Source organism: Ammospiza nelsoni, chromosome 16 (assembly GCF_027579445.1).
Source record: "Ammospiza nelsoni isolate bAmmNel1 chromosome 16, bAmmNel1.pri, whole genome shotgun sequence".
NCBI lineage: Eukaryota > Metazoa > Chordata > Aves > Passeriformes > Passerellidae > Ammospiza > Ammospiza nelsoni.
In genome coordinates, this window is record NC_080648.1 from 9,985,365 (window position 1) to 10,125,421 (window position 140,057).

Genomic DNA, 140,057 nt, shown 5'->3' on the forward strand with positions numbered 1-140,057 from the left:
AATAATAATGGCAAACTTCATGTAAACTTCATACTGCTTCCCTCTTGCATTGTGCCTGACAATGGCTCTGCAAACACAAGCAGAATTTCTTCTTTGATAGAGGTGTCTCTTTCTCAGAATTTTTAAGCATCACAGTGTTGGAATAAAGCTACCCCCAATTAGTGTGCCACTACCTGACATCAGGTTTGTGAGTTATCTCCAGCAGCTTCTGTGTGAGGGAGGCTTCTGTCACCCTGTTACAGACATGGGCAAACAGTGCCCACGTTAGGGAGGCACCACTTCCTTCAGGGCTGCTGTGAGAGCTCTTCTTGTTCAGGCAGAGCCCAAGCATGGCCCAATCCCTCCAGCCACCACTGGCACCAGAGGGAAAACAAGGACAGGAGCCCTTCCACTCACAAGGACGATGAGGCAACATTAGCAGATTGAAAGCTCCTGAAATGAAAGGCATCAAAGGCTCCAAAATATTACCATAAGATTTCTCACTATGATGCAACATCTGCAGTAAGAAACAGGGTCGTAAGAAAAACAAGGGATATATTTTTTAAATTATTATTTTACCATACCTGCTCATCAAATTTTTAATTGTAATTCAAAAGCAGACAAAAAATAATTTGGAAAATGTAAACTAAGAAGAATGTATTCTTAAGGTTGGAAAATAGTTCTCTTAACAGTAGGTTAACACACTCTCCTGTGGGCTACACTCAGTTTCATAAATTTGAACTCCGTGGCAACCCCCACTCCTTAGTCCCACCAGGAGGGCCAATCCTAGAGCACAGCTGGATTCTAAGGATGTATCACTCACTTCTAAGATTATATCTTTCCATCTTATTTTAGAACTGCAACAAAGGAAAGGCATTTTTTTCCATGTTCAAAGAGTTTTCCAGATAGAGGATTTTTTTTCATACACCCATGCACAGAAATTGAGCAAAAATGAGACAGAACTATTACTATATCCACGCAAGAAAACCCAAACTCACTCCTAGACCATATACTGAGCACACTTTTTTCCTGATTTTGACGATTTCACAAGAACTACCTGTTTAAAACTCCTTCAAATTTCAAACAAAATTTTATTTTCTATTCCCAATGGTTGTATTTCCAGCATAGGATGGGACAAGATAATAACAAATGCATTGACAACATGTTAAAGAACACTTTCACCTTTAGCTTTTCTTCTGCAGTTTATTTTATAAATTACAATTTTCAACATTTAGTGCACTCACATTTCAGAACAGAAACACCAGTGCAAAGAGTGGTTTGTCCAAGTGCAAGAAGTTACACATCCCCACTGACCCCAGTGGATGAAGCCCAAATGTAACTCCTCAGTCCACAACCAACAACAGTGTGTTAAATGTGAGCACGTTGTGATCAACAGAAACACTGGACTCTGGTTGGAAACAACCAAATACTTTGACAGGACCAACAAGAGAAGAACAATTTGACCTCCAGCACACCTGTGAATTCACTGGGATTGGAGACCACCTCCATCATTTTTCTGAACTGACATTATTATAAAAAGTGAATGACAAATGTTCTTTATTTGATGCCCATATCCAATTATCAAAACACAATAAAGCTCCCATGCATGCAGGTACTGTACTCCAGTGAATGTCACAGGTCACCTTTGGCACATCATAGTCAGGACCTGAACACAGAAATAATCCTGATCTGGCACAGGATGAATGAGAAAGCTTGGAGAGTTTGCCCATCTCCAATGCCAATAATTGTTGCTGAAAAATGCATTAAACCAAGACTGAAATACAGCAATCACCTCTCAGTTATACAATACATACTAGACCCCAATTTTAATTTTTTTTTAAATTCTTAATTACATCCAAGCAAAAGAAATCTTCAACCCAGAGATGCTGGTAAATGGGGTCACTCCTGTGAAATACAGGCCACTGTCAGAAGTAGTTAGTAGGATCTTAGAAATCTGCATTCATTTCTCTTAAGGAACTGTTGCAATGTAAAAACAAAATGAGACAATTCATAAATAACATCTTTATTAATGAGTTTTCTTTTTCACATTCTTTAAAGTGATGTTCAATTAAAATCTGCATAGTCAAGAGTGCAAAAAAAAAATCGTAAGTCAGACCCAAATGTGAACATTACTTGTTTTGAAGCAAGACTGGCCACAGTCATAGGAATAAAATAGAAATAAATGGCCAGGGGGATATGGAGGGGGTGGGGATGAGAACCACCAGGGAAAATTCTCATCAGTAAATTTGTCTATTAATAAAGTCTTCACACAAAGACACACAACACTCATTCACATTCATTTGCACAACAGAATGTAAACTACAGAAGAAAGGTCCTTCCTCTGCTGAATGAAATGAAATAGAGCAAGTTTATTTATGTATTTCACTGAGCATTGATCACCTATTCCAACAACATACCCAGCTGGATAACACCAGGTCCAGGTTTCTCCATGCCCTTATTACAATAACATTTCAGCCACCATCCCAGAGCAGGAACCAGGGAACCAAGGGTGTTTCCACAACACTGGGAACTATTCTTAACACACACTTTTAAGCACCATCACCTCCCTTCCTTTTTAATTTGTAATGGGATTACCCTTTTCTTTAGTGCTGCTGTTCACAGTTGGTTGGAAGAGCAGGTGAGGAGGACCCTCCAAGCCCATGCAATGGCTCAGCCTGTGGAACTGCAGCACAACATCTCCACTTCCAGCTTCATTTCCATAAGCACAGGCAACACAGTCCCAAATCCCTCACATCAACACCACAATGTGACTCTGCAAGTAGTACTTTTAATATTTACACCATCTAGTGATTCAGCTGTGGTTCTCTGCATTATCACCATCATCAGAAAAAGCTAGAGAAAAAACCAAGAGGCACATTCCCTACATACTGGCTGTAGGCAGTGAAGACACACACTGTGCACACAGTGGTGAGAGGCCACTTCTTGCCTCCAGTCTGGATTTGTGCAGCAGAGACACCACTCCACAGCTGAGCATGAATTAAAATGCAGAATTCTCTATGTTGGTCATTTGGAAAAGCCCTCCAATGCCCTCACACTGAGCTGCACCACACACAAACTGGGCTTAATGTTTTGCATGTGATTCTGCAGTAATAAACTTCATTTACAATTTATATTAGTTAGGTTCTGAATTATTCAGATGCACAATCTAGGACTGTGGGGAACTGATCATCAATATTCAATCATACCAGTTCAGGTTTGGGCAAGGAGTAAGTCTAATTTATTTGCTTTGTGCCTACAGCCTTTAGATATGAGATTCAAGCCCAGAGGTCAAAAGGAAGTTATTTGTGAAATCAAACCAGTCAGAAATACATTTGCTGCCATGGATATTGGAACATAAGGCCTAAAGTATCTTGGAGAAGATGTACAAGAGGAAGTAAAAGGATTCAGTACAACTTGCAGCAGTTTGTATTTGTACAAGGACAAAACAAACTACACAGTGAAACTTAAACCCATCAGACTGAAATGGTGACTCCAGGGCTGAAACCCCACATTCATTTGGCAAATCAGGAGTAAAACTTGCCCAGCACAAGAAAGCACCCACCACAGCTCCCAGCCAGCATCAATAAAATGTGCTGCAGCATCCTTTCTTCAAAGATAACCTGCTTCCTCCTTGGGGAACTAACACTCAGAAGCAGGGAAAAGCAGTCAGAAACGGGAAAGAGAGACTGAATTTGACCCCAGAAATAAGTGCCCTGGGCATCCAGCAGCTGCCACACTGGTCAGGTTTCAGGGCAAAACCACATAAAAGGATCCATCTTGCCCTAAAAATAAAACTGGCCAATGAGTGTGAGCTGGTAAACTTGCAAAAGCAGCAATGGCAACCCCTTCTTTTTCCAGGAAATTTCATGGGCAAGTCTTCTGGTAGACCCAAAAATTAATGAAATTGGAAATGGGATATTTAGTGCAGGGGTATTCTTATTTCTTCAGAAAGAAACTGTATTTCTTGTGTCACATCAAGGGTTTAATTCAAGAGACCAGTAGATTAAGACCACTTTTGTCATTAATTCAAGATTTACTTTGGCACAGCTAATTTAGACTTTTTGTATTTGTGGTAATTATAAGGGCATCACAGTGGATTTTTCCTTTACTACGAAAAATCCTAAAATAAATAGAATTTAGTAGTCTGAAAAAACCCACCTTACTCTAATCTACAATGAAACTACTTTGTGGCCTGCTTGTGTTTCAGGAAAATATCCCACATATTCAGATCAGCCTCACTAGTTAAGACACATTCAAATGAAACATTTCCCATTAAAGATGCCAAAACTGGATTTAAATTTATTGCATGACGTTGCATAAGAAAGTGTATTATTGAAAACTGTAAGGCATCATGCAATTATCCATCAGCTAATTATTTATTATTCCTTGAAAGATGGTTATATACTCTAAAGTTATAAAACCAGTTTCAAAAAAGTACATAAAAAATTTAACATAAGCATTAAATATTTTTCACATGTTCATCGTTTTCAGCTGTTAAAAAGTGCATTCAAACATACTGTACTGGAAAGTTGCTCTGACCAAAAATGGTGCTGGAGACTCATTAAATTAAAAGCTGCAAAAGGATGTTGCATGGGATTAGAAAGCTCACAGGTTGTGGCATTTAAACTTACAAACTTGCTCGAAATAATTTCACAATCCTCACACTTGCAATTTAGCATCAATGATAGAATTAGCTAAAAATGTGTATTTTTAAAATTGAACAGTCAAATGAATTCAAGTTACGTACACTGAGTGATCAAAAAGGAGCAGACATGGAGCCCAGGGCAGGGTGTGCTGCTGGGAGCTCGGCAGGCTCAGTTGATGTACTGGGCCATCCAGCGGAACCCCTCCCCGTAGCCTTGTCTCTTCAGCACGCTGCACATGAACACCTCCAGGGGCCTGGCATTCAGGTCCTTCAGTGGTGTGCTGCCCTGCAGAGAGACACACACAGCCCCTTACAGCTCCTTGGAAATAAAACATGTCCTTACAGTGCCCTTATGAACAGCATCGATTCCACATGGACATCTGCTTCTATGGAACGCCCCTATTTAACTTGTGTCTGACACTGGAATTTTGGAAAATAAATTAATCTAAAATCATAGAATGGGATGGGTTAGAAGGGATCTTAAAGCTAATCTCATTCCAGCCCCCTGCCACGGGCAAGGACCTTTACTATCCAACCTTCCGACCTTCACCTATCCAACCTTCCAGTATCGCAGGTTGCTCCAAGCCCTGTCCAACTGACATGAAAACACTTCCAGGAATGGGGCATCCCCAGCTTCTCTGGGCCTGACACCTCCACAGAGAGACAAGAACATGTGACCTTAAACTCAGTCATTTGTGTGCAAGAGCACCATGCATGTTCTCACGTGCATCCACACTGGAGAGGGGATGTGAAACCAGAACAGAAAAGCAGACATGCAAAGAGAATTTTAGAGCTTATATTTGGTGTTCAGTCACAGTTCCCTGCTCTGTTTGCAACAGTTTTCCAATCAGATAAAAAAACCATTTGCTACAAATTTTAGAACTGACCAAAGCATGAATGCCATGTTCTTGCTTGCCAAAATCAGCACAGTGCAATAAAGCTGCTGTTCAACTGGAGATTCACAGTGGTGTCAATCTTCATCAAATACATGTGGTGGAAAGACCAGAAAACAAGTTTGTTGCAAAATGCAACAAACAAGAAAATACAGACTTCTTCCTGTCTGACCTAAATTATGACTGGCACTGCACTTAAAGGGAGGCACCTAAGAGTGAATAAGCAAAGATGAATTGCAGGGCAGGTGCTCTGAGCAGAGCTGGTCAGCTAAAGGAGAAAATCTGAATCTAGAAATCTGCCTTGTTGCTACAGATGCCAGTAGGAACTTTCTCTTTTCCACAACCTACAAACTTAGACTTCTACAATGGTGTAAATCTATCTCTAAGCTTTAGGCAAATATGTTAGGTAGAAAATTATTAAAGCTTGCACTTGAAATGAAAAAGATTCTATTCAGTTTTCTCTCATAATTCACTCTACAACTATAGCCTCTGAAAATTGTTTAAAAATAGTGCATAAGAAAGTTGAAGTACTAAAAATTATTCTAGATAGAAATATCTTTTCTCTGAAAAAATGTGGCATTAAATACCACATGTATTTAAGTGGTTAATTATGTAAAAAGTTGTAGTAGACATACATTTAACATACACACACAAAGAGACTCTGGGATTCATTCTATATACTGTTATTATGTACTAAGTACTTTATAAATTAGAAAAACATTTATTTTGTATAGCTGGAGCAAACTAGAGTCAACACACAAATAAGGCAAACTAACTGCCCAAGCAAGAAACCTCACCAAAAAAAAAAAAAAACCAAAAAACCACAAAGCAAGCAATACCTTTCCTGTTGTCTGGCCATACAGACCAAACGTCTCTCGTAACCTCTCTTCACTGATGGCTTCAGGTCTGTCAATCTTGTTACCAAGAATTAGGATAGGCACATTAGCAATAGTTTCATCTGTCATTAGTGACTGCAAAGGAATGGAGAAAGGAGGACTGATTAATTTAAAATACAGAAGGTCAAATCACTACTACTCATTTACAGGTGACAGCAGAGGTCTGTTGGGGATTTGAGCTTACTTCTTAGAAGCTCAAACTTTCAAAAGTTTATTTAAACTTACATCAAGTTCTTCTTTTGATTCAAGCAATCTTTCATGATCTGCACAGTCCACCAAGAACACAACACCATTAATTGCAGGCAGGTAGTTTTTCCACACTCTGCGAGCTACAGGGAAAATAAGAAATTAAAACAAAATAATCCCCAAATAACAGAGTGATGCACATTGGTAATTAAAAAGCAACAGGTGCATGTGGGTTTATTAATTTGATTTTTTAAAAATTCTTAGCTTATGTTGCCAGTCTTTGGAATGCAATTCATGTTTTACAAAGCTTGAAATAACAGAACAAAACCATAATTCACTCTAATGTTATCACTGTTCTATCCTACATGAATGCTGATGTGTGGAAATGGTTTTTGTTTCCCCAAGAATTATGTCAACAAAGGTAAGTTTGAAGGTAAATGCAAGGAAATGAAGGTAAATGCAAAGTACAGAACCCCTCACAGTATTAATCAAAAGTTTCTCCTCTACTGCAACTCTTGCTAAGTCGTATTTGTGATTTGTGATAAATGGTGGAGATGAGCAAAAGAGCAGCCAATGTCACAGAAGAGTTTGGGAAGTCAGTCTCTGCAGCAGGGCTGTGTTTCTGATTGGAAGCAAACTCCAGCCCAGTTCAGTGAGCTTGAGTGAGTCAACACACAGTCTTACCTTGAGCATGTCCACCCAGATCGAAGGTAGTGAAAGTCATGCCAGCAATTGTCAGCTCTTCTGAAGCTGGAAATACACAGAATTATGTTCTAGGTGAAGGTTATGCAGCGCTTTGGAAAAATCTGGCCTTCTAGCACATAGATTTTACTTTCTTTTGGTTCTTTACAGTATTGTGTTATTCAAGAAGAACATGAGAGTAATACATTCTCCCAAAATCAATGGCACATTCATGTATCACCAAAATGTTATTAACCATTAAAGCATGTGTGAAATATCTACAATGCTAAGAAGAGCAGAGTATTCCTACATTATTTATCCCTCATGTTACACAAACAACAGTTGGCTCTGACATCTGGTTTGCAAAAAAGATTTTGCATTTGGCATTTTGTTTTCAATACTGTTCAAGGCTTCTCCTCTTCATATCCTTTCCCAGTTTCTCACCTCCTTACTAGACTTCCCCAATCCACATTTTCAACCTGTTGAACTTTTTCTCCTGCAGGGTTACCTGGATAACAATTACACAGCAACCTCTGAGACACAAACACTGATTTTCTAATTATACAGAGAAGCTGGTCCCAAAAATTTCAAGTCCCTATTTCTTGCAGCTTCTATAGTACAAACTCTCTGCTTCATTGCTCTGCTTGATATTCACCTCTTAATTTTAAATATAACACTCTGAACTATCCTACACACACTGTTTTTTAAGATTACTTGAACTATCCATGGATTGCAATCCCAAAAATCTCAGATCTCCTCAGTTACACTGGTGGTCTTAGATCTGACATAATCAGATCCTGCTTTTCTTCAAATGCTTTCTAGCTAAGGAGCAGCACTATGAACTTACTGGGGTGTAACGTAGGGACGTGCTGTCCCAGTCTGTCATCTTTGAGCATGTGCAGCAGTGTTGTTTTTCCAGCATTGTCCAGTCCAAGAAACACTAGTTTGCCTGATTTCTTGTACAGTCCTAGAAGAAAAAATGACCTAGTGATTAATCAGTTCAACACAGTTCATTTCCAGCACTAGAGATGATTTTGCTCCTAGGAACAAAGTGTTCAGTCACAGTACAAAATACAGACCAGGCAAATTCCAGCACACCTTTATCAGTGCCCTTTATCCACGCTGTACAAATGACATTCCCACTTACCACAAGGCTGCTGTACCAGGTAACCTGCAGCTTACAGGATGCTTGGCAGGACAGGCACAAATTGGTGTGAATGTGTCAATCATGGAATACATTCCATTAGCTTAGGAAAAGCTTCTGACAGAACAGGACTAAATGCTACCAGTGTAGTTTACTCTGTCCCAGCAAAAGCACAGTTCTGCTCACAGGTGGTGGAGAGATGGGCACAGACCCAGCACAGATCCAGCAGGCTCTGGATCATGGGCCAATCTGAACCTGAACTCTGTTCACCTACCTTCAATTACAGCAAAACACTTGTCTGAGACAAAAAAGAAATTCAGACCTCAATCACAATAATACAGAGAAATTGGATTCAACATCAATAATCATAATTTGTGAATGAATTCTTTAATATTGTCTAACACATTATTTGGACAAAAAGTAACTTTCACCCACATCCCCAGGAAAACTGTTGGCTACATCCTGAATGGCATTGTCAGGACACTCTGACACACTTTGTCCCATGTGACAATGCTTTAACAAGAAATTTTATTTTCATTGATTGTCTTCTTTATAAAAATGTCTTCTGACCTTCTTCTCCCCCTCCACTTGTAACCCCAGAAATGCAACAGTTGCTGTGAAGGAGAGGAAAGATTTTTTAAAACACAAACACCATATTTCCTTAAATTGGAGATTATGGAAGGGCAATTCTCTTACAACTTGTCAACACTGTATCCTCTGCCAGAATTAGTTTTCACTGCTTCAAACTCATTGATATTCAAAGGAAAACATTAAGATAAAATAAACTTAAAACCAAAAAATCAATCCTGTTCTGTACTACAAAAAAACCCTATTTTCTGTAAAGTGCTATGCTCCTGTGTGTTGGGGTGTTGAGCCAGCCCTGCTGAGGCTGCAGCACTGCAGGGACAGAGGTGCCTCTGCCCAGCAGACCTTTACACCACTGCTGTTTGCTCACCTCTGCCTTTGAGCTAATCTCAGGGATCACATTCCAGCTGGACATGTTTTGTAACTTGCAGGAATGAATATTCTCTCCTATTCATCGTCTTATTTCATTAATGATCTTTATTACTCCAGGTCCTGCAGAGTGTCTTCATAGTTCTTTCATGTACAACAACTTTTACTTCCCAAACTCACTTCCTCACATGCCCATATATACACTAACTAATAAACTGTGGAGTGGAGGAAAAAGTGTTAATGGTTACAGGGAAAGAAGTGGACAAACATTTTCATATACTAACTTACATCACAGGAGAGCTCCAGTTCATGCTCACCTTATGAGTTAACCAAAACTCTCCTAACCTATAGGAAAACAAAAATATTTTTCCCCCTCTCAGCCAGCAGATCCAGGAGTCTTTGCTTCCCAGTCAGATGTTGCTGCTTGCACCACAACATTTCAAACTTCCCAGATGTCTTTCAGAGAAATACAAGACTAACAAGCAGCCATACTTCAGCTACTGGCTACACCAAGACCTGAGTTTTTATACATATATACAAGTTAAAAAATGGTTTTGTGCCTCCCAGAAGTATACTTGTGCAAAGATGTTCTTCCTAAAGTGATCCCATTAACCTTCTGACAGACAGCACAGGGAACTGTGGCAGTTTCCCAAATGTTATGATCTGTCTTTTTCAACTCTAACTACAACTGAAAATGCAAAGAGAAACTGTTTCTTTTAGAAAAAGAGGGGCATAAAAGAGGAAGCTGTTTCAAGCTCCTCTGTCTTTCAGCAGAATTAGCCTTTGCTTGCACAGGAATGGAAGAGCAGGCCAGTGTGCAGTAATCACTGTGCAGCTAAGGAAGAAGAGATAAGAAAGATTAGTCAACTTAGTTAAAATTTCACTGGCTAACATTTTGATAGCAGGCCAAGGGTCTGACATTCAGTGCAAAACTTTAAACTTTCAACTGATAAAAGGTAGGTGGCACAGCTTGCTATGACTTCTTAGCCTCCAATGCTTTTTGACCACTTCAATAAAAACCTTTCAACTTGGAAATTGTGTCTTTTACCTATGTGATCTGCAACTTCTGAGCCTTTTTTTAGTATCCTAACATTAACTGAATCCTAACATTAATTTTCCTCATGGTTGTGGGGTTTTTTCATCTTGGACTGATATGGATTGCAGACTTTTTGAACAGGGAATAATTTTCTGAGGCTCTTGAGTAGGTGCCAGTGAAGTTTCACATTAATTTCTGTGGTACAGAACAAAAACTCACAGAACAAGGTGCTGCTGAACATGAGAAAGAGTTTTAATATCTGACACTAATTTTTTGCAGACAGTCCCTTCTATTTGGATTCTGAAATGATAGCCTCATGTGCAAAAGAACTGAATTAAATAACTGAGTTCAGTTCTTTACAGCAGAGAAAAATCAGGACAAGACCCATAAGAGCCATGTGAATTACACCAGCTTAAATGTAGTATGATTAGAAAAGTCTGACCTTTTATTATCATGAAATAAAATGTAATTTTTTTCAAGAAGAGTTAATGTAAGACAGAGTGGAGAGCACACTCTGGAAATGCTCAGTATTGATAAGTGAAACTTTTGTTTGAGTGTTACTGAATGTACACCAAACCAAATATTATTATTTACCCAGCAGTCTTATTTGAAGATAACAAGTGAACAGATATTTTACACGAGAACAGCAGAAAGGAAAAGCCCCAAACAATAATGACTTACCTAAAAACTGCAATACACTACTGAAACCACTGTAAATCCAATCAAATAGGAACATATCTGAATCTTATAGTCTGAAATAAAGAGAAAACATAATACATTTAAGTTCTGTCAGAACAGCACATTAAGCATCATAAAATATTTATAGGTAACAAAAATAATTTAAAATCCTGTGTTTAAAAAAAAATGGTTTTGGTAAACTGTATCATAGACCAGTTAAATGACAATAGCAAAGATTTTCCCCTCCCTTGGGAAAACACTACATGGACTGAAGTCTTTGCAAAAAGTAAAAATAATTTTATCCAAACTACAATTTGTTGAAGGTATGTATGATCCACTGAAGATTTTCAACAGGATTTTCACTTTTCAGCTGGGGAAAGCTGGCACTTAGAGAGGGCACTAGAGGGATATCAGTGCAGATTTGGAGCTCCAGCCACCCCTGGGAGCTGCTGGGGTTCAAAGTGGAGGCAGTAAGAGGTGAAGAAGTTTTGCAGAATTGAATCTAGAGAAGTTTGATACCAAATAAATCCTGTCCACACAGAACCTGTCTGTTTGGCTTGTTATGGAAAACAATTACCTAGCACAAAGCACTGTAACTATCCTTCAAAGTCAGTGACCTCCTGTATTGCCCTGCACAGGCTGCCATAATTCAAACCTTAATGCAAAAGTTTTGTTTTAAAAAATCCACTTTTTCCCAGTGAATTCCTTCAGCTTGGATTCAATAACAAGCTGAGCTGAGAGCCCATACTAGGTTCATTGTGTAGCCATGAGTGATGAATTTCCTAGCTTTCATCTTAATTTCCTCATTATCTAAAGTGAGGATAATCATAGAATCATTGAGGTTGGAAAAGACCTCTAAGACCACTGAGTCCAACTGTTAGGCCAGCACCTCTGTGTTCAACACTTACACCAAGTCCCCAAGGCACATCCCCAAGGCTTCCAATGGTGAATCCACCACTGCCCTGGGCAGCCTGTGCAGGGCTTGGCCACCCTTTCAGTGAAGAAATTTTTCTTAATACCTAATCTGAATCTTTGCTGGCACAACTTGAAGCTGTTTCCTCTTGTCTTGTCACTGGTCACCTGAGAGAAAACACCAACCCTGACCTGGCTACAACCCGTCAGGGAGTTGTAGAGAGTGATGAGGTTTCCCCCTGAGCCTCCTTTCTCCAGGCTGAGCCTCCCCAGCTCCTTCAACTCTTCCTCACCAAACTTGTGCTCTAAATCCCACTGAAAGCACCAGTTTGACACAGTGAACTGTAAGCATTTTAGTTCTCTTGGAGACTAAAGGGCAACATCCTTAGAAACCTTTAGCAGCTAATTCCTACTGGAATACATGACCCCTGTGGACACTGGAGTCTGGCTGCCCTGGAAAAACTGGGCTGCACTGCTAAACACAGCTGGGAGAGGCATTCTCACTGCTACAGGGGCCCAGCACACTTGTTCAGAAGCTGCAGGGCTGCCTTGGGGCATCTCAAGAGGACTTCAGGGCAGCTCTGAGCCTAGAGCACAGCACACAGGAGTCAAAACACAGGTCTGAACCAGCCCAAAAACCCAGGCATCCATCACAGCAGCTACACTCACGACAGAATTTCTTTGCTATGCAACAACAGGTACACCATACAGAGCTAATGTGGAAAGAGGAGTGGATATTTAAATGACCTTTGCTTGCACTGGAACAAAATCTGTTCAGATGACAAAGCACCAGGTGTCTTGGTTTCGCCACAGCTAACCCTTAAACCTTTAACCATGACTCTGAACAACACAGCAGCTGCAACAGGCACAATTTTTAAGAATACCAATCAAATATGCTTGTCAATGCATAAACACCCAGTTACACAATGTCATGACTGAAACTGTCCCTTGCACAGCTAAAAATCAAAGGTCAAGAATAAGCAAACATGGCAGAACACGCACGTCAGCAGATTTATTTATTGCTTGAGCAAAATAGCAATGGAGAAAAGCCTCTGTGGGGCTTAGGGAAACCAGCGACTCAAATAACCTGCAAATCAGGGCAAACAGCGTGATGTAAGAGAAGTGCTCAGATTACTGAGGTGAGAATAACTTCAGTGTTCAGTTGTATTAACCTGTTCCATCTATTACACTTAGGTTTACAAAAAACATCAACCAAAACAATCTTCATGCACTACAGAAAAACTTTAAGGGGCGAGATTCAAATGATTAATGTGAGAGCAGGATTACTCCACAAACACAGCTGAAGTGGCATTAATACAGGTTCAATTTCCATCACCATAAGAAAAGTGGTGCTGGAAACAGAGCTACCCAAATCCTCCCAAAACAACCTCCATATCAGCTGGCAGCAGTTAAAGGAAAACACTTTCAAAATGGGAAAAAAATGAACAGCTAATTGTAAAGGCACACAGGTAATATTTGAATAGCGATATTAAATCTGCTCTTATCACATAGGAAAACTTTATAATTCATAGCTGTGTCAAATCAAAGCATTACAAACCAGAGTGACTCTGCTCTGGTTGGAGAGTTGTTATGCTGAGAGCAAATTCAGGGAAGAGCTGAGGCTGTTGAATATATACAGACTCAAACTCTCAGGCTCACGTTAAAAACACCACAAAAGCAGAACAATGAGGACTCAGCAATCACTGTTCACAAGCCATGATGGAGATAAAGGTACTATTTTAATGTTTTTTCAAGGCTTGATTTGAAAATAATCCACTGGAAGCAGACAAAAGTTTTAAATGAAAAGCTGTGCTGGACCAAGACAGTCTTTTACACCAACTGCTTTTACAGACATCACCAGCTCACTGTGTCTCCACTGCAAAGACACCAAAGTTAACTTTCTAGTATCACTTCAGTGACACGTGTACCACTGAAAAACATCCCCTTCAACCCTGGTCAATGTTATTCCATCAGCAAAGCATCACCCAGTAACTCCTGTGCAGCCATTCTACCACTCCACAGCCCAAGGACCTGGGTTCACTCACTGAGACTGGAGAATGAGGAATTCTCCACAGTGGCTCTGGTAACACCGAGCCAGCCTCCTGGAGGGAAAGCTGCTGACAGCATGGACTAGCAAGCAAACTCACTCACAACTCTTTTATCTTCTGAAAGCCAGGAAATTTTTTCCTCCTACACTCAACTAGTGTTTTTCCTAGCTAAAAATTCATAATTTCATTTCCAAACCTTAGGACAGTGCTCACTTCTGAAGACTCTTGAAGTTAAGGTAAGAGACAGTATCAGGCTTTTAAAGAGCATTTTAAATGCCTTTATGGGACAATGAGGAAACAGAAACCAGTGACACCCAAAAGAACAGCTCTGCAAGTACTGGGAACACACTGTGCTACACCTGTGTGGGGACTGTCAGCAAGAGAAGAGATCTCAGTCCAGCCTGAGAGCACCAAACATCAGTTTCAGCCACAGCTCAGTCTGAAACCACAACCTGCAAGCAATGGCTTAAAGCCTACTGCCAAGGGTGTATTTTTAGTTTTTCAAGCAGGATGGAAACATGATAACTTGAAAGTTATAATTTCACACATGATAACCATAACATTAAAAAATATTACCACACGCAACAAAAGTAAAATCCCTAGGAAACTTGGTGGCTAAACTGAGATTCTACAACACAGTTTACTCTTTGATTTGAAACTGCACTTGGATTTTGTATTTTAAGAGCTAAGGAAAGGCATAGTTAGAAAATTAGATAAAAGCATAGACTTTCTAAAAGTATTCTGATAATTTTTTGACAGCAACTAATTTTTGAGACAGCAGTTTGCCTATGAGAACAGCACTACAACCCACGAGTTCCCAAGGGCAGCTGGTGCAGAGGTTTCGGCAGCCCTGGCTCACAAAGCCCAGCTGTCAGAGCACATCCTCGCTGCAGGGCCGCCGAACATTCACTGACAGGGAACAAAACCCTTAAAAGCAGTAACTTCTGAAGACATAACAACACTTCAAACAAGCATTGCCCTGTCTATACAACGCGGCAGACGGCCCAGGGATGCTGGAGGGCACCCGTGGGTTACGGGGTTCCTTAAGGCACCTCACCAACACAGACCCCCGCAGGCAGCGCTACTCGGGACCTGCGAGCACCGTGACAGCCTCAGGACCGGCCCGAGCAGCCCCAGGGCAGTGCCGGGGGGAAGAAAGGAGGCGACAGAAGGAATAGGAGGGAAGGGGGAGAGCGGCCGGCCCCGGGCCCCGCGCAGGCCGCAGCTCGTCGGGGCGCGCAGGGACCCCCGGGCAGGCCCAGCCGCGGCCCGGAGGCCGCTCCCGGCAGGACACGGGAACGGCCCAGCGTCCTGCTGGGGAGAACAGACCCCTCACCACCCACCCCGCTCACCCGGTACCGCTGAGCCTGAGGTGCTCCGGGACTCGGGCAGCACCGACACCGACACTCACCCCGGCTGCGCCCGCTCCGCCCCCCGCCGCTCCTTCCGGCACCGGCACCCGCGGCGCACACACTCGGCTGGGCTCGTCTGCGTTCGGATGGACTCGGCTCTGTCCGGATGGGCGGGCTTGGTCTCTACGGGGTTGCCTTCGGCTGGGTTCGGCCAGGCTCGCCCCGGTTCGGTGTGACTCGGCCGTGTTCGGCTGGGTTCGGTTCGGTGTGACTCGGCTCCGCCCCTCCGCGTGCCCGCCCAGCCCCGCCCTCGGCCCCGCCCCTTTCAGCCGCAGCGCCGCTCCCGGAAGTGCCACGTGTCCGCAGTGCGGCTGCGCGCGCCGCCCGGCAGTTCCGGTGGGTCCGTCCCCCCCGCCCGGCCCGGCGCCGCCACACGGGCGGCACCGAGCGCAGCCGGCCGAGCCATGGCCCAGCCCGCCGGGGCCCCCGCCGGCCAGCAGCCCTACAGCAACGGTGAGTGCGGGGCGGGCTCGCGAGGCTCGGCGCGGGATAGGGCCTGGCGGGCACGGCTCCCGCCGCGGGGCGCTTCCCCCGGGCCCAGGCCGCCCTTCGCCCCGGGGCAGCGGGGGCCGGGGCCGGTGCCCGCGGGCAGAGCGCGGGGAGGGGGTTCTGGGGACGGGTGCTGGCTCACACCCGGCTGAGCTCGGCGGGGCAGCCCGGACACCCGCGGCCGGGCCGAACGGGGCGGAGAGCACGAACCGAGCGGCGGCGGAGCCGGCTCTGCCGGGACCCCGGGGCGGCCTGGGCCGCTGGCAGCGGGGCCGAGGTGGCCCTTCCCCCGGTGTCAGGAAAGCACAGGGCGGCTCATCAGGCAAAATAAAGCTTCATTGTGATTTATTGTAATGGCAGAAGTATCCCAGAGTCCATCTGCGCGTCGGTATGAACGGCAGCGTCTCTCACAGAGCCCCTGTCCGTGCTGCACGGGCTGGCCCGGGCCGTCCCGCAGCCCCGGTGGGTCCCTGTCGGTGACACGGGTGACACAGCCGAGGTTTGACCCTTTGGAACGGGGCTGTACATGTGGCACTGTGGTTATCGCTGAGCTCAGCCCGCGGCGCTGCGGGGCTTTCTTATCTTGTCATTCCCGTAAAGCCGACATTATCTGCTCCTGTGTGCTGCCAGCTGGGAAAGTCTTCATTACTTTCTCCCCTTCAAAATGTATTTCTTTACAACGAGATACTGAAGGTGAAACTGAGCTTACTAGCCGGTGGTTTAATATAGGAATAAAAAATGCAGGGCCAGCCTTGTCTCTGTGTCTGTTTTCGTGGCATGTGTGCAAATCTGTGCTGATGGAAGTGTCTCCTGATTTCACATACACATCCTCTGCACTTGCTGCCTTAATTATACGCTTGTGTGTTTCAGTAGCTGTGCTGAACCATAAGCAGTTCAGTTATAATGAGATCTTTTGATTTTTCTTCCCCCTCCTCCTGCACAGTGTGTTTATCGCTTTTCTTCAAAGTCATCAGCAAAACGACAATTTGCAATTAACTGTGTAGCTGCTTCTAGGGTCAAGGGAGTGGGAAGAGAATGAATATAATGTGGAGAGAGAGGCTGTGTCCTGGAGAGCTTATGGTCTGAGCAGAGGCTGTACAAAGGGAATGTTAGCTAATGGAGTAACTGAGTGGGATGATTTACAGACTGGCATGGCTCTATGTTTGCTCATTTCCCTAGTGTCAGATTAAGCACATAATGGAATTTATGGAGAGGCAGCTGAGAAAGAGGAATTTCAGGCTGTTCAGCTGTCAGGTGTATGAAAAATAAAGAACTGAAATGTAGAGTTATGCAAATTAAGCAGTTGTTACGGTGTGTTAGAGATAAGGCTTGGGTTGCTGGCCTTTGAAATAAATCAAATTGTTCAAGCATGGACTGTTCATAGCATTGTTTAAAATGTATTTTGAGAGGATGCTGTGACCCTTGTTCTTTATACTGACACCAGAGCTTTATAAAACAGTTTTGGGGGGTACTGAGTGCTGTGGTGGTGCTTGCAGTGGTCTGTGAGGAAAGCAGACTGTCAGCAGGATGATAAATTGTTCTCCAGCTGTCAGCCCTGCCTTGCAACTTGTTGCTTGCTGAAGTGTTTGCAGGTAACTCCCTGAGCTTGCATGGCCACCAAGGCAGTAAATTGTCACAGCAGCACCCTGTGCTGCCCGGGAAATTGTTTAGCACAGAGCTTTGGGTTGCTTAGCAACAACCTTCCTCTCCTTCATCTCTGTTTGTCTTTTAATAGGACCAGTATTCTGTACTCATTTAATTGCAGGTGTCTAATTTGCTTTCCAGCTGATAGATCTGAAGCACAAGCAAGAAGGAGAAACAATTCTTTTAGAATGTTTTGCTCATCTCATGTGGTACCTTATCATGGTACTTTGATGTCATGAGGTGCTTTAGGAGCTGTTGGGTTTGGAATCCAGTGGGTCAGACTCAGGTGAAGTGGACACTGGTGGTGACTGATTCCACAGCATCTGTTGGGATGTGACTTTCCAGAGTGTTTATCTTAGCATCTCCCTGGAGCTTGGAGACCTTGTGGCTGGCAAAAGTGATGTGCTGAGTAACTGGCTTGGAGTAGGGGACAGTGAAATTCTGTGTGGCAGAAAATGCAGCTTGGATCCTGGCTGTCCACATTAGTACTTTGAGCATTTCATAAAACCATCACGTGACCTTCATACATATTCTGGTGCTATCCCTGATCTCTCAGAAACATTAAATGGTCTTGTGTTGTTGCAGAGGAGAGTTTTGCTGTTAAATAGGTGGCCTTTCTTCTATTACTAATTCATTTCTGTGGTCTCCAGGTGTTGGCTGTTTTGCTGCTGTGCAGGTGAAGTAGCTCTTCAGTCCACACAGAATTCCTTGTTTGTTTCTGGCTTCACAGAAAACAGCACCATTTGGGGAAAGCTGGACAGCCTAGATACTCTTTGATGGGTCTCAGTGAAGAGGTCAGGTCAAGATGGGGATGCATCCAAGCAGCAAGTCCTGATAAGTTTTTGTGCACTATGAAACTCTTTGTAAAGGGATTTTGTCCCTTATTGCTATTTCTATAGCTTTTTTTGGCAGCTTAGTGCAGACTTGTCTTGGAAACATAAACTATTACATGAGGATGTCAAGACTTTTCATTGTGCTTCTGACTTTAAAAATAAAATTGAAGTTGGAACATTTATGTTTTTGCATAAAGTGCCATAGAAAATATCAAGTAGGTCAGTTTTTGATATCACCTCACTTCCACTGTTTTCTCCTCAAGCAGAGAAAACAGTGCATAAGAGAGCAATCCAAATACTCTGATTTCTGCCTGGGATAGAGTCATGCCCTAAGGTGAAAAATCAAGTTAATAAATCAATTTGTATTTGTTCTGTATTTTTCCTACAGTTTATACTGATGTTATATCAGTGTTTATGTGGATGCAGTCAGATTTGATAAGAATTCATCATTTTTAAAGTTATCAAGTTTAATTGCCAATAGGGTTTGTAAATCAATTGTTGGAAACCCATCTGATACACTGCAGGGTAGTTTTTGAAGGTTACACATAACTGTCAGCATTTTCATCTTGGTGAGCTTTTTTCTTTAAACATTCTTGATTTTAGTGAATTATTAATTGCAAATATCTATGAGCAGCATTGTAGGGACAGTAGGGTATAACTGGATTTCCTAACTGAATGATAAATTACAGGTTGAAATTAATGGTTGGAGAATAATATGGTGTGTAGCTTTTATGTACAAAGAAGAGGCAGTGAGGATGAGATCACTGGCACTGTAGCAGTTCTATGAACCTGTGCAATATTCAGTGAATTAACAGCTGTGTGTGACCCAGAGCCTAAGGTTTTCTAGAATGTTTAATGCAGTGTTTGTCCTAACTAAGAATTTAAATCTATTCTGCATTTAGTTTAATTTATTGTCAGAAATGTGTGAGTTACTTTAACTTGGAAATGTGAACTTGCTCACCTTTCAGAATTTAACCATTACATTCTAATAACCAGCCATCTTTTTTTAATGTGTAACTGTGTGTGTGGAATGTCTCCAGTATCTGAGCTGTGGTTTTAGGGGATGAGAACCACAGTGTGACTGGCTGAACCGAATCACACAACACTGGAAAGTGTTTTGGTAGTTGTGAAGGAGTCACAGCTGGCTGTGGCCTGCAGCATCTCATGTGTTCTGCTCAGAAGGATTTCACTTGAAAATTGATAGTCTCTCTTCAGCATGTCCATTTTGTGGCAATGATATGAACAATCTGTAGTAGTGCCTTTCTTGATGGAGCTCTTATTGCACTGGAAATCCCATGGGATTCTGTCAGCCTGTTCCTCTGTAAAGCAGAAATCTGATTATGTTCTTGTCAGTGTTGTTTACTCTTTGGAGAGTTATTAACCTTTTTTTTCTTTTTTTTTTCTTCAAATGAGTAAAACTTACTTCCTGTATACCAACCAACATATGCATAAAGAGCATCATCAACCTGTCAAGTATTTTTTTTTCCTGACTGATGAATTATTTTTATCATAAACTTACCCTTCCTTCTGTGTTGGTGACCAGCTGGCCACTCACATGAGCCCTATGTGTACTAATAGTTCTCATACTAAAATTAACTGCAGAAACTTTCATAGATTGACTCAGTCACTTGAGAAGCAGCGGGGTGACCTATGCTGGCACTTGGCTGGCAGTGTCACTGTGGTAAGCTGACGTGTGGGCTGCTGTCAGCCATGGTGTGAAATGGAGTTCTTATGTAATGGATCTTCCACTTTCACTCTGCTGGTGTGTGCTGCTGCCAGTGCTGTGGGACTCTGCTCCTCTCTGGGCAGCTTGCCTTTGGGGGTTTCTGAGGACTGGATGGGATCCTGTCTGAGTTTCAATCTTGATGGTACTGGAATGCTTAGTAGTTTCAAGGTTCTGTAAAACAAAACAAAGATTTAAGTGTCAATAGCAAAATACTGCTCAATTCATGTTTCTTGCAGTAGTACTTCTGTCACACCTAATGGTTTAAGTTAAAAATGGCTTGGAGACCAATAAAATCCTAAGGAAAGACATTCACAAGAACATCTTTTATTTTCAGATGTAATATACAACACTGACTTCCTAAAGAGTATAGTTTGTTTTTTTTCATTCCAGGCCCTGTTCAGAATCAGCTGATGCATTCCCCAGAAGGCCAGGGATACAGCCCTGCAGTTCCAGGATCCTACTCCCATCAGATGCCAGCAAAGGTTCCTCCACATCAGTCTTCTGGACAGTACAGCTATAGTGGCTCTCAGAATGTTTCTCAATTAAACAACTTCCAAGGACCTGGCCAGACTCTCAATAGACCACCAGTGGCAGCTTTCTCTGGGTCACCAGTACAACAGCCAGGTCCTGTTCCACAAGTGCTGCCACCTGCATTACAGAACTCAGCTGCTGTATCATGTGCTGGGAGCTTTCCTCCTGGAGCCAGCCCAGCGGTGCTTTCAAACTGGCAGTTCAGCCAGACCCCTGGGAGCCAGCTCCCTGGGGCTCAAACAAGCCATTTGGCTCCTGTGCCTGGGGCAGGGCCAGCTCAGCCTCCATCATCATTGCCAGGGAGTACAAACCCTGCAGGGAGTTATCAATATGCTGCTTCTCCAGGGGCTCCTCCACTGCAGAACAGCTACATGAAGCCAGGTAATCAGAACTTTGTGATATTCTACCAATGAATGCTTTTCAATGAACTTGTAACATAATGAGTATAGAACTGACTCTGCAGTGACATTTTGCTTGTGGGAGATTGTTAAAGCAGATACACTCATCAGGAATACCTGGATGCTTTCTTTGGGTTAGGAATGAAAGTTCTGTGCCCAGGGTGGGTGGGTGGTAACTCCTGAATGGTGTCCCATTGTTTTGGGATGCTGTGTGTGGGTGATGCTGTTTCTGTGATCTACACCATTTCCTGGGGTAACTGTTTAAGCATTAGTATGTTCCAGTCCAGCACTTCACCATTGAAAACGAGCTCTGTTTAGTGAGCCTGGTCAGTAACCACTTGATTCAGGTAATTTTCTGAAGAGCCTGTCAGGTTGATGCAAATAACTGGAGCACAGCCTGGAAACTGAAAAGCATTCTGTGCTGTTGAAACAGAGGTCAGTTCAGTGGAAAGCTTCCTTCCCCCAAACTTGTAATTTTCACATTTAATGATAATTGTCAATCTTCAGAAAGTCCTCTAAAAGTAGGAGACTTTGCTCCTACTGCTTTACTGCTGTTATATGCAATGGTAAAAGCTTTTCTAACACAAAATAGCTCTATTGTGCAACTTGTGATTGTTATGGAAACACAGTTAATACTCAAGTTTCTCTTTGCCAAACTGCTGTGTGTTAGCTTTTTCTCTCTAAGCATGCAACAGGACTTATGTACAGAAATATTTTCATGTAAAAGCAAATAATTTTTCTTGTTAAGCACTTTTAGCCTCATTAGAGATTTTTATTGATAGTAGTTTTTTTTTTAAATGTCTGCCTAATTTTCTTATGCTGTTCAAAATGTCTTAAGCTTGCAGAATTTATTAAACTGTTTCTGGCACTTAATTGGAGTAAGCAGTTAGTAGTTTGGAATTAGTGAAGAAAATGCAGAGAAATTTTGGAAAGTGGCATATGAAATGAGAGCAAGTGTTTGGAATAAGTAATTTTTGAATATCCATTCAATCCTCCTGAGCCATTTCCCTGGTATTTTTTTGTGTAACAGTGATCACTTTAATTAAAACTTGTTTGGTGATCCTTACAGACTTGGTTATAGAGTTTGCATATTTTTTGTACATCTTGAAATTCTTGCCAACAATAGCAACAAAAAGCTGAAGGAGATCAGTAATTGCAGGAACCCAGAATGAGAAATGAACTTGAAGCTGAGACCTTCTCCCCACATGTAAGGATTTATATCTCATGCCATTCATCCTCTGAGTAAGAAGAATATTTAAAATTCAATCTGTGCATTTTTATAACAAAACTTTTGTGATTTTTTTCAGCTGAGTTAAACTCCTCCTAACAGTTAATCTCTTTATAGGATCTGCACCTCCACCAGTGACTCAGCCTTTAACTCCCCTCCACCCTCCAAGGCCACCTTTAGGACCTCCACCTGTTGGTGGTCCCCCTAGGCCACCAGCAGCAGTAGCAGGACCACCTGGTGCACAGTCTATGCTACAATCAACTGTAAACCAAGAAGGTAAGAAACAATTTGCTCTTTATGTTGAATTCAAACACTGCAACTTGCTGTAATATGCAACCTTTAAAGTCAAGCATGTTGTTCTGTTAGAGACTCAAATTGTAAAATTGATACTGATAGAGCTAATAATTTAATCTGAAAAGAGTAGGTAAGGACCTGGAAAGAAGAAAAATTCTTGTAAGCAGACATTATAAAATTTAAGAAATTAACAGTTGAAAATAGTTTTCCAAGTGCTGTTTTACATGGGCATGTCTGCTGTAGTTGGCATTGCTTTTTTCCTTTTGTGTGTTGTAAAGTGATAGGATCTCATTTCTCTGTGTCCCTGACTACTGTCAGGACAGAAATCCATGTATGACTCCCTGTATTGTTCATTCTACAGGGAGAGATAAAATGTGGACCTTGCAATTCCTTGCTGTCAGTGTGGCTGTACGTTATTCTTCTCTGTGTAAAATCACTGAAACACACATCTTGCATTTGTTAGCTTGCTGAAGGAAGCTACTAGAGGCTGTGAAGTGTCAGCTGTTGAGGACAGACACCTGACTTAGTGTCTCCTGTGGGCCCTGCACAAATCTGCCATTGTTTAGGAACTCCCCAGGGCTCTGTATCAGACAGACTCCAGTTGTTTGGCATTTAGTGCCCATGCTGGATGGGGCCATGTGTGAGTTGGCAGCTTTATTTTTACAAACACAGTTCTGTCAAAGCTGTTGGTTCCTTGCATGTTCAGATTGACAGTTTCTCATGTGTGGTAGCTCTGTGAGCACAAGAATAGTATATTCAGATTTAACTTTGTTTGGAATGTATTAAATGCATTAGAAACAGCTTTTGCTTAGAAAATATTTTCTTCATCGTGAAAAAAAGCATTTCCAGAGCCCTGGAGAGATAAAAATGTTTAGTCTATGAAGCAGGTTGATTGCTGCTAGGCACATTCAGTGTGTAATGCAAGTTCCTTTTTTTGGGTCATCTTTGGAGACTTTAATAAAAATGGTAATAAAAATAGAGTACCTACTTGTCCTTAGCAATATATAGTTGTGTTAGTATATTTAGACATAGTTGACTTACCAAAAACTGTCCTTTGGGAGCACTCTCTGAGTCTCAAGGTTTTTCCTATCTTAGATTGAATTTCTATCTTGGCTGGTATGTGACTGTGTCAGAGCTGTTGCTGTTTGGTGAGCAGTAGTGAACTAAATGTGGAAGTGTAGGGAATTTGGTTTTTCTGTGAATTATCAGGGGAAAATGTTCTTCAGGGTTAAGCTGAAGGTTCCTAAGGAAACCTAAGCTACAGGTTACTTGGAAAACTACAGCTAGCCTACAGAAACTTCCTCTGCTGAGGAGGGAGCATCCCCTGACCCTTTGCTGCATTTTGTCTTGGAAGCAATGGCAAATCCCTAATTGGAAGGAGTCATAAAAGATTTTTCAACCAAAAGTGTAAGGACTTTCATTTTCCTTAAAAAAAAATAAAAAAGATTGTGATGTTTTATGAATGTCCTTTGTTGAGGTCACATCTGCAGGGGACATGCGTGTGAGAAAGAGGACAAAGTATATTTAATTCAGTTTCATCCTGGGTCAAAACCAAAGTAGATTCAAACTATGCTTATCTTAATATTCATTCAGCAAGTAGGATATTTTTTGCAGTTACCTCGTTAAAACTTCTTCATAACTTGTGCAAATTTTTCCTGTGGTTGTTTTTCTTTAAAGGTGATGCCAGATCTGCTGCCAGTGATGGGTCTGTTGTGCAAAACAGCTATGATGCAATTGAAGGTGGTGGTCTCATGGGTAAGGATTTGGGAGTAAAACTGGTTGTTGTTATTATTGTGGAACTTTTAAGAGTCTGGGAAAGACAGAAGTTTAAGCATTTGTGTACAAACATATGTACTTGGTTCAATGCCTGTCTTGAAGCTAAATGTGAAATCTGAAGCATTGACAATTAGCATGAGTTTGCCTGTGATATGTAAAGTAGGTGAGAGCCCTTTGCAAAGTTGACAGCAGCTTTATTTTTCAGACTTAGAAACTAAACAGGCAGCTCTCCTGTTGTACTAATGCCTCAAGTAAGATACAGTTCTTCAGCAATTAAGTGTCTGTCTACTCTGCTTCCAGCAACTCCACACCATTCTCCTGCAGCCCCAAATCTGAAGATGAATAGAAGTGTTGGGTATTCCTACCCTGCCTTACCTCCAGGCTACCAACATGCTTCTCCACCTGGAGCCCCAGGAAGGAATGCAGCTGCTTTGCAATATCCAGATGGATCAAAACATTTCCAGCAGGTAAAGGTTGTCTGGTTTCTGTCTCAGCACTACCTCTGGTGGGGGTGTGTGGGTAAAGAAAAGTGATGGTTGGTAGGTGTTGTGTATCCCTAGGATGCTGCTTCTTTTGTTCCCTGTTTGGGCACCAATTGTTCAAGAGGGCAGGCATAGCCAGAATTAATGCTTTTGCCTGTGCCTTGGTACCACTTTGGAAAAGCTGTGTGCCAGCTCTTTGTGAAGTGTTCCACCCTCAGATCTGTTCAGGATGTTTCTTTTGAAACTTTCAGCTGCTTTTGGCATGTTTCTCTTCAGTGGCTTTGTTATTGTTAGCTGAAGTGTTGGTTTTTCTTTCCCTGAACTTTCCAAGTGAACTGACCAATGCTTTCACCAGCTGAGCCTCTGTATTACAAGAGTTTTATAGGCAATTTATGTTTTTTTTCCTCTTATGTTACACACAATTCAAGTTCATGTGACAACCAGCATTTCTAAATACATTGATACAATGGCAGTTAGTACATGAGCAAAACAAACTGGAAGGGATATAGATGTGGTTTTAAACAGATTATAGATTTCATCCAAGTACTTGGTGCTAATCTGTGAAATTTGATTTGTCTCTAGCCTGCCCTGGGCACTAATCACTTAACTGCATCAATGGCTGGCCTGAGTCTACAGCAGGAAGGGTTAAGACCTGTGAATCTTCTTCAAGAAAGAAATATTCTTCCTACCACCCTTTTGAAGGCTCCTGTCCCCAACTTGCATGAAGACATCCAGAAGCTCAACTGCAATCCTGAGTAAGATTATGCATTTGCTATAATACATCAAAATAGATAGAAATGTAAATTCCTGCTTATAAACATAATTTCACAAAATATTTTCTTAATTTTATGAGTAGAAAATATTGAAAATGGGCTTCACTGTTACAATAAAGGCAATAAGTGGGTTTAACTTTGAAGGGGGAAAAATCATCTTTGTAGAAAGTATGAGGAAAAATTAGTTAACAAGGCAGCTATAGATAGGTGCAATAGAAAAGTTTTATGCTGGCAGTGAGTATGGATGAGAAGATATAAAATAACAGTTAATTCAGTCAGGTGAGGTACCCCAAAAAGATTGTGCCTGAAGAAACATGGGTGACCTCTGTATTGAAAAGTAACCATTTAAAACAATGGAGTAAATGAAATCTCAAACAAGAAACTGGCAGTTGGTTAACCAGTTACTCTCTCTGAGGAGACCAACCAAACTGTGAATAGCCAGGGACTTCTGCTTTGCAAATATTTTTATGGTAGATAAAGGAAATAACAGCGCCTTTGTGACGTTGTTCATGCAAACAAGCTGGACTTGATTTGCAAATCTGCCACATACATCTGCACCTTGTGGAAGCTGCTGAGTGCTCAACACTCAGAAAATGATTGTGGGATGTTACTATGTTTTAAAAACCACCTTTTAAACATTGCTGGTTCTGATTTATTCCAAAATAGCGTTTAGTATATAAAGATTTGGTGCAACTTTGAATATTGTTAGGCTTAACTTTGACTTGGGTGACTAAAATGACACTGAGTTCTGTGTAAAGATCATTTGTATAAAATAAGAACTCAAAGTATGTACTGTGGGTCAAGCTCAGAAACAAAATGATTTGACAGAGATCTTTCAGCTGGAAATGGAAATTCACCATTAACAGCTTTAGAAAAATATAGTGTACTACTGAAATCATAGTTTATTTGAAAGCCTCTGAAAATAACCCTTTGTCATCCATGTAGGTTGTTCCGCTGTACCCTGACTAACATTCCTCAAACTCAGGCCTTATTGAATAAAGCCAAACTTCCTTTGGGGCTCCTGCTTCATCCTTTCAAAGACTTATCGGTATGAGAAATGTTCAAAACTTTACTGCTGAAATATTAACTATGCCTTTACCAGAGTCCAGACAATGGACAATGAATTATAAATCAAGGGCAGGTATCTTGGCCCAGAAGAATTACCATGGTAACTGACATTTCCTTATTCCATACAGATTGCTGTAATTTTTCTCAGTTGTTTTTCCCTACCATATTTAAACCTTCAGGTCTCACTTCTTAATAAAAAAACCAAAAGCTTAACGGCAGTACAGAATTTGGACTGTGATAGAAGACAACCTAAATTCCAGGTTGTCATGTATCAGTTGTAGTTATTAATTTCAAACCTAGTACTAATTCTGAACTCAAGACTTGACAAAGTTGGAGTGATTTGGATGTCATGAAATAACCAGAAGACTTTGAATTTAGCAGTGTCTTTCTTAAGCATTGGGTTTTTTCTCACTTTAATTGATTTTTCAAAGATGTGGGCTTTTTTCCCCCTGCTTTTTGATCTGTATTGGGTACAGGACTCGATCTTAAATCATCAGTGTAAAATTCAAGAATGATGTGGAGGCTTGGAAAGGGAATCCACACAGTTAAATATGTTAGAGCTCAGTTCCTACCTGTTTTGTTAAGGAATTGCAGTGGTGCTGTGAGGATGCAGAAGTACTCCTTCTTTCAACAAGGATGCTTTGCCTCACTAGGCAGCACAGTGTGGGTGGTGTTGTTACCACAGATGAGCAGCTGCAGGGTGAGGATGCTTTAAAACAGGAAACTTTTCTTTTCCAGCAATTGCCAGTGGTCACTTCCAGTATTATTGTGAGATGCCGTTCCTGCCGGACGTACATCAACCCCTTTGTCAGCTTCCTGGACCAGAGGAGGTGGAAATGCAATTTGTGCTATAGAGTCAATGATGGTAAGTTTTAGATGTGCTTGAAAGTGCTGCAATTAACCTTTTCCAATTAACCTTGCAGCACCTTAAGTAGTGCAATTAACCTTGGCCTTTGAGACTGGCCACATCAGCTGGGGGATTGTTGTCAGTCTTGCTGGGAGTCATGAGAAATGTTTCTCAGTGCCACTGGTGTCCCTAAAGAAACATGATGAGCCTAAGTTGTCCCTCACAGTACCTTGCACAAGTGTAAAAACTCCACTGCCTGGTGTAGTTCTCCATTGTTGCCCAACAGCCACAAAAGAGTTGATATATTTGTTTTAAAATGCAGCACAGCCAATACTAGTGTGAAATACTAATATATAAACTTGTCTGCATAGTTCCTGAAGAATTCCTCTATAATCCTGTGACAAGAGTTTATGGAGAACCTCATAAAAGACCCGAAGTCCAGAATGCTACTATTGAGTTTATGGCTCCGTCTGAATACATGGTAAGGCTTTATTTACTTTTACTTCTTCTCTCCCTTTGTTTTATTTTCAGAGGGATGTCAGAGAAAACTTTGTTTCAGAGGATGCATTCCAGTTCAGTAGCTGTTGCCTTAAGGAGTGTATCTGAGAACTCATGGGGAAGACCTCAGAGAGTTCACTTTTAAACATTTATGATGTTAAAGTTGTTCTGTATCTGGAATACGTAGGTATTCTGTATTTGGAATACGTAGGTATTCTGTATTTGGAATATGTAGGTATTCTGTATTTGGAATATGTAGTAGCTTTGGAAGAAGACTAGAATTCTGATATTACCAAATAAGAGGCAAATGAATCCAGAAATTTTAGCTATCATCTGTGTGCTGTTTTAGCAGTTTAAACTTGCAATAGAATGAATGAAGCCAATGTAACAAATGCTGTTTGAGAATTAAAGGTGATCTTTTCTTTGCTCAGCTGCGCCCACCCCAGCCCCCCGTGTACCTCTTTGTGTTTGATGTGTCCCACAATGCAATCGAGACAGGATACTTGAACACAGTCTGCCAGACCCTCTTAGACAATCTGGACTCGTAAGTACTTTTGCTTAAAATCTCTAATTTTCATTCATCTTAAGAAACTTGTGGTGGACACCAACATGCCAGTCCTTTCTGTGTGGAAGACAGTTTTCTAGTGTGGGCAGACAATGGCCAGTGTTGTGTTAAAATGTGCCATAAAGCTGCAGTCTTTTTCCCATCACAGCTGCACCAGTATAAAAGATAATTTTGAGGATTGATTTTCAGTCTGACTCTTTCCTATAAGCTTCATAAATCCCTGAAAGAATGTAAGCATCATGTTTATCTTTTGAACTGTATTTTTTAAAAGCTCAAATTTAGATAAGTATTTGCTGAAAAGAGTCATGCATCTAATAATCTTCTCATAAAATGCATGCTGTTTGAACTTATATAAACACTAATTGGGATTTTGCAGTTTATTTATTCTTTTTCTTCCACTTCTGATTGCCCTCTGAAAAGGTTTTCACCTGCCTGCTAGGTGACTCTACCATGACCTCCTTTTTTGTTGTGGTTTTTGTTCTTTCCAAAATGACTTAGTGAAGCTCTTGCAGTCTAGCTGTTAAACTAACTGCTTGGTAACAACCACTGAGAGATGCAGTGGACGTTAAAAAAATAAAGAAAAAGCCTGCAGAAATGAAATTTCATCTTGTTGAACACCATATGTCTCATTTTCAGGCTTCCTGGGAACACTAGAACAAAAATAGGCTTCATAACATTTGACAGCACAATCCATTTCTACAGTCTTCAGGAAGGTCTCTCTCAGCCTCAGATGCTTATAGTTTCAGATATTGAAGGTATGCAAAAATAATTTTTGTGATCAGTACCTATTAGTGACTTCTGGTTATGACAGCCTTTAAAAATAAATATCTGGTGGGAGTTTCTGGATCACACCATTAGTCTCTCTAGTAATGCCTTTGGAAGTACCATATGTGTGAGTTTGTTTATGAAGACATCTCCCTCATGTCTGAGCAATGCTGTGAATGACTTCAAACATGAAGACAGCTTTCCTACCTTCCAGTTTAATTTGTACAAATCTCTAGATTCCTCTTGAAATCCCAAACACTGATGCTAGATATCTTTCTCTATGGATTTTCTTGTGGCTAGTGCTTAGTGCTGTCTTTTGTTTCAAATCACCTTTCACTGGATATTATTGGGTGGGGTAGAATGAACACTGGAAATATTTGCTATGTGATTTTATTTAATAGTCTTGATTATCCTTCAACCCTGTTGATTGCTGCTCCAGCATGGGATTCTAGCCACAGGAATGCTTATGAGAAAAAATCCACATAGTTATGTTTACATGGGTTAATACACTGATACTGTGTATTTTTTTCCTATAAGCATGATGGTTGGCAAATAAAGTCAGGGAAAGCTTGGTGTGTTTTTAAAAGATAACTCTCTTTTTTTCCCTTTCAGATGTATTTATACCAATGCCAGAAAACTTATTAGTAAATTTGAATGAAAATAAAGAGGTAAGAAGCAAGGACTTTCTTACATAACTAGCGACATTTACATAATGGGGATGTGTTTGATAATTTTTTGATTAATTAATGCTCATTAACACCAGCTGTTCAAATGCCAGGTTTGAGGCAAAAAAAAAAGAGGTCTTTTATCTATGTCACTGTAAGAACAAGACAGTGCTTCAATTTTTCTAGAACTTTCTCTTTACTACTTTAATATTAGAAGTGTTAATTCTTGGTTGTGTTCAAGTATTTGTACAAGTTCAAGTATGTGTGTGTGTGTGTATATATATATATATATCTCGACCCAACAGCCAATATTTGGCTATAAAATAGAAAACCTTGAAGACTCATAGGCCTAATACAGTTTTCTCACTTGCAGCTAATTCAAGATCTGCTGAAGACATTGCCACAGATGTTTACCAAGTCCCTGGAAACTCAGAGTGCTCTGGGGCCTGCATTACAGGCTGCCTTTAAGCTGATGTCCCCCACTGGAGGTAGAATCACTGTCTTCCAGACACAGCTCCCATCTCTGGGAATGGGAGCACTGAAGTCACGAGAGGAGCCAAACCAAAGAGCAACAGCAAAGGTTAGGAAAGCAAAAAGGTTGTTCTGTGCACATAGGTGGTTCTGGGATTTCCTCTTCTGGGTTAATTTTGTGCTTGTCTTGCTCCTTTTAAAGTAGCAGAAAAAACCAAAAGAAAAACCAAGCAATATAAACACAAATTACCTGATTTTTTAAAATAAAATATTTTTAATTAATGATGGAGAATTGATTGTGTCCCTGAAAGCAGGCAATAAATGTATGATTCAATTTGAATTTCCTTTGTGTTTTGTAATACTCCACTGTTTTAACAGGATATACATCTGACACCATCGACTGATTTCTACAAGAAGTTGGCCTTGGACTGCTCAGGACAACAGGTTGCAGTGGATTTATTTCTTCTTAGTGGGCAATATTCTGACTTGGCTTCTCTAGGTAAGTCATATAAAGCTCTTCAGCTCTTTTGGGACGTGTAACTCTTGTATTTTGAGCAAATGCATAGAATCTACATTAATATTTAGTAAATGTACCTGATTTGAATTAATCTAATGTGTCAAGATACAAACTTGTCCTTGCTGAGCAGTGACAGTGAATAGAATGTCATCTTTAAGTCCTGATTTAAACTACTTATTTTCTTGTCCTCCCTTAGAGAGTCAGGACCCTTGTGCTACTGATGCAAGTAGTGGAAATAGTTTCTTCCTTTTTATGCCTTTTTAACCATCAGTGTCATTGCCTTCAGAACAAGTTTTATTAGCATTTTATTTACTTTTTTTCTATTTAACCAAACTTTCAAGTGACAGCAATTTCAGTTCAATGGAAAATTATTTCACACCTGAAATTTATCACATATTAGAATATACAGTTGTAGCTACATCTGTCTTTGTGGCAAGTCTGTAACTGTGCATTTGAGTAATTTGCAGGTATGAACAATTTAATACTTTAAAGACTGTAGCAGCAGCTGTTTGCACTCTCTAATGTATACTGGTTTTGTTTCAGGTTGTATATCAAGGTATTCTGCAGGTAGTGTCTACTACTACCAATCTTACCATCATAAACACAACCCTGTCCAGGTGGAGAAGTTGCAAAAGGAGCTGAAGCGATATTTAACTAGGAAAATTGGCTTTGAGGCTGTCATGAGGATAAGATGCACCAAAGGTCTGAATTCACTTTCTTAGATTTTTGTGGGATGGAGAAGAGGGAAGTGGGTGTTGGCTGCTCTTTGGGAATGTTTTCATTGGTATTCTAGCTATTTTTTAACCTCAAATGATTAAAAGGCAAAGATTAGAAAAGTAAAATTCAGTACCAGAGATAAGACAAATTTTTTAAATACTGTATTTGCAGTGTCTTTTCTGGCATCCAAGTTCCAGTTTATAATGGTCAAAACTGGAAATTTTCATGAACGATTTCAACAAGGGACTGTTTTTATAATCTAGATACTTTCTACTACTCTGCAGTGATTTCCCTTGCTAATTCCCACTTTCTGCTAGGCTTTGTGGATTCTTTGGATGGGTTGTTAGTTTGTAGCATTTACCTTTTCTGAAGATAACATGTTTCATTGAGAGGGAGCATTCCAGTATAGTAATTGATGTAGAGATCTGTATGTGGTGCTTGTACTTCACAGCTATAAACCCAAACTGATTCATTATTATCTTGTAGGTCTTTCCATTCATACTTTCCACGGGAACTTCTTTGTGCGATCTACAGACTTGTTGTCATTGCCCAACGTAAACCCAGATGCAGGATATGCTGTGCAGATGTCAGTGGAAGAGAGTCTTACTGATATGCAAGTGGTTTCTTTTCAGTCAGCTCTCCTGTACACCTCCAGCAAAGGTAAGGTTAGATTGAGCCAACAGTGGCATTTGTAGTGTTGCTTCATAAAACAAGTGTGGAGGTTACAGTTGTCTTTCCTTGCAGGTGAAAGGCGAATTCGTGTGCACACGATGTGCTTACCTGTTGTCACAACCCTGAGTGAAGTGTACCTGGGGGCAGATGTGCAGGCCATCACAGGGCTCTTAGCCAATATGGGTGAGTGTGCTAAGAGCTTGTTTGGATATGTGTGGATTGTATCCTTAAAGGTCTGAGCAATAATCCTCTGGATTAGAAGAAGAGATTCTCCCTCATCCTAAGAGAGTTTTGGTTTTAATGCTTGGCTTAGGTGAAGGATCAGTAGAACTGTGTGTAATCGCCTGGGCTTCGGCTTAGTCTGGTGCATCATCGTGGCCCTTCAGGTTTTTTCTGGAGCACTTCCCCTAGAATGTAGTAAAAGCTTAAGCTGCATTGGCATATATGATAAAGTGAGAGGAGTTAATGTATGTGGCTGCATTCCTTCCAAGGGAGGAACTCTGATCTGAGCCTTGCCCTGTTTCAGCTGTGGACCGCTCCGTGTCTGCCACGCTGAGCGACGCGCGCGATGCCCTGGTCAATGCCGTGATCGATTCCTTGGCCGCTTACCGCTCCTCCGTGCTGAGCGTCCAGCAGCCCGGCCTCACTGCTCCCTTCTCCCTGCGCCTCTTCCCTCTTTACATACTGGCACTCTTGAAACAGGTAAGAGGGCAAGGAAGCCAGGCAAGAGGATTGTTGTTTGGCAGGTCAGCCTGAAGTAAAAGGACAATTCCTTGATGGAGAATGATTTAATTCAAAAGCAGGAATTTAGAAGTGTGCGTAAAACCAAAAGTATAAATGTTTTAAGCAATGGAAGGGCAAAATAATAAAGACACTGAGTAGTGAAGAGAATATGTCAGGGTACTGATAGTGTTTTCTCAGGAATCTCAGTTTTTTGTGTCTCTGGAAATGTAGATCCACATACCAGTTCAGTGTGGATTAGAAGAAAGCTGGGTGTGGCAGACAGGGCATTTGGCTGACTGTTCTTGCAACAGGTTTAAAGCATTTCACAGTATTTGCCCAGTGTAAGAATTTTTTAATTGAATTTCCCTGAACTGATATTAGAAGTCATTTAACTGTTGGACAAACTGATTTCTTGGTTCAAAAAGAAGTTTTGGATTCATACATCTTGGTTAGGAATTAAACAGCATGTTCATATTGATCATTTTCATGTGAAAGGCTTGATGAGCATTTGATCCAGTCAGGTGGGAGGAGTGAGCTCTACTTTTGATTTATAACTTTTTCTTTGGTCCCAACAAGCCAGGACTATCTCTTTCTTGTTAATACGGACCTAAGATTCTGTACATTGAAGCCAGTTGTAAACTGCTCAAGTATTTATGCTTTTAAATTTCATCAAGTAGCATTTTTGAGGTGTGTGTTAGTATTTCAGGGTGTTTTCATCTCAGTTTTAAGAGAGGACTGATGGTGCCAGGTCGAGGTTACTTCTAAAATCCAGAAATGGGAGAGAGACCTGCATGATTTCTATGTGAAACACTGAAGAGAACTATGGAGAAGTAAAATATAATGAGAAAAGACTTAGGGTACATCTTTAAAACTTAAGTTAGAAATAAACAGTAGGCGATGTGTTTTATCTGCAACTTACCTTGCTTTGCTTTAATGGTTAAACTAAAGGCCTGATTGTTTGCAGAAAGCATTTCAAACTGGGACAAACACACGTTTGGATGAACGCATCTTTACCATGTGTCAGGTGAAGAACCAGCCCCTTGTTTACCTCATGCTCATGACACATCCCAGTCTGTACAGAGTCGATACTCTCACAGATGAGGTGAGTCTTGGCCTTGCTACATAATCTGATCCCAAAGATCTGTGTGATGTGAAAGTAAATGTGTTAGAAATCTCCCAAGTTTTCCATCTAAAGCTGCACAGCTAAAATGTAATGTTTCATATTCTCCCACTTGTTGCATTTATGCATTTGTTATTTGGAAGTGGATTGATGAATTCTGGAGAGAAGCTATGCTTTGCTATGGATGGGGAAAGTTTTTTCCTAACTTATTTCACCTTTGCCTTGTGTCATTATGTTGTGCTATAAAATCACATATACATAAAGACATCATAATGTGGTTTTTGTCCCTTCGTAGCTTCCTTTATTTTAAAATATCAAGCAGTTTTGAGAACAGGGAATGTTTATGTAAAACCCTGAACAATTTTGGGAATCACATCTTTGGTACATAGCAAATCAGATATTCCAGTTCCAGAACTAATTAACTAAGATACATTTGATGACGTTCACCCTCTTGAAATAAAACATTAAGATTTATTAGTAAATTACTAATTAATGAAGGAAATCATCATTTTAAGTATAACATGAGCTGAACTGAGAAAAATGGTCCAGCTCCAGTATTCAGTGTAATAGATCCCCCTCTTATTTAGCATTCTGTTCTTGTTTTTTGCATCAAGATGTGAACCACTGTTTTTCATCCTTCTTTTAGGGAGCTCTTAACATAAATGACAGAACTATACCTCAGCCACCCCTTCTCCAGCTGTCAGTGGAGAAGTTGAGTAGGGATGGTGCTTATCTTATGGATGCTGGCTCTGTAAGTTGTGTGGTGGGGGGGATTTAAAAAAGTATCAAAGTTTACTTGGTGTGTTCTTTCTGAGAACCCAAAATATGCATGGGACTGCTGAGGTGTGTTTTGGGTTGGATTAATGTTGTTATTGATGGTGTCTTTCAGGTGATGTTTATGTGGATTGGGAAGAACTGTGGGCAGGGTTTTATCAGCCAAGTCCTTGGAGTTCCAAATTATGGCTCAATACCACAGAATATGGTACGTGCTTGCTCTGCACATCAGGCATACATCCAGTGCTGCCAGAATATCATTTGCATGAGAATTAAAATACACTACTCAGCTATTAGCCCTCTAGTGGTATAGATCCAGATCCAAGGAAAGAAAGAATTGCTGTTACCTCTTGGAGTTTGTTCTCATGAGGACACAATAGGAAGAGGCTGACAGTGATTGAGTTTCTCAGACCTGTGGGAGCAAACTAAGAAACTTGGAAACAGTGAGCACAGTGGGTTAGTGGGTAATCCTTTAGTTTCTGCAACAAAACAGGAATCAATCACAGCTCACTCATCACCATTCTGACAGCTAATTGCTCACAGGAGTTTAGTGCTCTTGACTATTTTAGAGAAGACAAGACTGAAACTATTCATCACAAAACATATCTGTCTGGGTTTTCTTTGTACCTAATGAGCTGGGCTAGTTGAAGTGTTCCTTTTATTGTTTTTCTGAAAAATTTGTATTAATGAAACCCTTTGGCTTTTAGACACATCTCCCGGAACTTGAAACAGCAGAATCCATCAGAACACGAACTTTCATTTCTTGGCTGAGAGAACAGAGACCTTTCTTTCCTATACTATATATAATAAAGTAAGTAGTTTTTAACAGTCATTTTTGCTTCTTTAGCAACCTGTTAACAATACATACTTGGATATCATATACTGAACTTTCTTAATGGGATTCTTAACAATAGTGTGTGCTGTGCCTGACAGATTTGACTACAGATATGACTTATGAGTTGTCTCCAATTAGAATTTCAAAAGACTACCTAAGGATTCCTCTATGACATTTAGTCTTTTTTAATGTCAGATAAATGAAGTAAATTCTGGTAAGAGCACTTATTAGGATTAATCACTACTAAAGGCTATTTGAGATCCTATTTTCATATGTTCTTAAGCTTTTGAAATGACTGGTCACTTGACCTGTAATTTTACTCATGCACAGTAGCCCATGGCAAATGTTAATTCCACTCAAACACTTATATTTTTGTTTTTAAGGGATGAGAGTCCATTGAAATCAAGTTTTCTGCAAAATATGATTGAAGACAGAACAGAATCAGCCTTATCATACTATGAATTCCTCCTTCATATACAGCAGCAAGTGAATAAATGAAACACTAGCCTTTGGCTTACTTCTTTAAGGAAAGATTTTGCAGTAAAGAATGATTGTGCTTGTAATATCTTCATTAAATCTGTGGCCTGAGGCAGTTGATGAGAAGTTCTCACTGTGATTTCAACGAACTAAAGCAAATAAAGGACCACATCTGAGAATCAAATGTGCAACTACATAATATTGTACCTTCAAAAAAATCAAACTGTTGGAACTGGTTGAGCACCTTTAATTTGCTGCAAATCGTGTTTTTACTGTAAGTAGTTGCAGCATGAAGTACATTTACAAAGGCAATACTGAAAAGGTGAAATACATTTTGTAAAATAAAGAGTTCTTTGTTGTTCAAAATCTATATTTCTGTAACTTTTTTTTGTTTGTTTTGTTTTTGTTTTTCTTCTTTTTTTTGTTGCTGCTAGATATAAAACCTCACAATACTGATCATGATTTGCAGGGAAATTCTTTCTGAGTGCATCCAGTGATTACAGACAGAGCATCTCAATGTTCAACTTAATGCTTAAAGTAGCAGTGAAAGAAGTGTTCATTGTGAAATGAACAAATGCTTGTGAAGTGTAGAACCCAGTGCTTGGATTGGATTATGGCTAATAGGACTAAAGGTAAGCTTAACCTGGATAAGGTGGCTGAATTTGTTGAAGCTTTTAATAAGTCAGTATTCTAATTTTAAAAACAGTGGGGAAGAGTGGGCCCTACATGAGACAGATTTTAAAAAGTTATTGGCTGAGTTGGCAGCAAAAGTAGACTTAGGTAGATTGTCAGCTTTGCTTTTCTTCAGTAAAAGGAATAGTTTTAATTTCTATTTATGAATGGTGTGGGAGGAGAAGAGCAAGGAAGATTATCTCAGATGTTGTTTGGTTTATGTTCAGTAGACTTTTGGCTCTTGTTTAAGTGAATGTTGGGCCCCTCAGATCTGGTGTGTTTCTGAAGCAAGTTTGTTGGCAGCACTTCAGACCAAATGTTGGTCTGCAACACTGAATATTCTGACATTAAAATTGGAAATTATTTTTCCAAAACCAAAATTATTATATTGAATTTGAAGATTTGTATATGGTTGCAGACATGCCAGAAGTTTTCAAAAAAAGGGTTTTTTGCTGCAGCTGTGTAATGAGCCCAGGTCCAAGGCCAGTGTGCACCAAACAAAAGCTTTAAATATACTCTGAGATCCTGCCAGAGCTACAGATCGAAACTGACACCGGACTTGAAGTAAGAACTTCTATACAAAAAAAAATTTAACTAATTTTATAGAGGTGTATTGATAATTCTTCTGTTTTCAAGATCAAGCTATCATTGATAGCTACCAATGTAAAAAGTATTTAAGTTACTGTATTTCAATGCCCATGGAAGTGTTGCATATGGAAAAATCTTGGTTTGCTTTTTTATTGAATAGTGGTAAACTTAAAGGTCTTTCAAACTTTCTGGGGCAGGTAACTTGAAGAGGTAAACACTTGTGAGTGGTCAAATGTACTGTGCTTTGGATGTTTGGAGATACAGATGTCAGTAGGGTCAACCTTTGGGTAAACATTTGCTCCCATTTCAGACTGTAGCTGCTTGTGATTGTCAGGATTTTCCTCACTTCAGGGGAGAAGTTCCTTGGGAGAAATTGTTCTTGAGCACAAGAAGCTAAAGTTCAGAACATGAAAAGATTATTGTAGAACCAATTTAAGCTTCTCTGTCTGCTGCCTCAGTAGCAAACAGGGATATATTTACTTGAACTGCTTTTCAGAGAATTGCACAGTTTCTAGTCATAGTGAAGAGGTGTCTTTTAAGTTTTGACAGTCTGATTTTTATTTTTTTTCCCCAGGGAGGGGGAAAGGGGTCTCTTCATTTAAATCATAAATGGAACCTCTGCACTTGCATAGGTTCTGCCCCAAACCTTGTGTTTTGGGTATGTTATCACTCAGATGTTGAATTAAAAACCATCCTTGCATCAAACAGCCCACCCAAAGTTTATTTCTTACTGTGACTGTATTTTGCTACTATATCCCTTTTTTAAAGAACCATAGATACTGGAGATGGCCTCGTTGCTTTATGTCCACCAGACCAATGGCTGAAGATGTCAGTCCTTGTGGCAGTTAACAAGTTTGAAGTTGAGTCCCTAAGTTTTACAGAGCAAAACATGATAAATGAGTCAGATGAACCCTCTGGGAGTTCTCTTCACTTTGGAGGAAATTCTCTATTGAACTTTGTTTATTCCCTTGCAGTGGGGAAGGCCTGCTGGTTCACTGCTACTGCTGTAATGGCAGTTCAGGGAACATGAACACACACACTACCTGTGATTGCTTTTTTACATACAATTGAAAAATGAGGACACTGAAGATGGACTGCTAAAGTAGGCAAGAGTGGTTCTGGTACTTAGATCTCAGCACCACAACTCCACCACTATAAATGTGTGGTAAAGGTGTGTCTCTCTTAGTAGTCAAACACTTTTTTTAAAACTGTTTCTTATTTTGACACATTAGTGTTCAGCCAACATTGTTACCATTCATTTTACTTTGCTTTCATTATTGTTTTTAAATTAATATATTTGAGTCTAAGTCCACATAGGCTATGTTGCAATAACTAGAATGATTCAGTTTTATTTAGAATTAATTTCTTAACAATTTAATCAAAGATGCAGAATGGTTTTTAAGTTAAGGGACCATTAAATGTGATTTTAAGGTTCTGTTTACTATTATGGATGTAATCCTTATAGTAAATTTAATTTTGTAAAGTAGTGTATAATATTGTAATAAATCTTTGTTCTCTGAACTCAAAGATTTGATCTTCAGTATGAAGTTATAAATCTTCCCCCTTCTGAATTTGAGACAGGATTTACTTGTCCTCCTTTTTACAGTTTGTAATTTTCACTGTTTTATTCCTGTAAAAAGTCATTTATAACATATACAAATGCTTATTTTATCTGTGCTAATTTATCAGATTTGGCTACTCAATAAAATTAATTGAAAGAACTCATGCCAGTTCATCACTCTTTTCTTATAAATAAAAGTAGAACAATGTATTTAATTGATATAAATGCCATGTTGGTAACAGGAGGTAGCTGACAGTGATGGTTGGAATTTAGCCTTTAGCAGCATTCCAAGATGGTGATCAATTTTATTTTAGGTAATCCTGTATGTTCGTTTAACATCCCATTATTTCAGCAGCTTTTTTGTAAAAGCCATTCCATCCTAAATGCTTGCAAATTTTTTTGAGATGTTGTCACTGCTGCCTCTGGCCCATTATCGATGAGTTAATGCATGAGCTTGGTACTCTGACTTCTGTATTTAACTGGTTTTAAATACAGAATTCTCTCATTCAATATTGTAGAAATATTAATTGGATTTGTCAGCTCTGTTTTCTTTACCAATGCACCTCACACTGCCCTGCTGCTGCTGAACTCCTCTACTGCTGCAGTGGCTGGGGGATCAGCGGGCACTGTCCTGGCCGGGGGCTTTGTGACTGGGGGCTCTCCGGTGAGTCCCGTTCTGGGCAGGGATTGCGGGCTCTCCGGTGAATCCCGTTCCCGGCAGTGCGCCCGGGCAGTGCCCCGGGCTCTCCGGTGAGTCCCGTTCCCGGCAGTGCCCCCGGGCTCTCCGGTGAGTCCCGTTCCCGGCAGTGCCCCCGGGCAGTGCCCCGGGCTCTCCGGTGAGTCCCGTTCCCGGCAGTGCCCCTGGGCAGTGCCCCCGGGCTCTCCGGTGAGTCCCGTTCCCGGCAGTGCCCCCGGGCAGTGCCCCGGGCTCTCCGGTGAGTCCCGTTCCCGGCAGTGCCCCTGGGCAGTGCCCCCGGGCTCTCCGGTGAACCCTGTTCCTGGCAGTGCCCCGGGCTCTCCGGTGAGTCCCGTTCCCGGCAGTGCCCCCGGGCAGTGCCCCGGGCTCTCCGGTGAGTCCCGTTCCCGGCAGTGCCCCCAGGCAGGGACCGCAGCTCTGCGGTGCCAGGGCCGTGCAGGGCACTGGTGCTGATGGTGTCCTGGGGCTGGTCAGGTAAAGGAGGAGTAACGTGGCAGTTTCATCACCCGGCACACCAGGAGAGGCGTACCGGACTTTTGGTGCACGTAAAGATGAATATTGTGCCAACCGGATCTTACTGGAAAGAAGTCATTACGCTCCCTGTTGAATAATGCCAGTGGCTCTGGCGTCCCGGAGCGGTGTTTGTTGGTGTTTCGTCGGTGTGCCCGTCAGTCCCACAGGGGAGCAGTGCCAGGGGCGGAGGCTGTCCCGAGTGTGCGGGGCCAGCCCCGCCCTGCCTCGGGGTGTCCCCGCCACCCGCGTCCCTGAGCGCCGCCATCGCCCCTGCCCGGCCTCGCACCGTGACGTCACTTCTGAGGCCGGGGCCGCCATCTTTAGTGCGGGCACCGCGCCGTCTGAGAAAGGCGCGGAGGGCGCTCTGCCGGCGCGCCCCGCCCTTCTACTGCCCCTACCCAAAATGGCGGCTCCCGCTTCAGCTGCTGGAGGAGGGCGGTGCCGGCGCCTGCGCGCTGTGCGAGGCGGACCCGTGGTGCGGGCCTGCGGTGCCGGGGATGGCGGACGGCAGTGCGGGAGGGGAGCCCACACCGCCGGGGCCCCCCGCGGGGCTCTCGGCGTCCCAGCGCCGCGCAGAGCTGCGCCGGAGAAAGCTGCTAATGAACTCGGAGGAGCGCATCAACCGCATCATGGGCTTCCACCGGCCCGCGGCGGGCAAGGGTGAGCCCCGTGGCGGGTGCGGTGGGGCTGTGAGGGCTCCGCGGCTGCGGTGACGCCTCGGCCTCTCCGGCCGTGACCGCTACCCGCGGTTGAGCAGGAGCGGCTGGTTGCCCGCAGGGACAGGGCCGCCCGGCTCCCCGGTCCCTCATAGGGATGCCTCAAGCAGCACGACCTGCCTGAGAGCCGCCCATACAATCCACGTGCCCTCAGAAAGGTCGGCACTCGGGCCCTAGATAGCGAGCATCCAAGCTGTCGTTTCACTGCAAGTAGTTTTTTTTTTAGTTGAAGAAACGATGAGCCTCCCCCATGTTTTTAGTTAGTAGCTGCTGGCTTTCGTAGCTGGCTTTTTATAGCAAAGTCATTTCACATTTGGATAGTGACATAGATGTTTGTGGTTGTTATGCAGAATTTTCTTGCAGAACCATATCCTAGGTAGTTCAGTTATATCTCTGTGCATCTGTGCGTTCTTCAAATGGGCTGTCTTGTCAGAAAGGAGTTCTCAGATTTCGGTTTACAAGGATGCCCATGAGCTGTGAATCAGTCTGACACTGGAAAGTACTCCTCAAGTGTCAGCTCTTGCTTTGTGCTAGGTCCAGACCGTTCTTGATTTACCTTTTGTTCTCTGCCATCACCTCCATCTCTGTAAGATGGGTCTTCAGGCTTGGTACAGAGCAGGTTAACACTGCTCTGCCTCTGACACTAGACAGGCAGCTAAAGTGCTTAAAGTGCTTCTGTTTGCTTATTTGTGAGGTATTCGTGCTCTTCTGGTTGATTCACTTTCTGCAAATCTTGGTCTTTTTTTTCTAATGTCAGTCCATGTATTTGGATCTTTCTGCTTGTGTGTGCAGTGCTGTTCCTTAAGGAAATTCTGTGTTTGTAATATCTCCATTGCTTCAGTTTCTGACCTGCATTGCACTGCCTTATGTCTTGTGTCTGCTCCATGAAGAGTGCCCTCTTTAATCATAAATTTGTCTTTTCTCTTGGGAAGCAGAGACCCAGGATCCTGACCCAGTACAGCTGAAGTGTTGAAGTGTTGTTCCACGTACACGGCGTGCATAACTCTGTTTTTATTTTTCTTCCTTAGATGACGAAAGTCACACAGAACTAAAGCTTCAGCACGAGCAAGATAAATCAAACTCCCTCCCCATTCCTTCAGTTTCCAAGCGGGTTGTGCTTGGCGATTCCATGTGCAATGTGACAGGCTCCAGCGACCACGCAGGCGGCATGGCAGAGCTCAGAGGGGACAAGGACCTGTTTGCCAAAGCCCCAGAGCTGGTCCCCGAGGGCACAGGGGAGCTGCGGCAGCGTCACAGGGCAGAGCTGTCCTCCGAGGCCGCGGCACGGCCACCCAGACACGGCTTGGAGCAGTACCTGTCCAGGTTTGATGAGGCTCTGAAGCTGAGGAACCAGCTGATGAGCGAGAAGCCGAGCCAGGAGAACAGCAGCGCGGCGGAGGAGTTTGACTCTTTCCGCATTTTCAGATTGGTGGGGTGCGCTCTGCTCGCCGTCGCGGTCAGGGCCTTTGTGTGCAAGTACCTGGTGAGTTCAGGGACATGCCCAGCAATCCTGCTGGGGTGTGCTGCTTGCTGCAAATTATTGGGAAATATATGGGCCTGATTGGTAATGACCAAGGTGGGAATTTCAAGCACTCTTTACATTTCCAAAAATTGTGTAAAACCTAAAAAAAATCACTGAATTCTCTAAGATTAGTCTGCTACCAACACAGCCACTATGTAACCACTGAGAGCAGCACATTTGGTCTGTTGTGGTTCAGGAGCAGATGCACTGGAATAGTTGTGGCAGCTTAAATCCCCTGCAAGTTTATTCCCATCTTGGTGAGCATATGAGTCAGCTGCTCCTCTAGTTCAGGGTCTACAAAAGAATAATAGAGTAAGAATGGAGTTCTCATCTGTGGAAGTGTCCAAGGCCAGGCTGGATGGAGCCTGAAGCAACCTGGTCTTGTGGAAAATATCCCTGGCCATGGGTTTGGAATGAGATGTGTTTTCAGGTCACTTAAAAGCCAAGTAATTCTGTGATTGTAAGAATAATAGTTGTACCAAGATAAGTAGATCCTGCTCATTTATCATCCTGGGAAAAGTAGTTCCTCAGTACTCCCACTGCCAGCCAGAACAACAGCACAGAGGTGTGATGCAGGTACAGCCATCCAGCTCCTGCATCCCTGGGCTCAGTTTTACAAACTGGGCTCTGTTCTACACCCTGCTGTTCTCTTCTGCCATTTCAGTTCTGAAGTCTCAAAGAATAGAGGGCAGAACCTTATTTTTGGCATATAACTTGTGTACTTAAATTTCTAGTGTTCAAGAAGAACTTTGCTCTGTTCCACAAATTAATTTTTACCTACTACTTTTCTTCTATGCTTTGGAAGGATTAAATCTTTGTGTTTCTAAGCTATTCTGACCAAGTTAATTTTTATATATTCTTTTCTTTTCCTTCAGTCGATATTTGCACCATTTCTTACTCTACAACTTGCTTACATGGGGCTGTCCAAGTACTTTCCAAAGGTAATTTTTTTTCCAGAATTAGATTAATTTGAAGTGTTTTCAATTTAGACTTGTGTTTAGATTGTATTGTTTTAGGACCAATGCATGTGAAGTATTCTTGCCTTGTTTTAAACTGTAGAGTTGAATGACCAGCACTGATAGTTTTTACTAGTTTTTAATCTTTCCAGATTTAGTCCAGGATCTTTTTTAAAGTTGCAGTGAAAACATGGACTTGCAGCTTGTGTAGCTGTAGCCTAATTAAAAGTGTCTGACCAGGAAATCCAGGTAGTTCTTCAAGAAACTTGCTTTTCTTCTAGACCCTGCTCTTCCATGGTTATTATTTGCTTTGCTAATAATATGCAAATTATGCAGCTGTTCTGCATATAATATCTGACGAAATCTGGGAGAGTGTTTGCTAAAAAAATGAGGCAGAATGTTGAGTTTTAAGGGCTCTGCATTCCACTGCTGGTATTGGTTTGAATGGCAGCTTGAAATGAGACATTTATCTGTGTGTGAAACTTGCTGCTTATTAGCAAGATTTGCTATACTACTTGCTTTATATATTTACAACAGGTAATTGTTCCTGAAGCATTTGTTAGGTTGATGATTTTGTCAGGTCTGCGGGGCAGAGTGGAATTGAATGATGTTCAATCCATAGTTAAAAGGGAAAATTTGCATTTTAAAAGGAATAATAAATTACTTGTAGAAAATCAGAATAAATCAGCAGTTGTTTTGTAGTTAAGTATATCATAATAGTCATTCTAAACTGATGTGTCACAACACAAAACAGTAAGTTTAGCCTTAGATTTGCACCAGCTCATCTGCTACATCATCTTGATCTTGTTTCTGGTGTACTTAAAATCCACTCTTCAGTTTCAGAATTCAGGAGGTGGCTGCTTTCCACAGCTTGCTTTTGCTGCAGTTAGACGTGGGTGGGTGAGGTCAATCCTTTTGTTAACCTACATTTTTCTCCCATGAAACACAGAAATATTCTTGAAAGCCTAATTTAGATTGGATTCAATTAAAATATCTAGCAAGTGTCATCAAATTATTAGAATTTTCAGTCACTGTCACTTTTTCCTGCCTGTCAGACTTGCATTGTTGGGATTCCTCATCTTAAGGATGGAACAGCTTTCAAAAGGTTTTGGAGCATTTCTGAGTTCAGAGGATAAAACTGCCAAATTAAGTTGTTCTAAAACAGAAACAGTTGGTTTTCAAGTCTAAATAATTTTACTGTTAGAAATCTTAACAGTATTTATGGGATTTTGAGCAACCTGGTCTAGTGGAAGGTGTCTCTGCCCGTAACAGGGGATTGGAAGGAAATGAGCATTAAGGTCCCATCCAACTCAAACCATTCTGGGATTCTGGTTTTTTGCTGAATAGTGTGCTGAGATTAATCCAGTTCTGACAGTGGAGATGCCAGGCTTGGCTTCTTACACCTGGATTTCCCTTCTCTAGGCATGTTCCTACTCCTGCAGGAGCAGCTGCCAGCCTCACAGCTCAGCCTGCTGGGAGGAGTAGTGTGAAGGAGGCAGAATATCAGGATGAATTTGATCTGCTGTTAACCAGCCTCTCACTGGTAGATCCATCTCAGCAGGATCTGTGTCTGGGATAAGGGCTGTGACTCCTGGAGTGTGTCTGGACAGAATCCATAAATTGGCACAACATTGATGACACATAAAGCAGAATTGGATTAGGAGAACTAACGTGATACTGTTTTTTCTTTCCCTTCTAGTGTGAGAAGAAGGTGAAAACGACAGTACTGACTGCTGCTCTTCTCCTCTCTGGAATCCCTGCAGAAGTGATCAGTCGCTCCATGGACACCTACAGCAAAATGGGAGATGTTTTCACAGACCTTTGTGTCTATTTCTTTACTTTTATCTTTTGCCATGAACTTACTTTGGTTTTTGGCTCTGAAGCACCATGACAGTTGTAGAATTCCACACAGTAGCTACACTAAAGCTTTCTGGACTGTGTTCCTTTTAACATTTGACTGTGCAGGCAGGTCTAAACCTTCATGGAAATTCTTACCTTTGGAATGCTTGAAAGGGGCCTTAATTCCAGTCATTTTGGGAAAGGGAGAGCAGGGTCCCTGACTGCCAGTTGTGTTGGTTCAGTTTATTTAAATCCTGTGTCTGCATATTACAAATGTGAAGGTTAGGATGCAAGTGACAGTGGATGATTTATTTGTTTTAGTTAGATGATGCCCTTCCCAGCCTCCTTCGTAAACATTGACAAAGCTGCCTTTGTTCTTTTCAGTGAGAACAGGAAGAGAATTCCCTTCAGCAGAACCATATATATGTGTATATCCTGTATGACTATAGCTAACAAGACCTGCTCATTTTGTGGTGGTCCCATTTTTTAAAGAAAGCTCTAAAGAAAAGAAATCCCTGTATTCTCTTCAAATGTTCAAGTTCAGAATGTTGAACCAAGTAGCTGCTTCTGGAGAATGTTGATGGTGAAACTTGCCACTTTGTTGTCCTTGCCTTGCCATTCATTATTTGTTGTGATTGTGATTAATTTAATTTGATGATTGTTGTGGAAAAGAGCTAGGCAAAACCAACAGCAAGAAGGTCCTGGTGCTTATAAAGGTCATTAATCAAACACTAAGAAGAAAGAGAACTAATCACATCTGTTTGTGAGTTTCCAGCAACCTAATCCTAGTGCAGCTCACACCTGTGCTTTTTGATACTTTTTTTAATATTAACACTTATCTCATGAGAGTTTTACATATTGGCACCCAATCTGCAGTATCAAATCTTTGCTCTAGTGTTTGTAAAACTTACCAGGGAAACCGTTTTGTTTTCAAAAACAAAAACTTAGTTTTCTCTTAGGAATTTTGCACAGTGAGAGGAAGTGTCATTCCAAATAGTCAACTTGAACACTACTGATAAGTCTCTGAAAATCTCTATTGAAGCTAAATTTGATAGTGTTTTCAGCTTGTAGTTTTCTGTTTAAAATCTGGACTTTCAGGTAGTGTAGGCTGTTGCCTATTTTTAGTATTGGTAAACTACATATTTAACTTGGTATTTTTCTGTAGAAGGTTTTTTTAGGGAGCAGATATATTTAATTGTACTTCTGTAAATGGCCCAGCTGTCAGCTGGTTATTCTCTGTTAATGCTTCCTCCTGTAATTTTAGTGATGCATTTCTGACTTTTAAATGAGATACATGTTTGTGGCCTCAATACAAGAACTTTATGTTTTGATTTGACCATTTTCATGGGTTTTTTTAAATTGGTTCTGTTACAGTGAGTATTATATTACAGATGTACAGGGCTGGGTTGCAGAAAATTCTGACTTAGGTCTATTAGCACAGATATTGATTCAGCAGCTTTAAATTTATTTATATTAGATAGTCATTTCAGAAAATTGAAATTACAGTAATTTAAGATAAGGCTGAAATATGTAAATAATGAGTTTGCTCAAAAATTACTTATTCTGATTCTCTATTTATATGCCCAAATGTAATACAAATAAATTGGAAAAAATCCCTCTACCAGTACCTGCAAAAAGCTATGAATTTTTAATGCTTACCATTAATCAGGTAAATACCCTTGCATGGGCAGAGCACTAGGAGGGGTGCTAAGAAATCGAAGAAATCTCAATGAAGAAATGCTGATCAAGAAACGACCTTTAAGCAAGAAATTCCGTTTTTATTCCGTTTTTAACGTACCTCTATTGGTGTACATAGTTCTGTTTCATGTTTATTGCCGATGGTTTTTTTTCTATTAAAAGCCAGTTTGTTACCCGTTCCTCGGCGCTGTGCGCGGCCGCCCCGGGCTCGGTTCCCGCCCCGGTTCGTGTGGCCGGGCTGCGCTGCGCCCTCCGCCCGCCGGGGGGCGCTGGAGCGGGGCGCGGCCCGGAAGGGGCGGCGCTCCCGCCGGGCTCTCGCCGTGCGGGCGCGGAATGGCCGCCGCCGTGTAGCGGGAGCGCCGCCGCCATGGGCCGCGAGTCCAGGTGAGGGAGCGGCGCCGCTGCCTCGCCCGCTGAGGACTGCGGCGCGCTCGGGGGTGGTGGCGCGGTGAGGCGGCCGTGAGGGGGACACAGGGTGGCGCGGCTCTCCCGGCCGGCTCTGTCGGGGGCGCTGAGGCCGCCGCGGCAGGGCCCGGGCCTGGAGCCGGCCCTGAGGGCAAGGCCGGGCACTCGGGGCTCCGGCCGGGGCCGAGGGTCCCCACGCTGGCTTGGCCCGAGTTGCCGGGGCTCACCGGCACCGACCCCGGGCTCCCGGAGCACCTCCGGCCTTCTCGGGCTTGTTCCAAAATGTCGTAATTAGCCACGTAGGGGGGTTAGCTTGGTTTAGGTGTTTTTGCTTGTGCCTTTTGTGTTTATGGACCACGTTTATTTTGCCCTGTCCCAGCTGATGTAAAGACACGATTGGTGTTGTAACCAGCTCGGCAGTAACGTGCCGTTGTGCTGTGTGTGTCTCGGGCCGAAGCTGTGCTCCAGATGATACCGAGCTGCACACACCTACCAGGCTGTAAACCACTTCCACAGTTTAAATTTGCTACTGCTCTCGGGCATATGCCTCTGTCTCGTAGTTCAATCAGATTTTTTTACTAAAGCTGACCCGACAGTCCCCACATGCAGTTGTACTACACTGTAACCGCTCCCAGGTCCATGTCCACCGAGGGAGACAGATTACTTGAAATTTCACAACCACCTTAGGCTCACATTAGTGATCTAGTGCGGAACTGGGCACTCCCACAGATCTATCTAAATTAGTTCCCGATGAGCTGGGGCAGTAGTGGGTGGTACAGGGCACCCTTAGAGCCTCCTGAATTGAAAGCCAAGCTCTGGCACTCCAGCCAGCAGGACTCAGTTGCTTGTCACAGTGCAGCTTCTGTGCTGAAAATGACAGGGTTCGTCTGTTTGGGCTAAAAATAATGTTAAAAGTGGGTTTAAAGTTTTAAAAGTGAAGAAATGGTAAGAGTGTGAGAGTGAATGGTGGGGGCTGCATGTGCTGGGGTTGGTGTGAGGAAATGTTCCTCACACTGGGGCTTCTGCAACCGGAAATCATCTTTTTGGCATTATTGCACACTATAGAGGAAAAAAAATTAAAAACAAAAGTAGTTCTCTAAAACAAAAAGGTTAGAAAGAGAGGAAGTGTAGAGCAGATCCCATGGCATTTTGTGATGGAGATGGAAAAGAAATTAAAAATCTCAGTGCTGACAAATGTTCTTTGCAGTCAGTTATCCTGCTGATGGGCAGGATGTGGGTGTGTGCCACTGTACTGACTCCAAGTGCATGTGCTGCCTAAATATACAACATAACATAGACTAGATAGAAATACACTGCTATTTTTAGAGCTGAACTGTTTTATACTACCATGGAAGTGAAACAAGGAGTGGGGGGCTTAAAGTCTTGCCTTCTCTGCTTCTTCCCTCTTCTCAAGCATGACTGCTGGGCTTGTCAGGAGAAAGGGTCTGTGGGTCCTGAGCCACAGGAACAAAGGAATTATTCTGGCATGGTGTCTGAAAATCTGGGGTTGGAGCAAGAGGAAATGGTCACAGTCAAGGTCCCTCTTCTACATTCACTCTAGGAAGAGTTTCCTAGAAAATTCCTGGCCCTGCTCTGCCCCACAGTATGGTTGGGATAAGAGCATTAATGAGGGGAGGAAAGGAGACCCCCATCTCCATCACACTCCTCAAGCCTTGCTGACTTCTGACAGCTTCTGGTGTGTTGTTTGAAATGAAAGAATTTCTGTTGATGTCAGCATGGTAAAGGCATTGACCACAGTGTCACTTCCTCAGGGATTTATGTTTCTTTAATTCCAGTCTGACAGCTTTCCCATTGAGCACAGCTGTAGTTCACCTACCTTACATGGGTAAACATTTATTGTATAAAAAGCAACAAAGAGCAGTTTTGTTTGCTTAACAGATTTTGGGATAGCTTCAAAGAGCTTTCAGCTTTTCCTATATATAAAATGGAAGTCAGTGGATTTCTGGAAAGGAAACTGTTCTTGATGTTCTGGTGTGCTTGTAACAGTACTCTAAAACCAAAAGAAAATTGTGACCAGATAATCCTTCTAATTTCAGCGTCACTAGGAGTGTATATGCATATTACGTATATTATACATATAGTATGTACATTAATCAGTTTGGCAAGAGGATTGCAGAAGTTTAGACATTTACAAAGTCAGAAATGCAGGTAGTTTTTTTGCTTGCTGTCCATGGTGGTGGTGCTCACCCTCCGTGCCCCTCTGTGCAGGCATTACCGGAAGCGCTCGGCGTCCCGGGGCCGCTCCGGGAGCCGCTCCAGGAGCCGCTCCCCGTCGGACAAGAGGAAGCGCGAGGACAGGCGCTCCAGGAGCCGCGAGCGGGACCGCAGGCGGGACAGGTCACGCAGCAGGGACAAGAGGAGGTCTCGCTCGAGGGACAGGAAGCGTCAAAGGTACGACATCAGCTCCAGTCATTGTACCTGGAAGTGCCTGTCTGCTGAATGTTGGTGTTCTCCCACTCCAGTTAGTTACTTTGCTGATGTCTGTGATGGGTTAAGGCTTTTTTGCTTATTAAATGCTTGCTGGTGCTGGAGTTTGTAAGTTCTTAGTGGTCTTGATGATTGGTGGGTTCCTTTTACAACCTGTTCCTTGATGACTGGTGGGTTCCTTTTACAACCTGTACCTCAATGGAGGGCTAAAGTTAGACTCTGAGCATGTCCTCAGTAAAGAAAATGTTGTTCCACATCAGACGTTCGAGGAGCAGAGAAAGGGAACGGAGCCGAGAGAGGAGACGGTCCCGGAGCCGGGAGAGGAGGCGCTCACGGAGCAGGAGTAGAGGGAGACGGTCCCGATCCTCCAGTCCAAGCAAGAACAGGAAGACAGAAAACAGGTATTCTTGTGTTCTTAGCTTTAGAAATCTGTAAAGGTTTACTGCAGGTCATTGTCTTTTAAATATATCTTGATAAGGTTTTCAGGTATAATTGAAAACAGCATATAGTCAGGTTCTGCTGTAAAATGAGTGGGAAGTCTGTAAATGATAACAACAGTCTCTATACAGCACAAGTAGTGATGGCACTCTAGAAATCATGACAAGCTGGAATCACAAAAGCTTTGGGAATAAGTGTATGTTTTGTATCAGAATAGTCCAAACTAGAAAAACACTTAATTATATTTAATTAGCTAAAGGGAGTTTTATATTTATTGTCATGAGCTAGCACAAATTAGGCTTAGATGCTTTCTTTTAAACTGGTAGCAGAGTAAGTACAATAAAACCCATTAAAAGTGGGTTTTATATTCAGTGCAAGTCTGCCTGTTATGTTTGCATTACATGAGTAGCTTTTCCCAGGAGAAGAGCCAGGACAATGTGTTTAGGGGGATGCTCATGCTTCCATGGCAATTTGCTAGATCACTTTACATTCCTCTAGAAATTCCACAAACAGGAAATTTGTTCTCTTTTCTAAATGCTGACTTCAAGGAGGTGTAAAATAAAGTACAGAACAACTGGAGTATCAATTTTAAGAGCTCTGAAAATGAAGTCTGCAAAGAAATGAGAAAAGCACATGAATTGCTGGATGGGGTTAGAGTCTACATTACTGGGAGTTAGAGGAAGCAATTCCATGACATGGAAAGATTGTCTGGGAAGCAGTGTGTTTTGTGGTGTTTGAAAACATAACAGGGTGGTTATAGTTCTGTTTCTGTCCATCATAGATGTATCCTCCCCCTGAGAAAAGCTGTAATGTTGTAAGAAACCTCTGATCTCACCTTTCAGATCAAGATCTAAAGAAAAGACAGATGGTGTGGACATTTCCAAAGAAAAGAAAAAGGACAAAGATGACAAAGAGGAAGAGAAAGACAAAGATGCTACCACAAATGCTGTGGCCACTGAGGTAGAGGCTTCTAACACTTGTAAATTTAAAATATAAAGAATTTAAATCAGGAAGTTTGTGGATGTCCACAGCTTCTACAGCTTGCTCACTCAATGGTTACATTTGTTTCAAGAAGCATAAATAAAGCCAATGGCCATTAATTTTCACTTTTTGGTTGGTTTTTGTCATAGAATTTTGATCAGAATAAACTAGAAGAAGAAATGAGAAAACGTAAAGAAAGAGTGGAGAAATGGAGGGAAGAACAACGCAAGAAGGCAATGGAAAACATAGGAGAGCTGAAAAAAGAAATTGAAGAGATGAAGCAGGGGAAAAAATGGAGTTTAGAAGATGATGATGGTATTTAAACTTTATATATAACAGAGTACTTCTATTCCTAGTAATATTTTTATTACAGTATTTTTAAAGCATCTAATTACTCTTCAGAATGTAAATCGTAAAATAAAAAAGCCTAAATCTGGTCATGGTGTCAGATGGCTTAAGATAGATTTTTGATAAACCAACTGGAGAGATCTGTATGAGGAAAAATTACATAGTAATATAATGGGCTGTAGTTATTTGGGTGGACAACAGTTTGCCACATGTAAGGACTTCTGTCTTTCCCTGTCTTTCATCTCTTTTTTCACTCTTATTAGATGATGAAGAGGAAACTGCAGAAGGAGAAAAAGAAGGCAATGAGGTTGAAGATGAGGAGTTAGATCCTTTAGATGCTTATATGGAAGAAGTAAAAGAAGAGGTCAAGAAGTTCAATATGAGAAGTGTGAAAGGTGGAGGTGGGAGTGAAAAGGTAAAATCACTTCTTAAATATTTCTTGCTTTTAAAGACTTTGTGTTTTAATAGCAAAGTGGCTTGGGGAAAATAGGGGAAAGTGCAAAAAAGCAACAAGTTATATGCACTTAATGCATGTTTGCTTTAACTATAATTTCCTGGTGTTTTTATGAAACTGTTTATCAAGCATTATTCTGATAAAATTTCACCAAGGGAAGTAGGAAATAAATTGTTCAGCATAATGTATTCAGAAGTACAAATATTCTGTATGTTTTTTACAGGATGATCTTTGTTTTGTACAATAGTGCATTCATGTTTTTAAACGTTTTTTATAGAAAACTGGACCAACTGTTACCAAGGTGGTAACTGTGGTGACAACCAAAAAGGCATCTGCTGAGTCAGAAAAGAAGAAAGGGGAGCTCATGGAGAATGACCAAGATGCAATGGAGGTAATGGAACTGTTTTGTATTTCTCTTGTGAACAGGCAAAGTGCCTGTTCTTGCTTCCTGTGGCTGTGTGTGGTGTTTGGCCTGAAGAGCTGTGAAGGGTGTGGGGATTTTGCTGCTCAGGAGGCTGTGGAGGGGCAGCCTTGCCTGAGTCACTGACTCAACACCCTGCAGCTCAGCCACTTCAGGCCATGCTCTGTGGCTGCAGTTCCAGTGTTAGTGGTGCTCCTTCAAAGCTGACCTGGGGACATCTGTCAGAGCTGTGACTGCAGTGTGACACCACTCTGCTGGCTGGCTGCTTTCTCTTCATTTCCTCTTACTGTTTCTTTGGTGTGGGACTGATTATTTCTGAATGACTGGGCTGGTAGCTGGCATTGGTAAAGCCATGAAAGTGACACAGAACATGGTGAGAGTTAAGGTTTGGGAGAAACATGAAAGCATTAGGGGAAAGAACAATTGGGACTCCTAAGTTAAGAGCACATCTTCAGTTTCATGTCTGATTCAGTAAGAAGTACCTGTTGCTTCTGTATAGTAGCTCTATAAATGTCAAAAGCCAAACACCTTCATAATTCATTAATTCTAATGTACACAAAAATTGTGATCTCTGCAGTATTCCTCAGAAGAGGAGGAGGTTGACCTTCAGACTGCCCTGACTGGCTATCAGACCAAGCAGAGAAAGCTGCTAGAACCAGTGGATCATGGAAAGATAGAATATGAACCTTTCAGGAAAAACTTCTATGTTGAAGTACCAGAACTAGCTAAAATGACTCAAGAAGGTAAAGACAAATACAACCAGAACACCTTGGGTATGATTGAAGAAAAGAATGGTGGATTTCAGTGTGCTAAGGAACAGCAAATGCTTTGCAATGTAAAAAGCATTTGGAGCAGCTTGCTATAGAAAAATGTTAAATAGGGTATATCTCTATTGTGATAACTTACTATAATTATATATGAGGCTTTGATTGGAAAATTAACCTGAGTCCTTTCAATCTAACTCCTGTGTTTATGTGTAACAAGCAAAAAGCTGTTTTTCTGGTAGTGATAAAAATAGTGTTTCATGTAAAGGGACAAAGCAAGAATTTTTTGATCAGGATATTAGAAAAATATCAAGTTTGACTCTGTTAAAAGATAAACTCTATTTCAGAGGTCAACGTGTACAGGCTGGAGCTGGAGGGAATTACAGTCAAGGGAAAAGGCTGTCCCAAACCAATAAAAACCTGGGTACAATGTGGTATTTCCATGAAGATTCTCACTGCCCTCAAAAAGTAAGCAAGCACTTTATGAACTGTATCATCCTTGATTTTGCTCACTGTGTTCTGTCCTGTGTCCTTGAGAAGGACCTTTTACTTTGCTGCATAATGAATGCCCCATGTCCATGTAAATGTTACATTTATAGTCACCAGAGTGTTTATCTGTGTTGAATTATTGTTATTAACTATTCTGTGCCATTTGTATCATGCTTTTGCTGCTCATTTTGATCTGTATTTTTTGAAGGGCACCGATATATATATATATATGTAAATATGAATATGTAAAAACTTTTTAGCGTAACTTCATGATTCACATCTATCAACTTCATTATTCACATCTATCAAATTCTATTTTGTTCTTAAAATATTTTTTTTCCTTCTTGAAGACATGGCTATGAAAAGCCCACTCCCATTCAAACCCAGGCTATCCCAGCAATTATGAACGGACGGGATTTGATTGGCATTGCTAAAACAGGAAGTGGAAAAACTATTGCATTTCTGTTGCCCATGTTCAGACACATTATGGATCAGAGAGCATTAGAAGAAGGAGAAGGTCCCATAGGTAAAATGATTTTATTTTCAAAGTTACTATTTAAATAAATATAACATCAAGTATATGCTTTAGATGGGATTTCAGTTCTTTGGTTATAGGGAGAATTGCTTACTAATGTCCATTGATAAGTGGGGATTTTTTAGGTAAAGATCACAGTGATCTTTTACATTGTTTTGTGATTACTGTGCTATCTCATGTTGTTTCAATAGCACTCCCATGTCCACATATCTGGGAGACCTTCCTCCCTTGATTCTTACACTTGGACCAGATTTCCACTTCTTCCTCATAATGTCTCAGTTATCTTTTCCTTGAAATTACATTCTTAAAAATAGGAAGTGAATTGCTGTAAACATCATTACAAAAGATTAATTTCTATTGTGGAAAATACAACATCTCTTAGATTGCAATGTGTGAGGAAAATGTTTTGCTTTTCAGCTGTCATTATGACACCTACACGTGAGTTGGCTTTGCAGATTACCAAGGAGTGCAAGAAATTCTCAAAGACTCTTGGGCTTCGAGTTGTGTGTGTTTATGGAGGAACAGGAATCAGTGAACAGGTATGCAGAACACATGCCTGGCTTGTCAAAGAGTGCTTGGGCTTCATTATTCAGTGTTTCTTTTGTAGCAAAGTTAGTTGATTTTTCTTTTCCATTAATCCAGTACATTTGCAGTCTTCATTATGGATTTTCTCTGTGGGAATGGTAGTAATGCAAAAAGCTTTGCATGTAACTTAGCCTTAAACAATAATGATCCTGGAAAGTCTCAGGTATGATCCTTAAAAATTTCAGACTGTTTGTCTTTATGTATGTACTGTGCATTAAATTAAAATTGAATTATTAGTGAGATATAATAGTTTGAAAGTTACTAGGAAGCTGTATTCTTCTGAGAGTTCCCTTTAAGATAACAAAAGCCAGAAAATTATAACTTTGCTTTATTGCATTATCAAATATTGCATCTTGAAGTAACTTAGAGATTAATTTCAAGGTTTTCCACACCTCCACCCCACCCATTTATGGAAGCAACAGGAATGACCATCTATGGTACACTAACATTTCTTACAGGCTCTTAAGCATATTGAAGTCATATCCCCATTAAAACTGCTCCAGGTGTGGTGGTAACTCTGACTGTGAGGGGTTACGCTTCTTGGAAGCAAAGTTCTCCAAAGACTTGAGGAAATTACTAATTAAAAATTTACATAATTCATGTTTATAGAACAGATGTATTACAGTGTAAGTGGTTTTCTTTTTTGCAAGGTGATATATGTTTCAAAAAATCTGAAAGAAATCACAAAGCAAAAACTAATAGATTGTTTGCTGTGTTTTGAAATCAGATAGCTGAACTCAAAAGAGGTGCTGAAATTATTGTTTGCACACCTGGACGTATGATTGACATGTTAGCAGCTAACAATGGTGAGTAGAAAACCTTTTCCTTTGCATATTTTTTTTACATTTGTTGTGTAATTCTAACAGATTCAAAAGATCATGTATTTTGATAAATGGTCTTATGGAATTTTCTTATATCTCTTCAGGCTGCACTATATAGCTGTTGAGAATATATAGCACTAATAATAGGTTTAAGCATATATTGATTTGCCATTTTTGGGGAGGACAAGAAATACTACATTCTTGAAGAGTTTTTGAGAATGTTTATCATTGCTAAACTTGAAATGTGCTGGTCCAAATTTTTTAAGTTGGAGTCATTTAGATAAAGGTTATGTAAGAGTTGCTTATTTTGTCTGCCCGTTGATCCATGCTAGAGTAGCTCATCAGTTCCCTGCTTTACAAGAGCATCTGACTCTGCCTTTATCTGTTGGCTTTAAAAACAGACAAAGAAGCCCTCCCTAAATACCTGCTCAGAAGTAAAAGAACTGACCTTATATCAGATATTCAGATTGATTAAACTGAGCCACTGCAGCTTTAAGAGGTTTTGTCCTAGTGTAACCATTGCATGCTTATTAGATAAAGTTTTATTATTAAATTATTCCACATCAAAACCTCTACTAAACTGTTGACATTATTTAACTTCTGTGAAAAAAGTACCTTCAAGACATATAGAACTGGGCTTCCAAGACTTATATCGTCAAAGGTAGGTACATTAATGCTGTTCCCAAGTAATTTTACAAAGTTATTATTTGGGGATGAAAGTGTTGAGATGTTAAATAGATATGTAGATGTAAGGAATACTTGCTTTGTTCCTTCATATTGAATTCCATATCTTAAAAAATGCAGCGCGTAATGTCTTAAATAATTTGAGGATTCAGCTCAATTTGCTGAAGCTGAGAGGACCAAATTCTTCTGTAGTTTGATAGGCACAAGTCTGAGTGATAATTGTAGAAAATGTAACAAATCTTTCCCAGTCAGAGAGCATTTGGCAGTGTCACTCCACAGCTGTGTGGAACTGAATGTGTTTATATTGTACAGAGTATGATTTTAAGTCCTGGAGTTAAATCCTTCTCATGAAGGGGAATCTCTTCACTGTTTGGGAAGGGTGCTAGTTATCCTGTCCATGATAATTTCAAAATGTTCACAGAAACACAACTTGCTTATTTTATTTCAACCTGTCCCAGAGTTTGGGGTGGTTCTTGATTTTTAAATTCGGTAGTGTTACTGGGTAGGTTTTAATCTTTATATATAGTTATTTTTAAAAGACTGCTTACTCTGTTTTATGCCTATTATTAGCAGTGATCTAGAACTAGTATGGTTATCCTCATATAGTTATTCTGAATTCCAAGGAAGCATTACAGATTGTGTATAAAGGAATTTTCTGAGGCTGCAGCAGTTAGCACTGGGCTTTGCCTTCCACACATGCGCTGTAATCTCTAATATGTTCTTTTCTAGGTGCCGCTGTCAGATACTGGCTGATGTGGCTCCTTGCTTCAGCTCAGTCTTAGTTTTATGATGTGTTTTGGCGAGGGCAGTTTTCTGAATTTTACAGGTTCTTCTGGCCCTATGATGGTATGCAAGAGAAGAGTTTGACAAACTAAAAGGGCCTTGTGCATACTTACACATTTCCCAGAATGTATGTGTGATTAAAGTGTGAACATTAAAATTCACATTCAGTGAATTTTTTAAAAAATTAATTAATGTCTTTGTTAGAAGATAGTGAGACTATATAACATCTAAAAAAATATTCCTAAGGGAAACTAGATTTCCATTTGATTTTGTTTCCCATGTGTTTTTTCCTCTCCTTTCACAGGTCGGGTGACAAACCTCCGCAGAGTCACGTACGTTGTGCTTGATGAAGCTGACAGAATGTTTGACATGGGGTTTGAGCCTCAGGTAATTCAAGACACGGGGGGTGGTGCCAAAAGAGACTGTTTGTCACATCAAGGGTTTTGCAATGCTACATCTGCCAGTGGATGTTCGAAAGGATGTGCTGCATATGGACAGCGGTTTAAGCTGACTCTAATATTTCTATTACTCTCCTATCTATTATCACATTATTATAACATCATATTATCCTCACATCTAGTAGAAGATATCCCTGCCCATGGCAAGGGCTTGGAACTGGAAGATTTTTAGAGTCCCTTCCAGCCCAAACCATTGTATGATTCTCTGTTTTGCTTCCTATATGACTTAGATTTTTCTCTAATACACACAGTGTTTTACATACTCATTCTGAGTACTGGTGGTATCCTTGTGTAATTCCTTGATACAGGTGTTGTATTAGTAGTTTTAGTCTGTTAATAAAATCTTTGATGTCTCTTGGCAAGAGATAAGAACGAAATGTTGGAAATGCTGCTGACTTGCTGAGAGCTTTGGACATCCAGGGCTCTTCCAGTTGACATGGGCTGTACTCTTCTCCAAAATCAGGAAAATTCCCTTTATTTGTCTCTTGAGCTGTAGGGTTTCTGCTGCATTTCCTAGGATTTTTGCTGAGCTGCTGCCAGATTCCGTATTGCCACACAACTTCCTTCTGATTCCAGCAAGTTTTGCCGTCTTCCAGTGCCAGCAGCTTGGTGCCTAGAGGAAATCTGTAAAGAATGTTTTGTGGTCTGGGAGGTGCAGATACCACCTAACTTTAGAGATGACAGCTTTGTGTGGGTGTGAAATGGAGTTGCAGCAGTTGATGTTAACAGGGACCGCTCTCTCACCACAGGTCATGCGCATTGTAGACAACGTCAGGCCTGACCGTCAGACTGTCATGTTCTCTGCTACTTTCCCCAGAGCTATGGAGGCCCTGGCTCGCAGGATCCTCAGCAAACCCATAGAGGTGCAGGTTGGAGGCAGGAGTGTTGTCTGTTCTGATGTGGAGCAGCATGTGGTGAGTATAATGCATCTGCCTCGCTTATCTTCTCCTTTGCTTGCAGAGGACTGTTCCCAGCAATGTTTAATATAAACCAATATACCACAGAGCTTTTCTTTTTAGAAGTTTAGTGGCCTTATTAAAAATAAACTTAGAATAAATCAACACCTTAATATACAAATGCAGTGTGATTTTTAAAGTTGGTTTGTAGCACTAAGCTACACTGTTTTACCACTAACTGTGGGAACAGCCTGAAAAACTCATCTCCTGTTCATGATTTTTACTTTTCTACACTCTGCATTTGTTTAATAACTCAAATACAAATTATACTCTTTTGTATGTCATTTTCCAGATTGTCATAGAAGAGGAGAACAAATTTCTGAAGTTACTGGAGCTACTGGGACATTATCAGGAGAAAGGATCTGTTATCATATTTGTAGATAAGCAAGAACACGCTGATGGGTTGTTAAAAGATTTAATGAGGGCCTCTTATCCTTGCTTGTCTCTCCATGGAGGTAATCTGCAAATTTAAGGACTTATATTATCAACTCCCAACTAGGATCTTGGTATCCAGTAGTTAAAAATCACTTAGTTCTTGTATAGTACCAATTCTATTACTTCCTCATAAGCAGGTTTTGCTTTATAATTGGGGAGGATAATTGTCTCTTAATTTGAAATAGATATGATAGTTTTGTGTAATTACTCTTCATTGTTCTCTGTGAGATGTCATCAGATGCCACATCTTGCATCTGTGCCAGAGGACTGTTAGAGTTAACACCTCCCAGGGAATATTGCTGACTACTCATTATTGCAGAGTAGTGAGTGCCATGGGGAGTATCAGATGATATTTTTATTTGAGATTCCACAGTAACAGCAGTTGTTGCTTTATTTTTTTTCTATCAAGTAGTAATAGAATGGAAGTAGCAAGAGGAGAAAAATCTCTTTACAAGCTGTCCATCCCAGTGTATCTTAAAATTTAGAGTCTTTTTTGGAGTGTGTTGTGTAAAATCAGTAAGTACAAAATCATTGTTCAGCAGGAATGTAGCAATAGAAGAGGGAAAATATTCTTGTTCTTCTGAGATTTCTGTTTTCTTTAGAGAACAGACAAAGCCTCCAGATGAGGTCTCAGCTGAAGTACAAAAGAGAGAATAATATTAAAAAATGTTTTGGGGGTCCTGATATGGGAAAACATCTTATGGTTGTTGAAAAATTAGAAGTTATTCTAAATAATAGAGGTTATTTTGGCTAATGTATTTTGCCTTCAAAAGTGTGAAAGTGTTGAAGTTTTATTTGCTTGTGGTTTTGGTTGTTTGAAGTTTGAGGGTATTTTGACCTGTGTACAAATTCTCGTGGCTTAAAGCAGAGCTTTATAATTAACTGATTTGTCTTGCAGGTATTGATCAGTATGACAGAGACAGCATCATTAATGACTTCAAGAATGGAACCTGCAAACTTCTGGTGGCCACATCTGTGGCAGCCAGGGGCTTGGATGTGAAGCAGCTGATGCTGGTGGTCAATTACAGCTGTCCCAACCACTATGAGGACTACGTGCACCGAGCCGGCCGCACCGGGCGAGCTGGCAATAAAGTATGTACACCCATATACTCATACACTCACTTGGCAGGTGTGGCTAGAACTGGCATTTCCCCTTCTTTACTGTTTGATGAAGTTGTTCTAAGGGATAGCTACAGATGGGCTAGTTTGTATTGTTGGTGGGAAGAGTGTTTTTAGTATGTTCTGAACTTCAGCAATCTGAAATTTGGAAGATACGTGTTCTTCTGATTTCTGAGTGTTCTTTTAAATCCCATTTGTGGCTGAAAGTTTGGGTGTTTTGCACTGTTGGAAATGTGCCCTACTAAATTGAGAAGATTTTAATTTTTCGAACTTTGAACCATGACAACACTGGTTGGAAGGAGAGATTTCAGTGTTTACTATCTTTGGATGATTACCTCTGTATCAACTTCCTGGGAAATCACATTATTCATTCTACACTTCCACTAAAAAGAAGTTATTGCATGGCTGTCATGATTACTTTCATTGACTAGAAATCAGCATCTGTGCAAGGGTGCTTCAATAAATTTAGAGATGTCTTTAGAGCTTTTTCCTAATTGTCTCTTAAATGAATTTTGACCAGGGGTATGCATATACATTCATTACTGAGGATCAGGCACGTTATGCTGGTGATATCATTAAGGCTTTGGAATTGTCTGGGAATCCAATTCCTCCTGATTTGGAGAAGCTCTGGGCTGACTTCAAAGAGCAACAGAAGGCTGTAAGTAATTGTTTCTTCTGTAGGTGGCTTGGTCCAGGTTTAATGCCTGTGCATGCATGGGTGACCTCTCTGGGAACAGATGTGTGCTTGGCTCAGTGTGTCAGTGACCTCAAGATAGAGATCTTTAATGTCATTAAAGAACTGTTCTTGAGAATTTAAATCTTGTTACTGCGTATGTAATAAATACCTCTGGTATAAGAGGCACTGGCTTTTAACAAAATTCACATACAAGATAATGAAGCCCTTTAACAGACCTTGTATGATTATTTCTAGAGCTCTCACCATCAGAGGATCTCACTCATGCTGAGAAGAGTGACTTTGGAGATTTTCTGCTATAAAAAAATGGAGGGTTTTTTATACTGCATTTGAAAAGCATTTAAAATGTATACTTACAGAAAACCCCAATAGGGTACTGTCTCTGCTGAATTAACACAGGTTTTTAAAATTACATTTCATGGTGAAATGCAGCTTTTAAATTTGAAGCACTTTACAAATGTGCTAGGATTTGCTTTTTAAAGAATATCAAAATTATTTGTATAATCTTGAAGTTATTTTATGACTATGAGAACTAGGATTTGAAACTCCTAAGTATGATAATACATGTTTTTGTTTTCAGGAGGGAAAGTTGATTAAAAAAAGCAGTGGATTCTCTGGCAAAGGTTTTAAATTCGATGAAACAGAACAGGCTTTGGCTAATGAAAGAAAGAAGCTACAGAAAGCAGCTCTTGGCTTGCAGGATTCAGATGATGAAGATACAGCTGTTGATGTAAGCACTTGGGAATAGGATTTAAGTTGCTTATGGATTTTCGCAATACATTTGAATTTCTAACCCATAGGTTGCATAATACATTGCAGAGTGCATGGATTTCTGTTACTCTGTGACCTTTGTTACTGACTGCATGTTTTCTTCAAATATAGAGATACAGCTATGAAGATCAAAATCTAGGAAGATTTTCAGTGTCTCTTTTTGGCTTATTGGTATTTTACACTTAATGTGTGTAGTTCTGTAAATGTCACATAAATTATTTGGGATATTATTCTTGCATAAATGAAATAGAACAATGGTCCTCAGTTGCAAACATATTTTTATTTGAAGTATTTTAAAGACATTCATGTTAGCACTTTCTATTTTAAATCTTATTAAATTCCTTTCTTAATATTGGATAGATTCCTTTTTGTGACCTTGCAGGTAAACACTGTGTTCAGACTTTTTCCTGATTAGATCATCCTTTTGTTGAGCTGTAGTTTTGGGCAGGCTTCTACCATTTATACAAGATTAATTTCTTTAAGGACATGTAAACTAAATGTCCCTTAGTGTTTCTTTATCATGACAAGATTATTTAGTGGAAATGCAGTGATGAAATAATTGTTCTTTTCTTTAGATTGATGAACAAATTGAAAGCATGTTCAATTCCAAGAAAAGAGTAAAAGACATGGCAGCACCAGGAACATCAAACGCTCCTACACCATCAGCTGGCAATGCAGAAAAATTGGAAATTGCTAAAAGATTGGCTTTGAGAATCAATGCCCAGAAGAATCTTGGAGCAGAGGCACAAGTCATGGTTCCCTTCCACTTTAAGGTCAGGCTCTTTACAGACCAGTTTTACTCTTTTTTAATAAAGGTTGTTGAGTTCTTTGTTCTGTGGTTGCCATTTGATTTAGTGTTTCTGCACGCTAGTATATACTGCATGGTTTATCTCATTTAGGCTGGGCTAACTCACTTATATAGGATTTGTAAGTGAGCTGATTTGTTTATAAGACTTATTACAGAACCATAAATGCTTTGTCTTCCCTGACAAAGAGTTAATTCATTACTGATAACATTACACAATTAGTTGTGTCAGCTTTGGCAGAGTTGCAGAACATCTTTCTCTGCTGAAGCATGGGATGTACGTGTGATGTACAGTTTGTTTAGATTGAGCATAATTGTTCTGGAATATCCAAAGATATTTTAAGCTGAAAATACAAAAGACCACTAAGATCTTTTCTTTGCAGGTGTGAAGGGAGTTGTTGAGAGGAAGGAAGGAAGAGCAGAAGTCTGGAGAATGTATTTGTTGTATAGACAATTACATTACATAGAGAGCTTTAATGAAATCCTTATTGGTTTATATGGGACTTTTTTTGGCTACCTTGTTCTCAATATGGACCTGTGCTTTTACAGGATGTGATGCAGCAGGCTACCAATGCTATCCTGAGAGGAGGCACGATTCAAGCTCCTACTGTGTCTGCCAAGACCATTGCAGAGCAACTGGCTGAAAAAATCAATGCCAAGCTCAATTATGTACCCATAGAGAAACAGGAGGAAGAGAAACAGGATGGAGGACAGAATGAATCCTTCAAGAGATATGAAGAAGAATTAGAGATCAATGACTTCCCACAGGCAAGTAACCATTTTGCTACAATCAAGTAGAAACGACCATCATTTAACAAAACCTCTCTTCATGCTTACACCAGTAAAATACTGTGTCTCTGTTTCTGATCATACCTAATTGAAATTGCTACATTAACTGTGATTACTTCTCAGGTTATATAAATGCAGTGCTTTGGACTTATTCCAGAGAATATCAGAAAAACATGTATTTGTTATCAGATAAAAATCTCTTCACCCTTTACACACTTCTCTAACACCCAAATCTCTGACACTGTCTGTTTTTTTTGCAAAGGCTTTACTGCCATGACTGATACAACTATTTGCCCTTTTTGTAGTACCTGAGTATTTCTGCCATTCAGCAATATTGCTGCTCAGATCTAACTCATCTATTATTTTGAGGATTTACATTTCACAGTATCAAGTACAAATTCCCTGTATTTCTTTTTGAGGTTATGCCCATGCTGGCAGAACTAATGGATTGCCATTTAGTGTGCCGCCTTTCTCCTTGTTGATCCTCTCCTATCATTCACCTTGCAGACTGCCAGATGGAAAGTTACCTCCAAAGAAGCACTGCAGAGAATCAGTGAATATTCTGAAGCTGCCATTACAATCAGGGGAACTTATTTCCCTCCAGGCAAAGAACCCAAGGAAGGAGAACGAAAGATTTATTTGGCTATTGAAAGTATGTATTCTTTTTATAAATATTTCTGTTAAAGCTGTGAGTCTAGTTTTGTAATTAGACATGGAATTTCTGTAGTCAGTGTTTGGACACTTGAGTTATAGACTTGCTGCAGTTACTTTGCAATTACTGAAAAACACTTGTTTATCTTTATACACTTATCAAATGATCCATGGGGATCACAGAGAGGCTTGTCCTCACCTGCCACAGAACAACAGCCAATGTATGAAATCAGTTTGGAGGAGAGGAAAAGAGCAGAGGAAGAACAATTAGCACAAAGAGGTCTGTGCCACTGTGAAATAAGGAAGTAAACAGAATTCTGTTTAGGGTGTTAAAGGTATAAGAAATCGCATCAACTACTACAACAAAAACTTGGCAAATGTCATAATGGTTGAGTTTTTCAAAGAAACCTCAAATCCTACATATTTCTGAATAGTATCATTTATGACTGGAGTATCATCCTTAAAAGAGAACACAGTCAAGCTTTGGAATTCTGTGTAGTAGAGTCTTCTTCACCAAATAGCTGAGGATATTCAGCAGATTTTACTGTGCTTCTGAAAGTAGACAGCAGGCTTCATATACAGAAAGTGTTTAAGATTATAATACATATTTTTATCTTCAGGTGCCAATGAACTTGCTGTACAGAAAGCAAAGGCAGAAATCACACGACTTATAAAAGAGGAGCTCATCAGATTGGTGAGTGCAATATCCAGAAAGCAGAGGGAAAGTGCCTTAATGTATGCTTTGTGATTGACTTCTGCAAATGCTGATGCTCTAGCATAAGGTTTTATTAATATCAGGGACTGGGACCTATAGATCTCAAAAACACTGAACAGCCTAAAAGTGCATGGCACTGGTTAGTCAGCTAGAATATGGCTGCTATCAGCCAGCAGATGGAGATAACACATTGACAGAGCTTTTTGAATGAAGACCCCTCAGAGTTGGGTCCCAATAAGTTTCCTAATTTCAACACCATCTGGCAGGGGGAGAGGATTATTCCCCTCATTTTGATATTTGGTAAGTGTTGAGAGATCTGGTTTGCTGTAGCTTTACAACATAGCCAGCTATTAACCTAGTGGGGTTTTACTGCAATTCATTTATCCATCTTCACTTTTAACTGTGGTTATCTCTTCTTTGTTTGCAGCAAAATTCGTACCAACCAACCAACAAAGGAAGATACAAAGTTCTATGAGCATTTGGAGTTATTTGTCTGCTAGCAGCTGGTGCGTGAAACTTTGTGGCTTCTGTTGTTTTTGCTGTTTACACTGCTTATTGTAAATTAAGAAAATTTTTTATTTCATCTTGCGGACATTTTTTTAACAGAAAATTGATACTTGCTGAAGCATCTTAATTCTCTCCACTAAAGTTATCAGTCTTAAAGCCAGACCAGTTTTGGTGGAACATGATTTAATTTGAAAGTGCAGTTTATACACTTTTCATCATAAAGAATATGAAATAAACTGACTTGTTTTTGACAGACAGTATACTGTTAAGGAAAATGAAAGTGTTGGGATTTGTGTTGGAAATTGTTAGAATGTACCTGCTTCATATTGTTGAAATGGTTCACACATCTGTTTCTACTGGAAAAAGTCTAAAACACCAAAATAAAGGCAGGATTTTTCTCCTGATCCATAGCATCTCTCTGGCTGGTTTCACACACATTCATTCCCTGTACAAATGTCCCCTAAGGTCAGAGAGTTTTGCATTGATCAGAGTAGAGAATTTTATCCTTCTCATGTCCCTGTTTTTCTTTATCATCCAGGTAATAGATAACTCTTTGGGGTTGTTGTAAAGTGAAATGTTTTGTAGTATGATAATAGTTCTCCTGTTTTTTTCTAAACATCAGAATTTTAGGGTTTGATTTTTTTCCCCTCACTTGGTGACATAAGAATGAACCTGTTTTAGTTTAAAAAGTTTAAAAAGGAATTCACAGAAAAAGAAAAGAGAAACCTCTTTTGTAATGAAATAAAACTTTGTCATTCTTTTATATTGTTCTTATATATACATTTAATGTGATTATTCCCCCAGGATTATCATCTTTATTACTGTTAGGACATGACTTTAAGTAAAAATGTATAATGATATTTATGAATGAATTCCACAAATACTATCATTGCAGTAATAAACTACTGGGACAGGCAAGACCAATGTTTTTGAGCTCTCATCCCCATAACCAGTAGGATTCATGAGGGACTCTACTCCTAAGCAATTAACTTCTATCTGCTTGTCTGGAGCCAAAGCAGTAGCAATTTCAATTGTTTCATCCTAGCAGCTGCAAGATTTTCAAGATGATAATTTTCAAAAGGACTTTCATAGAAAGCTTTTCTTACCTGACACACTGAGAAGAAATGTGTCATTTTAAACCAGCTGTGTATATACTGCTTTAACCCTGCTGAAGACAAATCATACAATCTGCATCATGGCTGTATAAATTCACAATTTTCTTTCCAAACTTCAGGTAATTTAAGTGACTCTTGGTGTTTGCATACAACTGTGTGTTACCTTGTCCGTGTACTTTATTTGCAGGACTGGGAAGAAGTAAAGGAATGATTATACCAGCTTAACAGTCTACTTTTAGGATGAGAACACTCCTAATGTAGTACTTGTCAGTATTAATACATGGAGTAGAGCAGAGAGAACAGCACACACAGTAACACTTCTCAAAACTTAAAACAGAAATCCCAAACTAAAGTTCTGTGATTACATTTAAATACATGTTTTCCTTCCCTTAAGGACTGGGGTTTGATGTCTTTCCTAGAAATTCTTTGTTGAATTGTCTGACTTTTGGGCAGTGTTCCTTCCCAGAAATGACACATTTTGTGTATTTAATGAAGAGCACTGTGGAGTTTGGACAGCCTGACATGTGTTTAAAAGTCTTGGTTCAAAACGTTCATACATTGATATCTCCTAAAAAAGGCATGATGGAGACACTTTTATTGGGTTTCAGAGATACAAAAATGTATAATCTTTAACTTCCTGGGGGTTTTAAATGCAATGTCAATATTCTTATGGTTTTTTTTAATTCCAGCAAAAATAAAAGCAATTTCAATGTATATTTTTCAGAAACTGTCTTTCTGAATAGCTCCTCTGTTTTCTGCACTTGCACTGCTTCTGTGGTTTTTCTATGACAGTTAGCCTCATACTGTGTGGAGAAGAGTGATGTGAACAGCAGCTTGTACTTTTGTTTTTGTGCTGGAAATGCAATGCCACACAGCCCAGACTCAGTTAAGTAAGTCACAGTGAAGGTGTTTGGATACATAAGAACTGGAGCAAAATGCATAAAAGCTGGGGGAAAAGAAACTCAAATTTACAAATACACAGGAAAATAAACAATGGAAACAGGATGAGAATAAAAGTTCAGAAAAGATAGAAGATAGAAAAGCTCTATGTAGTTCTTGACAAGGGTGTCCATGGATCTAGACAAGATCTTTATAAACATCACGATTTGGCTGCTTTCCAGGGAATCTGCCCTGGTCAGATTCACGTTGCCAGCTGTGGGAAGAGCACAGGGCTGTGATTTTTTGGTTTTTCCTTTTAAATACACAAGCAGAGCTTGCTCTGTTACCTGCCCAGGTGATAATGCTACCAGCTTTCAAGGTTGCCTTTATGCTCTCAGTGAGTGAGCAGTGATGTTTTGGGTGGATAAATGATAAAAGTATTTGGCAGTGGATCATGAATCACCTTTCTCTTGCATGTCACATAATGTGGTGGTGTCACTGTGCAGCAGGCTCACAGCAGGGAGGGGAGGCAGGGTGAGACCCCTGTTCCCAGCCCAGCTCCCTCATTCTCCATGCAAGTGACCCACCAGAGATTCAAACAGCAATAACCCCCCACCATCCCTGTGAAGGATTAATGCCCAAGTCATGAAAACAGGAGAGCCTAAATCCAGTATTTTGTGTGGGGGAAAAAAATTCACAGCATGATAAAAAAATTTGTGCTATTACAGTTCAGACTGTTATACTCCCTGAACTGTAGGGTTCATGGTGCCACCTTTTGTTTAAAACAGGCAGCTCAAGGCCTATTTTACATGCTAACTTAATGCTAAAAACATAAACCTGGACAGTGAGTGCTGATCACAGCCAGCATGTTCTGTAGCTGTTCCCTGTGCTGGCTGCTTGAGCTTTTACTTGTACAATTAAAGCACTGCAATTTAGTTAATGTGCATTTGGCTGCTAATTAAATAAAATATTCAGAGGCTAAAAGTACCATCTGTGGGGGCTTTTCATACTCAAGTCTTCCAAGTGGAAGCAAAAAAAAAATTTTGTTAAGCAAAGTTTTCCTGAAATTCTGCAATTGTGGCAGCCAAATATAAAACAAACAGCAGGGGCTGGATTTGGGATCTTCCTAAAATAAAAAGAATGCTGGAGTTTCAGGGAGTGAGAGAACACTTTGGTATTTCAGTCCTTCAGGCATGTTTACAGTTGTAGGAAATGGTCATGGCTTCAGCCAAAGCAGTGGCAGGGTTACAGCCAGGTACCTGTGGCTGTGAGGATGGAGCCTGTGGAGCTGGCCTGGATTAGTTTTGAACTTTGTGCCATGGTCCTGATGCTGTTGATGGTGTGCTGCTGAACCCCTCATTTCCAAGGGGTTCCTCATTTCCAGTTTGCTGAGGTGGTGCTCAGGGTGAGCAGCAGTGGCGGGGGGCACTGAGGGTCTTCCCTGAGCATTAGCACTGGGCCCTGTGTGTGCTGTGGCCTCCTCACGTGATGCTCCAGGAATGCACTTTCCTTTGATTATTTTCCTTGACCCAGATCTCTTCCAAATATGGTCTCAGCTTAAACAAGTTTGTGTTCTTAGAGCCTGGGCGTTTGCAGAATAAATTCTGGCTTCCAGCTAACCGTGGCTGTATGGGGGAGTGGAGGCAGAGAGCAACCTAAAAATGCAAAAAGAAAAGGGGCACAGCTGGATTCAAATTTGTCCCAAAATGTACATTTTTGTACAATGTTTATAAAGTGCCAGGCAGGAAGATTTGTTTTCATAGTTTTAGCTACAGTGGAAGCAATTGTTTTTAAATAAATGACCATTAGTCTGAGTGATTGCCACCCAAACATTGGTTCTCTGAGACTTTTCATCTGAAACAGATTTAAATATTTTTCTTTACTGAGAGATACAAGATTGTTAAGCTGACCAGCATAAGCAGAGGTAAATTAATTAACATCTCAGATCTAAGTTGTTCTAATGAGCTAAGAAATTATTAATAACCTACTGCGGAGTGAGCATATGATTAAGTTATTTTGTACCTGGGCTATTCTAAATATGAAGTTCATCATCACAAACATTTCTCAAAATAATAAATACCCCATGGCAGCTCCTCTGAAATGAATGGCCAAGCAAGGAAAATGTTACACTCAGAGTTAAGATTAAGGATTTTCATTAAAACCTACATTTCCTCTGCCTGTGCATGTTAGCTAGGAAGTGAATTTGTAGAGATGACCAGCTCTGATAATTCAGTTAAATAGACAGGAGGCCATGGCAGTTCCCAAACTAACTTCTCCCTGTTTGCTCAGCATGCTCTGGAGCCCAGGACTGAGGAGAAGCTCCTGTATTGGCAGAAGAAGGAACTTGTGCTTTGAGGCCCTTCCTCTCCTTGAAAATGTGCATCCTTTGGCGAAATCTCCACTGAGAGAGGAGGAGAATGGCATTTTGTGGTTTGGATGTGGGAAGGCTCAACATTTCATTGCATCACTTATCTTACAGATAATTAATGCAGTCATTTGGTACCACTAATGAGTCAGTCCTTTAGAGGAAGAAAAGGAGGAAGAAGATCCACAACCAGAGTGCTTCAGGCCCTGGGAGCTGTGACAAAAGAAGACAGTGGCAGAGCAGTTTATCAGTGTTTGGTCCATGTTGTTATCAGCACAGTTTCACACAGGGGGACCAGGCCCTGTTGCTACCAGATGACAATTTGAGCTGGCTCAGCTGGTGTGGGTTTGCCTGGGGTTTGGTGCAGGGCAGTGACACAGCCTGGCCAGCACAGAGCCATGGCCAGTCCCAGATCAGACAATTGGATCTTGCTCTGCTCTGCCAGGAACAGCCTCGACAACAGCTGGGTTCCAGCTTCACAGCTCAGGATGGAGCCTTTCACTGCCTCACGCTGCACTGCCACTCCTCCAGGGCCTGATGGCTCCTGTTCTGTTGAGACGAAAATTTCTGCAGAAACCAGGAGGATAAGCCCAGCCTGACTTCATTACCTTCCAGATTAAAATATTGCAAATAACAGGACACTGAAAGGTATCAAACGGAACCATTTTTCATTGGCATTTCCAACAGGCGTTTGAACAGCAGAAAGATGAGCTTTGTAAATAAACTGAATCATTTGCTAAATCAAGCTAAATAAATGCTGCTTTTCCCTGCTGCTTTCTTATATTGCAAGTGAGGATTCCTGCATGCATTAGGAAGAAATGGCAAGAATACGAATCATCATCTTGGCAGGATGTTTCACAGCAATTTTTGGCCTGAAGAGCTCCAAGTATTGTAGAAATGGAATATCTTAGTGTTGGAGTACAGCAGTCTGCTCCTCAAACAACAGCAGGAGAGGAAAATATTTTTAAAAGCAGAATTAACCATTTGTGAAAGCTACAGGTTTGTTTCCTGGTCTTTTCTGCTTTTGTTATCTAAAACCTCATCTGAATAATACACAATATTTTTCAGGCTTTTTTGTGTGTCAGTCATTTAAGGACCAATGTAGTCATTCAGAACCTGGACCAAGGGTGCTCATGAAGGGCAGGAATCTGTTATAGTCATTAACAAATGTGCATTAAAAAATATGTTGGTCACAGCCCTCCACCAAGTAGGCAAAAGGTTGGATGGTGAAAGGTGCTGGGCACTTAAAATGTTTCTAAGTGATCTTTTTGTAAACATTTGAAGTTGCAATTCCTGCAGCTGCTGTTCCTGCTTGCAGGTATGAAATTGTGTTTATAAGGAAGTGCTACTGCAAGACTGAGCTCTTCAGAACAGGGATGGATGAAACAAAGCAAAGTATTTAATAACCAGCAGTCCCAGAGATGGTCCATGCCCGGACCCAGCCCTGTGTGAGCTATGCTGGGAACGGCAGCTGTTCCACTGCAGTCAGCAGGGAGCCAGAACTCATGGCATACATCCATGTCATACATCCTTCTAACAATTGGACTATTCCATAATGGACTGCAGCGTTTGGTGGAGTGGAGGTGATGGAGTCACCGCCCTTGGAGGTGTCTGAGTAAAGGCTGGAGGTGGCACTCGGTGCCATGGTGTGTGTGACGATGGTGTTGGTCATGGGCTGGGCCCGCTGACCCCAGAGTGCATTCCAACCCAAGTGAGCCTGTGTGCGTGCTTTTGACACAGAAGATACCACACTCCTTCATCCAGACCGCAGTGATGGAAGCACCAGTAATATCCACCCGCTTCAAGGGATGTGCAGGACCATGCACGGTGCCTCAAGTCTTGCGCACAAGTCTGTGCCCTCACCGACCCCACCTCTGCCCGCCCGCCCCACAAAATGGCGGCGGCCGCGCGGCCCCGACCCTCGGTGGGGGAGGGGCCTCGGCAGCCCCGCCCCGCGCGCGCCCCCGCGGCGCGGCCCCGCTCGGGAGCGCGCCCCGCCCGTCCCGCCGCCCGCGCCCGCCGCAGCGCCGCTCCCTCCCTCCCTCCCTCCCCTGCGCCCGTCCCCTCCCTGCAGCCGCCCGGCGCGGTGTGGGGAGGCGGCCGCTCCGCCCGCCGCCGCCGCCGCCGCCGCCCCGAGCCTCTCAGGTAGGTGCGGGTCGGGCCCGCGGGCCCCGGCCCCTGCTCCGCGCGGTGGGAGGCGGCGGGCGGACAAGATGGAGCCGCGGCCGGCGGGGGAGGGGAGCGGAGCGGAGCGGGGCTCTGCTCTCCCCCCTCCGCTCCCTCCCCGCCGCTGAGGGCGATCCCGCGATCTGCTCGCCCCAGGGTGCGGTGCCCGGGCCCCGCGGGGCCGTGCGAGCGGAGCTGCGCCATCGCCGCCTGCCCCGCTGTCCCCGCCCGGCCGTGCCCGGAGCCCGGGGCCGGGCCCTGTCCGTGCCCCCCGCACGGGACACGGGACACCGAGGGACACCGAGGCCACCCCCGGCGCCGCGTCCCTGGCTGCGGCCGAGGCGGAGCGAGCTGTGCCGCCCCTTTGTCCCCTCAGCCGGCCCTCGGCCGCTCCAGGTGGGGCTGGGCCCTCCTGTCTCCAGCCTGCGGCCGGGAATTGTTCCTTCCCTTCAGCAGCCGCGGCTCCGTGCGTGGGGCTGGTCTGTGTGCGGGGCTGTTTGCTTAGAGCGGGTTCCCGTTCGCGTGGGGCAGCTGGGTGTGTGCGGACAGCCCGTGGAGGTGTTTCCTGACACACCTCAGTAGCGGATGCCTTCACTGCCCTGCACATCTGTACCTGGAGAGCCTCACTGTGTCCCTTCTGTGCCTCTTTGCCTTCTGATATAACGCGTGTCAGTGCTGGGTATTCTCGTGTTCAGTTGTGGATAGTTTAATGCATTCTTGTTTGTGCATAGTTCTTCTGATGTAATTAATTAGTGAATAGTTGCACTTTAAATTTTTATGCAGTTCTCTGTGGATTAACAGTTATTTTGATCCATGTGGTTTTTATTTGTGTAAAATGAAAGGGTAGGAGGGGCACTTTGTTAAGATATTCTTAAATTATGGTTTATTTCTGTTTCAGTCTTCAGGTGCCACAGTTTCTCTTAAAATTTTGCGCGTGAGTCTGTAGCCATATCCCTGATATTTTAGATGCAGCCTTAAATTTAAAAAAAAATCCATCATGTTCTTCCATTGGCCATTGTTGAACAGATTCAACAAGTGGAGTCTGTCTTCCAGCTGTCTCACACAAGGACACTGCCGTGGCTGTGTTTGGGTGGGTGGACAAGTGTCCAGAGCCTTCTGCATGGCCCCATCACAGAGAAGCACTGTGAAAATGCACGTCAGCAAGGAGATGCTGGATCCATCTCTTAAACTTGAAAGTCCTTTTGTGGTAGCAGGCTAGGGAAAGGAGAGGGTAGGTGAGAACACCCACTGAGATGAATGAGCACCTCTTACCTCTGGAGCTATTGTTGGAGGCTGCAGCCCTGGGGAGAAGAGGGTGGGTGGGAACACCCACGGAGATGAATAAGCATCTCCAGCTCCTCAAAGCCCTTGTTCTAGGCTATAGCAAGGACTGCTCCTTTTTATTTGGGAATAGCCCCTTGAGGTGAATGGACAATTCACAAACACTAATAATCCTTTCTTTATAAAATCTACCTCTACCTGCTCCATCATTCATATGCATATTTGGTTTGCCTTGAAGTTTGGTAATTGCAGAACCACAGAATAATGAGGGTGCAGTTTCACCTACTCTCCTAAGCCAGTCTGTCTGGCCTAATGGCTGCCTCCATTCTGTGCTGCTCCATCCCCAGCTCCGGGGTTTTTCTCCGACCTCCATTCCCTGTGCTGTGTTTGGGACTTGTCACGCCTGTCATCCAGATCTCTGAAGTCCACTAAGACCATCTTTTTGAGATCTTGTTATTTTTTTTAAGTAACAGTACCAGGGAGTGGGTCAGTGGCAGCCAGTGGGTCCTGTGGCTTAGGCTGACCTGGCACTGTCTCTGTGCTAATGGAAATGTGGGTTTCTGTTACTCTCTTGCCCCTGTGCCTACACACTGTTGCTTTTGCTTTCTTGTTGGATTAGTTTTCACCTGGATCAGATCCCTGGTGTCGGTTTGTCCTGCTCTTGCACAATAGTTGGTATTGGCAGAAGGAGTGGGAATGTGGGAGAAGAGGAAAGGGCAAGATTGTCCTGTTCAGAAAAAGGGCGGATTCAGAGTGGTTTTTCTGTTGATTATGAAACCAAACTGACAGTTGTGCCAGTGTGACTGGAGGTGCACAGATAATTAAATAATAATTAAATCATTGATGCCACCTTCTTTAATTTTTGTGAGGCAGTCTTAAGTCTTTCAAGGTGTGCTGTTCATCGTCATCATCATATATGATCTTGGTTTTGGGCTGGGAAGAAGTCAGCTGACGTGCTAATGTTAGCATCTAGTGAAACTCTGCCCTTGGATCTGGCTTATTTGGTTTTTAGGGTTAGAAAGCCTAACAATGACTTGTTTGCCTGGTTTTGCAATCAAATAACGAGTGAACCCTAAAAGTTCAGTTTACTTTACACTTAGCCTAGTGGTGCTTGCCAACATCAACTCTTTGTGAGAGCAGTTGAGCTTTGTCTGTAATACAAAGCTGTTGCTTAGGCTTTGGAGAGCTTTGTTTCTCCTGGGGTGTCTGAGTCTAAAGATTTGAACTCCCAGGGGCACAGAGGCCGCACCCAGCTTGCAGCTCTCTGCTGAGGAGCAGGAGGCACAGATGAAGGCTCCCACTCTGCCTGGCACGTCTGGGGAAGGGGAGTTTGAAGGGAGAGAGTGGGTGTTTCAGCTCCAAATAACTCTTCTCTTAACTTCTGGCATATAAGAAAATTACTCTGGGTCACCACTTATAAGTTGTATTGCTTGGAGAACTCCTTAATTTCTTAGAATAACCAAAATTCCAAAATTATGTTGTCTCTTGATTTGCAGTCCTGTGTTGTCATGTAGTAACTCTAGGAAGTCACTGCTGTAAAGAAATTATTTCTTACATTTCGGCATCTTACCTGGTGTCAGATGGTGAGAAAATAAACATATTATGCACCAACTTCAGCAAGGGCTTCATAAGCACGTTGTGGAAAAGCTGGTTATCAAACTTCACAAGTAGATAAGATTTCAGTTGTAGGTTCAGGTGTTACAGTGTATGTTGTGCCACTGATAGAATTTAATACTTAGTGTTTTTTAAATATTTACATTTATGACTACTCCAGGTAAGGGACACCCTTGTGAAAGTAAGCAATTACAGGGTTTTAAAAACTGGGTAAGGCCCTACTTTAGCAAGAGTTAATGTGTAGAAAAGGAGCTGATAATAAAGGAGACATGTGAAAAACATTTAAATTGATAGAATTCTTAGTGAGTGATGAAAGGATTTCTCACACATGTTGTCCTAAGAGAGAAGAACAGAACTGACCCCATATTTCTGTTGTGGTCTCGAAAGGGAAAATATTCCTCCTGCTGCAGTTGCTGCTCAACCCCCCTGCACAGCAAAGGAGCCCTGTGAGGCTCCCCAGGGCCCTGGGGCTCAGCATAGAGCGTCCTTTATGAGGGATCCTGAACAGAGCCGGGCCTGTGCTCTGCTCCTGCAGCGTTCACTGGCCACAGTGACCTTCAGAGAGCTGCACAAATGATGCTTGTGGCTGCTTGTGTTGTTAAGGAACGAGTCACATACTTTGTGTGTGTTGGATGATGATGAAAATGTGCTGCTCCAGCCTCCCACGGCCCCATCGATACTGTGGAAACTATTGCAAGCTCAGCGGTGAAAAACCTCAGAAAAACGAGTGGGTGTTGGATACTAACCCTGATTAAAAGCAAAATTGGTGTGAGGAGTTTACCTTTCTTGGTGTTTCATCATTTGGAAAGATGTAATATAGGTGGACTTGGAGTTTAGTGCAGTTTTGCTGTGATTCAGGTGTGTTTTAGCAGAAGTGAGAGGCACTTGCTGAGTCAGGTCTGTTGTGGCGCTCACCAGGGCACAGCAGGCAGCCAGGGTGGGTGGGAGCAGAGCAGTTGCTGCTGCTTGTGCTGGATGGAGCTGATTATTCTGCTCAGTGCAGATAATGGCTCTCAGGTCCAGTTCTCAGTGTAAAACAACAACTGAGCAAGTGCCTGTTCTGGGGGCCTTGTGGACTTCTCTGCTTGTCAAAGGTTTCATCTTGTCTGCACTGGCAGCTGAATCATCCCCATGAAGAAGGCAAGGTACGATGTTTGAAAGCCAAAGATGGCATCACATCACAGCCCAAGAGGATGTTTTTATGTCATGTGATTTAAGTAGCTTTGATATTACAATTTTGTGTAGTGAATAGGTCATGAATGGGAATTTCCTGCAGGAGGAAAGCCTGGAGAGAGAGAGGGGCCATAACAATAGTGGGAGCCTCAGCAGCTGTGAGCCAGAGCTGTGTGTGAAGCTGTATTTTAGGGATATGAGGGGGTCATGACCATGTCCAGACATCCCCCTGTAGCAAAGCTTTGTGGTCCCAGCTGGATTGTCCTGTTTCTTTCTAGCAGTGGTGGAACTCCTGTGCTTTGTTGCACGAGAAGCTGCCTCTCTTTTCCCAAAGCCAGCTTATCCAGTGTCTCCTCCCTTCCCCAGCACTTGTAGGGATATAAATTACCAGGCACTCAAAGATCCATACAGAAAATCCTCCACAGTCACTTTCCAGGGAATCTTTTTGAAATACAACTTAATTTCCCTGTTGCAGTGCCTCATCTTAATTGTTTGTTGATACAGAGATATTCTGCCAGTCAGTTAAATCAGTTTAAAAATTGATTTGTGTAAACTGTTGCAAATATTTTTGCATGCCTATTTACAGGTTTAAAATGAGAAAGTTCTATCTTATTGGAAACTTTTTGGAGGGTTTTATTCAAGAATGATTGCACACAAAATTGTATGTGTTTAGCTATACAATTTAGCTGGAGTGTAATTTTTAAATTGGCATAGCTTTGCATTTTATACCAATTTTCTTTTATACTGTATATCTCCCTGCCAAGAAACCTGCTTCCACTCCATAGACTCTCTACATTCTTTTATTCCCTACTGTAATGTGAATGAAGGAAAATTGTGCTGGAGATTCCATGTTAGGGTAATTAAGCTTGATTACAGATTTCCTTTTAAAAACTTTTCAAAAAAAGTCTTAAAGAAGATAAAAGAGGAACCTTGGCTACTACTTGAAATATGCATGGTTTGTTGAAAAATGGTGCGGGGGGGGGGGGTGGATTAAAAAACCCTATTGGCAGTCTTCCACTGAGATTGGGGGTTTTATTAAGCTTCTTCTAGAAAGAAATTTTAAACAGTTACTGATTTGTACTGTCTTTCTTCATTCATCCATTCCAGTGATGCTGGTTGGTGCCAGATGGAAGGTAAAGCATCATCAGGCAGGGTTTGTGTGAGAAGTCAGTGTTTGTCAGTGGTATTGCAGTAGACACAAAGCACATGCATATGGTGATGAAACTCCAGCATTCATCAGCTACAGCAGAATATATTCACTGTCTGGGAGTGCTTGTGATGGTTCTCCCCCAGAAAGAGGGATGGAAAAATCCCCCAAGTGTAATGAGGGGAAGAAGCAGAGAGTAAGAATGTACCACAGGAGTGTGAGCCTGGTTGGTCTCATGAGAAATAGCAGAGGCCTCTGCTTTTATTCAGTGCCTTCTCCCAGCTCTGGGGTGTTCCTTGTGTTTGTTCCTTGGATGCTGGGCAGCTCAGCTGATCCTTCTTTGTGGCAGCTGAGCTTGGAGCAGTTTTTTGGGGCCAAAGCCAGTATTCCTGTGTTTAAAATGAGTCCTGAGACAAGAATGCTGCTCAGCACTCCAAGTGTTTCTAGTGGATCAACAAACAGCTGAACAGCCTTTCAGAGCTGCTGGGCTTTACACTCTCTGCTGCAAAGGGACATTATAGAACCCTCATGTTTGTAGTTACATATCATGAAAAATCTCAGGTATTTTTTGTGATAATTGCAGGCACTTTTCTAGTGGGGTTAAATAAAGGTAACAGTTTCTGACTGAATTGTAGAAAACCCCAAGCTTCCTTCTGCTTTGCTGCACAGATCAGTCTGTCTGGTCTTTTGACCTGAGCTTATTTCCTTTGTCCTTTGCTAAGTGCAGGCTTGCAAACTATTCTTAGTTGTTTGGCTTGGACGTTAACAGCTGCAACAACAATGGTTTCACTTTTGTTCCACTGTACCCCATGAAATGCACCAGGATTGTAGCACTTGGATTATCTCTGCTAGAACATCTAATATTTAAACTATATAGCTATCATAATTTCACTGTTTGACATAAACTCATATTCATATATTTGCACAAGAGTAATGCACACTGTAATGTGCATTTGACAAGCCAGGGTAGATTGAGTGTTCCAACAGGGAATGTATCCTTTGTAATCAGGAGAAAAGAGCACGGGGATTTACTCCAGGGTAAATAGACTGTGCTGTGTGCTTTCTCTCTGGCTGGCAGGAAACATTTGTAACTGCCAAGTAAATTCAGTAATCAATGGTAGAGTTTAAATTATGTTGCTGTAGGTGATATTCCATAGCTATTGTAGGAAAAGATAATAAATCTTCCAGACCTTATCTACTTGTGAAATTTAACATGGGAAGTAATTTTTGGTGTATTAAACATGGCTGTAAGACATAGAAATACTCTGAAGAGACAAGTATTTATTGGCTTAATACTGTCTTCAACATGGCTAAATATTATTTTCTTAGACTTTGAGTATTTGCAGCTTACTTAAGTTGTAGAACCAGTATAGTTGAATGGAAGATGTAATTGCTTTATTTCCCAGAGTTGTTGGCAATGCCAACAATACCAACATATCTCAGTGCTGGCATTGCTAGCAGCCTGTACGTGCTCTGCTAACTAGGACAGCAGTGGCATTTCTGCAATCCAGCATCTTGTACCTAGTTACAAATTCATTTCATCCCTCTGCTTTCCCAGCTATGGCACCATTGTGTTGCCAAATGCAATGTGTTTCTTTCTTTGACATTAATTGTGACATGAAATAAGAAAACTGATTCGCACTTTATTCTTTTGCTGCAGTTAAGCAAAAAAAAAAAAATCTTTAGGATCCTGTATCTACTATACCAAGAGAGATATAACATATCTTTCTTTGGCTTACAGCTGAGTCACATCAATCTTAGAGCCAGAACAACTAAAATTTAGATGCTACTTGGTTAGAAAGGTTTTGGAATCATAGATGAGCAAATTGTAGGTCTTGGTTTCTGAAATGCTGTTGTTCAGATTTTTAGCTTACTCTGCTCTAATTATACCTATGTGAATAATATGTGGTTTAAACTCTCCTTTTTAACTATGTGTAAAGGTTACTGTGCAGAACCTCAAGTGAAGGCTTAATAAAACTCATTTCAAAAGTAATTTACTGACATTAGTACTGTTTACTAAAAATAGACAAAGTAGTTCGGACTAATTGATGAAACAGAGGTAGCTTTTGAAAGATTCTCTTTTGTGCAACACTGCAGCATTATGATATATTGATACATATTTCCCTCTCCTGTTTCTGGTAGAAAATGATGCACCCTGTTGCCAGCAGTAATCCAGCCTTCTGTGGGAGCGGCAAGAGCTCTTGCCTGAACGAAGACAATGTGAGGGCTGCGGATCAGTTTGACCTCTACGCCACGCAGCAGAGCAAGTACAGCCACGCAGTCAGCCACAAACCCATTGCCTGCCAGAGACAAGATGCCTTGAATGACCCCCACTTGCAGACCACAAGTGGCAGGAATATAGAGACAAAAGATGAACTAAAGAAAAAGAAAAACCTGAACCGCTCCGGGAAGCGCGGCAGGCCGTCAGGGACCACCAAATCTGCAGGGTACCGAACCAGCACAGGGCGACCCCTGGGGACCACCAAAGCAGCTGGATTTAAGACAAGTCCAGGCAGACCCTTGGGTACAACTAAAGCAGCAGGATACAAAGTCAGCCCAGGCAGACCTCCAGGTAGCATTAAAGCTCTATCACGGCTTGCAAATCTCAATTATACTTGTGGCAGTGCAGCTTTTCCTTACCCTATGGTGCATAACAGAGGAGTCCATGCTGCTGGGGAAACTAGCAGCAAAATCAAGCAGCCTAATGAATGAAGGGAGGGAATGAGTAACTCCTTACTAATCTGCTTTATGCTGATTTTGGGCATGTTTCTTGAGTTCTCTTGTACTGTTTGCTTAAGTCTGAGCTTCTAGATTTTATTTCAATAATGCCATAACCTACGGGTGCAATTAATAACTAACAGAATGTTGGGAAGGCTTTGGTTTAAAAAGGCTTCTGTTGATTTAAAATCATAATTTATAAGGAAGTCTGAAATTATTCATTATGCCTTGGTGTCAATACTTAAGTAATGTCCATGTCCCTAGTTTTAAGTTCAGTTTCTCATAAATCTAGATGTGTGGTTGTGCATTAAATAATTGAAATAAGGAGGACAGAAATTAGCTGGCTGATGGTTCATGATGTGGCCTGTCCCACAATAAGTAACTTAGCCAGTTAAGTTCTTACTTGGTAAGAAAAACTGATAAAGGTGCAAGCCACGTTTTCCACTTCTGCTGGACCTTCTACAGACCTCAGATAGACTTACAATAGATTTAAACAAAAAAAAGCCAACCTTTTTTTCTAAAGTGATTTCCAGTGACTTTTGTTTCTAGAGTTGTAGCATTAAGTGAATTTCAACTCATCCTCCAATAGCATTTTGGGAGATATTAAAGAAACCTGAGCATTTGTACAGTGCATTACAGCTGCACAGAGCCTTACAAAAACAAGTTACTTTGCCATTAGGTGAGAGCTGTTCTTTTGGGTACACTGTTACAGGATTCTGCTGGGTAACTTTGAAATGCCTAATAATACATATACCAAACCACAAAGAATTATTTGGAATTTGAAATATTTTATAAGAAATTAAATACTGTTCATTCTAGTTAGGCACTTGATTAATATTAAACAGTATGTTCTTAAATCTGTAAATAGCTATTTACTCTGGCTTTTGCCTTTCAAATCTGTGCTTAGATGGCGACAGTTTAATAGCTTTTAAAGTAATAACCTATAATGTTTACAAATTAAACTTTTTAAATAGACACTGTTGCCAAATTTTTAGACTCAGTTTTGCCAGATATTCCTGGAAATAGTTATTTCATTGTTAGACATTTATACTATATTTAAGTTATGGAAGCTTATATATCTACCAAAGGACACCATTTTCATCATTTACAAAAGCAAACTGTATAGCTGATGCAAACAGGATGCAGTTTACTGCACTGCTAGATCCCAGATATAGAGTAATTCATCTATGCATGCAAGCCAGAAAAAATGTTGTTGGTTAACTATAAACACCTTTCTTGACTCAAACTAAAACCTCCCCTCCTCCCAAAAGAAATATTCCATTTTTCAACTGGGTGTGTGTAATTTTTTGAAGTGTGGGAGAATGTGTGAGTGTGAGTGTGTAAAATACTTTCATCCAGACTTCAAAAGAAAAAAATAATCAGTCCTCAGTGTTACGTATTGTTTGTTCAAAATTAATTTTCCTTTTTTTTTTTTTTAAATCTGGAAGAAAGTTTATGTTTAAGTCATTTCACATATGAGATGACTTTATGATAAATTCATAGTTTGAAATACCTGGGGAGGGGGAATATGTAGAGTTTGCATATTTGGGGGAGAATAAAATTTGGGTTGAGCCTGTGCTGAATGGGTAATGATGGTCATTTTTGTTATCATAAATGCTATTCTGGCCTGCTGTCATTTTGACTAGACCTCTTGCTTTCAGTGATGACAAGAAACAGATGTCATGTTTCATACCTTTTTTATCAGGAAAAAAGCAGCAAGCCTTCAGGTGTTCCAGTGATGCCTAACACATTTTGAGCTGGACTTTTGCTGTACTTTACAATAGGTGTGTTGAATTGTTTTGGGGGAACTCTGTATGGACTGGCAACTAAGACAATGAACCTCAACTTTTACTGGATGGCTCCTTAGTACGTGAACTAATGGCAGCTAAATTGCTACTAAGGAATAGTTTCTTCATGCTGAAGCTCTGAAATCCAGTTGTTCTGTTCCTCAACAAACTCTCAAGTCTGAAATTTAGCAGTCTCTCTCAGAAGATGTAACTTCTGACACATGCAAAATGCTAACGTGAGTTCATTCACCCTCAGGATCTGTGTTGTATTGGCTGTTTTTAATCAGATAATTTTTCAACAAAAGACTGCTTTAAGTTCTTTCCTGAACTCAGCTGGGCAAGCAGTCCTCTTCAGCTGAATGTGTAAGTGCAGGAGTGTCACAGCTCGCTGGCAAGGAACGTGTTGCATGTCACCACTGTCCCTTGGAGAAACTCCACTCCTTACCTCCTCCTGCTGATCCTGTTTGCTCCTGTCCGTTCCTCACTTGTGCATCCACTCAATGGTGCTGTGCTGTGTGTCAGGAGATAATGCAGATGTATTGCTGTTCTGCTAGTATCATTTGTATTCAAGTATGCTGATGAAATAATGAAATCACCTAAGCAATTTCTGTTCATTACAGTGGTTATTAATTATATCAGATGAAATATAATCCCAGTAAAAACTAATTAATGTTGTCAGTTGTGAAATGATGAGCATCAAATAGAAAAGTGTTCAGAGAGCCTGCAGTGCTGCTTGGCGCTCTGGATTGAGGAAGGAGATCAGAAGTGCACTGCTGGTGTTTCCTAATTCTGCTTTATTTTACATCTGACTGGAGTTTACTGGTGCCATGCAGTGAAGGGAAAAACAAGAGGAGATTCAAAGTGACTAGAAATGGAATTTTCAAATGCTTCTGTTCTTCCTATGTATACTCTGCAGAATACATTGTGCTTTTTTCAACACTTTTTTTTTTCCATGAGAAACACTGAAACAGCATGTTAATGCCTAAACTTTATTAGTACCAATGGGAAAACTGGCATTTTCCCCCCATAGTATGAAAACATTACTTGTAAATTGCTTATTTTATATTATATATCATAATTCAGCTATTCATAAGCTAGGATCACTGTTGTGTGTTAACACTGTTCAGAAGACCGACATGTCAAGTTTAGGTTTTAATAATTTCTTTTAATTATCAAGTTTCTAATGTCTTATTTATACATAAATGAAATGTATTAGCTTGCTATTATTCCTTAATGATGCTATAAAGTTCACTGTTTAAGATACATATAGTAACTACTATTCATTTTCTTGATTAAATTTACTTAAACTTTAAAACCAAATAATTTTGCTACTATAAAGTCTTGCACTGGACAGATTCAAGATGCTAGCACCATATTTTGGCAGAAAAAAAATCAGATACGATCAGAAGCAGCTGACTTTGGTATCAAAGATGGTATTTTTAAAATCAGCACTTAGCTTTGTCATTAAAGCAATGTTCTTTATATCTTGGATTTAGTTTAAAGTAATCAAATTACTAGAGCCATTAAAGATCTCTCTTCTGAATGAATATATTTTCATTTTGTCTGAAGGATCTTAATGTTCAGTCAGGACAAAACGAAGCCTTGTCAGTGAAAAGTGATGTATCTGTGAAGAGAATTACCTGGAACTACAATACACTGAGTAATTCAGATGAGAATTTAACTCCCTTCCCCATTTTGAAGAGCTTTAAAAGGCAGAGCAATGTGAAGTCATTTGTGCAATGGTTTCATTAGCTGTGGCTCTGCTGGTCTTTGTTATATGTATAATAATGTTTCATGCTCCCCTTAGAGTTGACAGTTAAAACAGCTGATAACAATCATAAATACTTGGAACTGCAAACTTCATTTCTGATTACAAAAAGTTTATTCTTCTCTATTTTAATGCATATATTTTAACACTGCTAAATATATTTATGACTTTAGTAGACACTAGACCTTTCTCCTTGTGACTTTTTTTTGAAATAGAAGAATCTGTATTCTGAAATTTGAACCACTTTCTGTTCCTTCAGTCTTGCATCATTTGCTTTTCCACTGGTTTACTTTGGGGGTAACAGTAACCTGTTAAGTAACTAGTATCAGCACCCTGTCCTCTGCTGTAAAAAGCCTGATTAGATACTGTGTATGTTTTTATGTCCATGAACTTGAGCTACTCGTGTGCAATTATGTGTATGGGAATGGAGTAGTGTTCATGATCTGTATTTACATCATCATATGGATGTATATTTATTAATAAAGTTAATACTTTAAAACCTAACTATTGCTCCCTGTTTTTTTTTTTAATACCTTTTAAATTCTGGCTGAAGATGCCAGTTGACAGCATTACCTACTTGTTACGGACATGTTACATATATTTACATTAAGGCAAAAAGATTGAGTTGCAAGATGTCAGGAAATAGAGGAATGTTGCTTATTTTTGAATGAATTGAAAACAACGTGACAGTAACTTAATTGTACTTGTCCTTTCACTCAAATAGAAGAAAAGGGAGGAAAGGAGCTATAGCCCTCTATGGATAAATAGTCAGCTGCTAACTTTTCCCTCTGTTGCACATGGAAATCAAATTGAAAGTACTCATAAATAAAGTTTTCATGGAATGGTGATCATAATTCATTTTTCTGTGATGAATAAGACATATATATCCCTGTATTCCAAGAATATTTGTGCTGTGGCAGAAAGGAGATTATGTTAGGATTAAATTCACAGTAAGAAATTGTTTTCAAATTGAAAATGCTGTTTTGACTAAAACATAAGGAGAAGGGGGAATGGGGCAGCTTGTTCTCTGCTGGTCTGCACCAGTTTGGATTCCCTTTGTGCTTTTGCTTTTAGGCTTGCTCTGTATCAGCTCATCTAATTAAATGTTTTCCCTCTATGTGCAAACCTCATGTTTTCTATTTTTAGATTATTATGTCCTCATTATTAGTGCTTATGCAAATTGGACTTTGAAAGAAAAAGCTTCAAGCGAGAAAATGTGTGCTGTAAGGAGTGACACAGTTGGAGAACTACACCTGAGTAAAAACAAAGCTAAAAATATAGTCTCTGTAATAAATGACCTGCATCTTCATTTATACACATGTACTTGATTTTTCCTGCCCTTTTCCCGTGTGCATGCTTCATGCTCCCCTCAGTCATGACTTTCAGTTTTTGACAGATGCAGAATTTTGGCAAAATCTCATTGTGCACTACTGGCAGTTTTAAGGAAGCGTGTTAAAAAAGATAGCAGCACTTGAAGTAATGTGGTAATTTTCAAAAGTCCCAAATAGTCTTGAAGCTTCACTATTAAATGGAAATAAAGTAAAAACTAATTCTGCAACAGGAAAAATACAATGTCCTAAAAAGGAATATGGGAGTATTTATCTTGCCTTTCTGCTTGGGAGCTTTGGTTGGTAAGCTGCTGGACAAGAACTCTTTTATTTTAAAAATACACCTTTAGTTTGCCGCGTTTTACCCGCACCCCAGCCTGCTGTAGGTTAAGGCACAGTTTGTGTGCGAACAACTCTCAAACAGCGCTTCCCTGGCCAGAGTGGGAGCGGGCAAATCCTTCACCAAGCAGTGCGGCTGCGATGAAGTGCTGGGGCTGCAACACGCTGGTAGCAGAGCAGGCTCTGGGATGAATCCCAGGCACTCGCTGCTCAGTCACAGCAGCCTGCCGAAGCCATGGCACTTGTCTCGTCGCAAGAATTTCCGTCCTGAGCTAATTCAAATCAAGGGTGAAATGACTCCAGCAGCCCGACAGCTGGGCCAGGCAGCGGCTCCGCTCACCGCGGGCTCAGCCCTGCAAGGCGGGGTCACAGAATCATGGCATGCTTTGGGTTGGGACCTTAAAGAACATTTTGTACCACACCCCTGCCATGTGCAGGGACACCTTGCACTATCCCAGGTTGCTGCAAGCCCCGTCGAGCCTGGCCTTGAACGGTTCCAGGGATGGGACACGTTCCAGGGATGGGGCAACCACAGCTTCGCTGGGCAACCTCTGGCAGGGCGCACCATGCTTACAGTACATTTTTTCTGAAAATAATTTTGGTAAAGAATTTTTTTTCCCTAATATCTAATCTAAACCATTCTTCCTTGTCCTGTCACAACATGCGCTTGTAAATAGTCTTGTCCCATCCTTCCTACAAATTCCCTTCAGGTACTGGGAGGCCGTAATTTGGTCACCCGAAACTTTTCTCTTTTCCAGGCTGAACACCCAATTCGGGGTTCGGCGGGGCCGCGAGAAGACTCGGATAGACCCAGCCGCTTTGTGTAACACGAGCAGGGCCCGGCCCCGCTCCGCTGCCCCACCTCCCTCAGACCCCGAGGGCTCTTCCCACGGAAACAGGAGCGGCAGCGGAACGGGAAGTGTCCCGGGGATCCGGCGGAAGCGCTCGTTGTCCGGGGAGACGCGGCGGCGGCCGCCGGGGCCGGGCCTGTGCGGAGGATGTGGCGGCTGCTGCTGGCGCTGGCCTGGCTCGGTGCGGCCCTTCCCGCAGGAGCGGCGGAGCGGAGCGGCCCCGAGCCGGTGCGGTACCGCACGGCCGAGATGGCGGACGCGATGGTGGGCAGCGAGGCCCTGGGCGAGCAGCCAGTGTTGCTGTCGGCGGTGCCGGCCGAGGCGAGCGGCGGCCCGGCCGGGGCTTGCGATGGCGATGCGTGCCCGGCCCGGGAGCAGCCCGTGCTGGAGCCCGTGCTGCCCGCGGCCGCCGAGGAGCAGAACGGCACCGACAGCGCCAGGGCTCCCAAGGTGAACTGCGAGGAGAGGAACACGACGGGCATGGAGCGCTTCACGCTGCAGATCCTCAACGTGTCCCAGGTACAGTGAGCGGGCCCGCTCGCTGTCCGCTGTCGGTGTGACCCCGGCTGCCTGCTGCCCTCAGTGCCTGACTCAGCGAATTTCCCTGGGTAACGTCCTCAGTCCTACCGAAACAAATATATGACTGGGCAAGGAGGCTTTTTGGGCCATTTGGAGCGGGGAAAAAATGGAGTTAGGGCTCTCTTCATGTGCCTGTGTGTTTTATCTCTGTGCCTGCAGGGTGCTGCCAGCTTTCCTGCTCTGTGAACTGGTGTTTCTCTTGGAAATCGTTAATGGCAATTAGTGCCAGCTCTTTTCTTGCAATGGTTATGTGCCTGTATATTTTTAGGTAACAAACTTTTAAAATGACTTTTAAAAAAGGTTATATACAGTTCTCCACCTGTTTTAAAAAGTGCAGCTGCTTAATCAGTATTGCTAGGTATCTAATCAATTGCTGAATGCTGCATCCCAACCTGTTAAATATGTAATTGTTCATGTTTGCTCTCATGCTTTCTCCAAGGACCTGATGGAGTTCCTGAACCCAAACAGCAGTGACTGTACGTTGGTCCTGTTCTACACGCCGTGGTGCCGCTTTTCTGCCAGCCTGGCACCTCATTTTAACTCTTTGCCCCGAGCATTTCCTACTCTTCGCTTCCTGGCACTGGATGCATCCCAGCACAGCAGGTAACTCACACCCCCTATGCTCTAGCTGCAGTTCATTTCTGTTAGCTTTCAGTTTTATAAACAGGAGTGATGTTTTCTCTACATAAACTGACAATTTTATTTAGTGAAACTGACACTTTCGGTATTGTGACTGTCTCTAGTTCTTCCTCCAGAAGATTTAATTTCCTTCATGCTTTGTTTTTTCTTTTTGTAGTTTATCAACTAGATTTGGAACTGTGGCTGTACCAAATATCCTTCTTTTCCAAGGTGCTAAACCTATGGCTAGATTTAATCATACAGACAGAACGCTGGAAACCCTGAAAGACTTCATTTTTAACCAGACAGGTGTGTAAATCAGCTCTGGTTTGCCAGTGGGAAGAACAGGCTGGCTTTAAGGTCCAAATTGGGCTTTCCTCTCCCTGTGTACCCTGTGAGGACTCAGCAGAGGTTCCCTTAATCAGTTGTTGCTGTGAGCTGGATTTCAGCCTGTGCTGAGAGCAGAAACTCAGCTCCTTGGGCTGCTGTCACAGAGCAGGGGGAACAGTGGGGTTTAGCTAGAGAGGCTGCCAGAAGGATGGAGCATTATCTTCCTGCCCAAAGATTTAATTGAGAATGAAATAAATTAAAGTCTCTTTGTCACTCAGCTAGCTCTCTTCTAATCCACACTGAAGTGCTATCTGGATCTGTATTTCCAGAAATGCACAAAAATCAGATTCCTGAAACACTCTAAATTAAATTTCCATGCACTGTGAAACTCTCACAACTTATCTAAAGCTGTTCTCTGGGAGGACAGAAGAAGCCTTCTCCTGTTTTGCAAATGCACATAAAAATCCCTAAGTTTTTATATCAGTAAATCATATCCTGGGTACATGTTAATGTACAAGGGCCATCTCACCAAAATTTTAGTCTACCAGAGTTTGAGCCTTAGACAGAGACCACAAACAAAGCTCCAGATAAAGCAGCCTCTCTGTATTTAGTGATTACGATGTTGACCAAGTGCTCTGTTTTTTAGGGATAGAAGCCAGAAGTGATGTGGCTGTGACAGAGGAGGACTGGGAAGGGCCCCTGCCCAGTGTTCTGACCAAGGGCATAGACTGGCTGCTGCTGTTCTCTGTGCTCTTCCTGGCTGCCTTTGTCATGTATGCCACCGTCCGCACCGACAGCATCCGCTGGCTCATCCCGGGACAAGAGCACGAACACCAGGAATAACCCCAGGGGTTCAAACAGGGACAAAATTTTGCACTTATTGGTAAAGGGGGAATTTTTATGGACTAGAAGTACCTAAGAATGAACTGTTGAATTTGTTGGTTGTAATTTATAATAATGACTAAAAATTGGCTTTATTTATGAGCTGCCGAATCTGTGACAAGCCCATTTGTGGCGATTCCAGTGGTAAGTGAACAAGTATGAAAAAACATGAACTGAAGTATTTATTAAGCTGCTCTGATTGACTTCTTTTTAATGGACTTTGATGTAATTAGTGTTACAGTTCTAATTTGTAGATCAAGGAAGATTTTTACATCACATTGGTCTGTGCATGGCACTGCAAGGCAAACACTGGTGAAGGGAGGTGTTGGTACATTACTTTGACTGTCCATAAAATGAACTATGAAGATGTTTTAAATGATTTTTCACTCCCATGGAGGTGACTGTTCCCATCTCTGGCACTGGGGTTCAGTGCTGGTTTTCTCATCTGAGTTTTGACTTAGTAACAGTTCTTTATGAGATTTAGAGTCACTTCCCAAGCTCACTTCACTATTTCTCTTTGTGTATACAACTTATTTACCACATTCTTGTTGGATGAAATTGTATTAATTGTCCTTTAAAAAAAATAAATAAATCAGGTTTTTAGTGTAACCTTCTAAGTCCCTTTCTTTCAGAAGTAAAAACATGCAATTTCTGAACTACAGCTCACCTGCCGAAATTAGCAAGACCAGTCTTGATGTTTATTTAAATTTCTAGTACCATGTTTGCTAGTTTCACACTCTCCACTTGAGGCTACATAAAGAATTTATGTTTTTTTTTTAGTTATGATTAGTATGGAGGGCTTTGGATAAGGTATGGACTGGTATGTTGTGTGGATTATGTGACTGCATAAAATCTATCATAGTGGAGGCTTGCCAGAGTATCCTAATGGGGTGGTTCAGAGAGCAAATTAAACTAACATAAAGCAAAGACTTATTGTTTGACACATAGCTCAGATCCCTGCAATGTAATTCTTCATTAATTTCTCTGTTGGCTCTATCTTTTCCTCTGGAAACCAGAGGTCATGTATATCTGTGTCCAAAAAGGAAACTGCACTGGTAGGACTTCAGTCTTACTGAAGATAAAGCTGGGGTGAATGTTATTAATAAAGATTATTAATTGGAGCATTCTTGCCTCTGCCATCTGGTTCGTTTGAGAGGCCCGGGGTTGGATTGTCCCCAGTGCTCATGTCTGTACCCCTAACGAAACAGGGATGTGTTTACAAACAGAGCGGGGCTGTTTCAGTGCGGTCCCTGGGGTGGAAATGACCCCTGCCCGCTCTCTGTGCGACAGAATCCACTCGCGGCCGGCAGCTGTGCTCGGCCCTTCTCCTCCCGGGTAGGTGTCACAAATCATGGAACCATCAGGATTAAAAGAGACCTGTTAGACCGTCCAGACCAACCCTCCGCCGGCACCGCCACCGTAACCCCTAAACCCTAAACCACATCACCCAGCGCCGCATCCCAGCGCCTCTGAAACCCCTCCGGGGCTGGAGACTCCACCGCCTCCCTGGGCAACCCGACAGTGAAGAAGTTTTCTTTAATATCTGCTCTGAATGCTCCAATCCCAGCTTTAGGCCGGTTCTGGTGCTCTCACTGCAGGCACGGCAGAAGCGATCCCCACTCCAGCTCCTTCCAGGGAATTGCACTGAGCGCTGCGGTGCCCGAGCCTCCCCGTTCCCGACCGGCGGCCGCTTTGCCGGTACCACCCGCGGCCCCGGGCGGCTCTTGCGGCGCAGGCAGCTCCCTTTCCTCCGTCGCCCCGTCTCCCCCGGCTCCTCCCGCGGGGCGGGCCGGCGGGGCCATGCCGGGCGGCGGGGCCGCGCTGCTGCGGCGGGCGCTGCTGGGAGCGCGGCGGGCGGCGGGCGGCGCCGGGAGCCCCGCGGCCATGGTGAGGCTCGGGGGCACCGCGCCGGGCCGGGGGCGAGGGGCGGAGGGGAGGCGCACGGACAGGCCGCGGGCTCGGGTCAGCCCGGCCCTGTGCCCTCGGAACTGCGGGAACTGGGATCGCTCAGCCGGGAGAAGCCTCCGGGGAGACCTGGCTGGCACCGTTCAGTGCGCCGAGGGCCAAGGGGAGAGCTGGAGGGGATTTGGGCGTGGAGGGAAAGGGTAAGGGGGAATGGCTTCACGCTGATAGAAGGTTAGATGGGATATCGGGAAGAAATTCTTCCCCGTGGGTGTGGTGGGGCCCTGACAGTGGCTGCCCCGAGGAGCTGTGGCTGCTGCATCCCTGGAAGTGCCAGGCTGGGTGGGCAGGGAGCAGCCTGGGATAATGGAACATGCCCCTGCTCGTGGCAGGGCTGGAACGAGATGGGCTGTAAGGTCCCTTCCAACCCAAATCATCCTATGATTCTCCCCGTGTCCCCCCGCCATCCTACCTCACAGCTGATTATTTTATTTTACACAAAGCTAATAGTGAACAGCACGTGCAGGGTTCAACCCTTGTTCCTCAGGCATAAGAGTCAATTATATATACCCCACACCCAACAGCCCCTGTGAGTGCAGTGCCAGCATCTCAGTCAGCATTGGCACCCGGTGCCCGTTCCTGCCTCCCTGGGCTCTGGCCATGCCCCTGACGAGCTGCTGGGGGCTGTGAGTGTGGAAAAGCCATCAGAGTTTTATCTTTGTCCTTGCTGCTTTCTGCTCCATTTCTGAACATCCTGATGTGTCAAGGGGCTGACTCAGGACGTGGCCTCCACAATGCGAATTGTGCTCAGTGTTCACCAGGGCCTGCATAAAACGTGGTCTCCACATTCCTATTAAAAATTCTGTGATTGAATTTCAAGTCACGCCATTGTCTTGTCATGTGTCAGGTGAGGTGTCAGGAGGGCACCACAGTGTCCCCAGAGCTGGCACAGGGCATCTCTGGACTTTGTGTTTGAGACAGCAAAGTCCAGCAGTCCTGGACTTTGCTGTCTCAAAAACCCACCCCCCTCATGATTTTTTGTGCATTTGCAGTCAAATTTCATCTCGTGCCAGATAAAACAGTGCGTTTCAAGAAAGCCTTTAGCTTTGGTGATTTTTGTATATGCTTGAAAAATATTTTTAAAAAAAGTAAGAAATTTATGCCTATGATGCAGTTATAGCAATGAAAAATCTGAAATTTGTGTTCTGGCAAGCGTAACATTGTGTTTGAAGTGTAAAGAGCCTAAATTAATTCAGTTTGGGGCCTGTAAAACCCATTTATTGTTACATCTCTGTATCCTCCTAAACACAAACAGCAGCCGTATTGCTGTTAGATTGATTTACTCCATTTTGGGCTTTTTATCCTATGTTATTGGTGAAAACGTTGCTCCTTGGCCCTCGCGGATGTCAGGGCCGTGCTCAGGTCGCATTATTTGCGTTAATTCCTGCTCTGCTCGGACTCACAGCCCCATCTGGTGGCACCGGGGCTCGGCTGGCAGAGGTGAAACTCCTGAGTGCTGAGCGGGTCCTCGCTGCCTCCCCTGTCTGAGTGAACCCCTGCAGCACAACTGCCTTTCTGGGGGATCTCACAGAGCTGAGCCAGCTCTGAAATAAAGAATAAACCAGTCTGAATGTAGCTGTGCTGGGGAGAAAGGTTCTTCCCACGAAAGCATTGCGTTTGTCATGAGAGCCTGAGAGCCATCTCTCAGAATTTGTGGTCTGAGGAAGGGCTCATGCCCTCAGTCCTGCTTTTAGAAAAGGAATCAAACCTCTCCCAAAGGCCCCACAGAGCATTCCTGTGTGTCTGGCTCTGGGCTTGTGTGTGCTTCAGCCCCTGATTCAGATATTTAAGCAGATATTCAGATATTTAATCTGTCATGTCTGTGCTCCCAGTGGCATCAGGAGGACTCGTGTCATGTCAAGTAAGCCATACTTAAACACTGCTCCTTTGCAGAATTTAGTGCTTTTACCAGTAGCTTCAAACTTTTTGTAATTGGGTCTGTATTGACATTTTTTTCCTTTTGATTTAGTTACAAAGCTCTTTGTTCCTTGTAGGACTCCATAGCATGTGCCGTCTTATAAGTCCATTCCCACTTTCTTAAAATAGTAAAATACAAAGTAGGTAGGTAGAGTGCAATCTCCTGTTTTTCTTCTCTCTTTTGAAATAGGTATTTCCTGATATTATTTTATCCTTTTAATATTTTAGCCTTATAATTGTACATTTACCAAATAATGTAAATAATCCTTTACTTGCCAGACAGAATGGAACATTTGGAAAATAAATGTGATGTTACAGCATCTGGATAATTCAGATGACCCAGGGTACAGGTATGCTGATGTCCGCCTTCATTCCTGGAGTCTGTTGCTTTTCACTAGTTTTGTACAAAAAGCACTTGGCCAAACTTACCTGCCCAAACAGAAATGGCAGGGTTGGGCTGGATTAGGTTAACCTGGTCTGTGAAATTACAAATGTTAAGAAACTGCACAGTGAATTTTCCATATCCTCACCTTTGCACCATACATAACCACAATTTCATCGTGTGGTTTTCTTATTGTTGTACAAAGCAGAGCCTCAGCCTCACTTGTGCCATGCCTTTATTTTTTCCCTCAATAGTCCTCCCAGTCTCACTGGTTGACGACAGAGGAAAGGAATCAAGTTTTACTGGATCTCAAAGCTTCAGGCTGGTCTGAGCTGGGAGAAAGAGATGCCATCTACAAGGAGTTCAATTTCAAAAATTTTAATCAGGTAATGATTGTTATATGCCACTTTTAATATAAAGGAAATGTAATTGCTTTAATTTCCATATGGTCCTGATGGGAAAATATTTATATTCAGAAGTTTGGGAGTATCCTGGTGGGGCCAAATCCTCTTGGATTTGCCCTGATGATTTGCTCTCAGATTCTGATCTCATTAGGTGGAGTAAATTAATTCCATGTTGTAGTTGATAAGCAGATTTGTTCTAATATTACAGTTTCTGGATTCTAATATTCAGGTTGGGGTCAAGGTTGGGATTGTGGAATCAGACAAAGCAGTATTTGATCCTCTTTTTTTTTCCATTACTAGCACTCATAAATAAATGCTGGAAATGCATAACTGATGAGCAGTGGGGATCATTTTTGTCAGGGAAATATGTGAGAAACATAGGTAAATATAAGAAAGAACAGAAACTTTTGGCAAGCAAGGTGGTGAAAACAAGAATGTTTCACCTTCTAAACAGGAAGACAAATTCTGGTATATCCTTGATTGAGCTATAATAGCTGATCTTGCAGTGTCTTTGGCACGCAGAGTGCACAGTACTGGTTTTTATTTGCCTCACTGGGTTTTTGTTTGGAAACAGGATCCTGAGCCACATCTCACACTCACAAGAACTTGTCTCAGACATTAGTTAGAAACTGGCTTTAGAAATACTGAATTTGTCTTGAGATCCCTGCTCAGCTACATTTCACCGAAAATTCCCTTCTGAGGAAAAATGACATTGCTTAGAAAAAAATCACACTCCCAGAACATGCATTAGAGAGAAGGTGGGTAGGTGAGCTGGGAGAAAGCAAAAGAGAAAACAACTGCAGAAAAATGCAGCTCATTAGCAGGCCTGTGCTGGTCCAGGGAGCACGGCCAGAGTCACGAGTACATTTTTAACCTGAATGTTAATACCGAGCAAATAGAACCAAATCAGTTCATTCCAAGGGCAGTGAAGGGGAGAAGCCCATGAGAGGGAGCTCACAGGAAGCCTTGGTGAGATGTGCAGGCAGCTGGAGCAACCAGGAATGTGGCAGGATAGAAGTGACCCTTGGAAGAGTTGAGATTTTCTGTCTTTGAATATTCATGAAATGGCATCTCTGCCTGGTTGTGGTCAAAGTCTTTGTTGGTTCAGCACAACTAGAAGGGAAGTGTTGCCCTCAAAATTATTTAAAAAGTGGTTTTGCCCACTGTAAATGAGTAACTCAATTTGATCAGATGGATTTAGACAGTCCCTGTCTGCCAGCAGGCAGGTGAGGAGACAGATCAGTGTCCTGCACCCGCAGATAGCTGGAAAACACATTGCTCTGACAAAAATTTACAAAGTTTTTTTTTTTATTTTGACAGTGTAGACTTATCTTACCTACCAACTTAGGTAGATATCCATATGTCTTCCTGATTTGAAGATGGATGGAGCACATACCAGTATAGGAAGTTGAGTGTATGTAAATTAGCTTGTTGGTAAATTATGAGCTATATGTCAATACTTCTAGTACCTGTAGGCATGGGAAGAGTACTTTAAAAAAGTGCCACTTGAATTTTTTGGGAGATAAAAGAACAGGGTCTTTCATTCTTAGCTGCTTTCATGGATGTAAGGCAGAAATGAGAGCAGAGGCTGGGAGTTGGATTCAAAATGAAATTTCTGCCCCCATTTGGGAGAAAAAGGCGTGCAGGTGGGTGCTCTGGGCAGCTCTGCTTGGATCAAGCATAGATGTGAATATCTGAGGGCAGAATTTCCCCTGTTGATTTTTATAGATTTACTGCAGTATCCCCTTTGCTGTTGCAGAGGGCAGAAATCATTCCTGTTCTCATAGTCCAGGAGCAGGCTCAACGTGCAGATCCCAAGGGCATCAGATACTTAGCTGGTATTAGAGAGCAGGTATTTGCCTTTCGATAAGTTAAAGCTGAAAATAAATTGGAATTATGCATGTATGCTTAATTTTATTAAATTATGCACATATATTTATAATGATTATTAGTAAACACTATGGTTACTACAACCTGGTAAACAAATGAAAAAAGTGGAGCTATACCTTGTACTTGGGAGAATTTGGTCCTGCAATTAAAAAATGGAACTTGTAGGTACAACTGCTTTCATTTCATGTAATAAATATTCTATTTACAGGATTTAAAGTGTTTAGTAAAAGTCAAAGGACTGAGAAATGTCATTTCCTCAGAGATCTTCTTGCTGCCCTTTTACAGATGGCATAAAATCAGGTGTGGAAAAAAAAAAATCACCCCCAAAAATACACACACAAAAAAAAGTAATTGAGCTGACATGAAAGGTATTTCAAATTTATGTTTTGCAGATGATATTGGTATGATTAATGTATTCATTGCTTTTTTTTTTTTATTGCTTCTTGCAGATAGTGTTCATGATGCATGGAAAATTCTGTGGCTTCAAAATCTATGCCAGGTTTACAAAGTCTATGTATGTCAACAGATGTTAAGAATATAAACACAACTTTTATTATAAAGTTGTGCAAATGTGTAGACATGAGCTTGGTTTATGTATATTATTTTCAGCATGACAATGAAATGAAACTTCTGTGAAACAAGAATTATTTGGATTCCTGAAGCTTTCAGGCTGAGATCAGCTCAGTTAAAAGCTATCAGCAGTGAGCTGCCTTTGTAAGGCTGACAAGCTAATGACACTTCTGGCTCAGGGAATTAGTTTGTAACCCAGAATTTGAAAGCACTGATGGTGTTTGTTATTCTGAGGATACATTTTCACAAAAATGGACTTTGGTGGTACAATTCTCTGAAATAAGCTGGAAGCCAGCCTGGGGTTTCTGCTGAGAGCGCTTGGTTGGTTTTGTTGCTGTGGATGCCCACCAAGCACCAGTCCTGGGGGACTGGATGTCATTGGTGTGTGCTCCCAGAATGTGAGGCAGGCTCCTGGTCTGTATAATGTATAGAATAAAATACACCAGTGATGGGGGAAAAATGCAATTCAGCTGTAGAGGAGAGTGCTGTGTCCAGAGGAGCTGTGCTGATGGCACCAATGCCTCTGTTCCTCCAATTGCCCTGGGCTGTTGCCACTGTGGAGTGGCAGGCAGGCAGGGATGAGTTAACATTGTGGTCTTTTACCTTCAGGACCCTCAATGGGGTCAAAGACCCCAGGCTGAGTCCCTTTTCCAAAGGAAGATGTGCTTGGCTGAAACCTCTGGCTGTGAGTGAGGTTTTGGAGAGAAGGTGGGCTGGGACCATTCCATGGCAAATCCCAATTCCTGCTATGCATCTGAATGCTCATGAGCCTCTACAAACCTCACATCAGGGAGCTTCTCTGGGGCCTCTCTCCCAGGCTGCAGGGCAGAGAAGAGAGGCTGGTGGGGCTTTCAGGCCATGGTGTAGCATCACGAAGTGATGTTGTCATCCATTCCCATCTTTGTGCTACTGAAACAAAACGGTTTTCTTCCAGTCTGCTTGAATAAGATTGGGGATTGGGAAAGAAAATTAATTTATGCCTCCAGGTCATGCTGGTAACTTCTCCCAGCATTTCAGGTGGGTTCACCTTGGGAGCAGGGATCTGGAAGAGGGGACAGGCCTGGTTTAAAGATGTGGATTTCTGCCAGATTCATCTCAACCCAGTCCCGGGCTGGACGTGCAGCTGTGAAAGGCTGTGAGTGCAGGATGCCAAGTGCTCAGCTTGGGTCCTGTATCCAGCTGCTCCCTTTCCCAGAATTTCAGGAACATCTTAGCTCTGAGACTTCCATGTCTCTTGTCAAACTTGCTTGGATTTGACCAGAGGGTTTAAGGGGCAACTGCCTGTGTGATTGCGTTTCCGTAGGTAATCACACCAAGGCAGCAAATGCAGTTAGGAAATTACAAAGGTGGGCAAGTTTGCTGATGGTCAGGTTCAGAATTTACAGCTGCTTTCTTTTATAGGGTAAGTTTTTAATTAAGTTTGTTTTTGAAAAAAAAAAAAAAAAGTGTAGGAAGTCTCCGTAAGACCTGTAACGTCATTTTCTAAAATGACAGGAAATCAAATGCTCTAAGAGTTTTAAAGCTATTTCAGGTACATTTTTTGTCTTTTGGGGCAAGAGGGAGGAGGTGGAGGATGAGTCTGAGTGGAGGGGACGGTACGGAAATGCTGTGCACTGAGAGTAGAGGCACATGTGTCTCAGTGCAATTTGTGTCTTGGGTTTTGAGAACGTATTTAAAGATGTGCAAAAAATCTAGGAGTATTAAATAAGTTATTTCTCTCACTTTGCATTTCCTTTCCAGATTTGCTGTCTCTCTTGGTTGGAGTCTGGGAGAAAAAAGTCAGACAGAGCATGTTATGGTACATGCCTTTTTTTCTCCCTCCTGGTGATGCCAATTTTTTTTCTTTTGGCTGTAGGGAGACGTGCTTGGATTTGTCCCTTTAAATTGATGATCCTTGTATGATCCCAGTTACACATCCAAATGAATTTGGTAGGATATGCAATGCATACTCTTGATTCCTTTCAATAGCAGTACTTGGTGCCAGTGCCTTCAATACAATCTGGGTCCATCCTTTTTCTGCTCCTGGCACATTGCTTTGTTTCTGACATTCATCAAAGGTTGGAAAATTTGGTTTTATACATATAGGCAGCGTATTTCGTTTCCCCTTTATGTACTTAATCTTTTGGCTGTTTGTCTAAAATACGTCCACGCCTTGTATGTATTGAAAACATTATATCCTTTGACTTACAATCTGCGGAGTTAAAATGAACTTTATGGTAAATATTCAGTTGTGGACCACATCTCCAGCTTTTTATATGCCACAGCGGTCTTGTGGTTTTTTTTCTTCTCCATTGTCTGATAGTGAGGTCATTTTCAGTCCTCTTGAGATATTTTATTCCCAGCCAGATGCAGGCCATATATTAAAAGTAGCACCTGTGGCTAATATCACAGCAGCTTACCATAAATTTACATGGTAACTAGGATTATATCTGTCAAGACTGTTAAAAAATGTCTAGTTTTAATTTGATTTCCAGTATTGAAGGAGTTCTCCAACATTTTGCTTCATAACTATATTTTAAAAGTTAAAATCACTCCATTGTTAAGTTTTATGGCACTCCCAGTGCCCATTAAGTTGATTTGTTAAACGGGGGTCAGAATAAAGCGAGTTGGCTACGGGAGGATCGGAAACCAACCCATTTGTGACAAATTTAGTCCTCGCGTGTGAATCTTCTCAGAGCCCAGGGAATGATTGGATTCAGGTGCAGCCTGTGTCAGTTGTGTTTAACCTCAGAGCCTGAGCAGCCTCAGCCCAACTGTCACTTCTGCTAATCGAAAGTTGGACCTATTTTCATACATTTTGGGGAGAATTGCTATTTTTAATGTAGTAGTGCTCTGCCAGCTCCTTCTGCTAGAGTTTTGCATTTGATTGCCTGTCGACTAAAAATAAATTATTTTTTTATCCAGCTAGGTAGGTGCTGGTTTTCATATAGGCTTTCTGAAACTGCTTCATTTTCCATTATCCTTTGAGTCCTCTCGCGTATGCTGTGATTTGTGCACCTGCAAAGTTATGAAAGTATTTCATAACTTTGGTAGTTATGTTGGTAGTTATGTTGTTCACTAACTTCCCAGCGTTTATGAATACAATAACCGATTTATAATAAATCAGAATTATTTATGAGCGGGTTTACAGAGTTGGAAATACCTTTGTATCTGAAAATAATGAATTTTGGGTGTATTTGCCTGTTGACATTTTCTTTTATTAGAAACTGATAGTGAAGTTTCTGGGACTGGCAGAGGTTAACCTGAAGGCCAAAACACAGCCAATGAACTGCATCAAGTGTCTCAGAGCAGAGCACAGTAAAAATATATGATTCCTGGATGGTCACACCTTCCTTGAGTTTATTCTTGGGATTGAGGGAGTAAATAAGAGTCTCACCTCTGAGTCGGCAGGTCAGGGTGCAGCTGTGGGACCTGGACATGATCCACCTGCCCCTGCCTGTGGGACCAAGGCACTGCAGGGTCTGGGGGAAATGAGATGAGAGGTTCCTTGTTTGGAAGCTTATGATTTTCCTTCCTTGGCCTTGGAGAAGGAGGAGATGGCACTGGAGCTCTGGTCAGCTCTGGTCTGGTGTCTGGTGATGCTTCCAGCTCATTGGCAGTCAGTGGTGGGGAGTCATGGAAAAGCTTGGAGGTCTGTAGTGGTGGAAATGTGGGATCTGATTGTGTCAAAGAAGAAATGAAATCCTTGGAGATGGGAGTTGGGAAATAAGGGAATTATTTTATTCTCACAGCCGTCATGGCCTGCCATGTACAAACCCATAGCATCCTAGAATGGTTTGGATCTCAAAGCTTATCTCATTCTGAACTCCTGCCATGGGCAGGGACACCTTCCACTATCCCAGATTGCTCCAAGCCCTGTCCAGCCTGACCCTGGACACTTCCAGGGATGGGGCAGTCACAACTGCTCTGGGCAGCCTGTGCCAGGGTCTCCCCACTCACAAGGAGGAATTTCATTCCAATATCCAATCTAACCTGCCCTCTGTCAGTTTGAAGCTATTCCCCCTTGCTCTGTCACTCCATGCCCTGTAAGAAGTCCCTCCTTGTCTCTCCTGTAGCCCCTTTAGGTGATGGTTCCTCTTTGTGCTGTTGAGTATCCCATCTCCTCTTTGCCAGGCTCTGTGTGTGCAGACGCCACCACCCTTGTGTCCCAGCTGCCTGTGACAAGTGCTGTTACACTACCAACATCACCATTATAATTTCATTGTGGCACTGCCAGTGGTGTCAGGCCACCAGGGTTATTTAAAATGTCACAATATTAATAATATTTAAATAAATATAGTTATCTTTAAATTGAAGACTCACACATGGTCATATGTCCTTCATCTCCTTAATCATGCAAAATGTCCCACCCTGGTTGTGGTAGAGTTTGCATCAGTTGTTTTATTTTGTTTGTTTTTGTGACTTAACTGTGATTTGGCATACTCATTTTCTTGATGAGCTAATCATATTTCTCCCTAGAATAAACCATTATTTTATTGTTTATAATTAGTGTGGTGTGGTGTTTCTAATTGCTGAGTTTCTCCCCTCAGTAGACCTGTTGTATCTCCTTTTATGCACTCCACTGCTTAAAATCTGCCCAGTTGACCTTTGGGCTGCTCTCCAGTTGACTCCAATACAAATGCTTTTCTTAACAGATGGATTTATTATCACTCAAGTAAAAATTATTACAGCATTTGTTTTATAGTTGTTGCATGCATCGATCTGAAGATGCAAAAGAAATGATTTGTCAAAATGCCTTTTGGATCTCACAAGCTGTCTTGTAGATTTGTAGCAAAAGAAGAGTTTATCTTTTTTTTTTTCAGCTGCACAGATTGATTGTTTCAATTAAACAGAATAAATAATGTCCTATCAGCTATATGGACAGTGCTTAAAGAGATAAATGGGAGCAAGTCAATCTAATTTTAGCTACATTTTGGGCACTTCCCATGATAAAGCACCTTTGGAAAATTAATGGAAAAGACAATGGGTTTGAATTCAGTTGAATAGCTTCATTTGGGGAAATGTAAGTATGACTGCCTCTTTTGAAGAAGATGGTTACTCAGATGAATGTTTTTATCTTTTCAGTTAAGGAAAACTGGTTTCTTGAAACTCCTTTATGCAATAACATTTATTTTTATGGAGGGATTGGAATGATGCTGGTTAAATGCAGTCCTGGTTGTTCATCCTTTTGCATCCCCTCGCTTTTGGAGCAACGCCTGCCTACAGTTTCCAACCGTAAATTGCCTTTAGCACCAGCAGCTCTCCCTTTCCCATACTCCCACCAAGCAGCGACACGCTTTGGGATATTATCCTCTGCAGCTGCAATTAAAACTGGACTCCGGCTGGCGGAGCGAACTGAAATAAGGCTGCAACGCCCCTGTTTCAGAACGAACCATTACTCACCAAAAGCACATCAAACCCACTTAGCGGACATCCGTTAATCCCGCCGTGGGGCGGTTCGGGCTTTAATGCACACTGTTTTACACGTTAAGGGGTTTGAAGTGCGGGGCCGGCGCTGACCTTTCGCATCTGCTCCTCTCGCAGTAGGAATCTCCGCTCGCCGCTCCCCGTCAGGCCGGATTAGCGTGACGAAGTGCAGCTCTTCTGCTGGCTGCAATTTCGGGTTTTGATCAGAATTATTTCTTTCACAAACAATCACGTTTGGCTAAAACGTTACATCTGCTCTGGAAAGCCACTGGCAGGGCCGTCGTTTATCAGGGCGAGGCATGTGGAGGTTTTTTTTTTTCCAGCCCTCTCTTATAAAGCTGCAAACCCACTTCGTGTGGCTTTTTGGAGGAGAGTTTCTCTTCTTGCTCTTCCACTTGCCCTTTATTCCTTTAGTTTTGTTTGGCTGAGATGAAAAGTCGTTTTGGACAAACAAGAAGCTGGGTGTGATGTTTTGGAGGGGTTTGGTGGGAACACAGTGATGAGTGGGAAGTCCTGTGCTGAGTCAGCACTGCACTGTTTGGTTTATCTATTGCTAAAGATGCTTTGAAGTAAAATGTTATTTATTCCTAGGATCAGTGGGAAAAGTCCTGATTACATGATCTACCACGATTTTCCTTGGACTGGAGTGAGAATAACATCAGACAGTTAAATGTATGTCTGTGTATGTCCAAGGTGTCCCTGGCTGAGGGAACATTTACTCTCCTTACAGTGGGTGGGTGCTCAAAGTGAGCAAAAATACTGTTAACTGTACAAGCCCAGAATGCTGAGTTTATGCACATTGTAATGCCCAATCTAACAAAAAACCCAAGAGCTTTACAAAGGGTTTCCCTTGGTGGTGTGCTCATACGAATTTCTAAAAGAAATTTGGTGCTCACCAGAGGACTCAGAATTACTGTTTGCCTCCCCTCCTGAGCCTGTGTCCCCATTTCCAGATGGACCAATGTGCAAGCAGCGTGGTTTGCCCAGAGAAACCTTTGTGTTCTGGTAAAAAAACAACCAACAAAAACTTTGCAAAATATTGCTCATTGAACACACTCTGTCGCTTCCAGGCATGTGCTTGGAGCATAAGAAGGGGTCTGAACTGAAGAAGGGGGCTAAGAAGTGGATAATGTTTAGTGCAGGTTGAGTACCTAAATTGTTGGCAGTTAGGTGAGCCTTGTTCTGATAACACAGCTAAATGTAGCTGCTTTTATTCTTTTCTCTGTGACCTGCTCCAGCCATTCTTCCAAATAGCAGAGACAGGAGATGAACCTGCAGATCCAGAGGGAACAGTGGGCATGGCAAACCAGGCAAAGGACCCGACTCTGCAGAGCTTGAGGGATACCCTGTCTTCTCTGGGAAAATTCTTGGTCTGTCCTACTCTTTTTCCCCAAATGATCTGTTGTTTCTAGACATGGAATGTCTTGTTTGCAAAATAACATTTGAATTTTATGGTGCAATATGAATTAGCAGCCTGCCAGTGCTGGCCCAGGTAAGTCTCCTCCTGAGTTCACTGCCCCTAAACTCTACTAGAAAAGGTGTCCAAACATTAAAACTTGTTCTTGCAGTACAGTAGGACACCTTCAGCAGTTCAGCTGAGTGAAATGATTCCCTGACTAGATCTGACGTAAATCGTCCTTAGTTTGCTTTATTGCAAATCTCTAGATCTTTCTAGCTTCTGGCTTGGCCAAGAGAATGATTGTAAGACCTGTCCAAATTCCTCACATCTCCATCATGTTTTCTCTGTTGCGTGTTTGAATTGCTGAACTTGCCTTTAAAAAAAACAAACTAAACCAAAAAAGCTGACGGGATAGTGGAAGATGAAATGGTCATGAGACCAACATCTTCCCTTAATCCATCATAAAGCAAAGCCTTTCTTACTCCTCTTTGATGTGTTCTTAGGATCATAAATGGCAAATATTTAGAGGATTATCAGAGGCAGGATATGATTGCCCTTGGATGCTCAGCAGAGAAGATGTTGGATATTAAACTGATAGTGTGTGTAATCTTGGCCAAAAGACCAAGGAGAATTTTGTCTGAGCATCCCTGTGTTATCAACAGCATGGATGGCTTGTGAACTTCCCTTTCATGTCTACAGAATGAAATCATTCCTTCTCAAGTGAGTAAAAACAAACATTGGGGAAAATTGCTGAATATTTTCTTCTGCTCCAGTCAAATCTGTTTCATCCAAAATGTGGCATGATGGGATAATGAACTTCTCTGTTCTTCTACACTATACCTGCACTCTGTAAAAGTCAGAGGGTTTGAGAAGCTTTTAGAAGGGGAACATTTACTTAAATCAATTCTGATTTGTTCTGGTTTACGATACCTTTGTGTCATGGGCTGGCACTGTGCTGTCAAGGATGATTCGTTGTGCTGTGCCTCAGCAGAGGGCTCAGGTGCCTGAATTCAGAAGGCTGGAACTGGGGGCTCCCTACACCTTGTTACTGCTTTATTTTTATTGTGGTTTGTGTGATGGCTTTATTACAGTACAGCCAAGGGTTTGATTTGCTGGACCAAACATTAGTTTTAGCAAGTCAAATTATCATTGTTCTTTCAGTTGTGCAGCCAAGAGAGTTTATTATTTTAAGTGCCTGATTACTTTAGCAGGTGCTCAGTTAATGGGGACTTCACTGTGTTATTTCATGTTTTTAGGTAGGGTGCAAAAATCTCATTTTAAAAAGTCGTGTTTCATGGAATAGCTTTTTTTTTTTTTGTACAAACCTCCTAAGGGCAACCTTTATATTCTATTTTTTAACACAAAGCACACAAAAATGGCTCGGAAGGTGGAGAGCTGCATTGAGATTATGACATGGAAGGATTTCCACCATGCTCTGGTTCAGTCCTGACACCTGGGATTATTTCTCTCTTTTTTTTCCTGGAAAATGTAATTTAGAGATCTACAATTTTTAATAAAGTTGTTTTTTTTTATTAAAAATATTTAAAAATAAAATAATATTAATTAGTCTATAAGTGCTGAGGGACCTGGGGGAAGAAAAGGAAAAATTAAAGCATTTATATTCTATATTTTGATTTGAAATGATGCATCACAAATACCACATGATTTCGTTGCAGGCGTGGTTGGGATTTAGGGTATCTACTCATTTTGCAGAAGTTTTATGGGCAACTATCATATTTATCTACCTGTAAACAAATGAAAGTAATATGTAATGTGTTGTAATATGGTTGTAATTGGTTGTAATATGGTTATATTGGCATTGAAACTTTTATCACTTCCAGAAAGTTTTATGCTGCTTTAAGACATCTCCATCTTCTCTCTCTTCTATTCCATCAAGCCTATATTTTCTTGAAAGAAAAGAAAGAAAGAAATTCCTCCCTGTGAGATGGGTGAGGCCCTGGCACAGGTTGCCCAGAAAAGCTGTGGCTGCCCCATCCCTGGAGTGTTCAAGGCCAGGCTGGATGGGGCTTGGAGCAACCTGGGATAGTGGAAGATGTTCCTCCCCATGGCAGGGGATTAGAACTGGATGGTGTTTACAGTGCCTTCCAGCCCAGAGCATTGTGTCCTGATCCTGAGATGTCACAGCTTTGGTCACTGAAGTCAAAGTGTGCTGAGCTGGGAGGATGAAGCCCTGAACTCCAATCGCTTTGCAGAGCTGCACCTCAAGCACTGTCAGAACTGTGATGTGTCCAGTGCTGAGTAAATGCAAATTTCCCTTTGCCACAAGTGGGCTTTTCCTGGGACAGCATTCTTGGAATTGCCTTCTGTCATGTCCTGTGGCTCTGGACATTGTAGTGGTACCTGGGTGAGGAACGTCCCCATGGAGGCAGGGCTGTGCCTCCCTGCTCCACTCCTCTCTGCCTCCAGGTATCCTGCATGGTCCTCAAATTGCTAAATCATATGGCAATTGATAAATCATATGACATTGGTAAATCTGATGACAGAGGCACAGCCTTCTGTCATGTCCTGTGGCTCTGGACATTGTAGGGGTACCTGGGTGAGGAACGTCCCCACGGAGGCAGGGCTGTGCCTCCCTGCTCCACTCCTCTCTGCCTCCAGTTATCCCTCATGGTCCTCAAATTGGCAAATCATATGACAATAAACAGAAATAGTCTCAGTGAAGAGAGAAGGGGAAACTGTTGTTTATCTGGTCAGGTGGTTTAGATTAGCAGTGATGCTGGTCTGTATTATGTTACTTTAAATCATAGTGTCCCAACAGGACATAAATTATGAAGATTGTTACAGTATGTTTCATCCAATGTAAGATCAACAAATTGGAATAATTTTTTTTAATAGGAAAATCAGTGCTTTGGCAAGGTTATTGTTGAAGAATTTAATTTAACTTGAGCTTTGCTTGCATTATTTCTTAATATATAAAAACTATTTGCATAATGTACGAAGTATAAACATTTTTAGAATCAAAGGCAAGAATGCCTTTTCCAAGATTACTTGGAGTGGCAAACTACTTAGAATAGATCAGTGTTTGTGCTTTTGCTGTCAAAAATGTTTGATATAGAGCTGGCAAGCTGGTTTCTTCACTGACATAATTGTAAACAAGTGTTGGGAGACAGAAACAGCATTCTTTGGAGAACATGGTGTAAAGGTTTGCACATTCTCTGCTGCACATCTAACACAGCAATGTTTACAGCTGCACTAGGAATGTAAATAGGTAACTTTTTTTAGAGTGTAAAGCAGCATTGCATTTTTGTGCCAATGATTTATGCAGATAAGTATGGGGGATACAAGTGGTCAGCTCTGGATTTTCAAAGAACAGTGTAAGTGCAGAAAAGCATTGGCAATTCATTTGGAAATTGGAGTTGTGAAGATTTGGAGTTTTTAGCTTCAGATATTGCTATGAAGATGGAAATGGCATCTCAGTCCATGCCAGAGTGTCTTTAGTATTATCCTTCCATCCTTTCCCCTCATTATTATCATTCAGAGTTAAGAGCACTGCTTTCCCCAGCCACAGGTGATGCTGTGAAATGGGAAGGTTGCCTCTGTTGACAATATTTTGCTGCTCAAGCTATTAAAGAGGAGAAAACCAAATTTCTACCAGTGGTTCATCAGGTATTGTTCACCTTTACACCCTGTTGGCTGCCCATGCCAGGATGGAGAGAGTAGGGAATTGTAGCACAGTACCTGATGTGTCTTGTCCATGCCTTGAGGCCTCAGAGAGAGATGGGGGACATGAGTAACCTGAGTTCAGCTCTATTTTGGTGCATGATTATTTGCATTCTTAATTACAGTCCCACTGTTCATGGATTGATGTTAAAAAGGGGGAAGCAATGAGAAGATGTTCACCTGATTTATGTTGTGTATGAATCTAGACACAGACAAAAAGGAGGAGGAAAATATCTAATGCCACGTGGATCCAGTGTCTCTGAGGATGGTTCAAACAGATTGGTGATGCCAACAGGGAACAATCCCCATATTGGGATTCCTGTGGTTTTGGGAATGGGTACCTGTCCTTCTGTCCTGCCATCAGCTTCCTAAATACTAATTAGATTCCTCTTTTTGTGTTTTAGCTAATTAGATTCCTCTTTTTTTGTGTTTTAACTATGTTGTCATTTTCAGATGAAGAGTGTAGCTTTGTGACATGATTTATACATATTTATACAATAAAAATATTTAGTGATGGAGTAAATAGACTCAAGATGAAACAAAGCCCAGTTTTTTCCTGAGAGCACAAGAGAAGATGTCGTGAGAGCCCTCATGACTAGCAGCTGATCCTGACCTACAATATCTTGACTTTAGAGAGCTTTTTCCTTTTATCTGCTGGCTTGTAGCTCACTGTTAGGTAGTAGTATCAGCTGGATATGTGAAAGCTTTTGGAGTTTGGGAGTGAACCTTAATGATTGATTTTATTGTTACAAGTGTCAAACTCTAAGGAGAACACATGCTGTACCCTGGGTACTTTTTACTCAGGTGAGTGGAGAGCAAATGTGCGAGGTGTAGTCATCTCCTGTGTGACAGTGTCACTGTAACCTGAGCAATTCATTAATTTCCCACTGATAAATGGTACAGATGTAGCCTGGGAGGCAGGGCAAGGGAAGACAGGTAGCCCTCGTGCTGCAGAAGGTCAGGGTTAATGCTACCTCCAGCCTTATAATGACAGATGGGAGGCAGAAACCTTAATGTACTTGTGATTAGCACATGCTTTCCTTGGCTGCGCGTCCAGGGGATTTAAGAAGCCTGAGTGCACACTTCATTTTAAAACAAACAAACAAAAAATAAAGTGTGCGTGGTCATGTCGTTGAGCCTTTCAGCTGTTTTGCTGAAATGCCTCCACTTGGAGTCAAGTACTGTCAGCTGCTCTCTTCTGGAGATGCTCGGGGTGATCCATCACGGGACTCGCGGTGGGTGATGTATGAGCACAGCACCACGACCTGGGAGCCTTTGATGTATAACTCATCAAGATAATGTTGGCAAGCATTGTACAAAAGCAGCCTGTTTAAAAAGTATTAAGATGAATGGATTCCTTGCTTAAAAAGTGTGAAAGGAAGAATAATAGCAGATTAGCTCTGGGATCCCGGGGTTCTCCCGGAGCTGTGCAATGCTGGGTGGGGCAGAGGAGCACAGGGAATTTCATCTTTCCTCCCAGTTCTGACAGCAAAGTGTCTGGCCCTGGTTCTCCCATTCTCAGGCAACAAAAGTAACATTAAGTTTTATTTTGTGATAGTGGATTATAAGAGTAGCTTGACCAGTCACAAAACATCATGAGACAGCTGAATTATTTTATAGTTTACCTTGGGTTTTTTTCACTTATTGAGGCTAGCTTGTTTTTCTAAGAGTAGCCCTGATTTTTATCTCATGGAGACATATTAGGGCTGCTAGTATTTAAGAAACATTTTAAATGTGATGTTTTGACTGAAACATCATTAGTTTTTAGTTCCTTCTTTCATGATCTTAAAAGACATGAAGGGAAGAGATGTACCAGCACACCCAGGCATCTTGATTATGCAGGATTGCTTCACTCCTTACTTACATTGCTCTTCATGGTTTGTTGTAGGCACTCTGCACTCTGCCACCACTTGGGTGTTGTGGTCTACATGTGGAGTTCCCTGAATGTCTGGATACTATTTTAGCCCAAACGTCCTAAAAGAATTAGGTTACAAATATGTCTAATATGCCTATTACTGAAAAACCAGAATACTTCATAATATTTACTGCATCAAAGTCTCTTTTAATACTTTTTTATGGATTCTAGAAAATGCACAAAACCTCTCTTTCTCCTGTCTTTTTGTTTTTGAGGGGAAAACTAGAAAAAGTTCTCATCTGGGGCCAAGGGACTGCACTTCCCGGTTATTAACAGAGTGAAAGTCAAGACTGTGTTGAGTCTCACTGTCATGAGTGAAGTGATTGTCCCACTTTCATCAAGAAATGTGTGATGGTCTGATAAACTCTGCCCACCAGTGCAGACTTGACAATGATCTTGCACTGCAGACTGCATAATAATTTTCATTATTTTTAATTAAATTTGAAGAAGTGCAGACTCCTGCTCAAATTAAGGTTGGTTGTGTTGCCGGAATGCGGTAATTACTTTAATTGATCACAAGATAGTTTCCTTGATCACCAATTAGACCAAATTACCGATCAAGTTTCAAGACGTGAAGAAATGTCCAAACTGATTTTGTGTAATAGTGTTTTCATATCTAATCAAACCTAAAGATCTTTTCCTTCCAGAGCCAGTTGTATTTTCCCAAAGAAAGGTTAAGGCTCTACAAATATAAAGGTGATTAATAAACAATAGTGTTCCAATTCATTTAATTAGTAAAGGAAGTATTTAAGACCTTAATGGAGATTGTGTTGGTGAAATTGCTTGGTCATTTTTTTGTGAGAGTTACACTTTGTGTGTAATTAAAGTAAACTGAAATGCAAGGAGTGAGTTGCTGTGGGTAATGTGCAATGAGGGAGAATGTTTCTGAGCAGAGCAGGGCATGCACGAAGGCGAGCAGGCTTCATCCTTCACTGTGACACTGGATTGCCCTGGCTGGGACAGCTGGGGGCAGCTGGAGCAACAAGCAGCAGGATGGGTCCTGGGGAGAGTCCTCTGTGCTGGAATTTATTCCTTTTCATGAGCTGGACAGCCTCAAGTTGAGCAGTCTTGAGTAGGATGAACAGTTTTGTGACCAGTGTCCATTTCACCCAGTTGGAGACTCCACTCTCTGTGGGGCAGGGGCAGTGGGATGTTGTGTTGGTGCACTCACTGAGAGGATTTGGTGGTCTGCTGATGAGGAGGATTTGTCATCTGAAGTGTGGACGAAGGTCTATAGAGCAGATTAATTTTTTAGAGTAACTTGCTTGTGTAATTCTCTCTGTGTGCTTTCATTGGAGCAGTGGTTATTGTCTCACCATCAGTGACTGTTTGCTGTGTGACCTGGGTCTGTACATGGGCGGGCGAGTTCCTGGGATGAACAGACACCAATAGAGCTTACACAAACCTGCTAGGGGATTTTATAGATTTATTTTTATTTTTTCCCTTGCCATTTGTTTCTGTACAGGAAATTCGGTTGCAGACACATCACTGTTTTAAACTTATGAGGATATATCTGTGTATTGATTGCTGTGCTGGAAATAGCATTCTTATTAAGACTGGACACTCTAAAAACATTTAAATAATCACTATTAATGGAGAATTTTTCCAAATCATTGCTAACATCTGATGCACAACTTGCAGCTTTCTACTTCAAAGCATGCTGCTGGAACATGGGCAAACTTTTAAAAGTAATTGTTCACTCAAAGTAAAACTAAACCGAGTGAGAGCTTCAAGGGAAGTTAGATTCTCCTGAATTTTGGAAAGCTCTTGGGTCAAAGAAAAAAGCTTTTTAATTGCTGACAGTTTGGTGATTTCCAAATGACAAACCTCATTGGAATGATTTTCTCTGATTATAACGTTTGCATTCATTTGACTGGCAAAGCGACCAACAAAGTAATTCTTCATCCAGGCACCAATTCTTTTTTTTTTTTCCTTAAAGGTTTTTGCAATTTGTGAGAGGGAAAAAGACTTGAAACTATTATCAACCATTATATGTTATTCATTGACCACATGTTTGTTTGAAATGGTCATCACTTGGTGGAATGTGGGCTATATACATTCTCTTCCATAAATTAGCACTAAAAACCTACCTAAATCAGGTATGGTTTTGTGGAGCTTGTTGTATTATAATCTGAACCAGACTGTAATGTGGATGTTCCTCCAGCTTTGCATGTTAATTCAGGTCCTGAACTCGATGGATGGAGCTTGCTATGAACAAAGCCTGCTGCTGAGAGCGTCCTGCTCACGCTCCCAGGCCCTTTGGGCCCCACTGCATAATTACAGTCTTGATTTGCATGGACCTTCTAATTTTCTTTATAATGCACTGATTTGCTCCTAAGTACTTTGGCAAGGGGCTGCTATTATTTTCCTTTTGAGCCTCTGATAAAACTTGTGTCCTGAGGGAGCATGTAGGGACAGAGGATTGGAAAACCTCTTTTAACTCATTTAAAGGGAAAATATGTCTCATAAAGCAGAGGGGCAGGCCCACCTGCTGCCTTTTTCTCTGCAGTAAAATAAATAGCAAAATGGTTAAATGGAGGGATGTGTTTCTGGAAGCAGTGTTGGTCATACAGTGGCATGGTGCTTAATTAGAAATGGCACATTTCTAAGATGCAGTAGGGGATGGGGGACTTGGGATGGATATTTAAAATCCCTGCTGATGGCAGAGGTGAAATCACTGCTGTCATGCAATGGCTTTGAGTCCTGGGCTAAGTCACATTGAGCAGGGTGCTTTACCAGGGTCTGCAGGGGATCATTTCAGCTGTTTTGAGAATGCACCAGTGGCACGAGAAGTTCAAATGCTTCTTAAGCACACACAAACCCAAGGTGCAACCATCTGGGGCATCTTGAGGAGATTTTGGGATTTTGGAGTGAATCTTGCCAATCCACTGTCAATCCAGTGTTTTCCTCTTTGCTCTCTCATTCTCTAGGCCTTTGGATTTATGACACGTGTTGCTCTCCAGGCAGAGAAGATGAATCACCACCCAGAATGGTTTAATGTCTACAGCAAGGTAACGTTCACCAGCCATAGTTACTCACACAGCAGTGGAGTTAAGGACACCAAACCACTGGCCCTTTCTCTCTGCCTTTACTTGTAGCTTGTCTACAAGGTAAGGGAATGGGAAGTGTCTCTATAAAGAGATTTGAGATTTTAAAGAGATGCTGAGATTTGCAGTGGTGAGGAGTCAAGAATGAAGCTCTTTGCGCCTGTATGGTTGGGGCCTGTGGCTTCACCTCTCTGGCTGAGATCTAAAAATAAAACAGAAGCCTTTAAACTCCTGCTTAGCCAACCTGAATAAATTACTGTTTTAAAACTATTCACCAGCTCTCATTCCTGTCTGTGCAGCAGGTCAGGAACTGAGCAGTGTAGGGTAGCAGACTGTTGGTACCTAGTGGGAGCCTGGCAGTCTCAATTCAGATTTGATTTTTTAGAAATTGTAGGCTCCTATGTCTCAACATAGCAGCTTATAAAATTTGTTTATAATATTACCTAACTGATGGTGGTCTCATATTTACAAGGGTTACAAGGATTACTGCAACCCTTGAATGAAAGGTGCTGTGTGAACGGAGAAATTACTGCTCTCCCTTCAGTTTTATTTTCTAATACTTCTCATTGCATTGTATCACATTGTTTGTTGTAGCATTTAATGAATATATGGCAATCCCACTAAGAATATACCAAAATAAAGGACATATGGACAAGCAGCCTGTAGCTCAGACCACCACCCTCAGAGCAGGACATCCTACCTCTCCTTGCAGCTGAAACTCCCAGCAGAGATTCTTCCTCATCAGCCCTTCATGTCACCCTGACCACCTGATTTTTTTGGATTTCTAGAATATTCAGATTTTGTCTCCTTTTTTCTTTTAAGTCTTCCCAAAATCTCAGTCAAAGGCAAGACAAAATAATGCCCAACTTGTCATCTGGCTCAGTCTAAACAGACCTGTGAGGCAGCTGTGTCACCTATACTTTTTTTAAAATTAATCTGCAGCAATCTTAAGAATTTTTTCACCTTTGGGATGTGGATTCTTAACAAAATATGAGCCCCTGATCCAGCTCTTGGCAGCTTGGTCACTTTCCCGGGTTCTTCATGAAACTGATCCGTGGTATTTAAACTTAAAGAGTGAATGATTTAATCAGATACCTATTCTTGGATGAAACTCAAGAATACAAAGCCTGTGTTATTGTGCAAAAGGGCTCATCTGGTGAGATTCCAGGCTCTGTAAAGCCTCCTCACCTACAGCATCTTCTGGTTTACACAAGCAGGGAGGGTCCAGCTTGGTGCTTGCCAGGAGCACCACGTAAAACCAGCTCACTAAGAGACACTCAATGTTCCCAATGAACTGCTGTTCAGAGATAAAAATGTCAAATGTCAGAGATCAAAATGTCTTTGTAACCTCCTTCTTTTCCTTTGTGACAGGTTCAGATAACTCTGATTTCCCATGACTGCGGTGGGCTGACCAAGAGAGACGTGAAGCTGGCTCAGTTTATTGACAAAGCTGCTGCCTCAGTTTAGCGAGGATATAAATAGCTTTAATACAGTGTCCACCGATATTTTGTTTTTAAATGATATCTCTTTTTCCTTGTAATCCTGATTTCCAAAACCTGTAGAGGGAAGATATTTTGTAAAAGGAGTGGCTGAGCTTTTCTGACCTTCAGTACCTTAGTCATGAGACCCCTTTGGCTGCCTGTGCTTGTCCTTTCCCATTGCTGGTTCTGCAGGAGGATGCAGTGGATAAACCAGCAATAAATAAGGTTTGAGCAATCCTTTTTTAGACACTAAACTGTGCTGGAATGAAACCAGGAGCCCACCCATGTGTGTTGGTGTTCCCCATGCTCACAGGGACTGGTCCAGCTGCCATATGAGTTTCCCCCATGCCTGGCCACTTCCCTCCTATGGTTTTGTACATCTCTGCACCTCAAACAGTGTTAAGAGCAGCCTGGCCAGGTCAGTCCCCTCTGCCTTGGCACCATCATCTCTGCCAGTGACCAGTGACAAGTGCAAGGACACTGGGGAGAGCAGTGCAAGCTGCTGCTGCTGTGTCCTTGGAGTTGCAGCTCAACTGGCAGAAACAGCTGTATCCAGAGCTGCTGCTTGAGAGCCTTTCCCCGTCTGAGAGTACAGAATCACATAACCACAGACTGGTTTGGGTTGGAAGGAGCCTTAAAGGTCATCTCATTTCACCCCCCTGCTGTGGGCAGGGTCACCTTCCACAAGACCAGTTTGCTCCAAGCCTCACCCAGGCTGCCTTGGACACTCCCAGGTGCAGGGCTGGATCCTGGAGTTGCTGAAATCTTTAGCGCCGGTACCGCAAACACAAAATGTCCTGGTGAGCTCCTACACCATTGAATGAAGCCTGTGCTGAAGTGCTTGGCCAGGTCAGTGCTCAGCTCCCTGCAGATTGAGCCACTGCTGGTGGTGTAATGCTCCAGTACCTGCTGGATCAGGCTGGGGGTGGCCTGGCCCAGTGCCCGGAGCCCTGGCCAGGGCTGCCGGCGGTGAAGGAAGCGGCATTAGCAGCATTCTTGCTAAGCTGGGCTTCACTGAAGCTATGCTCACCCACTTTTTTTTTTCATAGCTAGAATTACTCGTTTCACACATTGTTGCAGATCCCACTGACAACGTTTGAAATAGTTCCTCCCATAGTTTGAATTGTTTTTATCCTATGATCCTCCCCAGACAGATTTCCAGCGCCGGCAGGGAGATTTCATCCTGCTCAGAGCTTGCAGGAGGGGCCTCTCCCCCTGCAGTGCCGCTGCCGGGTGTCCCCAGCGTGCTCTGTCATGCCCTGCCGGCAGCTCTGCCGGGAGATTGACACCTCCCAAATGCCCGAGAGCATTGCTCAGATGACACTCACAGCCACCAGCTACCGAGAAGGGGGATGGATGTACGGCTGCCAGAATCTATATCGGGGCGAGGTGTGTGGTCTCTCGGGTATTTTGGGATGCAGAATGCCATGAGCTTGCCAGCCAAGTGATTGAGTCGATAAAATAAGATATTTTTTGTAAATCCTCAGCAAACACACCGTCACGTGCTAATTGGTCACACACAGGAAGCAAGATGTTGGGGTTTGTTGTCAGTAACCCTGCTTGGGATATCAAGTTAATACCTAAAAAGACCCAAATTCAGACAACGTGCTCAGCTGTTCTTTTCTCACAAGTGCCTTTCCCCAGTGAAGTGCAGCATTTCCCTGATATGGTTTGAAAATGGTCACTGCTGTGAAGAGTGAATAAAACTAAAACAAACAATCAGGCTGTGATGTCTCCTGTTAGTGGTGGGGAAGTGAAATGAGCTTCACCGAAAGTTTTGACAACATCTCTAATGAAGTCTGTAAAGTCAGTTGTTCAGAATTTATGTATAACGCGTGGGCTTTGAGTAAAACCAATAAAATCAAATTCCTCCTTTGTAATTTGTTTCTTTATTATTGTATATATGTGACAAAGCTGTTTAGTTTGAAGACAAATTTAAGATAAATAATATTTAGTTACTGGGAGGTCTTTGGTTTAGAATATTGATATTTATTTACATACTCTGAGGAAAAAAATCCCCATCAACTAATTCAGCTCAGAGAGCTGCACTCTCTGGCTATGGCACAAAGCTTTACTGGGGGTGTTGAGAATCCTGACCAGCAAAGAGGCAAAAATACTCAGGAATGAGAAGGATGAAACTTTGAAATGCTTCGTTTTATGGTCAGTGCTTGTTTAGCCATAATTTTAGTAATTTAGCCATAATGTTGTAATTTCTTGATAACTTCTGGGGCATCCCACAGACCTGTAAGCAAGGTGAGCATTGCTGTGAAATGTAAATAATAATAATATAAAAATAGGTCTTGGGGAAGGGATACACAGTGTCCATGAGCTGGAATTTCACAGCAAACTTGGACAGCAAGGATTTAGTGGTAGGCTTTGGTTTGGGGCCAGGAAACTCAGCCTGAGGCTCCTCTTGAGGAGAGCATAATTTGCTCTGCTCTGAGCAAAAATAGCCAGTGTACGAGGTTTGGGCCTTCCCCAGGTGGTCTCATTGCTGGAGCTGTGCTGCTCTGTGAGGATAGGGCTCCAAAATGGGCTGCCCAAAATGCAGCTTTGCTGTGCTGGCTTCTCTCCTGGGCAGCTCAGTACCTGCTCCCCAAAGCCCACAGAGCTGCACCCCAAGGCTGAGTGTTGCTGCTCATGCACTCGCCTTCCCCTGTTTGCCTCCAGCTTCAGATCACCAGTCACCAGGTTAAATATTCCCCTGAAGGGCTAGGTGGTTTTTGGCTTTAAGGCTGATTGTGGCTTGAAATGTTTGGATAATCCATCAGAAACAGCGTTCTTGCTGGCAACTCCCCTGTGCTGAGACTGATGTGACTTACTGTGTCACCCCCACCATGGTGTATGGGAAACACTGTCCCTGGGAGACCCTCCAGCGGTGCTCTGTGGCCACAGGAAATTAAAAAGCAAAAACTCAAGGCTGAGAGAGCAGAGTGGGAGACATGCCTGCAGTGTGCTGTGTGTTGGGATCACTGCTTGGCTCCTGCAAGGCTGTGGATCAGACCTTCACAGCACCAGCTCTGAAACAGGGCCAGGGAATAATGCTTTTCTTTCCCCACAGTGGGAGCTCAGGTCCAGTAAACTGCAAAAATCATATTGGAATGGGAGGCAGTGGCATCAGATGTGCTCTGGGGCTCTGGGAGTGGGGTTCCACAGCTCTGCAGGAACACATTAGAAAGCAAAATTTGTGAGTTATGGCTCAGTCTGGAGGCAGCAGCATTCCTCCTGTCCCTCCTCCTCCTCCTGGCTGCCCAGACCGTGCTGGAGTGGCTGAAGAAGAGGTGGGTTCTGTTCATTAACCTCTCACCTTGCACAGTTTGGACATGAGAGGGCTGATGAGGACCTGTCCAGCTCTCCAGGCTGGGAGGATGGATTGATGTGGTTCATTCTAACATGTCCAGGGCACATCCCTGGCTCCAGGATGGGGCTGGAGGGATCACAGCATCCCTTGGACATGTCTGGGCTGCTGTGCTGGTCATCTCTGCCTCTTCACTGGCCTTGTCTGGAGCCTTGGGGGTTCAGCAGAGTAAAACCACAGGGTGGATCCCATTGGAATTTTTGGTTGGTTTATGTGCACCAGGTGGCTCAGTGCAAGGTCAGGGGTGCAGCATCCATGGATCTGGGTGATGAGCACAATTCCTGGGTTTGCTCCATCCCTGCTCCAGCACTGTCCTTGTGCTGTCTTGTAGCCTGCCAGGTCCTCAGCCCTGCTTTGCCTTTCCCTCCTCTGAGGGGCTTTTCAATCCTGCAAAAAACAACTTTGAAATCTTTGCAATTTCCACAGCTGCTTCTAGGTGTGTACATTTCCTCTGGCCCTTTCAGCCTCAGGTTAATGAGGAGATTGTCAATTAAATGAAGTTAATGAGTTCTTCTGCATGAGCTAGTTTCAATTCTTCACCACTGTTTGCTCCAAGAAACAAATATTTGTGGCTTGCTCAAAGTTACACCTCAGGAAACATGTGTGTGTCCTGGAACAAGTGCTCACAGAGTGTCCAGACTTGCAGCACGGAGCTGCTGACTAACCAAAGTAAATTGGCAATTGTTAATGCTCCTTCTCCTAAAGATCCAAGGCAAGGAGCAATCATGGATGTGAGCTATCCACTGACATGTTTGCATAAGGGCTGAAGATCTGTCACAGAATGGATTCTTTGGTGAGCAACTGGCAACTCATTTGTAAGTGAGCTCTGCAAAGAGCCCAGGAACGGCTGCCAGAGGTTCTCTGGTCAGAGTCAGACAGTGCACATGGACTGCAGGGGTGCTGGAGCCTTGGGAAGGGTCCCAGTGAGAGCAAAGGTCTGTGCTTGGGCTCCTGCACTGCTTCCAGACATGAAGGAAAGAAGGGAGGACAACCTCCCAAAGCTCAAAGGCACAGCCCCCATGGGAGTGCTCAGCAGTTTTTGCTGTTAGCCAGCAGGAAGGGGGGATGCTCTCCATCTCACTGCTGCTCCCACCTTGGCATGGGGGCAGCTGCTGCCCTGGGATGCCAGGAGGGATGGTATCCATCCCACACAGCACCAGCATGGCTGATTGCCTCCTCCTGATGGAGCAGGTGTGCCTGAACTGCTCAGCAATGCACACACACAGAAAATTCAGAATAATCAGCCTGTGCTAATGCCTGAATTTTATCTATCTAAGAATTTGCCCCAGCATTTGCCTGTGTGGCTTCTTCTGGACGTGACCTCATAAGGTGATGACATCAAACAGCAAGTTCCACCCTCCCAGCTGTGGCAAGAGTCACTTGGGGAAGGTAAGAAGCACCCAGCTCTTTCATGGAGCCATTGTGGAAATGGCACACGGAGCATCCAGATCCTTCCTTGATGGATGTGTTGCCTCCAATTTTCTTACTAGATTCTTATAGCATTTATTTGGGGCTGTTGCAAGGCGTGCTCCCACGTGCTATGGCCTGGAGGAGGTGGATGGAGGGCACAGGGGTTTGGCCTCTGTGGGCACTTGGGGTGGCTGCTAGTTCACTGTCCTCCCCTGTGCCACTGCCTGCACTGGCCCAGAGTCTGTATGAAAGGCATTTCAGCTCCAAATCCCCTCATCTGTTTGATACTTACCATCCTTAAAATGCAATTGTTTCCTCCTTTACTAGGCAGCCCTTTCCCCCTTGTGGTTTTGGCTCAGCTGGCTTAAGCACCCTTTTAATACTCAATTTTCACATTGAAAAATCCCTCTTGGTCACACTCCTTGATTTCCTTGTCTTACAAAAGCCAGCTACTGTATGCAAACCTCTGAGCCTTAATTGTATATGCCAGTAATACACAGCCAGGCCTGGCTAATGTCACGGAACCCAGCCACGAGCTCTGGAGCTTTCCGAGGGCTCTGGGGCAGGAGCAGCTCCCGGCAGGGAGAGAGTGGCAAATGCTGGGTTCTGAGGGGCCAGTGGGGTGCAGGATGTGGGGCCAGGTGGGCAGGACCCCCCCACACTGGGCAGTGGCAGAGTGAGCTGCCTCACACTTGCAGCGGTCCCTGTGGGCAGAGATGTTGTTTGGGACATTTCATGTGAAAGCGCTGGCTCAGTGTGCAAGGTCTGGCAGCCTCAGGCAGCTGTCTGGGCTCATCTCCCCCTCTCTCCAGGTCACAGATCCTTCTGGCTGTTTACACCAAGGAGCTTTGGCTGAGCTGTACACAGGTCCCATCCCCAGCTCCCAACCGCACCCGGGGCTGCTTAACAAACCAGCAGCTCCAGGGAGGGCACTGTCCCCCTGCACTCCCTTCTCATGGAACCTCACCTGCAGCACTGTGCCCAGCTCTGGGGGGCTCAGCACAGGAAAGATGTGGGCATGATGGAACAGGGCCAGAGGAGGCTTTTGCATAGAGTAAAAAACAATCCTGAGCCTTCCTGTGCTTATAGGAAGGGCTCAGACAGGTTGAAGCAATGGTGTGCAAGGGCAGGAGGCTGCAGAACAGCAACCAGTGTGAAGGGATACCTGGAGGTACATTTTTAGTGTACCTGGAGGTACATTTTTAACTGAAAATAAAACGTTAATGGCAGGAGAATGCAATGACAGTGGTGAGTAACTCAGGATAAATATAGGGTGCTCAGAGGGATGGAGCAGCTCTGCTCTGGAGACAGGCTGGTGGGGCTGGGGCTGTTCAGCCTGGAGAGGAGAAGGTCTGAGAGCCCCTTCCAGTGCCTAAAAGAGCTACAAAAACCTGGAGGGGGACTTTGGACAAGGGCCTGAAGTGACAGGTTTAGATTAGATATTAGGAGGGAATTCTTCTCCTGAGGGTGATGAAACACTGGCACAGTTTTCCCAGAAAATTTGTGGCTGTCCCATTCTTGGAAGTGTTCAGTGCCAGGTGGGATGGGGCCCTGAGCAGCCTGCTCTAGTGGGTGGGTGGCATCTCTGCCCATGGCAGAGGGTGAGATGAGCAGATGGGCTTTGAGGTCCCTTCCAACCCAAACCATTCTGGGGTTCAAGGATGTCAGACCATGCTCCTCACTGCCCCACGTGTCCCACCTGTGGACAGCAGTGCACACACCCCCCTGAGGGGACAGCAAAGGTTTCCTGACCCTCTGCATGCTCAGGCTCCTCAAGTACAGCAAAAGGAAGAGTGTGCAGCTCTCAAGCCTCACCAGAGATGGGGATCCAAACCCAGGAGCCAGGTGAGGCTCTACTGTACCCTCAGGGGCCACCTGGCCCAAGAGGGCTGATGCTTGTATTAGCTTATGAGAAAAGGTGAAAATTAATAATTCCTGACTTTTTGAGAAGCCATGGCTTGGCCATTGTATTCTTGCACAGTTTCTTTTTCCCTAAAGGAGGGTTTTTTCCTTTTTTTACTACTGCAGAGTAGACACAAAAACCCCCAAACCCCTATAAAACACAGGTCATGTCCTATTCTTGGTCTGTGTGTATTTTTCTCTCTAGCACACCATCTCCTACTTCATTTTCTCCTGACAACTCTGGAGGTTTATTTTTCAGCAAGGAGCTTATGTGGGCAATGAATGCTCAGCCAGAATTTCTGCCTGTAATTAATTGGCTGGGTAGCCCACCAGAAGTGGGATGTTTATGGGCACAGGGCTCTTATAATGTTCACTTCTGAGCCTTCATTCCTCTGGTTTGGATCGTAAACTTCACTTATCACCAGACTTTTATATGTTAATTATTCTGTGTTGCTGGCAGAAGGGAGGACATGCAGAAGTGCATGAAATAATGAATGATTTGGGCATGGGGGATTAGATGCTCCAGTTTGGGCTGAATGTCTTTGAGACAGAAACTGGTGCATGGCAAAGTGGGGAGAAATTTAAACCAGGGAAAGTGTGTGTTTGTTGGTGGGGCCTCACACTTTGAACTTATGGAACCCAGTGCCAGGAGATGCCTTACCTGGGGACCATGAGGAAGAAAACCTGTAGGATAAGATTTGGCACCATTCCCCCCTGAGGCACTTAAAACGTTGAGGTGCTTTGAAAAAAAATCCCACTCAGCACAAATCTGCACGTTTAAGAGCCTAAATGCCTTTGAAAGCCTGGGCCATGCAGGATTAGGTTTTGATGGAAGTCAGGGAGACTTAACACCTGAGGGACTGGGACCACTGGGAAATTGCATCCTGGCTTTGGGTGAGCATGCCTAGAATGGCATTACTGCGGGAAAAAATGGCAAACAAAAAATTCTTTAGTGTCTCACAGTCCCTTCCTGTTGCAGGGATGCTATAAATACCCTGCCAAGTCCCACCACGCTGCTGCTCTCCTGCTCCAGGGGCATTTGGTGCTTGGCTTTGTGTCCTCACCTGAGGAGACAAGTGCCCTGAGCTACTTACCACCCCAAGAGACAGCACCTCTTTGCCTAAAATTTGTTTAAAATGTGATAGAGCCATCTAAATGCATTTTGCTGAAGGTGCAGGAGGCTGTTTATGCCTCTGTGTGTATTGTTATTTATTAATTGAAGCCTAAATTAGCCCTCAACAGGTTAGCAGTATTTAATGCAGAGAGCTCAAACATGCAACACATTCTTGGCACGCTTCCCTTTATTAATTAAAAACCTCTTTAAAACACTCTGCCTTCCACCTTGGAGCAATAAATTTCCACCTTGAGGAAATAATTTCCTTGTTGTATTCCATACAGAGACGTTCTGTTAGCTGCAATCCCTGTTTCAGTGTAGGCCCCACTCAGCCTTATTTCAATTTCAAAATAAACTTTCAAAAAGCCAGGTTTTTCTGTTAAAAAAAAAAAGGTGGGGGGGGGAGAAGAAAACTTTAAAAAATCAACATTTCTGCTTTTAAAAAATATATTTGGGTTTAATTCTGATGTAGTTTACTGCTTGTGCAGACTGTGAGCTACAAAGCTCCTTCTTAATACGAGCTCACAGGATTCTGCAGCAGGTCCTGGAGCAGGCAAAGAGTCCTTGGCAGCCCCACATGAGCTGATGGTCCTGCATGGGAGGCCCTGCTGGGGGAGCTTTATGGCCCTCCTGCCACCCCAGCTCTGGGTGGCTGCTTTTCTTTATGTGTGCCCCAGCCCAATCTTCCCCAATGCCATGACATAACCTGGCAAAAATGTCACCTGGTTTTGGGGGCTGGATGGCTTTGGCTGCCCTGGCTGTCCCAGGCTGTGCCTTGCTGTGCAGGGAGGCAGGAAAGGTCTGTGCCGGCTCCTGCAGGAGCTCAGACCAAACTCAGCAGGCTTGGAGGGGAGAGATGATTGCAGATTCCTGTCTCTCATCCTGATCCCTCCTGCAGGGCAGGGGAGGAACAGCCAGGCCCTGAGGGCAGCAGAGATGTTGCTCTGTCTCCAGTTTGTGCTCAGAACATGAACAACCAGCCCCGTCTCACTGGAGCAGGTGGGCTGTGGGCAGTCAGCACTGTCTGCAGATGGTGTTCAGCAGGGAAAGATGTGAATGAACTGCTTTCAGTGGAGGAAACATTCCTTTTCTTTCCTTGCTCACTTTTATGATTATCCAGGCTGTAGATCCTGTACACCTCCTTGGTAGATTCACCACAGGTGTACTAAGATTGTTCTAACAGCTCACAGACCTTAAAGTGTCATAAAGGCGGAGGAAAGCTCCTGATCAGTTTTGTTGTGCTTTGTCAGAGTTTAACTTCAAAGGGAACTTTAAAAAGAAGCCCTTTTAGGTCATGGCAAGCCAAGAGCCCTGCTCAGAATGGCTTGGACTCACTTTCTGTGAGCACTCACGGGAGGTCGTGCTCCTTCCCGTGCTCTCACAGCCCAGTGAAGGGATGTACCCAAAATGCTGCTCTGGACTTGAAACACGTTCTGCAGGAGAGCTCTGCACTGCTTGATAAAGGGCTTCTGCAAAACTGACTTGAAATAAAAGCAGTAAAGCTGTCACTGAAATGTAAATGATTAGAGCAACGTGACTCCCTGCTTCCCCAAATTCTTCTGCTCATTCTTGCTTTTAGCAAATGTAATTTAAAAATAACCAGTTCAGGATGCCTTGGTGGAGAGTGTTCTTGCCTTTGGGCCAGAGAGTCACTGATTCAGTACTGAGTGGGTCAGTGCTCTCACACAAGAGCAGGGATCCCTGCAGGTCCTGCCTGCCTGGCTGGGCACTGGGAGACCCCAGACTGCTCCTTTGGGATGAGCATCCCCATGGCATCAGCACCCAGGAGCCCCTGCCTGGTACATCTGCCTTCTCCTAAAGTGGACTGGGGATGGGGATCACAGATTTTCCAGCCAGAAGCTGGTCTGAAGCAATTGGAGGGTTCTATGGGGTGACAACCCCAGGTGTCACCTCCTTCTTGCTGACAGTGATTTCTTCCTGTGCTTGTTCTTTCAGTGAGCTGCTGGATGACATCAAAAAGACTCAGTGCCACTCTGATACCATCATTATGGATGGGTTTTGTTTCACCATCCCATTTATTGACCTGTATTTGCCCTTCCTGGAACTCCAGGATGACACACTGAACAGGAGAGGTGGAGCAGCTCTCACAGGAGAGACACCAAGTCACAGAACAAGATACCTTTCAGAGGTAGTGAATTATTTTCTTGGAACAAATGGATATTTTGAGTCTGTTTTCCCTAGGGAAAATGTGTCTGCTCTCAGCATGAGCAGTGCTGAGAGTCTAAGAAGGCACCATCATATGGAAATTGAGTGGTTTGTTTCCCATCAGGAGGACTCACGTCATTTCCCAGCACCATGGCAGTGGTCAGTGTCAGTCTGGGATCAAGGCTCATCCCAAATGTGATCAATTTCCTGCTGGAAAATTCACTGTTTTTCACTGTTCATTGTGCCTGGCTCTGGGATTCAGGGGATCCTGGGTCACCCCTGAGTGCAGAGCCCTGAGCAATTCTCCATCCTCGTGGTCTGGCTCTCATGTCCCTCACCTCGGCACACCTGGGAGAGAGATGGAAGGTCATTCCAGGTTTATGGGGACAGTGGGGTTGGAGAATGTGCTTCCTTTAAAGTGTGGGAGGTGAGGAAGACTTGCCTCCTTCCTACAGCTCTGGTCCAGGCTGCTCTGGGCTTTCCCTCAGCCATGGACCTCTCTGGATCTTGTGTGGGGAGCAACCAACCCCAGGCAGCAAACCTAAACCATGTAATGGGAAAAGCCTCCCACAAATCCCCCAAATGGAGACTGCTGAGTTTTACATATCTTGGGTTAACCTTAATGTGATTCAAGCCTATGATCACAGCTTGATACTCATTTGTTTAAAAAAGCCACAGTCTGGCCTGGAGTCCAGGAAAAATTCCCTAGATATAAAAAAATTCCCTTTTACCCAAAACTCCAGGTGACTGTGGTTATTGTCAGGAGTCTCTGTGTTATTTCCTCCCTATCACTTATCAGGACTGGGGCTTCTGCAAATGTTTTGTGTGCACATGGCACATGTTGTGAAGCAACTCCTGGATTGCCTCCTTTGATCTTTTGGGAGAAAATTATTTTGAAAGATATTAAAGAAAGTAAAGATATTAAAGAGTCAGGAGGCTCATTGCTCAAAATACTTGGGATGGCTCCACTGCTCCTTGCTCTGCTGGGTGGATGGAGGGGTGCTTGCCAGGCGTGCAAGTTCTCCATGTGCCTTAGATGTGCCCCTTCCCATTTTGCACAGCATTTGGGGAATTTTTACCACGCTCTTCTCTCCCTGCAGGTTGCAGCATCACCATTGTGAACATACTGGCATATTGGGAGAGACTGTGGAAATCATGAAAGTAAAATCTTCGCCAGATCATGAGACGATGAAAAGTTAAACTCCTTTTAGGCAGAATGTGATCCTTGGTGGCTGTCAGAGCTCTGCCTACAATTTGTGCTTCAAACCTTAATTGAAATAAGACAGAATGATTGACAAATAAGCCTTTATAATTGAAATAATTCTGGAAATATCTTCTCTTTCTTCTGTGAGTTAAATGGGTCGGAGTGCAGCCACCAGCTCTGGCCTTGTGCTGGGAGCAGCTGCTGATGGAGGGAGGAACACTGCCATTGAGGGCTGGGAAGGGATCACAGCCCAGGTCCTTTCCTGGAAACCTTGTGGCCAGGCTGGGACTGGAGCCCAGGCCTCCAGTGCTCTCCTGCCAGCTCCTCTTTCTAAGATCAAGCAGCCTCAGCACAGCAGAAGAGCTGCTCCGAGTCAGCAAAACGACCTGCACTGAGGAAAAGGGCTGTGATACCTGGGAACAAAGCAGCCTGTTCTGTGCCCTGGTGCTGATTAGCACCTTGGAACAACCTGCTTGGCCTCTTGGTCTGGCAGTTCAGGTGCAAACACACCCACAGAGCTCGGGGTAATCGGAGAAGGGAAGAGCAGAGCTGTGAGCAGCAGCCGCTCCTGCGAGCAGCACGGGCTGTGCCAGGGCAGAGCTGCAGCCCAAGGCCTGGCAGGGATGGCAGAGGATGATGTGCAGGGATGGTGGAGGCTGAGGCACCCTGAGCCCTGCAGTCATGTGGCAGTGGGGATTAGCAGGGCAGGACTGGCTGCACAGCTCCACTTCACCCCCAGCTCAGTGTCCTGTTCCTGTGCTATGGCAGGGACTGAGAAATGATGTAGGCGAGCAGAGGGAGCAGAGTGCCTGGGGAATGTGCATTGGGGGGCTTGGATCTCTCTTGGCAGGGTGATGGGGGCAGAGGGGTGTGTGCCCTGCAGCAGGGATGTTCCTGTGCTCCTGAGCAAACAGGCTCACACCCTCCATGGCCTGGCTGTCAGCCACAAGCTGTCCTGTGCTAGCATTGCTGCTGTAACACCAGGAGGGTTTTTCTCAGTTTTGTGTGACCATTCCCTGTGATTCTGCACAATCAGTGGGAGTTCAGCATTGCCAGAGGAACACAGAATCCCAGAATGGTTTGGGTTGAAAGTAACCTTAAAGGACCTCTAGTTGCAGCGCTGCTGCCATGGGCAGGGACAGCTTCCACCTGACCAGGCTGCTCCAGGTCCTTTCCAACCTGCCCTTGAACACTTCCAAGCTGGGACATCAGCAGCTTCTCTGGGCAGCCTGTGCCAGTGCCTCACCACCCTCACAGGGCAGAATTTCTAGAAAATATCCTCTTTTTTACTATATTATGGCTTCCAGACATAAAATAAATGAGACCCCAACATGAGCAGTATCTAAGCAAAATTATTGCTGCACCCCAACAGAGCAGAGTGGGTCAATCTTGCAGAACTCTGCCTGCCACTGTTGAGACTGTGCCTGCCTCTCACCAACCCCAGAGAGCTCATCTGCATTGCTCTCCAAATGCCTTTCCAGTCCCATTTGTGTGTTTGTGCCCCAAAGCCTTCCCCAAGCCAGCTGAGAGCTGAGAACAGCAGCTCCTTGTAAAAGGGTGAGGGAGGAACCAGTGACACAAGCTCCTGCTGAATTTGTTTTTCATGTTCTCATTTGTAATCATTTTGTGTTTTATGAGGAATACTTCCTAAAACTTTGCCAACATGATGGAAACATATGTGGTGCTCTTATTTATGATGTGACCCTTTTGGTGGAGAGATGAGATGAAAACCTGCTTTTTTCTGACATCTCCTCAGCATATGGTCCAGTGAGATGGAAAATCAGTGGGGTGTGGGGTACCTGATCTTCCACCAGCCATGCAGGCTCTGTTCACTCCTCCAGAGTCACAGCCCACATAACTCTGCATGTACAATCCCCAGGTGGTTTTTCTTGCCAATTATTTATTTAAACTTTTTCTCCTTCTCTTAAAATTTTGTTTTAGTAGGGGCAGCCCAGCTCTGTGGCCTGAGGGTGACACTAAAAGTATTGTTTGGAATTTTCTGTGAATGGCAGGTTTGCTCCTGTGCTGGCTTCAAGGACAGAGCCAAAATAAGGGGAGCAAACACTGTCCCTAGAAATAGTTATGGCAGGTTTCAGAGCTAATGATGCCAAGGTTAAAGGACCTTTGCTTATTTAAATTACCAAATCCCTCTGCAAAGGGCATAACTGAGTTATCAGCATCACTGGCTCTATTTGGGCCACACCACAGCTGTCACTGAACAGGGACAATTCCTGCAGCATTTGTGTTTGGGTGAGTGACAAGGGTCACCTTGAGTCCCTCAGCCAGGCCTGCTGCTATCCCTGGGTGCCCAAAAGGGCAGGGCTGGCTCTCACCAGCAGCACTGCACCTGCAGCAGCAGCAGCACACTACTTGGCACCCCCAGCTCAGGATGTGGTCTGCTGGTTATCCTGCTTTTCATTATTTCAGTGGTGAGAGAAAACTTTTGTGTAGAGTAAAAAACAATCCTGAGCCTTCCTGTGCTTATAGGAGGGGCTCATTGAAGCAATGGTGCGCAAGGGCAGGAGGCTGCAGGACAGCAGCCAATGTGAAGGGACACCTGTCATAAAGGGTATGGAGGTATATATTTGAACTGAAAAGAAAATGTTAATGGCAGGAGAATGCAATGGCAGTGGAGAGTAACTCAGGATAAGTACAGGGGCCAGGCATCACAAGCAGCTTCCTGAAAGGTAGAGAGTGGTAAATTCCTCTAACCTGACCATGGACTGAGAGCTGGGGTTGTTCAGCCTGGAGAAAAGAAGGTTCCAGGGGCACCTTAAATCCTCTTCCAGTGCCTAAAGGGGCTCCAGGAGAGATGGAGAGAGACTGCTTACAGGGGCATGAAGTGACAGGACAAGAAGGAATGGCTTTGAGCTTAAGGAGAGTAGGTTTAGATTTGATATTAGAAGGAAATCCTTCCGTGTGAAGGTGGGGAGGCAGTGGCACAGGCTGCTCAGGGAAGTGCTGTGTTGGGATGCTGCTCAACCCCTTTGCTCAGGCAGGCAGGGCAGTGAGGAGCAGCCCTCTGAACAATGTCTCTGGTCCTGGGAGGAGCCAGCAGCCACCCTGGTGCCCAGCAGACAGTGGGATGCTGCCCTCAGCTCTGTCCTGGGGAGAGTCACTGAGCAGACAAACAGAAATGGGGGTTCTCAGCAAGGACACCCCCACCTATTAATGAGAGAAATTAATGTACTTTGTGAGCTGAAGTCTCCTGCAATCTGGGCTGGTGAAAATTAGGAGCAGGCCAAAAAAGCCAAGGAGGCCTGCACCAGTGTGAACCAGCCTTCATAAAACAGAAAGGAGAGGCCCCTTTTTTCAGGCGATGGCTTTCCCTCAGAAGCTAAATGATACATAATGTTTATATAGTGTGTTGCCTCTCCTAAATGCAGGCTAGACATTAATTGATTCCAGGTTTGCTCTGTGAAGCAGGTCAGCTCTTTCCATGCTCAGATAGAGGAGAGGTGGGGATCTCTGAGGGTGCAGGGGGTCAGTGCCGGAGCCGGGGCAGCTCCAGGGATGGCTGCCCTCCCCTGGGACCACGCTGCCACCCCGAATGTACACCAGCTCTGATGGATGTGCACATCAGCTGGGACTCTGTAAACCCAGCTACATTAGGCCTGGTTCAAATGAAATCTGTTTATGTCTCCATTGCTCGCCACTGGTCAAAGCAGGACTTAACCAACCCAACGCTGTTTGTGTTCAAAGCCTCTTAAACCCTTGCTCTGACTGGCTTGAAGTGAGATATAAAGTACTTGCTGGGACCTGGCTGGGGGCCAGGGAGCTGTTTCAGACCCCCCTCTCTCTTCTGCTCATGGGGCAGTTTAGAAAAAGCATCGCACATTTCAAACAGTGATGGAAAAAAAAAAAATTTAATTCACTTCTGTTTACATAATGCCTGGAAGCTTGGGAGGGTTTGGGCAGACAATTATTAATGGTTTAAACTGGCGTGATAAAAATGTTGCCTTGGTCTGGGAGCATGAGCTGGCTGCCCAGGCCCTGGTGCTGGGTCAGCCAAGCACTGGCTGCAGGACTCAGGGAGAGAGGACCCAGTGGCTGGGTGGGTCCCACTGCTGTGCTTCCTTTTGGCATCCTGGAAAGAGCTCCTGCCCATTCTGCTGAGGCTGAACTGCAGAAACCCAAAGCCTGGATCTGGGGAAACATCCTGTTCTTCCTGGTCACCTCCATTTCTGTCTGCCCAGCCTGGAGGTGTTTGGTGATCAGATCAGAGGGACCCAGGGCATGCCCGCCCTAGGAGCACCCCTCCTTCACTGCAGTCTCAAAGCTTCACTGCTCAAAGGTTTTGGTCCAGCCTTTTGGGAGCATGGCCCTTTATTTTTGGTTAGTTCCTTGTGTGAATCAGCTCCAAGCAGGTGGAGCCATTCCTGAATGTGCAGCACAGGAGTGAGAGGGTGACTGGGTCCCATGTAAAGTGCCCTGAGCTCTCAGGTGTCACAGGAGGTGGGGATGGGCAGGCACTGTCCCACCTGCAGGTCTGTGTGTTCCATCCTCACATCTATCCCTCAGAAGACTCAGACACAATTTTACTGGTCTATCGCTCAGCAGGACCTGGCACCTATAAAACTGCTCTTAATTACTTCCCAAGTTACTCACCAGGGTGATTTTTGTTGATTTTGTCCTATAACCCAATAGGACTCTGCCTATTTAGTATAGAGCACTACCCACCATAACTCTGTTGTCCCATTTCTTGGTGTGTGATCATACACTGTGAGCATGTGTCCATGGCTGGATTTTGGACACCACTGGGCTCCTCACAGAAGTTACCCACGCTGGTTTTGCTTTCCAGCCTGTGCCTACCACCCTGCAGCACCTCCCCACACAGAGCTGGGCTGTGAGGCTGCTGCTGTGAGGCTCTAGCAGGTTTATAAGTGCCTGCACAAGGTAACAGCATGAGAAGCACCTGTGAACCTGGTTTGGAGAGTGACAAATTCCAGGTCCTCCATCCTGGTGTGTCCAGCCCACACATGCATAGGAAACAGGGAGTGTCCCCTCTAGCCATGGCACTGACTGCCTCTGATCTGCTTTGACATCTGAGATTAAAACAAGGGCTGTAGTAGCTAAGAAAATAGAGAAAATGACAGTTGGGAAATAAATCCATGCCAGCATCAGCTCCTGCAGCATCTAGACACTGCTTTGAAGCTCTGCCCTCAAAATATTCCCTCCATGATCCATGGGATTACCCTGTGCCATGGCAGCTGAGTGCCAGCATTACGAAATTCATGAGCACAGGCTTTATCTGCCTGCTTTGCAAATCATCCTTGGCCAGCAGACAGCAGGGCTCTGCTCAAAGGCTCTGCTCAAAGGCATCTTGATGTTGGAGGCTGCATCTCTCACTGCTGCCACCTTGGCTGTGGTGAAACCAGGCTGGGACTAATCTGAGCCCATTAACTGACTCTGCTGTATTCAAAAATCAAACATGCAATGTGTGAAATATTATATTCAAAAGAGAAAAATTAATTTAGGAGGATAAAGTTTGGAGGTTTTATATGCAGCCCAGTGACTGGTCTTCTCCAGAGGACTTCCTTGGGGGGTCATGACTTATTTCTCCAAGGCTGCAGACCCTGGGCAGTGAGGCATGGACAGAGAAGAGGTTTCCCTCTGCAATCATTAATTGCAGTATGGTTTTTTTCCTGTGCTGGGAGAAGGTGTTGGATGAAAGATCTGTGAATAGCACATGGGTTGAGAAATGCTCCATGAGCTTAGTCATCACCTGGGTGAATCAGAGAGAGAAAACAGCCTTTATTCTGCAAGATAACTGCATCCCACAGAGATTTTCCACTTGAGAAAGGGCTGAAAGTTTGTTCCAAAATTGTGCAATGGAGTGGAGCCCAGCCTCACTCTGCACAAGAGGTAATCTTCAGATGGATGCTGTGTTTGATGTGACATCATGCTCTGATACATAAAGTCCTGTTACCTGGAGCCATCTCAAGGAATATTTTAGGGAAGGGTTTGAACTCAGTGGGAACTCCTCAGTTCAACAAGTGGGGAGCCCAGTTAAAAGAAGATTAGGAAAAGTCCTTAAAATGGATTTTCTGTTATAAAAGGGATCAGTACCTGAATCCTGCCGTTCATGCTCCTCGTGCATGCCCATGCACCAGGGCCTGTTCCAGCTGATGAAGTTGTCCTGGACTGATGCTAATGTAGGAAGAGGATCAGTCCCAGCACTTTGAGACTGTCATTAAAATATTCATGGGTATGAAAGAGGAAAATGCAGCTGGGACAAAATGGTGAGAGGAACAGCACAACAGCTCAGACCAGCACAGAAGCAACTGCAGTGAATGTTTCATGGCTTACCACCCTCAGCATGGGATGTGCTCCAGAGGATTCTTTTCTGTCCAATTTTCCATTTTGCACTGGAACTGGGCACTTGTGAGCAGGCATGTGGATTTCTGCTGGCCTGAGGAGCTGCTGCTGTGCGTGGCAGGCTCTCCTCTGGGATATCCCCAGGCAGGCTGAGCCCATGCCAGGTCCTGCCCCACCTGGGGTTCCTGCCCCACCTGGGGTTCCTGCCTCTGGGTGCAGGTTGGTGATCTGGATGGAGACTTTGTGGAGTCAGGTCCTCAGCCCCCAGGCTTAGATGCGACAAAGGAAAGATGGTAAATCAAAACATTTGGAAATCTGTTTCTTATTTACTGTACTGCCAAGCTGCTGTAAGGCTTGCTGGAATCACAATCCCAGAAAAGCACAGTGGAAAGGATTTTCCTGCTGATATTGTTGGCAGTGGGAAAGACCTCTCTGCCTGCTGTGGGCTGGGACAGGTGGGATGGGATAAGGGACAGAGTTTCTGTTTGCTTGTGAGGGTAAGATAAACATTGCAAACATCCCTTGTCTCCCCTCAGCCCTTCTCAAGAGGAATGTTTATTAAATATTGGGAAGAACTGAAGGCAGACTGGAATATTTATGGAAGGGATGCTTAGAGACACATTTTAGTGGTGACAAAGTGTAAATGTGTCAGATCACAGTGGCAGGAAAAGAAGTCAGATGCTCAGGCCACAGCAGGTTTTGTTGGATGTTTTCATGCTCGCAGCATCACCTGAAAGGATCTCCCAGCACTACTTACCCATCAGTCATGGGGAGAGATGCCAAAGTGTGCAAAGATGGTTTATGGAACCAGGGAGCTCTTCCCAATGCACCAAGGCCCTACATCTTCCCTTTCCCTGCATCTCTCCTGGGAATGTCACATCATCTCACACACTGCAAGCTGGGTAAGCTGAGCAGGGAAAGTTTCCCAGAGGCTTTGGGGCTGTGATGCCAGGAGTCATTATTGCCTTGGCAGAGGCAGCCACAGTTGTTCAAACCTGCCCTCTACCCGTGAGTCAGAGTGGAAGTGCTGCAGTCATGGGATGGCTCCCAGCAAAGATGCAAAGTTGGGAGGTGCTTCCAGAGATTTTTATTTCCTTGAGGGAAAGGCTGAAAAAAATATTAGTATAAAATTTTAGTGTAGTTAAATATTAGAGGGAGGTAGAGAGAGTCCAGCAGCCTCAGAGCCTGCCTGTAGCCCTCAGGGGCAGCACTGGCTCTGCCCACTGGGATGCAGGCAGTAGCACCAGGAGCCTCCACTGCCTGCAGGGGACGGGACCATCTCTGGGGCCCCCAGGGGCAGCAATGCCATGGGAAGCAGCCATGCAGTTTGTGGGTGCCCACGGGTGGGCTGTGGCACCAGGGACATGTCCTGTGAGCTGTTCAGGGCATGTTCTGCAGAGGCAGCATTCACTGCCTTCCTGCTTGGAGCACAAAGGGACACAGCCCCGAGGTCTTGTGGAGAACCAAGCTGCCCTGTGTGGGACTGCATTTGTTGGATGTTTTCATGCTCACAGCATCCTGAAAGGACCTCCCAGCACTACTTACCCATCAGGCATGGGGAGAGATGCCAAAGGATGCAGAAAATGGTTTATGGAACCGGGGAGCTCTTCCCAATGCACCAAGGCCCCACATCTTCCCTTAGGCCAGAAAGCACGAGGAGATGGCTCAGCAGGGTTTCCTGAGGAGAAATGGCTTTGGGCATCTCAGAGGATCACTGGTAGTGAAAGCACCTCTGCTCAGGGAGTGCCATCTCCCTCTGGTCCATGGAATGGAGGAAAGAGCAGAGCCAAGGGGAAATAAACCCTTGGCATCACCAGGTGGGGGACAAGGAATGAGAGCTGCTTGCTCTCCCAGCATCATGTCCATGACACCTGGCTCCATCTGAGCATGGGGAGAGGCAGCAGAAAGGACTGGGGATCCAGTAAGTGTGGGATGGGTGCTGGTGGAGCTTTGCAAAGCTGCTGTGGAGAGAACTTGGCATGGGAGCTGCTTCCAACACACGGAAACTGTGGTGGGATACAGTGGGATGCAGTCAGCCTGTCTTCACAGGATGGCTGAAGTGACCAGAAGCTGCTGGTGGCAGGGATGTCCTGAGGTGGGCGTTGGACCAGTCTGAAGGCAGGTGGGAATGCAAACCCCAACACTGAGCTCTCCCCAACCTTGGGGAGGTCCTGTCACCTCCAGACTCCAAGTTCATGGCTCAGAGCCATCCCTCGTTTAGCCCCAGTGAATTACTGAGCCCCAGGAAGCCAGCCTTACTGAGCCTTTTGTGGAAGTCAAGGGCTCAAATTGAGCAGGAGCTTGGGGAAACCGTTTCCCTTGTTAAAATAAATGTATTAGTTTAATACGTACCAGGAGAGGATAGGGAGTTCTCCTTGTTAAATATTTACCAGTCAGACCCTGCTGAGGACTTACTTGGAGCAATTCAGCTTTAGTGATTTCCTTCTATTGTGGTCTAAGTCTCCAGCATGGCTGGGAAATGCAGCAGGGCCGGGACAGCTGGTGACAGAGCTGAGCCCTGGGCAGAGGAGCTGCAGCTGGGACGGCCACCCCCGTCCCTGTCCCCCTCTCTGGGGACACTGAGGAGCCTCAGTGAGTCCCCAGATCTGAGCTGGCACCTCAATGCAGATGTGGGCACCTGGCGGGAGAAACAGAGGGAGCAGCCTCATTCCCAAAGGGGAGCAGAGCACAGGACAGATGCCCAACAACCAGGCAAAATAAAATAAACCTTAAAAAAAGGTGAGTGGATACCAAAATGTTGCTCTGTGCCTTACCTGTCTGTCACTCCTGAGAGCATCCCGACATCCCAGACTCATTACAGTCCATTTTAACAAGGGGCATCATTTCTTTGGGGGCTCATCATCTTGGGAATGGGAATAACTGTAAACAACACAAATTGTGAATTATCCTAATTTCCCTAAAATGTCCCCTCTGGTACCTGATGGTGGACTTAAGCCATGTCCAGTAGCTCAAGATTTCCTGACATAGCTGTTCAATTTATCAGACCAATTTTATGTTTATGTGATTTACACGTATACATACTAACCTGACACACATTTACATAACCAATTTGTCATTTACAAGTTCATATTCCATCAATCTCTACAGCTCTTAAAACTGGAAACACATTTTTTGGTAATCAAGTTAAATTAGGATGATTTCTATTGTTGCTGACTCCACTTTGTTTTGTAATACTGTTGCTTTCCCTTAAACTCCCTAGAATAAAATGGAAAAATGAAGGGCACGAGGCATCTGCATGGAAATGCTGCTGCCTTGTTGGTTCCCTGCTCTCCTGAAGGCAGCAATTGCAGATTGTCAAGGATTGTGCGTTTTTTAAAGAATGACTCGATTAATAATCGTAAGAGAAAACAGATGCGTGAGGTTTGCAACTAGAACTGTGGACACTCCAGGAGACATCAATTGTTGGAAGTAAACAACAGTCCTGATTCAACAAAGCTCTTAAGCAGACGCTTAACTTTGAGCATGCACTTAGCCCGTGCTTCAGGAGGTGTTAACATATGTTCTGCTATATAAGGAGGGACTTAAGTGCGTACTTACAGTTAAGCTTGTGCTTAAGTGCCTTGTTGAATTGGGGCCAACAATTCAGCTCTCCCTCTGTCTCCCTGACATTAACTGTGCCTGACATCCAGGAAATTCAAACAGGGGCTGCAGTAGTCACCTACCAGAGGAACTTTTCCCTTCACAATGGGGCTGCATCTATTTTGTGGCATGGCCCAAGTGCTCGGGGTGGCAGGGTCAGGTCACCCCCACCATCTCTGTGCCCCCATCACTCCCCATCCTTTGGGATCCCTGCAGAACCACCTGTAGAGAGACAAAAAACCCAATATATTTGTAAGTCTCTATGAAGACCCAGCCTCAAAATCTATCATATTTTTTTATTATTTTTCTAAAATCAATATTTTTTCAATAATGTTCTGCATATTCACCAAAGATGTCTGCTTTCTTTTTGCTTATTTTCCAGTGGTTGGGGTTTTCTTTAAGTCCTGAGTAGGAAGAATTGCACTGTGAAATGATTGTCAACCTTTATGAATGAAAAGTTAATTTTTGCAATTTTTTACCTTTGTAGTTTTTTCTGCTGCTACATCCTCCATCTGCTGAGTTGCACATAGCAGGTGAATATGGATGGGAAAGGCCTCCGTGTCTCCACAGGTTACTGATGACCTCCTGGACCAGTCTGGATGCTCTGGATGCCCTTCCAATTTTCTTGATATCTTCTCTTGGCTGTAGGGCCCCCTCCTTTCAGACCCCAATCACCGAGGATGAAGGTCTTTGCTCACAGTGATGACACTTTGAATCAGCATCACTGAAAAACCCAAAACCCAGCCCACAGTTGTGCCTTGGGATCAGCTCATCATCACTTGCTGGATTTTATTTGCAGTAAACCAGATTTCTCTGAAAACTGAATGGATCTTGTTTCATGAGCCAGGGAGAGCTCAGTGAAAGCAGCTAACTGAGCTGATACCTCCAGTTCCAAATCACACAAGGCAAATCCTGAACCAAACATCCCCAGAGGCCTCCTGATCTCCTGATCTGAAGTTCTGCCCTTCTTGTAATCAAAGAGAACTTTTAAACTTGCTTCAATGGTGCCAGAGCTGCTTTCTACCCAGGATTTTATTTATGGGTGGTTTTTAAACTGTGGGTACAGCAGTTGCCTTTCCAGTCCCAGCTTTCTGTCTATCCTGTTTCTGTCCAAAAGTCACAGCTGGGGAACCATGCTCACTGCCAAAAAATGGAGCTTGTTTTACCTGCCAAAGCCAGGTGTGAGGGACATGTAGCCCTCAGTTAAAAGTGTCTCAGGGAGCATCATTCAGATGCAACACCAAGTTTTCTTGAATAAAAAAAATATAATACAGACCTCAAGAACCAGCTCTTCCCTGCTTATTTTCTTTTCAGATGGCAGCATCCAAGTTCCAGTTATTTCTGTCTTGGAAAATAAAAAGTCTACCAGAGGAAAAGGAATGTGAGTTTGCAGCAGAGTTTGGTACCTGGAAGGCTCTGGGCTGGAGTGCACACTCCTGATTTACGGTGTACTTGTTAAAACCACTTGTTCTTGTCATAACAAAACAGATCCAAGTGAAGCTGGGGAGAAGGTCCCCTTCTAGCTGGCACTTCATCATGGCTTCTTACTCTGTCTTAGGTTCTGGGGGTTTACAGTTATATAAAACTTAATGAATCAGTATACTTTAGATTTCCTTCCTAATGCATATGGGTTCAATTAACTGCACTGTTTGCTTATTTAAGCGTTTTCATTAAATTGCTTTACTATATTTTCCCGCAATTGAAAGGGAACATGGTGGGGCTGATGCCATCTGCCACCACCAGTTTAGCAGAACCTTTTTCTTTGTTCAGGTCCATTCTTTTTTATTAGAAGAGACCCTCCTACCCCCAGTTCCCTGTGTGCCATGCACATATTGCATTCTCCTCTTCTGACTGCAGACTGATAAACAAAAAGCTTGAGCAAGGGCCTTCATGTATGGTATTTTTTAAGGGTCTCTTTTACAAGACCAGTTGTGTTTTGCCCCCCACCCCCTTCTCTCGCCCTGCCTGCAGATCCCTTTTTTGCTCCAGCTTGTGAATAAAGGGTTGTTGCTGTTACAATGGCTCTGAGCTCTTGCTGCCTGGCTCTGCAGGGTGGAGGATTGCTGTGGCCAAAACACCCAGGCAGGCTGCAGGCTCAGCCCAGCACAGCAAGAACAAGGCAGGAGAGGTTTTCTCCTCATTGTTCAGGAATAGCTGATCCTGGGCATCTCACTAAACCTTCCTGAAGGTCCTCATGGCAAGGGAGGGTGTCCCTGCCTTCACCCACAGCTTATTTTCTGGATCTGCTGCTCTTGGGCTTTACACACTGCTCTCCCCCCTGCACAGAGGGGGTGTATTATTACATTCCTCCTTGTTGTTTTCTTCATCCTTTTGAGCTGCATCTTGCAGTGTCAGTGCGCACTGTGAGTGGCCCTGTGTGTCCTAAAGGGCTGGTGCCCCTCCAAACACCCCACAGTGCCCAGGGATGCCCTTCAGGGATGGGCAGTGCCTTCCCCTGCCTTACAAACTAAACTGAATAAACTCACCCACCTGATTTGGAGCGCAATCTGCACCCTGTTACACAAAGCAAGGGCTTTGTGCACGTCACTAATAGAAAAAACATCCTGGAGAATATAACAAAAGAAGGGAAAATATTCATCCTGAAGGACTCTTGTGCAAAGGTTGGATTTTTTGATTTGGAAATGCAGCATTTGATATTGCATTGTTTATCTGCCTTCTCTGGGTTAGGAGGCAGAGAAGGCACTCGTGCTCCTGGAGCAAAGGGAGATTTTGCAATGCAGTGTGAGGTGGAAAACGCCCCAGCATTTATCATTTTCTGTTCTCTGCTACAAGCATTTTATGTAAGAGAAGGTGCAAAGACAATAAATGACTTGCCCTAAAGGCACACAATGAATCTGTGGCAAGCCCAGAAAGAGAAAGGCTTTTAACCATTGGTTGCAAAAGCCTCTGTTCTCCCCAAAGTCCAAGGGAGCTGCTGTGTTTGTGGGGGCCAGAGGATGCTGTGAGACCCTCACCCAGCCTGTGCCCCTTTTTGCGGAAGGATTTCAGTTTGTGAAGCAATGTACCACACCAAACATTTCCAAGAATGAGACAGACAGAGACAGAGAGAGAAGGAGAGAAAGAAAGGGAGAAAGAGAGGAAAAGAGAGAAAGGAAGGAAAAGAGAGAATGAAAGAAAAAAGAGAAAGAAAGGAAAAAAGAGAGAGAGAGAAAGAGAGAAAGAGAGAAAGAGAGAAAGAAAGAAAGAAAGAAAGAAAGAAAGAAAGAAAGAAAGAAAGAAAGAAAGAAAGAAAGAAAGAAAGAAAGAAAGAAAGAAAGAAAGAAAGAAAGAAAGATCCACCCTTCAAACTCTTTTGCTTGCAGTAACGTGAAATTAAGAAAAAATAAAATGTGAGAAAACTGAATTTAAACTAAAAGGAGAAGCCTTTTTCCCAAGTGTAAGACTTTTTCTTCCTTTTCTTATTTTCAAGGTTTTCCAATTTCTGCTTTTTTAAATGAAAAATGCAACCAAAGCACCAAAGATATTACAAAACACCTCTGAGTTTTAAAACTAACCTTGCAAGGGGAGTGGGAAGTGGAGATTACCAGGAGAAACATCAGCTTGTACCCTCGAATGTATCCTGGGTCCCTCCTGCTCCTGGCACAGGGACCCCAACCTGCCCCAAGTACAACTGCTGGGATCTGCCAAAATCATAAGGAATCACCCCAAACCCACCCAAACTGATGCAGTCTGGACTCTGGGAGACTTTTTGAGAGTGGTTTGACAGCCCTGCCAGGTCCAACCTCTCTCTCTGGTGCCCTTTCTTCTGTAAGTGAGGCATAAAATAAATGTGAGCTGCCGGCTGTGGTAAACATTCCCTCCTAACATGCCTGTTCTTGATGCCCCAAATGCAGATATTCAATTGTGGAAGAAAGTGGAGAAAGAAAAAAAAAAAAAAAGAAAGAAGAAGAAAAGAAAAGAAATTAAAAGAAAAGAAAAGGATAGAGAGAAAACCCCCGACGCTTCCAAGACACTAAAAATAGACTCTGATCACTTACCAAATGGTAAAATGAAAATGATTTGCTTTGAATAGTCTCCAGAAAGGCTCAGATACAATGTCTTGTGGAGCAAAATTGAATCAGTTGAAAGTGCAGACGCCAGCTCAGCCTAATCCCTCCCAGCTGCTTTGCTTTCCTTTTTTTCCAACAAGCAGCCCCTAAAAGTCATCTCCCTAATCCTGCAAACTGAAATTCAATCTTGTATTTTTTTTTTTAAATCAAGTTTCAAGCCTGGGGCTTGCAGGGTGGGGGAAGAGGAGGAGGGAGGGCTTTGGGGTTGCCTCCTTCCCCTCGCCCTGACTGCAGTAAACACAGCCTTGAATTCAAGGAAAAGCTTTAGACTACAATTCACTTGGCTTCAGCCAAACACACAAATCTGATGCTTTTAAAGCCCCTCCAGCAGACGGTAGATAGCTTTGAGATGTTCACTAAATGGCTGTCTGCTTGCTGCCTTTTTTGTTGCTGATTGGGGGCCCAAGGAGACCTTGTCTCTGGGCCGGTTTTGGCTTTTTTTTTTGCCTTTTTTTTTTTTTTTTTTGGTGTCTGCTGTTATCAGTGGGTTTGGGTTGGGCATTTACCTAATGCAAAGACCAAGACAAACAGTTTCTCACAGAGGCTGGTGATTGCAGCCAGCAGGGCATGTAGGGCTCTGCTATCTCGGGGAATACTGAGAGGTATTTATGACACTTTCCCAAGAGTTTCCCGACTCCTGCCCTCCACTCCCCCACTCCTGACACGTGTTTGGCTTGCAGGGACTCAGGAAAGCTCCTGGGGCATCCCAGCCCTCAGCTCCCTCCATGGCTCTTGGAAGCACAACTCCATGTGCTTCCAAATCTGCTTTGTCAGCCGTTGCCACCTGATGGTCCACTGATCCCAAATATTTCTGGCAGCAAATGATACTGGTTTGATTTTGGAGAGTAATTGAGAATAAAATAACAGCAAAATGTTTGTTCAAAACCAAATCCTGCAGCTCAGCATCCTGATAATTCAAATTCCTGTGTCTGAACGCTTCCAAACTCAGGGTTTCAGAGGTTTCTCTATTCAGACATGTAGATTGGTCCTATTTTGCTTTTGTTTGAACCCAGGTCAGGGTCCAGAATCTGAGCAGGAAAAAAAAACATGTAAGAAGATGGCACCAATTTTACTGGATAGAAACTCCCCCCACAATGGCTGCAGGCAGGTTTAAACTCACCTGGTCAGGGAAAGATTCTGAGTGCCAAAGGAAAACAGGAAACAAAACTTACAAGAACGGGAGGAGAGCTGAGCCTTCACTTAGCCTGGTAGTATGATGACAAAAATCCCACACAGTGAAAATCACACTTTTCACAGATGCAGAGATGATTATTTTGTCTGTTCCCAACTTTTCTTCCTTTTGTTAGCATAATGGCCCTGACCTCCCCACCATGTCAGAAGTAAATTTCTACTTGTTCACAACTGATTGTTATTTCTGCTCTGAGGCTCGTGGGGTTACATGACATTTACTGAGATGATATCCATTCTTGCCTTCTGTACCCCTGTGCCCATCTGTCTGATACAAGGCTGAGAGTGCTGAAGTTATGTGGAACTGAATTTCCTCTTGTCTAATGAGGGAGAGTGCATTGGGCACCCACATCAGATGGCCCCATGTGCTGGTTGCTGGATTTTATGGTGTAAACTGATGGACAGTTGAGATAAACATACATAACTGAATGGGTGAGGTACACAGGTACATGGGGGATGGATAAATTAGAATAATTGGCTTAATTTATAGATTTACAGGGTCTGTGCAGAGGGTGGACAACTCAATATTAATGCAGAAGATGTGATGGTGGAGGGAAAGCCTGTGCATGGGACAGGGACTAGGTGGCTTAGCCAGAGGTTAGGGTGGTCCTGATGCATGCCTGGAATAGAAATGGGATGTGCTGTGTTAGAGCAAGTCCTGCCTGGTGAGCAGAAGGTTTATCCAGCAGATGGGTGGGTGGGTGGATGGATGGATGGATGGATGGATGGATGGATGGATGGATGGATGGATGGATGGATGGATGGATAGCTGGCTGAGCAGTGGAGCTGGGAATGAGGAGCTGATGAGCTGTATGGTGACCCTGTGGGATGAATATGGGGACAGAAGAGGGGCTGGCTGGATTTGCTATAAAACAGAAATATTTTAAACATAGAGATGGTAAGGGGAAGGAAGGAAGGAAGGAAGGAAGGAAGGAAGGAAGGAAGGAAGGAAGGAAGGAAGGAAGGAAGGAAGGAAGGAAGGAAGGAAGGAAGGAAGGAAGGAAGGAAGGAAGGAAGGAAGGAAGGAAGGAAGGAAGGAAGGAAGGAAGGAAGGAAGGAAGGAAGGAAGGAAGGAAGGAAGGAAGGAAGGAAGGAAGGAAGGAAGGAAGGAAGGAAGGAAGGAAGGAAGGAAGGAAGGAAGGAAGGAAGGAAGGAAGGAAGGAAGGAAGGAAGGAAGGAAGGAAGGAAGGAAGGAAGGAAGGAAGGAAGGAAGGAAGGGAGGGAGGGAGGGAGGGAGGGAGGGAGGGAGGGAGGGAGGGAGGGAGGGAGGGAGGGAGGGAGGGAGGGAGGGAGTTTGACAGAGAAAAATGCATGGGATGGACTGCAGCACACCTGAGCCTGATGGCCATGTTAAAATGAGCATAGAGCTGTCTGTGTGTCAGGTATTGGTTTGTTGTATGGGTGTGGAACACATAAATATGGAGCAAGAAAGCTGGACTGGATAGGTCAAGTGCTGGATGACTGGGAATTTAAGTGGAGTAAATATAATACATAGACTGAAATACGGAAAGCAGGAATTGTAAATCTGTAGCTGTGATAGGTAGCAAGGAAATAAGTACAGAG

At 43.1% G+C, this 140,057-nt stretch overlaps 7 protein-coding genes across 14 annotated transcripts; 6 read left to right on the top strand and 1 right to left on the bottom strand.

Annotated features, from left to right (window-relative positions):
* Positions 1-1,162: 1,162 nt before the first annotated feature.
* On the bottom strand, positions 1,163-15,690 carry SAR1B (secretion associated Ras related GTPase 1B). Of its 2 annotated transcripts, none has more exons than XM_059483486.1 (7): positions 15,464-15,690; positions 11,096-11,166; positions 8,128-8,247; positions 7,284-7,349; positions 6,639-6,742; positions 6,357-6,488; positions 1,163-4,910 (listed from the first exon to the last, which is right to left on the bottom strand). In XM_059483486.1, the coding sequence occupies exons 2-7, from the start codon at positions 11,148-11,150 to the stop codon at positions 4,794-4,796; spliced, it is 594 nt and encodes a 197-aa protein (XP_059339469.1). In that variant the 5' UTR covers positions 11,151-11,166; positions 15,464-15,690; the 3' UTR covers positions 1,163-4,793. The 2 variants fall into 2 exon arrangements, with proteins under 2 accessions (XP_059339469.1, XP_059339470.1); XM_059483487.1 differs by having other exon boundaries at positions 15,405-15,471.
* Positions 15,691-15,803: 113 nt separating this feature from the next.
* SEC24A (SEC24 homolog A, COPII coat complex component) lies at positions 15,804-39,333 on the top strand. Of its 4 annotated transcripts, none has more exons than XR_009419556.1 (25): positions 15,804-15,917; positions 20,547-21,068; positions 22,431-22,589; positions 24,285-24,362; positions 24,684-24,850; positions 25,448-25,620; positions 26,584-26,686; positions 27,445-27,571; positions 27,925-28,034; positions 28,483-28,595; positions 29,253-29,371; positions 29,994-30,049; positions 30,420-30,626; positions 30,896-31,016; positions 31,578-31,736; positions 32,238-32,411; positions 32,496-32,606; positions 32,950-33,125; positions 34,111-34,248; positions 34,913-35,017; positions 35,156-35,248; positions 35,748-35,851; positions 36,259-36,626; positions 36,787-36,984; positions 38,587-39,333. XR_009419556.1 is itself a non-coding variant. In XM_059483485.1 (23 exons), exons 1-23 carry the CDS (start codon positions 15,869-15,871, stop codon positions 36,371-36,373), a joined length of 3,279 nt encoding a protein of 1,092 aa, XP_059339468.1. In that variant the 5' UTR covers positions 15,804-15,868; the 3' UTR covers positions 36,374-36,718. The 4 variants fall into 4 exon arrangements, 1 of the variants encoding a protein (XP_059339468.1); XR_009419554.1 differs by having other exon boundaries at positions 36,822-36,984; positions 38,381-39,333; XR_009419555.1 differs by lacking the exon at positions 38,587-39,333 and having other exon boundaries at positions 36,787-37,022.
* A 1,545-nt stretch (positions 39,334-40,878) lies between these two features.
* Positions 40,879-47,053, top strand: CAMLG (calcium modulating ligand). Its single transcript, XM_059483827.1, has 4 exons — positions 40,879-41,043; positions 42,128-42,582; positions 43,497-43,562; positions 45,277-47,053. The coding sequence occupies exons 1-4, from the start codon at positions 40,881-40,883 to the stop codon at positions 45,466-45,468; spliced, it is 876 nt and encodes a 291-aa protein (XP_059339810.1). The 5' UTR covers positions 40,879-40,880; the 3' UTR covers positions 45,469-47,053.
* A 359-nt stretch (positions 47,054-47,412) lies between these two features.
* DDX46 (DEAD-box helicase 46) lies at positions 47,413-70,281 on the top strand. Of its 2 annotated transcripts, XM_059483411.1 has the most exons (24): positions 47,413-47,498; positions 49,749-49,931; positions 50,228-50,368; positions 51,248-51,365; positions 51,536-51,701; positions 51,998-52,149; positions 52,466-52,579; positions 53,187-53,352; positions 53,721-53,841; positions 54,213-54,388; positions 54,815-54,936; positions 55,710-55,788; positions 57,575-57,657; positions 58,478-58,642; positions 58,977-59,139; positions 60,018-60,211; positions 60,759-60,896; positions 61,513-61,662; positions 62,279-62,476; positions 63,058-63,276; positions 63,805-63,949; positions 64,569-64,642; positions 65,091-65,169; positions 69,454-70,281. In XM_059483411.1, exons 1-23 carry the CDS (start codon positions 47,482-47,484, stop codon positions 65,136-65,138), a joined length of 3,132 nt encoding a protein of 1,043 aa, XP_059339394.1. In that variant the 5' UTR covers positions 47,413-47,481; the 3' UTR covers positions 65,139-65,169; positions 69,454-70,281. The 2 variants fall into 2 exon arrangements, with proteins under 2 accessions (XP_059339394.1, XP_059339393.1); XM_059483410.1 differs by lacking the exon at positions 69,454-70,281 and having other exon boundaries at positions 65,091-66,999.
* A 1,252-nt stretch (positions 70,282-71,533) lies between these two features.
* C16H5orf24 (chromosome 16 C5orf24 homolog) lies at positions 71,534-83,687 on the top strand. 3 transcript variants are annotated; one of them, XM_059483347.1, is made up of 3 exons: positions 71,534-71,674; positions 79,053-79,482; positions 81,334-83,687. In XM_059483347.1, the coding sequence occupies exons 2-3, from the start codon at positions 79,056-79,058 to the stop codon at positions 81,372-81,374; spliced, it is 468 nt and encodes a 155-aa protein (XP_059339330.1). In that variant the 5' UTR covers positions 71,534-71,674; positions 79,053-79,055; the 3' UTR covers positions 81,375-83,687. The 3 variants fall into 3 exon arrangements, with proteins under 3 accessions (XP_059339330.1, XP_059339329.1, XP_059339328.1); XM_059483346.1 differs by having other exon boundaries at positions 81,413-83,687; XM_059483345.1 differs by having other exon boundaries at positions 79,053-83,687.
* A 2,088-nt stretch (positions 83,688-85,775) lies between these two features.
* Positions 85,776-88,719, top strand: TXNDC15 (thioredoxin domain containing 15). Its single transcript, XM_059483931.1, has 4 exons — positions 85,776-86,220; positions 86,720-86,883; positions 87,077-87,207; positions 87,875-88,719. The coding sequence occupies exons 1-4, from the start codon at positions 85,849-85,851 to the stop codon at positions 88,069-88,071; spliced, it is 864 nt and encodes a 287-aa protein (XP_059339914.1). The 5' UTR covers positions 85,776-85,848; the 3' UTR covers positions 88,072-88,719.
* Positions 88,720-89,904: 1,185 nt separating this feature from the next.
* Positions 89,905-114,044, top strand: PCBD2 (pterin-4 alpha-carbinolamine dehydratase 2). Its single transcript, XM_059483679.1, has 4 exons — positions 89,905-89,997; positions 92,626-92,757; positions 110,567-110,647; positions 112,055-114,044. The coding sequence occupies exons 1-4, from the start codon at positions 89,911-89,913 to the stop codon at positions 112,148-112,150; spliced, it is 396 nt and encodes a 131-aa protein (XP_059339662.1). The 5' UTR covers positions 89,905-89,910; the 3' UTR covers positions 112,151-114,044.
* Positions 114,045-140,057: the final 26,013 nt, after the last annotated feature.

Excerpts from the sequence above, each read along its gene's own strand:
- SAR1B (XM_059483486.1), bottom strand. The coding sequence starts at position 11,150 with ATGTTCCTATTTGATTGGATTTACAGTGGTTTCAGTAGTGTATTGCAG. Across the intron at positions 7,350-8,127 it reads CGTCCCTACGTTACACCCCA|CTTCAGAAGAGCTGACAATT; the intron begins GTAAGTTCATAG and ends GTGTATTTCCAG. Across the intron at positions 6,743-7,283 it reads TCTGGGTGGACATGCTCAAG|CTCGCAGAGTGTGGAAAAAC; the intron begins GTAAGACTGTGT and ends TTTTCCCTGTAG.
- SEC24A (XM_059483485.1), top strand. The coding sequence starts at position 15,869 with ATGGCCCAGCCCGCCGGGGCCCCCGCCGGCCAGCAGCCCTACAGCAAC. Across the intron at positions 28,596-29,252 it reads CTCTTAGACAATCTGGACTC|GCTTCCTGGGAACACTAGAA; the intron begins GTAAGTACTTTT and ends TCTCATTTTCAG. Across the intron at positions 34,249-34,912 it reads TCGATACTCTCACAGATGAG|GGAGCTCTTAACATAAATGA; the intron begins GTGAGTCTTGGC and ends TCCTTCTTTTAG.
- CAMLG (XM_059483827.1), top strand. The coding sequence starts at position 40,881 with ATGGCGGACGGCAGTGCGGGAGGGGAGCCCACACCGCCGGGGCCCCCC. Across the intron at positions 41,044-42,127 it reads CCGGCCCGCGGCGGGCAAGG|ATGACGAAAGTCACACAGAA; the intron begins GTGAGCCCCGTG and ends TTTCTTCCTTAG. Across the intron at positions 42,583-43,496 it reads CCTTTGTGTGCAAGTACCTG|TCGATATTTGCACCATTTCT; the intron begins GTGAGTTCAGGG and ends CTTTTCCTTCAG.
- DDX46 (XM_059483411.1), top strand. Across the intron at positions 53,353-53,720 it reads AGCTAAAATGACTCAAGAAG|AGGTCAACGTGTACAGGCTG; the intron begins GTAAAGACAAAT and ends ACTCTATTTCAG. Across the intron at positions 54,937-55,709 it reads GAACAGGAATCAGTGAACAG|ATAGCTGAACTCAAAAGAGG; the intron begins GTATGCAGAACA and ends TTTTGAAATCAG.
- C16H5orf24 (XM_059483345.1), top strand. The coding sequence starts at position 79,056 with ATGATGCACCCTGTTGCCAGCAGTAATCCAGCCTTCTGTGGGAGCGGC.
- TXNDC15 (XM_059483931.1), top strand. The coding sequence starts at position 85,849 with ATGTGGCGGCTGCTGCTGGCGCTGGCCTGGCTCGGTGCGGCCCTTCCC. Across the intron at positions 86,221-86,719 it reads AGATCCTCAACGTGTCCCAG|GACCTGATGGAGTTCCTGAA; the intron begins GTACAGTGAGCG and ends GCTTTCTCCAAG. Across the intron at positions 86,884-87,076 it reads GATGCATCCCAGCACAGCAG|TTTATCAACTAGATTTGGAA; the intron begins GTAACTCACACC and ends TTCTTTTTGTAG.
- PCBD2 (XM_059483679.1), top strand. The coding sequence starts at position 89,911 with ATGCCGGGCGGCGGGGCCGCGCTGCTGCGGCGGGCGCTGCTGGGAGCG. Across the intron at positions 89,998-92,625 it reads CCGGGAGCCCCGCGGCCATG|TCCTCCCAGTCTCACTGGTT; the intron begins GTGAGGCTCGGG and ends TTCCCTCAATAG. Across the intron at positions 92,758-110,566 it reads ATTTCAAAAATTTTAATCAG|GCCTTTGGATTTATGACACG; the intron begins GTAATGATTGTT and ends CTCATTCTCTAG.